Here is a 144,179-nt window from a genome sequence, read left to right as displayed (position 1 = left end):
AATTAGGCGGTGATATTTGAGAGCCCGAAGAGGTGTACAGCTCTATTCAGATCTATTTTTATTCGGCGCTGAGGATTATAACATATGGCTGAACTAAACTAAGGTGTATGGTTAGACAGCCGGCTCAACCAAAGGCTTTAGTCTACACCAGTTCAACCCCTATTTACATAAAGCACAGGAAAAATGTCAAATGATCTTTTCATACAAGTACATTATAAAATACCAATTGCATGTAATTTAAGAGAGGATCAAATGTATTTATGTACAGCCCGGTCTCATGGAAGTTCGTGTAAATGTGACGTTATTTGAATCTATTGATACGTGTTCACGGAGACGTTTTTGTCGTTTTTTACGTGGTGGACAACACGAAAATTTGAAGTAATGTATTTCAATGGGAAGCATATTTCGTGGCCACAGAACGAAATTGTAGGGAGTAATATAAAAAGCCGAAAATCCGCGTAGGGAGGTTGGTCGGGTGGCGGATGGGTCAAACAACACAGGACTTTCACCCGGGCGAGCGGGGATCGCATCCTGTTTGCGGCGCTTTGTTTCCCGGGGATGGCGTCCCTGCGTGTGGCGTTTTGTCCCGCGTGTTACTGTGGCGCATCTCCCGGCGTTTAAGGCGCCCTTTCCCCGGCGTTTAAGGCGCCCTTCCTCCGGCGTTTAAAGCGCCCTTTCCCCGTAAGTTTTTTTCTAAACCCAACCTCCGCCATCCCGTTATTGTGGGGCGTCCCCAGCGGGCCGCCTCGCGGGCGCCTCCCGGCTTATGGAGCGTCCTTTTCGGCCGCCTCCCGGCGGTTCCCCAGCGGGCCGCCTCGCGGGCGCCTCCCGGCTTATGGAGCGACCTTTTCGACCGCCTCCCGGCGTCCTTTCCCCGAGAAAATAATGTGACATTTACACGTAAAAAATAACGTGACAGTTACACGTAAAAAACGAGAAAAATGTCTCCGTGAACACGTATCAATAGATTAAGAATAACGTGGACATTTACACGAACTGCCGTGAGACCGGGTTGTTATGTAGGATAAATACATTTATAGATGAAATCCAGTTCAAGGTGCTTAATGTGCTCTGAATAAAAAAAAAAGGAAATAGACAAATAAACATGGATGAATTGAAGAGGAAGTTGGTTGTTCCTAATGTTATAAAGGTGTAGGCAGTCTAAGACTGATCAAGGACAGGCAGGTTCAAGGATGTGAACCACCCTGCACTCCAACAGTGCTCCCCGGCAGCAGTGTAAAAAAAAAAACACTTCTCAGAGACATCTGAACTGGGAAAAAAAGAATCATACAGTTAGAGTAAGAAGTTGGATTAAATTGTATAAAGTACCAAACTATACCTGAATACAAGTATATTTCTATGTCTGTGGGTTAATAGACTGGATCAACGGAAGTACATTTTCAGGATTAAACCCAGCGCCGGCCCGAGCCTTTTGGGGGCCCTAAGCAGAATTTGATTTGGGGGGCCCCCCTCCCAACAAGCGCGGAGTCACCTGTACTTGACGATTATTGACACAAATGTCCCGCTATAATTTTACATTATAAATGAATACAGTGAGGTTATGTATCAATACAGTGACGGATTATGAACTACTGTCCCCCTGGGCACAGATGCATAAGGACCCTCCCCCCCTACTCTATTTGTGCAAAAGTGGGTGCAAACGGTGAGGGTGGGGGGGAATTTTGAATTTGGTAGATGTGATTTCCTGTATTCTGGTGCATTTTGGGGATGGTCAGCTGGAGAAGGGCAATACCTAAATTTGTTCAGATTTATAGCGTTTTGCTTTTTGATTTATTAAGGTAGTGACTTCACACAACTACTTGGGCTTCAGGGCCAAACAACACGTTCTTTCCCACAGGACATTATGTTTGAGTAAAATATTACATCTATTTATCCTAATAGGGATGCATATTTGGATTTTTTTTCCTGATCGATAGCCCGCCCGCTTATTAACAGTTAACAATCAGCCGACTAAGTCCAAGTCCACCTGTCTGGGAGAGTTAGCAGCCACAGTGTTGCATACATTGTTGTTGACACATGCAGCAACTTTCCCATTCCCCAAGTCTCCACCACATAAATTAGTTTAGCTGGTTGTAAGCTGTGGGTCTGCCTGACGTACTCTGTGTTAGTGGGAAGTAGGGCTGGGCGATATGGCCTCAAAAAAATCCCTGATTTTTTTTCACAAAAAAATCTGATTAATGATTTAAATCGATTCCCCCTACTTAAAATCAATCTGCAGATGACAAATAAATGACAAGCTCACACACACACACACACACACACAGGGCATGTATACCATTAGGATTATTCATGCCAATTTTTTGTAAATATATTGGTTTTGGAGTGTTTTCCCTACCATTGTATTGGCGCCCTCCGTGAAAGAATGACAAAATGATATTATGCTATATATTCAACAAATTATATAATTATGCTATATATTCAACAACAACTAAACGGATGCGTGAGATAAGGCTGTTTTCACACATACAGGTAATTCACTTCTCGTTCCTCAGTAAAAGTTCGATTCATTTTGACTTTAGTTGCGCAACCTTGCCCCTATTTTCACCTGTTGCTGAGTAATATACATTAACATGCCATGGTCTCATGAGTGTAGCATACCTGTAGCAAGCTCCATCGTAGTAATTAGCGGTAAAAAAAAAACATTGAAGAGGAGCTCCATGCTACAGAGCGGCGATTGCTAGTTGTTAAAGCCGCTACAGACCTCCGTCACAGTTCGGTCGTATCAGCGGCTTTTAGTGGATGTGTTGAGCCGCATCAGAGTTCCTCAACACCGGGTCCGGTGCTCCGTCAGGTCAGCAGTAGTTCGTGGTTCAGTTATCCAATAATAGGTGACTTTGAGCCGGGTACAGAGCACAATGAGATGCCAGTCATTTCGGTGGATATTACGGTTAAGTAAGTAATGAAACGAGTAGTTAAGAAAATAACTAATATTAGCCGCTGTCACTGCCATGTTGTTTGTGTATCTCCATGGCAAACGCGCGGGGGGAGGGCTGGGCCCATTCTGAACTACAGGAGCCCAGATGGGACCATCGGCGAATGTTAAGAGGAAAAAACAACATTCGATTGGGGGCCCCCTGGTGGCCAGGGGGCCCCAAGCAGCCGCTTAGTTTGCTTATGCCTCGGGCCGGCGCTGATTAAGCCTGACATCTGGTAAGAGCAAGTATGCATGCAAGCATGTATCCAGCTTTTTTTTAAAGTAGCTCACGGTACTGTATTGTGTGAACCGGTAATTAAATATTTTATGTGTTTGTTTTCTTTTGCGAGATGCAAATGTTCCACCAAAACAAGTTTCTTCCCAAGAGCCACCGTCTTTGCGACCCTAGCTTAGCGCCGCCCAAGATGATTGTGATTGGTTTAAAGAAATGCATACAACCCAGAGCGCTTTTTTCCTCCTAGCCAGACCTTACTCCACAGTGCTGTGAAGATAGGTCTGGCAATGCGAGACGAGTGACTTAAAAACTATTTACTGATTATATACAAAGTTTTGTAACACAGATCCACTATACTGAATCCAAGGGTGTAGGTGTATAATGTAATGTGCCAAAAAAGGATGGGTATCATTTCAAATGTTCTCCAAATGTAAACTTATATTTTACATTTTATTTCATTACAATATAGGTCTGAAACTCAATCAATCTTTAAAAATGGAGATATGTAAATGGTCTGTATTCATATAGTGCTGTTATAGTCTTTACAACTACTCAAAGCACTTTTACATAGTACAGGAACCATTCAACCATTCAACATTCATACACTGTGGCCAAGGCTGCTGTACAAGGTGCCACCTGCTCATCAGATAATCATTTACACACATTTAAACACTGGTGGCGCAGCATTGGGAGCAATTTGGGGTACAGCATCTTGCCCAAGGACACTTCGACATGCGACTGCAGGGCCAGGGATTGAACCATTGACCTTCCGATTGGTGGACGACAGCTCCACCACCTGAGCCATAGCCGCCTCAATATGATAGATGTTCCCAAAAATTCAGCTCTCTTCTATTTCTGGGTCAAAACTTACTGCAGCAGAGTGGGGATGGGTAGTTATAACCTACAGAGTGTAATCCAAGCTTAAAGGTGCTGTAGGTAAGACTTCTAAAACTAACTTTCTGTCATATTTGCTGAAACTGCCCCTATGTTTGAGTAGAACTACATGAAGCAGGTCATTAAAAATCTGTCTCAACTGGCACCACTGTAATTTGCAAAAATCCACCGCTCCCTGTTCAGATGCACCAGTCAGGGCTAGGGAGGGTGTCTAACTGCGTATCAATTACTGCTCATGCACACGCATTCATTCTCCCTTGTGGAGGGAGGGGCTTAGGAGACCGTTTTGGGCTTTAGCGGAAAGGGGGGAGGGACTGAGAAGTTGTCGATGTTCAAATTTTTCATATGTCCTGGATCTTTATAATCCTATCTACGGCACCTTTAAGGTGTATACATGCACATTATTGTTACTAAAGGAGTTATCTAGGTCTGTTAACCGAGGTATGAGCACTCCGATTTTATGTCACAAAACTCTAATTTACCCCATAGCCTATAATGTCAATAATATAAAGACCCAGACAAAAATAACTCAGATTCTGATCCAGTAAGGAGAAATGGAAGGAGTGGGGATGATGTTAGTTCAATAATTATTAATCCTACATTTTACTAATATCAAAGATGATACATATTTGGATTTAGCTGTTCTGTAATCAGAACAGCTAATTCACCTTTTAGGAGCATTTTGGCTTTGTAAAAGAGTTGTTTGACAAAATGACATGAATAGCAAAAATCTTATGCCTGTCTAAAATGACTAATGCTACAGTAGTTCTCTATCCAGTGAAGATGTTTTCAACTCTGCAATATTTCCAATGATTAAAGTATAATACTAACTGCTTCCAACTACTGTTCATTCATCACCACCCAGACTCTATCAGAACTGCAGATATTACAGGTGTAAAGATTTAACAATAGGAATCGGTATCCGGTTGTATTATCACAGATATGGCTACATCGATACACTGACGCCTGCATCGGTCTAAATGGACTGGTTCTAACGTTACGAATTGGTTGACTGAAGCTTTGCTGTCAATTCAACGAAGCTGCTGCGGCGTGCGCAATGCTGTTGAAAGAGACGGGTGTGTGTTTGTGTGACTGAGACAAAAGCCTCACCATTTCTGTGATGGCAGGGATCAGCCAATCAGTGCCTTTGTTTGGGTCTGCAGAAAAAACATGCCGACTAGACTGCTAGGTTTCGTTTTTGGAGTTAACGGTGAAATAGTGATGGGACAACCGCCTCTTTTATGCGAGTTGGTTCAACCGGATGGTCGTTGGTTGGCCGACCGAGTTAAACGATTCGATCACCGGTTTGCGAGCCCGTGGTGGGGGGGGGGGGCAATGTAGCCTATGAATAAAGCCTGGTGCGCGGTCTCCTTGTGACAGCCTACCTACCATGTAACAAACATTTAACTTAACATAACTACCAAGATAACATGAAGTGTATTTGTATGTGATATCCATTGATAATGTAGCCTATGAATTTCTATGTACACAATCATCTAAGATGCACGAGAAATAAAGGCTTCTGGGATCGGTTGAACCTAGACACCCGTTTGATTACATAGACTCGAGCGGTTACACGGTTACATTCGGTCTTGTTCAGTAGCCTTGTGCGTTGTCTCCTCGTGACAGCCTACCTACCATGCAGCCTGCAACATTCACTTCTCTAACATTTAACTTAACATAACTACCAAGATAACATGTTAATGTTAACCGCCTCTTCGGTCAGTTCGTCAAAACTACGGTGAAAGTGGCTGAGAGGAATACGTTGTGGATATTGTAAACTGTACTAGCTGCGGTCTGTGAGTCAACCATCCATGTGTGTGTTCATAAACATGTGAGTAGAATGGTATAAATATAAATAAAGTTTGTAGTGACGTTTATATGTTCTAAGATGTTCAGTAACATTAGCATAAAAAGTCTGCTAGCCACATGACATGAGTAGCTCACAACAGTATTATCGTGCTCACATGTTTACCCACACCAAGTAATATTGTAGCTATATGATTATTATTGGAGTGCTCACAATGGCTGTGTAACGTGGACCTGTGTTTGAGTTAACTGTCTCTAAGATTACAGCAGAATGGAGGCAGTTTCAGTTAACATGGAGCTGTGATTGTGATTTGGTTATAAGTGGCTAGCTAATTAAGTTTAAGTTAAAGTGTATACTAATAGCATGTCCTAGCTTTGCTATTCCCTGGTCCCTTTTACAAAATATATATTTATTTGAGGTAGGCAATGCACCTTTTATAAACTTGGCTTATTTTAATTTATAATGGGAAATGAATGTGTGTAAATTAAACAAATATTAACTGTATCAGATTGAATCATATCTCATCATATCGCCCCAAACTGTTTCAACATCAAATACAAATACACATTAAAATGTATTGTCCCTGAATCGTATTGTAGTCCACGTACCTAGATACGTATCGGATCGTCCTGTTAGGGAGAGATGCACATCCCTAGCAGATATGGTTTCCCGCATATCTTGTTTCTTTCACTTCTTACACTCGCCCACTTTTTTCAGAAAACAGACAAACCTTTTTATAATTATTCACATTGCAGGGCATTATTATTACAGCTGAAGGGTCAGCTGGGATCATTCTTGTTAGAGGCAGAAAGAAAAACAGGTGGGGGATTATTTTTGAAAGACTTAAGACAATTTAGGGAGGATTTACACCATAAACTTAAGCACATAATGCCACATACATCTGCCACAGTATGAGGGACAGACACCTCAGGCCTACCTTATCTGAAAATTACTTCCATTCCATAGATCCAGCCTTTTAGTGTCAATGGCACATGGCCATCAGGATAACAATGATCAATTCAGCAGCCTAACCTGATGCTGCTGGAGATGGCTTATTGATGTCCTCACTTTGTGTGTAGCAGAGATGGTGCTGCTGGTGATTTAATGACAGATTGACTTGCAGGTTGAAGCTCGATCCTTCCAGAATGCTAAGTGGCATGGTTAACCTTTTCACAACTGAGTTTCTTTTACACGCACATTTAAAAAAAAAAAAAAATCTCAAAGTTCCAGAGGCAAAGATTTAGTCTTAATGAAAAAAAGCACTTTCCAGTGAGCATGGCAAAAGGACAGAAAGGCTGCAGATGATTCAGACAAAAAAAGTCACTTACAGTAATTGCAGCATCAAGAAAGTAATTTACAGCTGGGTAGGTTGTTATTGTCTTAACTGCAATATCCTGTCATTGTTCTCCGCTGTTTTAAGGTGAGTCACTGGCTGGTGGCATGAATCATCCCTTCATGCCCACACAGAGTACAAACGCACATATGCACTCATCAACCATGGTTGACGTTTTAGGGCCAGTTGTTTGAAAGTCAGCGCTGTGCTCTGTGTGCTTATTATTGTGCCATCTTGCCAGGCTGTCCTCCCTCTAGTTTTGCCAGCATTCAATCAGAGAGCAAGGTCCCAATCTGCAATCTTGCAGGGCATAATTATCATGGCCACTGTAACAATCAGTTCCAGATACAGTTGCTGGGAACATATTGGACTGTCAGTGTGTGTGGGTGTGTGCTGATTGCTCTCAAGAAGATAATGCTGCTTCTTGGTTAGGTTACACTTTCATTTCAAAAACAAAATGATGGGTTTATTTTAAATGTTACATCACATTTACACAACTGTTTAAGGGAACCAGAACAGTTTTTTTGCACTATTTTACTACAAAGGATTTACTTCATATTTCACATATACTGCTATTATCCACAGTGATGCTTCACACTTCATTGTTTTTCATTGATTCTCAATGAACTGGTAAAAACGTAGGTCATTTACACACATGTAGTTCAGTTCATTTGGTTCAGACCAAGAAAAAAAAACATATACACTAGCCCTGGTCCGGTTTGTGTTCACACTGGCTTTTAACAAATGAACCAAGAGGATAAAGTGGCTTTCATCATGTGGTAACTCGCCGCCTGCAGTCATTTCAATGCAGGAAGGCGGCAGAGTGGAAGCGGTTTCAATAACAGCGGTAGGTGCATGAAGCGTGAAGCGTGCACATATTTTGCTCTGCCGCGCAAAGTTCACCTTGCTAAACTTTTGCCGGGAACTGACGAGCTTTGGCCAGCCACTTTAAAAAAAAAAAAAAAAAAAAGCTTTTCTTTTTTTGGGAACTCTCATACAGGTAGGCAGTTGTCAGTGCGGTTGCCGTGCGGCAGTGTAAAAGCACCTTTAAGATTAAGTCATATGGACTAAAAGGTAACTTATTGTTTGGACAGTTGACAGCTGCACGTACCTAGGACTGAGGATGTGTTGTAAGGAGATGATTAAAGGGGTAGTCCAACAATTTCGTATTTGCACAAGAGAGCACCTTTTACAAAAAGGCAAATATTATGGGACACAGACTGCATGGAAGTCTAATATGCTACTACGTGCTTAACCACCCACACCTTTACTTCCAACTCATATCTGTAGTTCCTGGATTGGCAGAATCATTCAATATAAATGTAATTTCTAGGGAACAGCTCTAGACTGTCACATCTTTTTGTCAAAGTCGATCTAGGTGGAATATCCACAACACAACCACATCAGGAACACTAGATCCATCTGTAACACATAACGCTATTAGAAAGACTGTGATCATGGACTTTTTCAGAGCTTTCTTATCATGCTTTTACATGTGGTTGCATCATTGCATGCAGTTTTTTTTTTTTTTTTCGGGGGATGGGAGGGGAGGGATTAGTCCTTTCTATGTGATAGAGAAAGTGTTTTATAATGGGATATATAGGCATGTCATGCTATGATAAATATAGAGAGATAAAGGTCATGATTAGTCCTCAGTCACCAGTTTCTGAGGGGAACCAATGACAATTCTGATACCAGAATTTAATGTGGGAAAATAGTGTGAACCTACGACATCTGGATTGATAATGATAGGGGCTGTCCTTTGTACTGAATGATTAAGCCTCTTTTACATTAAAGAGAATCTTGCCTGGAGCGCATCTTTAACTTTTTTGACTGATCCACTGAATCCTTTGCTTTAATGGACAGCATGGGAGGCAGCCTGTACTGCCGACAGTCTTCCATCTGTTTATCTGAAGCTGTGATAGATGGGCTGTGGAAATTTCCTCCCCCTTGTGTAGCTGCAATCAGTCTCCCCATCACTACTGATAACACAGCGTGCCAAAAACACAACCTCACAATGGCAGCAGGTCCTCACAACAAACTAGGTTAATGATGTAGGAGGACTGCCTGTCACCCTCTGGACTCACAAAGGTCTAGCCTCGTGTTTGTCTGTCTATCACAAGAATTTGGTTCTATCCTGTTAGTCTGCTGGCCCAGTAGAAGCAAACATAAGTGTTACAATACAATGTTAAATCTTTACTGCTGCATGTACACATCTGCCTTTTGGCTTATACAGTCACATACAAAAGATGATAAATTAAGTGAAGAAATATAACTACGAAAATGACATGAATTATATACTATGGCCTTCACAGTCACCAGATCTCAACCTAACCGAACACCTTTTTCACATTTTGGAGATATCAAACAGTCCACCACCATTCTCAAAATCACATGAGGGAATATCTTTCAACAGAACTTTAGATTCCTCCAGAGAATCTGTGACAAGCAGTAATGAAGCTGTTCTGGAGACACTTTTTATGTTGGGTTTTATTCAAATTTGGCATTCATCTAAACCAGCCACTAAATAAAAGTCTATATATACCTCACATAAGACACTTAAGCAGAAGCACTTGCTTATGGTTGGTTATGCTTCTTAGAGCTTATTCAAAGTCGTTCCAATTCAAGAACTCGAGAAGAATCCTGTTTATTATGATCAGTAAAGCCCAACTACTAAAGAGCAACTTCAAGGTTTTTTGCTGAATGTAAATTTATAGTAAAGGCATTATGCAACATTACCCCACACAAATTGCAACAGAAACGCTTTCAACTGATCTAGTCTCATAAAGTCTTCCTCTATAACATATTAAAAGTACGGTGGCCGACAGGGGCAAATGCACTGCAACTTAATGAAACACACGCAAATAGACAATACACAAGCAAATTAAGAAAACCTTTTCATTAATTTGACGACACATGCACACATGACGGCTACCGAAGTGCAGCAACCCATTGATGCCGCTGTCGCTGTTACGTCACCCCGATCGTTGGTCTAATTGGTTGAAGGACTATCCAAGTCCAGTATCCAGAGGCATTTGAGCGGCGTCCATTGGTGACGCCCCTTTGGAAATGAGCTGTGAATGAACCTTGCCCAGACCCACTGTCAGTTACAACTGAGAAGGGTCTGGTGTCAACCAGGCTATACATTGATCACAGGCACCCTGTTAGAAAGTGGTACCATAAAGTCTACTGCTAATATACATATATACCAATAATATAAGTATTTCTATCTTTCATAGACCTTTACATTGTCATTCAAACTCCACTTTTCTTAATCCCGCTCACACTCTCTCTCTCTCTCTCTCTCTCTCCAGGAGAGTCCAACCAGACAACAATTAATCTCCTCTGTAGCCTCAAAAATAGATTTAATTTCATTACTTCATATTATCTTCTCGTCTACATATTATTTGATTAAACACACACAGAGCTAAGGCCCAGGGTTTACAGCATCAAATTGACAAAAGATATAGTGGGCTTGCTGAAATCCACCATGGAGAGACAGGTAATTAGCATTAACTAAGAAATTGTGTCATGATTTTCATGCTGTTATTAATTACCTCGTCAAATGCATTGGCTGGGAGAAACATAATGAATGAATGTGTCTCTCTAACTTTGCTGATGAAGATTATTTATCATCATGGGTTGTAAAGATGCCTGGGGTTCGGTGCATCCAAATGGATTTGCTGCGGAGCTGATATCATAAATGTTTGATGAGATGTTTTCATTGATGTGTGACTGGCTTTGCTTTATAGCCAGAGAGAGGCTTACAGGTTTCCCTCATCACTGATAGTGTTTGCCTCAATCATTGTTGATAAAATCAAGGACGGGGGTAGAGGGTTTTTTTCAATATAATGCTTTCACACAAATATGTCATTTGTCAAAGGTCAGCTGCGTGAAACAAGTTGAGAGCAATTACTGTCTACAACCCTGCATTTTAATCAAACAGGCCTCATTGGTCATTAAAGTACCGCTATGACAGAAAACAATGTGTCCGTTTGTTTCTTCAGATTTGTCTCAAGTTAAGTCAATTTCATTTATATAGGACAAAACTCAAATGTGTTGGTAAGTGGCTCATACTAGAATTTGTGGCATCCATCAATTTTCTCTTAGGTACAAACAAAATTCCAGACCTGTTGTACGAGTCATATACAGAAAGTCGGTAAAGGAAAGAGAGGAAAAAATGGTTTACTTAATTCTTGTATTTTCTCATCATTGACTTTACTTTCTCATTGTTTTGGGCCACATTGCAAATAACCATTTCTTTCTTTTCTTCTGACCTAATTAAAACCCAAAATTTAGAGAAGATTTGACAAGATCCTTGAAGTATCAAAGTGATAAAACAATGTTAAGGGTCTCCAGGACCCCAAACAGAACATTGGGTGAAGAATAACAATGTGAAAAGCCCTATACGCATGGGATTGGTATCTATTGGGGAACTTCTATGATTTAGAAATTTACCCCCCACATCCGAGTTTCGTGTGCCACATTTGCATGGGATAAGCGAAGCCTGTGATTTTACTCAAATTTAATGACTTATTAGTACCCCAAAAGTTGGGTACCTGGAGGCCCACAGAGGACAGCCAGAGGGATGCCGCTGCACACTCTGGCTGCACACTTGGTCGAGGTTCCGTATCTTTTTGGGCCATGCCCAGTAGAGGATACCAGAGGCTCATCCCCTATCCATGCCGTGGTGGCACCCACACAGCATCAAAGTCAGCCCTCAGACAAAGCTGCAGGGAGGGCGACGACTCAGAAACGGAGGTCTCCAGTTGTTCCAGACTTGGTTGGTCATGAAAGGGGGCGTCCGCAGCCCCTGGCGATTTCATATCCGTCTTCCTGAGAGGGATAAAAAGGAACACACAGGAAACAAAAACCTTGAAAAAGTTTAACCCCTGGACTAATATTATCACAGGACCTCGGTGTTAGGTGAAATATGATAGGTCATTTGTGGGGCAATTTTTCCTTTACAAATTACAGACATGGCCGATTCGCATGGGATTAAGATCACAGACAACCTCTGTAAATATTACAAATGACTAGAGGTCACCAGGTAATACTAGTGCCGTACGAATAGGGCTTTACTTTGAATGAATTGGGATTATAATCAGTCGCTGTCTAGGGGAACATCCTCTTTATACCATCCAACAGTATAACAGCACCTATACTGGAACATATTCTCTGATCCATCTCTGTGACTGTCACATACCCTTGACCATCTAATTCATGGACCAGCTGTAGTAACATATTCTCATTTTTGCGGGCCCCTTAACACCTCTCATCTTACTCTTTGGTGACTTTGGAACAATGAAACTTTCTCACAAATGGAGCAGAACAGGAAGCCCTTTTATAGCAAGGGCTATCAGGGTATGGTTCAGGCAGCTAATGATTCAACTCACAAATGCAAACCTACTTATGTACCAGCAGTCAGTTTAAGCAAGCTGTTTACAACAATTGTGCAGTTAAGAGGGTTTGCTGAATCTGCCTTGGGACATTCATACGAGCATATTTAACAAAAAAAGGGTCAGGATATGAATACAAAAATGTTCTTGCATGGGGCCCATTGTTAAATGAATGAAGAGGTAACGTTCAAGAATAATATGGATCGGAAACGGAAGAGGCGTCAATACTTCCAGGTGCTACCAAGCACTGGTAGGAACTTGTCCACAACACCTCCTCTGTACTGTGAAAACGCATACAAGAGACATGACTCACAGATACCCTTCACACAGGGAGAGAAGAGGAAAGAGATGCTACGCGAGCACATGATGTAAGAACAGCTATGAACAATGATGGAACAAACCAGAGTGATCATTGAGACATGGGAAAATCTCTACAACGATGTCTGACAGGACAAGAAACGAAAGGTCAGAAGATCAGACATGATGTAAACAAGAGTAACACTCTAAACTAGATTAGATAAACCTCTGTACTTGGAGGTAAAACAATTTGGGTAAAGAAGCTCAGCGTAAGTTCTTTCAGGAAGACTTCTAACGTTTTCACATCTCTCCTAATTGATCAGCTATTTCTAGTCATTCACTTTTCAGTTAAACCAATCCGATTCAGCCATGTATTTCACAAGCCAATCACAGCATGACATCCCTGCTTTAAATCTGTTCTCTCCTCTGCGGGTGTCAGTTGTCATTTTAGGAATAGAGTGCAGCCCGCCTCCTCCCCTTCTACCACCGGTCTTCTCACCCATGATACTCTGGGTCTTCGTCCAGCTGACCACCCCCTTGGCACTTTCAATTTGGTCTCTTGTGCTCCTTCATCACCACCACCAGTGTCTAGACTCCATCGGGGGATATGTCTGGGTTTCTCTACCCCTTTTAAACATATTCAATACGATGGAGTCTAATCTTGAAATACTTTTACGAGGCTATAGGATGACGTAGTATTAAGAGTGACAACAGTAGCGAGTAGTATCAAAGACTGAAAATCTGACGTACAAAAAGGTACATTTTGTAACCCCATCCATGATCTTTCCCTAACCCTAACTAAGTGGTTTTTATCCTGCATATTGAAAATTGACGCCAAGAGTCCCGACCAAGCATGTTGAAAAATGACACCAAAGACCCCTGCGTCTGACATTTTTTTGCCTCAGTAACGCTAAAGGCACCTGACCAAGCGTCGGTTTTTGACGTGCTGGAATGTGTTGATGAATGTAGTAAAGGTGGCAAGGTGGTAGAATGTAAATCTAAAATGTTTTGGCTGTATATCATGTAGTTTTCTTTTTTATAATGTCTTTATTTATTGTTTTATTTATACAAACGCAAACATTCCATTGGATGTTTGCCATTGGAATCCCAAATGGAGCTTTGTAATCTCTGGGTTGGTCTTCAAAAGAGATTATTGCTGGACTAGCTGCTTGGTGACCACAATTAAAGCTGCACTTATCCTTATTGTGTTAACATGTGCCTGGTATATAAAGTCACTCACAACCTAGCTCCACCGCCACTTGTTGCCTACATCAACAGATGAACAGATACTGATGGAGTCACAAAGGGCATCCTCAAGAGGAGATTGTGTTATTCCCCTGCAGAAACGTTCTTTTAGTCAGCCTGTCAGAAAGTGGAATTCAATCCCACACCATATGGGTAATACATATACATGTCAGCACTAAAACTATTTATCTTGTATGTATTCTTGTATGTATTCTGTTTCATCATATATGTATCTTAACATATATGTAATCTATATTAATCTCAACATATATGTATTTTACTTTTTGTTTCCTCTTAGTCCACTAATGCTTTTATTGCTCTCTACAGCTGTGTCTGGTCTAATCTTTGTACTCTATGCTTTGTTGTTTATCTTGTCACCTGTTCTGCTTTGTGCTTTGTTTTGATGCTAATCTTTTTGCTTCTGTGCTATGTCTTGTTTTGTGCTAAGTTCTGCTCTGCTTGTGTTGTCTTTCTTTCTTGTTTATTTATTTGTATTTTAAAATGCCTTTTTAACATCAAGGCAAAGGGACTACAGCTTTAAAAAAAAAAGCCTTTTGGTTAATTCTGGCGTTTTTGACCCATGTATAATCATGCATTTTATTCATTTGCATTGTCCCTTTATTAAAGCTATAGTGCGTAGTTTCTGTCGCCACCATGAGGAATTCTTTTTTTTTTAAGATTTTTTTTGTGTCATTTTTAGGCCTTTATTAGATAGGACAGCTTTAGACATATAAGGGGAGAGCGAGGGGGAACGACATGCAACAAAGGGCCACAGGTCAGAATCAAACCCGCGACCGCTGCGCCGAGGACCAAGCCCCTGTATATGGGCGCACGCTCCAGCAGGTGAGCTACCAAGGCGCCTCCCATGAGGAATTCTTAGTAATGACAACAAAACTGTTGGCGCGTCCACATGATACAAGCCTTACGTGATCGCGCATGCGCCCCCACCCCTCCTACACGCAGTTGCTAGTAGCCAAGGAGGACATGGAGGATTAAAAAAACACGTCTTCACTCGAGCTTCTGCGCGGGAAAGTCACCGGACGCCACAATCTTCTGAACATAGCCATACTGAGAAATCCAGAGAGAGTTGTTTGGAGCTGATAGTCTTAATTAGCAAATTTAGCAATGGCTTGAATGTAACGGACTAACGAGTTATGCACTAAAGCTTTAAATAAACTGAAATGAATGACTATATTAACAACGGGTCAAAAGACTACATGTATTTGAAAAGAAGCGATGTTCAAAAAAGCTTCATGAAGCATTTTCTTTATTTTCTGGGCCCAATAGATGGCGCTATCTGTTCATCAAAGAGTTGAAAGCACACTAGTCTGGCTCAACGGATGTACATTGCTGGAATAAAGCCTGAAATTCAATGCGGCTTCACACCACCCAAGGTGGTTGTGATAGGTTTAAAGAAATAGAGACAAGTCAGAGCGTTTTTCCCCCTAACCGAGAATAGAATCATCTTCTTAGCTAAGGTGCAATTTTAACCTGCGGCAGAAGATGGTTAGATTTTCAGTTGTCCTTATGTCAATGGGGAGCTCGTTTCTCCATTTAGGAGCCAAGACACCTCTGAACATCATTATCCAAAGATATAGTTACTCTGGATGGTATTGCCCTGACCTCCAGCACTACTGTCAGAAATCTAGGAGTTATTTTTGATCAGGATATATCCTTTAACGCCCATTTAAAACAAACATCGAGAACAGCCTTTTTTCACCTTCGTAACATTGCCAAAATTAGGAACATCCTATCTCAAAATGATGCTGAAAAACTAGTCCATGCATTCGTTACTTCCAAGCTGGACTATTGTAATTCCTTACTATCAGGTTGCTCAAATAAGTCCCTTAAGACTCTCCAGCTGATCCAGAATGCTGCAGCACTTGTTCTGACAAGAACTAAGAAAAGAGATCATATTTCTCCTGTATTAGCTTCTCTGCATTGGCTTCCTGTAAAATCCAGGATTGAATTTAAAATCCTTCTTCTGACCTACAATCCAATCCACCTTTATTTATAAAGCACTTTAAAAACAACATAGTTGACCAAAGTGCTGAACACAATCTAAAAAAAGCAATAACATATAGTAGTGACACAATAGAACAATAAAATAGCAATACAAAAGAATTCTAAAAAGAAAAACAGCCTCAAAAATCATCCCTCAAACTGAGTTAAAAGCCAAAGAAAATAAATGAGTTTTAAGACGAGATTTTAAAACGGGAAGAGACTCGGTCAATCTGATGTGCAAAGGCAGTTCATTCCAGAGTCTCGGAGCTGCCACCGCAAACGCACAATCACCCCTGGATTTACGTTTGGTCTTAGGGATGACCAGTAGTGCCTGGTCCGCTGACCGGAGCAAACGAGAGGGGGTATAGGGTACAATCAAATCAGACAAATACTTGGGGGCCAAATCATGCAGACATTTAAAAACAAATAAAGGAATTTTAAAATCTGTGCGAAAATGCACAGAAAGCCAGTGGAGAGATTGGAGGATAGGTGTGATATGATCAAATTTTCGAGTTCCAGTTAAAAGACGAGCAGCTGCATTTTGAACCAATTGTAATCGTGCCATATTAGATTTGCTAATGCCAGTGTAGAGTGCATTGCAATAATCTAAACGAGTAGTAATAAAGGCATGAATTAAAATTTCAAAATCATGTCGCGATAGAACCGGTTTCACTTTAGCCAGTTGCCTAAGCTGGAAAAAGCTGGTCTTCACCACTGCACCAATCTGAGCATCGAGTTTTAAGCGACCATCCAGCTTGACTCCCAGGTTTGTAACCACAGGGCTAATATCTGTAGTTAACCAACCCAAGTCAACAGGTGTCATAGCTGCTGAGTCACTAGGAGCAAATAAAACAAGCTCAGTCTTGCTCTCATTGAAATACAAAAAATTCATTGACATCCAAGCTTTCACTTCGGTCAGACTCTCCAAGAGAGCTTTTGACTGTCCTAGTGGTACATAAATTTGGCAGTCATCAGCATAAAAATGAAACGAACCATTGTGATTTCTAAGAATTGACCCAAGAGGCAAAAGTAGCGGCCCAAGGACAGACCCTTGAGGAACTCCACACGACAGGGGAGCCGTAGAGGACACATCATCACCAACCTGGACTGAAAAACTTCTGCCCTCCAAATAGGACATAATCCAGGCTAAGGCCAACCCCTTAATGCCCACACAGCTTTCCAACCGGGACAATAAAATATGGTGATCGACTGTATCGAATGCAGCCGTGAGATCCAATAACAGCAGAACAATAGTATCACCAGAGTCTGAAGCCATAAAAATGTCATTAAAAACCCTCAACAGAGCTGTCTCAGTACTGTGGGCTGACTTAAACCCAGACTGGAAAACTTCAGTTATAGAATTATCAGTCAAAAATTTGCTCAGTTGCAAATAAACAACTTTCTCCATAATTTTGGAGAACAAAGGGAGTTTGGAGATAGGCCGATAATTTGAGAATTGAAGCTGGTCCAGGCCAGGTTTCTTTAAAAATGGTTGAAAAACTGCATGTTTAAAAGTCATAGGTACAACTCCCGTACTTAAGCTAGCATTAACAATATCCAGTATGCAGGGCACCACAGTAGGAAGAACCTCTTTAAATAGATGTGGGGGATCACATCATTGGGAGAGCCAGTAATCTTCATTTGACCAATAGTTTTTTCCAAAAAAGACAAACTAACGGGCTCGAACTGATTCAAAACAGCAGAACAGGTTACAAAAGTACCAGGGTCATACAGAGGTGGCCCAATAAGGGCCCTAATGCTCTCCACCTTGTGGATAAAAAAATTAAGGAACTCCTCACACACTGTTGATGGATTCTCCAAACACTAGAGTTGTGGAACATTAAGAATAGTTTTAAGAGTATTAAAAAGAACTCGCGGATTATGACCATTAGAAGAAATAATGTTAGAAAAATGTTTTGTCTTTTCAGCTTTTACAATTTTTTGATAAGAACACCTCTGAACTATCTCTGAGTAGCTGAAATGACACTAGTAATTTATCCCTCTTCCACTTTCTTTCTGCCCTTCTGCACTCACGTCTGGCAGCGCGAGTGACATCATTCAGCCAAGGATCAGATCTAGATTTAGACGGCCTGGTTTTTACGGGGGCTACCGTATCTAATGCTGCTTGACAGGCAGCATTAAAACCAGCGCACAGATCTTCAACAGCTGAATATGAACACGGAGAGACACAATTTAAATTAAAATTAAAAACAGAGGAAAAATGAGCAGCGGTGGAAAGGATAACCATCCGACCACGGCGCACAGAAACACACGGTTTAACTACAACACAAGAAAGAGAAATTTCAAATACCACAGGCATATGGTCTGAAAAAAAAGCATCACAGACTCACAAGATTTGAAACAGTTAAGCCATCAGTTAAAACCAAGTCAAGAGTGTGCCCACGTTCCTGCGTGGGACCAGATACACACTGTACAAGATTAAAACACTCAATAACATCCAAAAAGGCTCTTGCCATTGACTTTTCAGGACAGCACACATGGATATTAAAATCTCCTACTATAAGGAGACAGTCATACATTGGTACTAACTCAGCCAAAAACTGAGAAAAGTCATTGATGAAATCCTTGTTGTATTTGGGTGGCTTGTATACGAGTGCACACAACACTGGAAATGCACCGCGCCAGCGGAGGTGAGGAGCCCGAACACGGCAAACAGGGAACCCCGCGTCCAAGCCAGCCACTGGAACCAAGCAAGAGTCGATCGGGACCGTATAACGCCATGACACAAGTCGATGACGTTCCGAACTGCTAGAAGACGCCAGTCCGGTCCTCAATTTTACCAGCCAACCACTACGTTTTCCCCGGCGCCTACGGCGTGCTCTGCGCACAGGTGGTACTGACACACGGCAAAGGTGAGCTGGTATTCCCGTAAGAAACGGAGGACAAAAGGTTTTCTGGCCATCATACTCACATAACGCCGAGCTGTTAATCAAAGGGCGAAGATCTAAAAGTATTTGGCGATCATAGACCAGTAAAGTGTTGACATTTGCAATAATAATTGTCACAAATAACATAAATACAAACAGAGTACGCGGAGACAGACGGCAAGCCATAGACACCGGCGCCATCTTCCAAGGCTCTAAATGGTAAAGCACCATCATATCTAGAAGAGCTCATAGTACCTTATTGTCCTAGTAGAGCACTGCGCTCCCAGAATGCAGAGTTACTTGTGGTTCCTACAGTCTCTAAAAGTAGAATGGGAGCCAGAGCCTTCAGCTATCAGGCTCCTCTCCTGTGGAACCAGCTCCCATTCTGGGTCCGGGGGGCAGACACCGTCACCACATTTAAGAGTAAACTTAAAACTCTCCTCTTTGATAAAGCTTATAGGAAGGGAGTGAGGAGTTGCCGCGTTCGTCTAGATCGGAGAGAGTGTGTAGTTTCAGACACGGCACCCCTTCTCTTCTCTGCTTCTCTTCATAGTCGTTAGACTCATCTACCATATAATCAAATTATATAATCAAAGTAGAGGGAGGCAGGCCAGTACAGCCCAATCTGGCAGGGGAGAGTTCTAGGCCGACCAGGCTCCTCTCCTTACAATGTCTCTCTTAATTATGTTGTTATAGTTTTAGACCGCCGGGTGACTTCCTTTGACACACTGAGCTCCTCTCTCCTCTCTCTTTCCATCTGTGTGCTTCCATGTGTAACCGGTAGGTTAAGTACACTGTCACGTGAGACATCACGTGAGACACACGGATTTAAATTCCCGTCCGGTAAGCTCCGACTTCCCCTTTTTCTGCTGTTGTCGCTGCCTGGTGTGCCTTGTGTGCTGTTCCATTGTTCAAGATTAACGCTCTGTGGTTTGCAGGTTCGCTGGAGGAGACAGCCATGGTACTTTTGCTTTGTTTGTCACTTTTACTGTGTGTTTTGCCAGACAGACAGACATTGACCTTTGTTTTTTTCTGTCCGTGCAGTGCACAGCGCCGCTGCTGTTTTGCCTAGTCTGAGTTTTACACTTACTCACTTAGCTTACCTGTTTTATTAATTTTAACTTATCTGTATTGGAACCATTGCCTGTTTGTTTATTGTTACGAGGGGGTTTTATGTTTGTATTGAGGAAGATATTGTGCATTAGGTTTAGTGACTTTTAATCTGGCCTGAGATTTTAGAAACCTAGTGGTTGCTTGAGTTATTTGTGGAGGTGGTGACGTATAACTGGTTAATTTTACTAGTAACATTGCATGGTTTTAGTGTGTGATTTGGGTTTATTTTGATATTTGCATGTTGTGTTCATTTGTAGTCCTTGTTTTTTTGTTATATGATCCACCCATGACAACCACTGTAACCACTTAAATAGTTTCCACTTTAATAGTCTTTATTTTAATGAAATTCTCTTCTCCTACTGCGTTTTGTATTTTTGGTTGTTTTGTTTTTATTGCATTGGTTCTGTTTTAACTTATTTTTGCAGTTACATTCAACTGAACATTGTCTTTGGGTTTATAATAAATGATTTTGAGTTGCCCAAATCAACCTCGTCTCTGATTATTTATGTGGGCTTGCCTGTGTAGTGGGAGTCCCCGGATTGGTACCAACTGATATCAAATTAAATTTTAAACTCTTTGGGTGAAAGTCCCAAGGTGGTGTTGTCGACTGTTAAACTGCTAAATTTTGGGCTAGGCCCTCTATTGGGCCAGTTACACATGTTCCAGAAATGCTTGTTACTAACCTAGCTCTGGGGAGCTTATTCCCCGGAGTCCATATGTTTTCTTTTCGCCCAGCTTGTTTCCTTGGATTAGGGTGGCCCCTTAATCATGGTTGCAGCCTGTCGCCATGGTCCTGCTGCGTGCCCTGCTATGCCCTGTTACACCTGCTACGCTCTGCAGTGCCTTGCTATGTCCTGCTGCATCCTACTACGCCCTGCTACATCCTGCTACGCCCTGCAGTGCTCTGCTACGTCCTGTGACGCCCTGCTATACCCTGCTGCATCCTGTGACACCCTGCAGTGCCCTGCTATGCCATGAACTACTACAACTACTATTTCTAGTCACTGATCCATTATCTTTATTGTGACTATTATTGCCACTGTTCATCACACCCCCAACCGGCACTGTCACACACCGCCTACCAAGAGCCTGGGTCTGTCTGAGGTTTCTACCTGAGAGGGAGTTTTTCCTCGCACTAAATGCTTGCTCTGGAATTACTGGAATTGTTGGGTCTTTGTAAATTATAGAGTGTGGTCTAGACCTATTCTATCTGTAAAGTGTCTTGAGATAACTCTTGTTATGAATTGATACAATAAATAAAATTGAATTGAAGACAGCAAACAGTCGGGTTTTCATTGAGTAAATAGCTGTCCTCGCAGTGAGGGAGCAGCAAGCAGATTGGCTGATGCAGAGCGGAGTGGACGGGCTTTGGTGTAAGGTTTAACCATGTCCTGGATGTAAGCTGGACCGGAATAGATTGTTTTATGTGTTCTTTAGTTTTTCCAGGTAATCATTCGTCACAAGTCATTTCAGTACACTATTACAATCAGTTTGCAGAGACTATTAACTGGTTTGAGCTGGGTAAGGTTTTACACTGAATAAACCTTCAAAAATCATTTTTGTCAGTTACAGTACCTTATCATTGTGTGTACTTTAAGCATTTAAATGGTGGTACCCTTCCAATAACTATGCATTTATAAAGGGTTTATAAGTCATAACTAATGGTTAATAAATCATTTACTAGGGCTGTATAGATGGTGTTCATCACTCGTTTTACCTCTTTTGTTCATCAGGAAGACACCTCCAACCCACTGAGTGACCTTTGACCCTGGGTGTAAAGAGCTGCCGAGCATCTGGACCAAAATGAGTTCATTACATTTTATTGACATTTACAATGCAGACTTAATGCATATTTATGACTACATTTTTTTGTATGGTTGTTAATGGATGTTTTTGAGAGGTAATGAAGCAGGTGGTAGAAAATACAAAGTTTTGTAAAACATTCAAGTGCAATAATGATGGTGCCCTTATGACTTAATTTTGAAATGTTAGTGTTCTATGTTCCCCTCCAAAGAAGCAAAGTCTCAAGGATGAGTCTGGTCATATTCTATATTTTTCTTATTGTCAAAAAATCCCATGTGCCGAACCAAACCAGCAATGAGTGTATCCTACTAACAAGTAGTGATCCTTAGTTGTATTTGTTGACCCAACTAGATGGCGTTTTTGGTTCAAAGAAAAAGGAATGGCAATTCAGTGTGCTTTCAACTATTTGTTGAACAGAGAGCGCACTCTATAGGGCTCAGAAAATAAAGAAAATGCTTGCACTGGGTGACATCTTCCTTCATTATTATGAACTGTAGTTTATTTTGACTTAATCCCAAATACACCGTCCTGCTGCCACAAATACACAGTATCCACCACTGTAAATAGTCTCAAACATTTGCAATATATTTGAAGATTTGCTCTGCAAGTCAGTCTGGCCAAGAGCGATTGAGGCGGGCTTTACAAGATGACGATACGCAGCGATGGCGAGCAGCTTTCTGTTTACATTCAACATGACAGCTACCGAAGCGGAGCAACCTGTTGATGCCGCTGTCGCTGCTACGTCACCCAGATCATTGGTCTGATTGATTGAAGGACTATCCAATGTGCACAGAGGCATTTGAGCGGCGTCCGTTGGTGACGCCCCTTTGGAAATGAGTTGTGAATGAACCTTGCCCAGACCCACTGTCAGTTACAACTGAGAAGGGTCTGGTGTCAACCGGGCTACCTGTTTGTAACATTTAGATTCAAACTACAGGGACTTTTTTAGGAAATTACTTAATCGTTTTAAACAAATGAAACTATATATATGTGTGAGTAGTTTTTAAAGATGTATATCTTCTGTATCGTTTAAAACTCTGCTTTGTTGTTTAATTGACAGGTGCAAGCCTTTTTCTGTCAGCCCAGATGGTATTCCATTCCTAGAGATCAAGATTTCCTTCCTCCACAGAGTGGAACTATAGGCAGGGTTTTCTACACTGTAAGGTTACACATATCTTAAGTAAATCCAACCACAAGTCAAATCAGTTGGCGTTTTGGAGCTGACCCTGACTTCTGGCCTGTAAAACAGATCAAGAAGAAAAAAAGAGCATTTGCCCACAGGAACCAATAAAGTTAACATTCCATTAAAAGTGACTTGGCTTTTATCTTGTGTTACACACGCAGACTCTGCTCAACTAGTCCTATCATAGATGACATTCTCCCTGCATCAAAGGTAAAAAGACACTACAGGCTCGTCTCAAAGACCTCTCACACTGCTCAAACACCAAAGCTGCATCATTCTGACATCAGGCTGCTTCGGGAAGGATGTGACACTGCGCTCAGAGGTTGATGATGATAAGAAGAACGGAGAGCCATCCACTTTTTTAAGAAAGAAAAAAGATTAGAGCTGTGAAGCACAAAATAAGCCGTTCAGGTATAGCAAATGAACTACATTTGCTTTCTCTAAACTTTAACTTTGTGTTTATACATTTCAAATGTACACCATTGCTCACTGTGCACTGCTATACTGGCTATTGTGGGCTTTGGGTCTTGTTGATATGCAGTTGTTCTCTACAAACATACTGTATTATAACCATGAAACCTTGGGAAGCAAGATAAGGAAAAGTGAGACAGTTTGGTAAAAAGCATTAGTATTGTGGCAGTGACATTAATGAACATTACTGAATGCACAGGCAATTAATTACTGCTTGCATCATCAACCTGGAAAAAGTGTTTAATTATTTTTTGATGCACTCTGTTGCACTCAGCAAGCCTCGTGGAGTGTGCTCAGGCTGACAAAATGGATGCTGGCAGAGTACCAGCTAAACTGTGGTTTCACTGCCTAATGGCTATTGTACTGGCAGGGCAGATGGTATTTCTTGACAGCGGAGATGCACTGAGGTCTGTTGCAGCAGAGGTGACACTGCTTCGTTTTAAAGGGTTTTCTTCGCCCCCCCCAATGATCAATGTCTGCAGCAGCTGAACAGGTCAGCTCAACACACTAAAACATACCGTATAAAACTGCAGTTATGGATGTTGTTTCTCGGTAGTCCTCTAAACAAGACAGTAGCCAGGATTTTAGAAACACTGAAGTCAGTTGTCCAAGTTCCCTCTACTTCCAGGAAGTGCTTTATTTAATCAGTTAATTGGTTATATTGTCTGTGAATTAGATTTTGCACCATGAAGGAAATGTTGAGTCCTGCATCCTTTATTCCTCCAAACTAAATCAATTATTATTGCCTTTGAAATGACACAAATCCCCATTTAGAATGATTCACGTGACTCTGTTCTGATCTGCCACCACTTAGGTTAAGGTTTGGTTAGGGTTAGGCACACAAGCTACTTTGTGAGGAAAGGATAGTGCTGTAGTGTGGGTTAAAATATCTACCTGGAAAGGTTAGGGAAAGATCGTGGTCATGGTTAGAAGAAAGTAAGCGTTGACTGTGGGTAAAAAAAACAACCAATGAAGCAAACAGTGGTCCCAAGTGTCAAACTCACGATTTGTTGACCCATCCATTCACCTTGAGCCCCCTCCCATGAGCTTTGACAAAGGGGATCTCCACCTTACACATCAAAGTCTATTTACAGCTAGTCTTGCATTGCCAAAGCACAGCGCTGCGGTGGAAGGTCTGGCAACAGGAGCATACACTCCTGGATAGGAGAAAAAACAGGGTTTGTTTGCATTTCTTTCAACCAATCACAATTGCCTTGGGCGGCTCTAAGCTCCAGACGCAGGAAGTGACGCAGGAAGCGAGGAAATTGTAAATCCGTAAAGTACTCTAGGCTGGATTACCAACTGGGTAAGGCTGCCCTGGGACCCGAGACCCTCAGGGGCCTCAAAGGTTCCAGGTTCGCTGTGTGGCAATACCTGCAATATTCCTTTTCTTTCTTTTTTAAAATATATATATATATATATATATATATATATATATATATATATATATATATATATATATATATATATATATATATATATATATATATTCTATGTGCTGTAGAGGTAAAGTAAAAAGTAAAAATCTGATGTAGATGTAGTGTAGTGTATATAATGCTTATTCCTAAATGTGTGATTTTTACTACATTTTACAAAATACCAATCCACACATAAGTGTTATAATACCATGTCGTAAACACCACGTTTAAATTCATAAATAATGATATACATTTTTATGTTTTAAGAGTGGATGTGCTATTTCAAAGGATCTTGGTGGCTTACTGCCCCCAGTCAAATATATTTTGGAGAAGCAATGCAATATGTTTGTCCTTGGACTCTGTAATGGGTTAATTTAGCCCTGTTTTTTTTATAACGGTTTGCTACTTACGCCTTTGCTCATGACAGACAACAGTCATAATTCACACCAGCTGCTAGAGGTCTTTGTCAGATAAATGTCATATTTAGGCATGACAACAAACAACAGATGTTAGAACCACAAACTGTGTATTAAGAAACAGAAGGATTGAAGCAGGAAACAGACATCAGGAACAGCAACCAAGTCATGTCTCTATCTGATATTTAGCCATTATCTGACACACAGATCTGTGGCTCTACTCTGGTGTTGTGGTTTGTTTGCTTATAGCCTAACACTGAGTCAATGCTTTAATTAATCAAACAAGAATGACTTGCTGTATCAGAGTGCTGGGATACAAAGTCGGATTAACATGTGACAGTCTAGGAGAGGCTTTCTTATTTTCACAGCAGGGATCCCAGATCTGTCAAGGATTTCTTACATCCCTTTTAGATAATGAAATATTTTTATTTGGCATGATAGTTAGTGATTCTCTGAGAGACGATTTACAGCTAATAAGATAAAAAAAAGCATCCTTTTTATTGAAATTTATTTTGGTCTGTAAGTTATTTCAAAAACAATTACTCATAACATATTAACAAAATATTGCAAGTATTAACTCGCCACTATCTTATATAGTCATACTGAGAAATCCAGACATTGTTGTGTGGAGCTGATAGTCTTAATTAGCTTTGTAGCAACTCATTTGGCAATGGCTTGAATGTAACGGACATTTATTAATATCAAAAAGTTACACACTAAAGCTTCAAAGGGGAAATATATTATGTACTATGTTGTTAAGTATTTTCTCTTCAGGAGTGTGATCACATTGGATGGTTGATTTTCTTTGGTCTAAATTAGGGCTGGGTATTGCCAATGATTTACCGAATCGATTCCGATTCACAAGGTCCCATTTCAATTACATTTCCGATTCGATTTGTAACAAATTAGGATAGGGAAATTACAATTACAATACCAATTTTGCTAGGATATAAAAGAGATTCTCAGAGAACTTGAACTGTACAAGCAAGCAGCAACTCTGAAGTGATATTTATAATGTGCCAGGTTACATTAAGAATTTACCAAATCCACGGTGAAAAGGCATACATAAAAACATCAATTTCAGGATCTGATTAGTCAATATTAGATCACTCAAAGGTTGATTTTAATTGGAGAATTGATTATTTTAAGCCAGTCCTAGTCTAAATAATAATAATAATAATAATAATAATAATAATAACGGAAATGTTTATCATTTTGTTTTGTTTAGGTTTGTAATTAAAGGTACAGTAGGACAGCTTGTTCTGCATGGTAGCCTTACCATGAAGTCATACCACCAAATGAAATACTTTTTTAGCAAAGTTTTAGATAAACATTGTGGAATTCATAAGGAAAATGTCAGTATCAATAGGCAATTTCTGCCAATATGAAGAGGCGTCATCCGATCCCAAGGTGACTCTTAAAGTGCCCTCATTACATTGTGACATGGCTGGCCTCTGAGCACCAGGAACCACAGGCTATCGCATGTCAACATCGGACTTCTCTGCTCAGATGACTTTGACATGACAAGAAGCAGAAGCTGACAACCGCACTGGCGCCACTTACACGCACACACACACGTGCACGCACGTACACACACAGCTCACAACTTGACAAAGATTTAAAGGGGAAAACTGATGGGTTGTAATAAAAGCTGGGCGTTATGGAGAAAATCAAATATCACGATATTTTCAATATCGATATTGTGACGATATTGTAGGGTTGACTGTTGGTGCTATCGCAAAATATTTACACGATATTTCTGATGAACAATCATTGTTAATGTTGATATGGGTTATATGACTAAGTGGTTAAAGGCAAATAACAGAACAGCCAGAACAGTCTGGTACGTTCAGAAAATGACATCACTTTACTGTAATGCAGCCTTTAAAACCAGGAAAAGACAACACTTCACATCGTCACATTGCGATATTACAATATCCAAAATGTACGACGATATCAAGCCTCATATATCGATATATTGACCAGCCCTAGTTGTAATATATTAAGTTTGTGTGTAGAGTTTAAGGTGCTTCCAAAAAAATGACTAAATGTAAATAATGTATAACTTTAAAAGTCTTCAATTTCAATTTAATTAAGGTGACAATTCAAAGGTTGCCACTATAGGTATAATGCTATTTGGCTTAATCCTTAATAACACTTTTTTATAGAATTTATAATTCATTTATAAATATGGCATATATAAATATAAATCCACAGGACTGTGGATTTTGTCCCCCATCACTTACATTAAAATAGCTTCAGAAAGGGACATATATGTATATACAGTATGGTTAGAAAAAAAAAAAAAAAAAAAAAAAGACTTTCAACGTACATACAGAGATGTACGGAAGAGGATTAGGGCCACATGTGAAAATTCTGAATTTAATCTTAGAATTCTGACTTTAAACTCAGAACCCGAGATAATTTTTCACAAAAATGTTAACCTATCATGCAATCTTAATGGTCCGGGTTTCAAGTGCAGCTGGGAACCTTTCCTGCGTGCCTCATCAATCTATCCTCATCTCCTGTCACTTCTCTACTGTCCCCTGTCAATAATAGAGGCTTGGAAATGCCCTCCCTTATCAATTACTGATGATTGCTATAGTTTCAATAATATTGAACACTTTTTTTTCTCCACAATAGAACACATAGACTAACAGAAATTACAGAGCCATTCACAGTGGGAAAATGTTATACTGGTGTTGAAATAACTGGCATCAGCTCAGAAATGAAAAGAAAGTATTCTTAAAAAATACTTGCAATATTTACAGTCTATAATCTTTGTATATTTTAAATGTTTTCAGGTAACTTTACTACTCAAAGTAAAGCTGTTGAATCTGCTGGGAAGCAGATGACAGGAGGGAACAGTGATTATCCAGCTGACTTTAAACCAGTCACTTTAATACCTCTGATGCTTTTGGGGTTTTTTGGAAGAGAAAAGTGCTTGTCCCAAAAGGATGATCCCTGATTGGTCTCTGAATCAATTGAGAGCAGATATTAGGAGTGGCACAAGTTGTGCCCATTGCAACAAAGAGCACAGTGTTCCCAGTCTGCTGCAGGAGACTAATAATATTCCAGCAGGGTCTCTTCTATCTTAATGACTCAGGACATGCTATACTTGCCCTGCCTTTGCCGGGTCTCTGCTCCAACCCCACCCCCTCCCTGTTTGCTCCTATCTAATGCTACAATATTGTTTTATGGCCTCTTAGACGTGTTGTCGGAGTGTCTCCTGACTGCATAAGCACCCCAGAGTTGGACACACCCATACTAAATACGCACACTTGTTTTATGATATAGAATTATGGCTTTGAGAGGGGAAGTTTTCTATTCTGCTTGTTTCTGTTTTGTTAATATGTAGCCTATACGTTTGGTGGAAGGCCTTTAAAACATCAGCAAATATAGACACACTAAAGCACAAGACACAAAACAACAAACTCCACATCATTTGGCGCTCATGTTTAAAGACATTTCCAAATAAAGATCCCTCGCAAAGATGCAATTATTGGTTGTTGACGCAAAAATGTGCGGCGCATTTTGTAATCAAGCGGTCAAGGTGACAGTAAGGGGCCGGATGAGGAGCCGATTTGCAGAGGTGTGGAGTGTGTGGATACCACAGTGATCCACTAGACTGACGTCTCTCCGGTAGCGCAGACGAAGACCGCAGCACGGTTATTTTACAGACTTCAGTACAGGCAAGCAGTCGACTGTCTCTCCCGCAGAGATACAGAGAAGGAAAATAGAACTTCACCAACGACAACGACTGTAGTTTTGCAGCATGTTCCACCGTCGGCAATCTCCGTTTAAACATACTCGCCCAGCAACTGTTTGATTTTGCTGGTGTCTTGGCAATTCTTTTTTCTTTTTCTTTGTGGAAACATTCGCCCTTTTTCCCTTTTTGCGGCTGATGTAAAAAAGAAAACACCTCTATATTGGAAGGATGTGGACCTCTCATGATACTGTTGGATTTGTTTTCTTAGCCGGGTTTTGTGTGCAAATCGGATTCTCCTTTGAAGGTAAGAATTGCATATTTTCGTAACAAACAGTCGTTGTCGGTGTCATCGTGTCGAGCTCGCTGCCCTGCATGGTGGAAGCTGCTCGGTACAAAGTGTTAAAAGTGCGCAGTCTTTCCAGAAAAGCAAAGCAGGATGTTTGGAGGGAAATGTTTTGTATTGCATTTGAGCTGTATTGTAATAAGCCCAGAATAGGGAAAAGCAAACTCAAAATAAAAGATGAAGTAGGTTGCGGGGTTTATTCACCCCGCGATGACAAAAAAAAATGCAACTGGTGATTGTTTGGAATCAAGTCATTTCACGTCGTGTGGAAGAGAGCGGGCGGCTGTTTTTTGTCTTGCTATTTTTTGTCATGCCAGAAAATGTCTGTATAAGAAATATAACTTATTCTAAGAGGCTCCTTGAGTAAAAAGTGAGCGATTAGCCGGTAATTTCAGCACCACTGACAGCTTCTGCATGCGACTGTCCGTGGTCCTGAAAACCTAAACCTACGCTTCATCTGACTGAGATTACCACTTTCAAACTGCCTTTGTGCTCTTCTTCCTCCTTATAGCTGCATTCTTAAATCTGTGACAAGTGCGCACAAGCCCTTAGATGTCTGAACAGGGCTGTAGTCTCTTATACAGAATTGGAATGATGGTTTTGTATGGAAGTTTGCATGCACGAATATCCTCACTCCTTTTTCTGTCGTCGCCACCACTCTCCTTTTAGATTTTATCTATTTCCCTTTTAGCCTCCTTCAAACCAAACTCCTTTATTATTTCTTGTGGTTTTCCCTTTATGCGTTCTTGTGTTCGCCCTAATTGTGGTACAGCAACGGCCACAGAATGACATAAAAACAACTCCCATGAAGAAATCTCAACATAGCTCGCAATTAAGTGTCTGAATAATGTAGCTATGGTGCGACTGTGCATTATGTAAATTCCCGCTGATACGCTTCGGTATCTGAGGGTGGGGGGTGGAGGGGGGGGAGAGCATCTCCTTAACGCACCTTTATCAAGCGCTTGGTTTCAATAACACAGCTGCTGTTGCCCGCCACATTCATGACTGCATTCACAAGCAGACCATATAAGTGATTTATTCATGAGCATTTCTGTCCCCCATCATATCACCCCCTTCCTTCCTTCTCTTATCTGCAGGTCGCTTCACGGATCTGCCCTCCAACATGACGGTTAAAGAAGGACAAAACATAGAAATGGCGTGTGCTTTCCAGAGCGGTACCGCGTCGGTGTATTTGGAGATCCAGTGGTGGTTCGTGAAAGAGCCGGAACCCACTGACAGCGAGGAGGAGGTCGATGTGGAAGAGGTACAAGGGACCTTTTTTTTCTTCCCACACACACACTCCCTTTCCCTACCATGAGCTGTTCGAGTTATGTATTAAGCACAACCTCATAAAGGGAATAAGCATCCAACAAGTATCCGCGCTATTACGCGCCTTATGTCATCAGTGTCGTGCGCGTGTAGCAGCCCTGAAGACAAAATCCGGCACTTATGGTAGAACTTTTTACTGACCTGTTTTCGTACAGGGAACAACATGTTATAACCTTCAAATATCTAATATCTGCTGACTTGGGGTGATGAAAAACTTCATGCGCAGTTAGTTGCTTTAAACTCATGTATCTTGAACGCTAAAGCCCCCTCATATGTTTGGGAACCACTGTGTTGTTGTATTTTCATCAGAACAGAGAACCCATTTTAATAAGACATTGTCGATGCTTTAAATACCCATCAATTATCCCCAAAATGTGGATGTTAAACTTAAATTCTTTTGATATTTCATTTTACTTTTTTTTTTGTTTCTTTCTCTCAAATATTTAAAAAAATCCCTCCAGGCACTGAGCAGGAAGCAAGACTACTGGGGAAAAAATGAGCTCGTTCTGGATATTAATTACATGATAAATGAAGTAAATGAGCCTGACTATTCATGAATGGATAAAAAAAAAAAGTGTCTGAATCAATAGAGCCAAAGCATATTCTTGTATATTGCCTCATTAAACAGTGCATTGGAGGCACTTTGACATTTTGTGAAGTATTGCTGTTGCATTACTGCTGGCTATGACAGCTTCCCTTGCCCCAAATAATGATCGCCTGCTTTGTGGATGAGAGCGTCTATTTAAATGTGTTTACTGCATTCACATGGATGGAATGACTTGCTTACACAATGTATGGCAGGTTGCTGCATGTCAAGATTGGGAAGAGTTGGTGTATTGTCATGACAGACATCAAACAGTGCTCTTTCTATTTCTGTGACAAAGCGGGAGAGAGAGAGATACGTGTGTGTGACAGGGGGGTAGTTCGATATCCATGTGGTTTTAATTATTGTTCCATTGTTGCTGGGCTTTCATAGTGGCATCGGCCAGGCTTTGATGTGGGTTTGATCCCACGTGACTCTTGGATGTCGGGCTGAAGTGGGCTATTGATGCAGACATCTCATTGTTACCCACATTTCTTATCATGGAAGGCTGTTTGAAATGAAAGCCGCTGTGTGTGTGTGTGTGTGTGTGTGTGTCCTGCAGTGTTGCAGTTTGAATGGGAACAGAGTCAAGGCTGTGTCAGAAATACTGCTTGGAAAGCAGCTGGTCTCCTGGAAATTAAGAGGAAATGAGTGCAATGTTTGAAAATGCAAATATGTATGCAAATATAAGCTGCATGCATGAAAAGTAAGAGTTGTTGGATCCTCGAAAGGATGACATGAAAAGAGCAAGCCAAGAAAAACAAACAGTTTTCCATTGAAATTGCGCAGCAGAAGGAAAGCAAGAGTCGGGTGGATGGGTGGGTGGATACTTTATCTCCAACTTCCAACCACCCAGCATCAGTTCTCAACTTTACAAATGGGTATGCTGTGAAATTGTGCTATTTTTGTCCTTTGCTAAAATCCTTGTTGTTCAACCTTTATTTTTATTTACTTTTGAATATTTTATTTAAGGCTTATTTATACCACAACGAAAAACATATGTACATTTATCTACACCTGAAACAGAACTACGCAATACACAAATATAAGTTAGTTATAAGTTATCAAATTACATCTCGTTTCATTTCACACATGCATCCATTGTCTTGTCTGTGGGAGCATAATTCATGGAAACCAGTATCCGTACAGTATTCCAATGAGTGGACACCGGATTCAGACAGGAATACAAAAATGACCTTGTAGACAATTAAAAATGTGATACAACAGTCTATTCAGTTATTTTCAAGAAATAAACATTAATGAACCCTTTTGATCACTCGGGTCTTTTGAGGTCTGCCACAGGAAAAATGGTTTCCGTGCATCTAAAACAAATAATAAAAAATAAATGTTTGATTTTCCAGCTACATCATATCTAATTTTTTCCAGGCTAATTAATTCCGTCAACCGCTGTTCATTTTGTGATAAAGAGTCTTTATTCCAAACTATTAGAATTAATTTTTAAGCTGCAAACTTTAAAAGGTTACAGTCTGCTTATTTTGGTGACCAACCCAAGGTTGCAATTTCTGGATCTCGGGGGAAAGATTGGGATTGAGGATTCTCAGAAATTTTCTTAGTTGACGGTAATATACAGTTAGCTACATGTAGAGTTTTACATGCTGAAGAACATAAGAACATAGCATGGAATTTGTGATGTTTTCACAAAGTCTCATTTGTATTGGAGGAAAATCCTTTCCATGTTGTAATGTTTGTGCTCATTTCTGCACTGGACATGGATTAGAGAAAGAAACAAACAAACAAACAAACACACACACACACGTCAATAGAGAAGGCTGCTGTTTGGCTCCAGATTCCACACCAAGTGGTAAATGATTCTCCTCTCAGATTATAAATGACACGCTGCCAGTTCATAATTATGCACAAACACAGAGAAAAGGAAACAAAATATTCACACCTCCGTGACAAAGAGGATTCATGTTGCTGATGAGATTTGCTACACTTGTGATATTGTTGATTCAAGTCATACAGTCAAGATACAAAGAGAGGAGGAGAGTGATGTTGGAGCACGAGTTTACGTTTGCTGTTATAGAACATGAACAGATTGCTGTGGAAGCAACGGGTCATCACTCTACATGGCATTTTGGCTGCAGTTTTTAAGGTACAAAATAAGGCAGCATTGGGTACCCTTGTCTCCTAAAAAGTATGTTCCTATAAAATTAAACTGCATTCTCAGTTGGGTAAAAGTGCTCTGTTTGTTTGACCCATCCTTCCACCCTAACCCCCGCCGCAGATTTTGATTAGAAGAGATGCGTCAAAAACAAACTGAATTCGGGAGATATAATACGTTTCCCTCCAAACATAAGTGAGAATGCAGTTTAGTTGTATGGGAATGATATGTTTAGGAGACGTGGCTGTACTGCATATGAATATGTGTAATTTGATTGATTGTATTGCATGCTCTGGGTCAGTTTTTGGTATTTTGGATTATAATCGCACAAAGGCTGAAAAGTAGCTCTCAAAAGACAGAAGAATATAACTTGGAGGATGAGATTTGAAAAGCTATGAGCAGGTGAAGTAGTTTGTTGGAGGGCTTATATAGCACATCTTTCATTTTAAAAGCATCTTTGAAGCTTGTTGCATTGAAAAGCGAAGCCATTCTTCTATCATTTTTAATGCAGGATACATTTTTGAAAACAACTGATGACAAAAGATGACGGTAATGAGCTGGATGAGGACTAAAATTAGAGATGCTGTGTGTCATACTCATCCGGTAGAATCTTGTCTCTGCACATCCAGTATGCAGTCCACTTCTTTTGGATGTTCTAGGTCTGTTTTTGGTAACCACCTGGAAAACAGTAATCCAGGTTCAGTTATGCATTTCATAAAAATTAAGACATGTCACACAACTATTGTATATTAAGCATTACAAGTAATTCCACTAACTGTGTTGATCAGTGGTTCACAACCTTTTTAGTTTGTGACCCCTTAAAGTGAAGCCGTGTGTATTGCGTCCCCAACCCTGACTCCTCAAAATTACATTTGTATACTACTAAGATGTTTTTCCAAACATGTTTTGAAGGAAATTCAATTACTGCCTGCAAATATGTCCACTGGCAACATTCACTTAACGGTCAGGAGATCATTATTTGGGCTAAATATCGGTAAACACATCATCTTGTGCTTCAAGACATTGTCGATTTTCTTATAATTTAAACAAGCCTACAATACTTGAAAGTATTTAGCAACCTAACAGATACATTATCTAAGTTGACTTTCATTCATTCATTCATTTCCTTTCTTTCATTCCTTCCAAGGAAAAACCAAAAAGTACATAAAAGTCAGAAATAAAATGAAAACAAATGTAATTTTTTCTTCTTCCCTATCCTGTGTGTGTTTTAAAACACAGTATACTCACATCTCTTACATGTCTCAATACTGATGGATAACCCAAACTAACACCAATCAACACCAAGTCAGTCTAAGTAATATAGTATTATAATATAATGTAATATTGTTTTCAATAGTTCATATAGATTAGTATGTGAATATAGAATATATGTACATGTAGAATATGCCCCTAAGAGTGAGCAGACTCATAAGCTGTGTTGGAAACCGTTCCCTTTCATTCGAATTCTCCGCGGTTAATTTCATTCACTATATAGGCCACTATAAAATACCCACAATGCACTGCTAATTTGAGTGTACATACAATGTACACTACATTTTACTCCTGTATACCACAATGCAAGGCAGTCGCGTTTTCCCGGAGGAGAAGAAGGACAAGTCACCGCGAAAACTGAAAAATAAGCGGACTTTCGTTTCTGTGGAACAGTGGAAATGTAATATAGTAATTATGTATTGTATATTGTATATTGTATAATGTATTTATAGTAATATACAGCATTTTACTATCGTCCTGGGTGTTTATTTCAGCGACGTATTAGAAGTATTGGTTACACTTTACTTGAAGGTATCTACATAAGAGTGACATGACACTGTCATGAACGTGTCATAAACATTATAAACAAGTCATAAACGTTTATGACATGACACTTCTTTTAGTAAGTGTCATTCAGTTTTTGTCATGACAATTTATGGTTATGGTTATGTTAGAGTTAGGGTTAGGGTTAGGGTTAGGGTTCATGTGTCATGACATTGTCATGTGTTCACGACAGTGTCATGTCACTCATATGTAGATAGTAAAGTGTCTGAAGTATTTTAGTTTGGGTTTGTTTACATGATGCTGGGCGCGCCCGCCTCTGTCACACAAACAACGGGCGCATCTCCTGACGGAAGTTACGCAACGATGTGTTTTCATTGAGTGTCCGAAATCTCGTTTGGTTGTTCCGTATATAGTTCACTATTTAATAAATGCTTTAGAGCAGTGGTCTTCAACGTTTTTTAGGCCAAGGACCCCTAACCTGAAAGAGAGACGGAGCAGGCACCCCCTACTACATATATTGTATAAAATTAAGTTGCATAGTAAACTGGCCTACAATAACATGTAGGGTAGCCTGAAGCCTATTCACATTCCTTTTTATGGTGCCCTACAATACTAAGCTACTATTTACATATTCATGTATCATCATTTAATGTCAAACATACTTGTGGAAGGCACAGTGAATCCGTAATCCTACCTGTATCGATATGTAAGTATATCTTTAATGTTGTTAAGGTTGTTCTTGTTTTTTTTACAAATAGGCTGATTTATCTTTGCTGATAGTATGTTGAATTTGTATTAATGTATATTTTTTTAGACATTTTTTAAGTTTGGGGGGGGAAAGTATTAAAACAATAATTTGGCGGCCCACCTGCATTGACTCTGAGGACCCCCTAGGGGTCGGTTTCGAACACAGCTGTAGACTACAGATGGATGCTGGGGCTCAGTTGTGTCTTATGAAATGCTAAATGAACAGCAGCAGAATTATGACAGTAATGACAGCTGCTAAAGGAACATACCTACATTTACTTATGCAGCACATAGGAAACACAACATATTTTCTCATTTGGTTCAATAATGCTTAAGATTATTTACACATTTTGCTTACATATTGGCTTTTAATGAGGTCAGGAAAAAAGAAAAAATGTTAATGATAAAACACTAGGGTCTGTAGGAATCCCCAAAAATGAGGAAGTAAAGCCAAAGTCAACAAAATGCAAGGGTTAATTACACCGCCAATATAAGAAAGGTTCATTGTAAATATGTCGATGTCAGTGTAGCAACAAACTCTGCCTGAATTAGCTCCTTTTCATTTATGCATGTTATTCATTGTGATCTAAAAAAAAGCCTAATCCCTTTCTGTGATGCTAAATCAGTATAAATCTAAATCTATAACTGACTGACCGGAAGGCACAAACAAAATTGTATCTTATTGGTTATCATTTGTCTTCTGTGTTTGATTTTCTGTCAAAATATCAGTTTAACAGTTTAACAGCTGACTTGAAGCCTGCAATGATATACAGTAGTTATATACATAGTTATACTATATAGTTCTGATGATGTAAATCACCAATGCCACATATCAATCTAGTCTGTAGTTACTTTTGTTATATGTACAAGTCAGAGGCGAAAACATGATGGGCTTTTACTGGTGGAATAATACATACACCAACACTAAATAAGCATACCCTGAGGCTGTAAATTTCTGCTTTGCTGCCTTCACCTCCATCATAAAATCAGAAAGCATAGAAAGAACAGAACACAACCTCCTAGGTAATTATAATAACTGATGGCTATGTCACACTTTGTGGACAAAGAGCCTAATTTCCATGTTTTTCAATTTAAAAATACAGTTGTGAATTTCCCTTTTGGTTTCAAACCCTAAATCCCTCTTATTTTCAAGAGGTGGATTCGATTCTTCCCAGGGCTGATCTCCCTTTTTTATCCAGCTAATCCGACCGCTATTGTTTGCCATAAGATCAATTTATTGAGTAAATCTTTACAACCCTGTCCACTGGTAATTCTATTTAGTGTGGGATTATGGTTGGATATAAGGAAACAACGGAGAGAGCTGGGTTATATCTGTGAAGGTAACTGTTCTGATCCTCTCAGACACTGCTCAGTGAGTTTTCAGTCGTGTATCTTTATTCCTACCTAGTTTAAGAATAAATACATATAAAATAAAAACAGCTAAGAATCAATTTAATGCTTTTTGTGAGTGGAGAAAAATCTTTGTATATCTGGAATATCAAAAAAGCTACATTTTGACAGTATGAATTTCGAAGCTGGATCAAGCTGAGGCAAAAAAAGAATCAGAGATGCTACTGGAGACTCAACGCATATGTGGGGTGTTTAAAAATTCATACTGCATTTTCATTCCTGAAATACCGCCTGGAGTGCATAAATTGTTAGGCTGCTGGATTCAAACCTGGATTCACCTGACCTGGGATAAGTTAAAAGACGGTGTGATGTGTCTGTAGAAGTGAGATGAGTTAAGGAAAGGTAAGCGGACATGATGCGAAGCTGCCCTCGCCCCAAGCCCGGCAGCGGAAATAGGGATCAGCCTTGGCCTTCAGGTCAGAATACAAATGACCATTACATAAAACATCCACCGGTGCACTTTGACCAAACTGCACTCAAGCCACTGCAAGCTTTACCTCTCTTAACAAGTGAGTTTATAAATCCAGTGGGTGTAACAGCAAGGAAGCATAAAATCCATTGGCTGCCGTGCTCTCTGAGTGACCTTACTGTCTGCCTCTCCATCCCTCCATCACTGCCTGACTGCAGATTGTGCAGCCTCCTCAAACACTCTCGCTGAGATAACTGCATCGAGAGTCGATATGATGCACCAGGCATAGTCCCGGTAACTGCTCTCATCAGCCCTGTCGCCCCCCTTATGTGCACACGCGTCTGTAATAATTGTAATGGTTTCCAAATGGTTTGCGGTGAATATGATTTCTCCACAGGAGGCTGTGTTTGTGTGTGAGCATGCACCTACACATGATAGAGCCTGCTGCTTTCATTTTCGACTAGTGGACTGTGGACCACTCGCTGTCAGGCTCCACTACAGTCATCAGTCATGGAAGGAAGGCTTCCTTGAAATCACTGAAAGCTGGTGCATTACTGCATTGTGCTGCTGGAACACTGGCCTTGTGTTGCACTTGTGATTAACGTTTTATTATTTTTTTAACCTACAAAACATAAATGACAAAAACAAATATTTAATTACATTTTTAGAAAAGGCTCAGTAATTTACTGAAATAGCTGGCCACTATAGTTTTTAAAAAACATTACTCAAACAGGAGGTAATTGTGCTGTTGTTAGGGACTATTTTCAGTGACAGTTTAATCAACATTTGATGCTCAAGTGAGTATTTGGGGGAGCAGAATGGTGGGATGGAATCAAAATAAACTATAGTGTGTGTGTGTGTGTGTGTGTGTGTGTGTGTGTGTGTGTGTGTGTGTGTGTGTGTGTTCATGGTAATGAAGGAACATGTCACCCAATGCAACATGGTGGCTCATTGATGTGTTTTTGGACAACAATGGAGGAAGAAGATACATCAGGCTTTGGACACACACACACACACACACACAATACTTACACATAAGTATACATACATTTTCTTTTTTTCGTTTGGATCTTTTCATGGTCAAAAAGTTACAATAAGAAAACATATATGCCAAGGGCATTTATTATCTTATAAAGACAATGGATGGTTATGGAATATGATTGACTGCTCTGGTGTCAGAGAGATTGAAAGACAGAGCCCGACAGCCGACTCTGCAATATCTCAGGAAAAAAAGCCACAGCTATGCTTCTCCATATTGAAAAATATGATTCAGATGCCTGTCTGCTTTTCTCTTCTTTGAAAATCAAAGCGCTGGAATGACTCATTGGTTTGTCACGCAATACAAACATAATGTGTTTTGAAATGTGAAGGTCAGAGAGATGTTTTTTTCACTCTTTCAAGGATTTTATTTGTGTTTGGATTTGCACAATTTGAATTTGGTCTGCCTTTTGTGGTTTTATGACACTCCTCCAACTCTGGAAGTTTTGTACTTTTTGGTCTGCACCATGGCCTGATTTCCAGTGTTGTTAAATAGGTTAAATAAGTAAAAGATATTTAGAAAAGCATGTGCACTGCATACAGTACATTTAAATCAGTAAAAATGTTAGGGTGCTAAGGCTGCTATTAGCCACATGGGACGACTATTTTTTCTATATGTTTCATTATACTTTTGGGAAAAACAGTCCCAAGTGCCCAGAGACAAGTATGATAAGAATTAAAGAAATGGCTGTATCTCAGAAACTACAAGGAACACAATCAAGTACATGGTATCTATGAACTCATAATAAGTTGAATATTCAAGATATGAACACATATGCAGTGTAAGAAATTATAGGGAAGACATTTAAAAAACACAATGTTAGCATTTTTTCTCTTCAAAAAAAGAAAGAATCCTGACTTAGACTTTTGAAGTGTGATTTGTAATTTGATCTATCATACTAAATATAATCTTTAGGCACAAATGGGTTAAATGGCTCTATTGTTGGATCCAGGGCAGCTTCAGCCATGTTGAGCCCATTTGTGTGCTGCAGAGGAATGAAATGATGGAGGGAGGGATGAAGGGATGAGCAGATGGAAAAAACATATGGGAGGTGTGATGCAATAAGGAAACAGGATGCCTTTGGGGAAATATCTGGAAGAGATTCATACATGCATGCAAAACAAATCCTCATTTACTGTCCCATGTGTATCTGCACAGCTCTGTATATTGGCAAGACTGTATGACATGAACACATTAGACTCACAAAGCAGGGACTTTCTGTAACATTGAAGCAAGCTATGCATGCTTCTCGTCCACGATGAGGGGATGAGAGCTAACAGTAGCTAGTTAGCTTAGTGACTCATTTCAGTAGCATTTGGAGCTCACATGAATCTTTACCGTCTGCTTACTGGCAATATTATATCATAACACTTCATTCTAAAACCCCTGAGGTTATTATGCCTTGAACAGAGATGAGAATTATCAGTGCGGTAGTATCAGAGCAAGTCTTGTTTCCTTAGTGTATTTTTTTTTCAATGCATTTACACGCATTTACACACTCAAATCTGCAGTAAGAGACAATATGGTTTAACTGACTACATGGCTCTTTACACTTCTGCTATGAGCATTCGGCTCCATCTGATCAGCCTCCAAACAGTGACTGGACTGTGGACTTACCAAATCTACCCTCCGGTCCAAAACGGCATCTTACACTATATTTTATTGTGTTTATTGTGTTACGGGGCTAAGCCAACATGGGCTTGTTGAATAACAAAACACAGCTTCTAAAGGCTAACCTAGCTCCTAACAATAATTATATTGTTTCCTTTCCCTGCATGTGTGCATTTTATGTGAAAATGAAACTAAGCTGGCCTGGACGATTGTATATATTTCCTACCTAACCTTCCACTGTGCTGCATTCTGGCTGCGCCGTGATTTTGTGTCTTGCCTGCCCAACTCACAGATTTTATCTCTACAAGTAGCCTACTTCACAATCATGTGGTTATTAAGCTAGTATCTACCTTCCATGCCTTCTCTTTTCTGGCGTTCCATGCCTTCTCTTTTCTGGCCTTCTCTTTTCTGGCGGATCTGTGATGTAGGTGTTTCCACCTCCAAGATTAATCAAGCGGAGACATATACGATATTTGGGGGTGTCTTGACTGGATGCTCTCGCTGTTTCACTTCCTGCCTAGCTGTCCAAATGACCCGCGACTTGCGGGGAAAATAGACTTGGTGCGTACCTTTAGCAGAGCGGAGAGCCGTTTCACGCACGCTTCAGGGACATGCCGTGATGCAGGTGGTGGAATGTCAAGCATTGACTTGAATGTTCGTGATTGCTTGCGGGGGTCGCGACGCCTACGAAATGCTGCACAGATGCGCCCGGTGAAAAATAGGACTAGGAGGGGTTGTGTGTGTTAAACTGACTCACCCAGCCGCTGTTTCAATTCTCGTTCCAGAACCAGGCCTGCTGGGTTTGGTGTTCACGCCTTAGGGAGTGACCTCCGCTTCAGGTACGCTTTTAAGCGTTGTCCGTCGGCGTCAGGACTCTCTGTGTTGTAGTTCAGGTATTAAAAGGCATATTTACAAAAAGTAATGTTGTGGGGAAAACAAAACAGTCTTTCGAATAGTGTCTTTCTTTCAGCTTGTGGTTTGCAGCTCTCGTGTATCTTGCAACTGGAAGCCTCCAGCTTTTCCTTTTTTTTCATCTTGAATCAATCCCTCAATAAATCTCCCCCACCTGCCGCTTGGGCTGTATTAAACTAGCGTCACACAAACACACCCCCTCATGTGTCATGTGTCATATCAGTTCTGACCCTTATCAAAACTAACCACATTCACTGAAAGACCTGTCGTAACACTTGTCTGGCTGCCATTGATTGAATATCCTGCCATCCTACATTTAAAGCAAAATTATTTATTTTATAATACAACAAATTCATTCATGTGTTCATAATTAAACCTGTGATGATCCAGCAGCAGTAAGCAGGTGCATTCTAAATACACAAAATCTGCTAATTTCAGACTCTTTATTTGATTGTGTTCTGAGCTTGCCCCTATGGCATTTTTTTTTTTAAATGGAACTAAAGCATGGGATAAAGTCTAGAAAGATGTAGTGAAATGTGCTTTCTTTTAAACTAGACCAGATGGAATTGACTTGCGCAACTTTGTGTACTACCTGCAGTTCCTTGCAAAGTAATAGACAGAAGGCTGACTGATCATTATGAAACCAAGGAGATGCATTCAAGTGGATTCAATAAACTAGCAATGTCATGAAAAGGAATACAATAATTGATTTATGCCTGGTAAGAAGCCAAGCCTAAAAACTAGCCTGATTTAGGCCTGTCCAAGCTGAGAAGAGCTGTAGAGTTGGTGTTAATTCTCTGTGGATTCATCACTACAAGGGATATCTTTCACATCCATTGTTAATATAAAAATATAAAATATCATCACGCGAGACTAAAACCAACTCGGTAACACTTTACAATAAGGGTACATTAATTAGCAATACTTAATGCATTCATTATCATTAATTAACTGTTAATTACAGTTAAATAAGGTGTCTAATAAACATTTATAAACAATGTTCATGTTTGTTCATGTTAACTAAGGTATTAATTGATACATTATTTACCATTAGTTAGTGCCTTAACTAATTGTTAATTACAGTTTACCATTAGTTTAATGCAGTAATAAGCCTTGACAAACTGTTAACAGTTAACTAAGGTGTCTATTTTAATAATAGTTAATGTACTAATAAGCCTAAACTGGAAATAACAGCTAACTATATTTTACTAATGTTGTTAATGTTAACTAGGGTTGGGTATCTTTTTTTTTTTTTCCGATACCGGTGCTAAAGTGATACTTTAAAACAGTAAAACTTAAAACGGTTCCGGTGTCTAAACGGTGCCTGAACCGTTAAAAGAAAAAAGAAGGGTACTAAACAACAGTCAGCGACATTAAAGAACGGCTTGTTATTGTTAAGGCCATATGGTCAAAATTAAAGATTTAATAATAATGTAATAACTATAACTTATAACAATAACTTATTTCACTAGTAAATTGCTGTTGAATGACAAAAACAACCACCAGATGAGAAAAGGGTATTTTACAATAACTTTGAATGCACCACGATGCTTACCAGTTTCAAGTGAACTCACCGTCTGTGTTGTTTCTGCGACAGGCAGCTGCACACTGTTACGTCCCGCTGTTGGAATCCTCTACAGTGAAATACAGTCACACTTTACACCATTTAGCTGTCAGCGTTTAACTGTGTTTAATCAGCTACTAGCTAGCGGTAACGTTACCTGCTGTTGAGTGTAGTGTTAACTAGCATCGCGTTAGTAATGCTTATTCAGTATTATTATACATTAATCAAGTGACCAGTTATGGTTAAGTAATGCTTATATAGCATGCACAATAATTTATATAGATTGGGCATTAAGGCAATGTCTACATGAAGACAAAGGAACAAGCAAACCTCTGCTTGGAGACTATGGAGTCTTTTCACTGATCTCACCCTCTACTAAAAGTAAGTCATATGTTGGAGGATGGACAAATATAGTGGACAAAAGTATGTGGACAACCATAACCCGTAAATAAACAATAAAAAGTGTTGTCTCATAATGAGATGGCTTGGCTGTGAACCTTAAGACATACATGCTATCCAACATCTTCATCAACCACCTAGTAATATTAGAAAATACCTTAATTAACAAGTAAACTCTTAGTCAAGAGACATTTGTCAAAATGTACCTAATGTTTAATATTGTATGATTAATTGTTAAAATGATGCTTATTACTGTAATAACTAATGTAAATAGCATCTTGAAAACCATTAAACAATGAATCAATCAATACTTAGTTAATATTAACAGCATTAGTAAATAGTAGACACTTTAGTTAGCTGTTATTTCTAGTTTGGGCTTATTAGTACATTGACTAATGTTAAAATAGACACCTTAATTAACTGTTATTAACAGTTAGTCAAGGCATTAACAAATGGTAAAATAGACACCTTAGTTAACTGTTACTAAGTTTGTCCAGGCTTTTTACTATATTAACTAATAGTAAAATAGACAGCTTAGTTAATTGTTATTAACAGTTAGTGAAGGCTTAATATTGCATTTACTAATGGTAAAATAGATGCCTTATTTAACTATTACTAACAGTTGGTCAAGGCTTATTACTACATTAACTAATGTTAAAATACACACCTTAGTTAACTTTTTTATTTTTTGGGCATTTTTAGGCGTTTATTTGACAGGACAGCTGAAGACATGAAAGAGGAGGAATGACATGCAGCAAAGGACCGCAGGTCGGAGTCAAACCCGAGCCCGCTGCATCGAGGAGTAAACCTCTATATATTGTCGCCTGCCCTACCAACTGAGCTAACCGGGCACACCTTTGTTAATTTTTATTTATTTTATTATTCAAGGCTTAATATTGCATTAACTAATTATATAATAGACACTTTAATTAACTTTTATTAACAGTTAGTTTATGGCTTAATATTGCATTAACTAATTATATAATAGACACCTTAATTAACTGTTATTAACAATTAGTTATTAGTTATGGTAATGCATCAATTAATAACTTAGTTAACATGAACAAACATGAGCATTGTTAATAAATGTTTATTAGACACCTTATTTAACTGTCAATTCATGCTTATTAATGCATTAAGTAATGCTAATTAATGTACCCTTATTGTAAAGTGTTACCACAAACTCTTTGAGTTTGAGTCTGGGATCCTCATTTCACTCGATGTGTGTCTCCATATCTACGTATGAGCTTCACCCCAGTTTCTTTTTTGTTTATTTTCCACAAACTATATTTTTCATGTCAACAGATGAATTAAGTGGACACATATACAATATTGGTGGGTGTCTTTTGGTAAATTGACTGGATGCTCTCGTTTCACTTCCTACCCGGCTGTCCGAACACCAATCCGAGCCTGTCAGCGGCAAAACGAGCACCCCTGTGAAGGCAAACACAGGCTGGACTTGAAAAACCTAATTGAACAGCCACAGTTTTAACTTTGTTGGGCAGCAAAAATATGCAGTGTTATGAAACAATCCCATCACGATTGTTTTATGGTTCGTATTCAATCATCTACTGGTTGACCTCTTTGAGTTGATTCTGAAAGCAGTTACAAGCTCTCAGAGAACAAAGTGACACAAAGCAGGGTTCAGTTCACAATGTTCTAAAGGTAAGACACAAGAAATATATAGACTGATTAACAATCGCTCCATTCACTTCGAAAAACTACCTCCTTTGGTGGAATTTGCCGCTCTTATATTTTGTCACCTCACTTCCTTGTTTGCCTTGTTTTGCGATTATTACTACGGACACGACAATTCACCGTCTAACAAGAAATGTAATTGTTGTCGTTATAAGCTGCTTGCACAATCAACCCATACAGTCGTTTTCTGGGTGAGGAAGGGCTGGGTAGAAAAAATTGCCAAAAGCTCATCCTCTCAACCCCACTTTACATGAATTGGTTACAACACAAATTATCGATTCTGAAAAACATACTCTATAGAATACACATCAATCACTTTGTGTCTATACATTTCCTGCAGCTAATATATTTACCAACAGCTTTTCTACAATCCACCATATTCCTTTCGGTGCTTTAATCAGCAGCACATAATGACCAGTGATGGCAGAAAAAGAGCTTATATACATCACAGTGGGACAGGAAATTAAACATGGATTAGGGAGGATGGTTTATCCTTGCTGTTTGATAGCAGAGGCAGATTATAATACATGCGCAATAATGGAGGTGTTAAGGTTGGCTTTGACTTTAACACATTGAAAATCAGCTTATATACACTGACTATTTTCCTTATGTTGATCTGAATGCACAAGCTCCATTTTATATATTTTATTGCTGATATGGCAGTGAGGATTATGTTGAAAATTGGACCTGCTGCTGCCTGACGAGATGTTGTATTCATACACAATATCAGCGCTTCACTTTTACAGTGGGTGATGATTTTTACTGGAGTTTTTAACCTCCACATTTGCTCAAGAGCAATAAATTAACCTCTATCATTTTCATTAATAGAAAAGTTTTAAAATGCTTTTTGTATCCTGCTGATGGGACATCTGAACGTCCTTAACTGCTCACATTCCTATTTTTATTCTATTGAACACAGAATTATTATTTTCGTTCCCAAGTGTGGCATTACATTTGTTCTTTGTACACAAGGGTGGAGAATCCACTGTCACAGATGCGTGGTCGTAAACAGCAAAGTCACTTTATTGCTTTTGATGTCAGCCCAAGTAACCGGCATGCAGCCGATCCACCGCAATACAAGAGGGGGGGCTGGATCTCATATCTGCCTTTTTCTAACAGCCACTGCAGATAATTCAATCAACGGATCCTTTGCTGTCACTGTTCTTCTTGACCCCTCTGTAACACTGTCACCAAAAGAAAACTGAATCCATTTGGTGTCACAACAGCAGTTGTCAGGCTCGGAGAAGTACTTTTCAAATTGAATTAGAGGCTTCTCCAAATGCCTACAGACAATGCCTTTGATGTCTGCTCTGTAGGGATGCTCTTCCATTGTTGGAAAGGTTGCCAAGTTGCAGCCCTTTGCTTGCTCTGTTACTCTGTGCTATGCTATCTGACACAGGGATGCATTTTTGTTTATTATACGATCCTTGTTGGTTATGTTTTGCGCATGTGCATACATTTCAACTTTATATTTAATAACATTTTCAGGCAAGAAGAGGTTGTTCACATGGGCAACAGTATACTTGTTACAAGAAGAGGGGCCCTTCAATGACTTATAGGCACATTTATGTAGTCCATTTTTCCCAGTACATATTGATTTAAACATATCATAGTCTTAAGATGAAGGTCAATTTCTCCATGCAGTTTATTCCAGTATCCAGTTTGTTGGATGGTTTGACTGCAGCCATTTCTGTGTGCTGGCTTTCTTGCTAGCAGCAAAGAGTATTTTAAAGATGTATTAATTTCTTTAGCAATCTCTTGCCACACATATCAGTCTACATTCACAATTTGATACATATGCTAAAACAACAGATTTGCAATTCAAAGCTGATTGTATACAATTTGATTCAGCTGTGCTTTAATATTGATTCACCGTTACATAAAATGTAAGAGAGCTGTATCTCCTCAATGTAAATTCACCTACCCTTAGCCCTTTTGTTTATTATTATATTGGAATCATGCGGTCACAATGACGGTTAGCCGACTTCAATAACTTCATAAACCACACACAATTGCAACAACAACAATCGTGTCCTAGGCGTGTGCATCACATTTTAGTGTCCTCTGGTAACAGTTTTTGTTGTGTTGAGCTTCTTGCAGTCGTCAAGGTGATGTTTTATAAATGCTGCGCATGTGTCTTCTGCTTTGTCTGCAGTAAATATGAATTCCTGTATGAACATTTACAACACTTGGCATTTTGTTAAGGATGCATCAACAATGGTTTTAAATGGTAGGGGGATGCTGCTGCTATTGTCCCTGTAGTGTTAAAACATTAAGGCAATTTGCACTTTTGGCTTCACCCCACTATATTGTAACTAATCATCACAACAATAACAATTTGCAAAATTTGCAATTTGCATTTGTTTAAAAACCTAAAAAGGTTGGGGCAGCCTTTTGCTGCGTGTCATCCCCTCTCTCTCCCCCGTTAATCTACTATCACTATCTAATAAAATAAAAACAAAAAGCCCCCCAAAAATAAAAAATAACCTAATGAGGTCAACTCTAAGCCATGTCAGATTGTACATGCCTGGTGAATCGTAGTGCTACAATGTGCAAGCAGTGACACGTAATTAAGTCCCAGTATTCATCTGTGTCAATGCCATGTTTTAATTCCAAAACACAACAAGCTCAAAATCCCACAGTATTTAAGGTCCTTTAGTCGAAGGTATACTGGCTATTGTTCCAAGGATATATTACTTTCATTCCATGTCATTCAGAGGTTTCAAAGTCTCCTGTCAGCTGTGCTGTGCTGCTTCATGGACTCATTTCCGACAGATCTTGCAGCTTGATACTCTGGTGTCCCTGAATAATTTCAGAGAACTCATTAAGAGCATGATTAATCTTAGCTGTACACGTTGTACAGTGACGCTCTTAATTCATATATTGATGCTTTTAATAAATACTTGCTCAGCTGATTTTTTTTTATACTCAATGTGATTAAAGTCTAGTTTTATTGCTCGTATTTTCTTTTTAGCTGTTTTGTCTGAATGATGTAAACTCAGCACAAGATGTTTCTAAATGCGTTAGTTTGGAGCATAATGTGTGTATAGTGACTACACTTGCTTGGGTTGCTTTTTGTTGTATGTTTGCGTATTAATCTGTGCTGCATATGTTATGACAATACATCATTGACAAACACATAATACATACTTGATGTTCATACATTTATTTGCTGCATCTCAGGTAGAGCTGAAGATCTTTGCCCGGTTCCGTCGGGTTCGGTCTTAATTTCTATTCTTTTACACGGGCTCGGGCCAGGCTCGGGCTTGCGCTTCGAGTTGCATGGTAAATGTGTGGTCAGCTGATGCATTTCGATTAGCGTGAAAATGGATCCTGAGGAGGTGAAACGGAGGCTGGTCTCTGGAGGACTTAGCCGGTTTCTTTGTTCCAACTTCCAAGTGGCCTATAGTGTCCGTTAGTCATGAATAAATGATGTTAAAACATGTGTAAATGACAAATTTTTTACGAAAGACAAAGGAGCTGTGTGCGTGCGGCGCAGTCTCCTTTTTCTTTCTCTCCCTTTTCCGCCGAGTGGTGCGTGTGCCCGCTCGCGGTTTGAAGCGCGTGTCCACGCTATTCTCCGACACTAATGACTGTTGATAGACGGCCTTTTGTACAGTCGGGCTGTAAACGGATTCGGGCTTTTAAAAAGCTGTCAATCAAAATGTACTTGTCGGGCTCGGGCCGAACTCTGTCGGGCTCGGGCCTTTTCGGGCCGTACTTTTAAGGCCCGATTACAGCTCTAATCTCAGGTCCATTGATCATTCATCAATCAGCATTGAGTTCACCAAGGTCCAGAGTATTCTTTCCCGAGATATACTGTATATAATAAAAGTTGTGAAATAATTGCCAAAAAATAATTACTTTGGTGCAGAAAAGCTATTGTACAATGCAAAGATTAACCACTTGCTCATCTGTGAATCATCATTGCTTGTGTGTGGGAGGGTGGGTGGTGAAGTAGATGATCTTGCTAACCCAATTAATTACAATATTACAAAACATATGGACCGGAACAAACAACCAGTTAAAGGAGTCATATTCTTCGCATTTTGTTCCTCAGTGATTTTTTTTATTTACCTTCACATCTATCCTTACCAATATTGGAATGTTTCCTCTCTGACAGCCAAGATGGATCAAACCCTATCCTCCTGTGCTTGTTGGGTGGAGGGGGGGCAGAATTGCCCCAGCAGGAGAACTACTATTGCGCTATTGCTTTGGCCAGGACTAGCTTTTCTTCCATCAGCAGCAGAGCTTCTAGCAGCCTCACCACTGTTGCCAGATACAGGTTAGGTGCATTTAAATAACATATTTTCACCTGAATTTCAGACGTTAGGGTCGACTTCTGTCAATCTTTGGTTTTAGATGGATAAATTACTCTTTTTGGGAAGCTTTTATTGCATAACTTGAGTAGCGTTATCTTCACTCCAGCTGTCTCTCCTCTGCTCCACTCTCCAGCGGAGGGGCAAAGTGAGAGCAGAGAAGAGGAGAGAAACGAGTGTGACCGTAAATGTTTGCAAAACCAAATTAAGACTCTCCCGCTGAGCTGAAGTGAAACAAGTGCACATAAATTAGGTAAATAAACATAAATAAAATATGTTGTTTCTTCTCATAAATATCATTTGACAGTTGTTTTTACTTTCTGTCACTGAGACAGATGAAAATGAAAAGACTCCGTCAATCAATGCTCATGGCAAGGGAAGAGATAGAGAACAAGATGAAGAGACTGAGAGAAAAAGAAGGAGAGAAGGTGATGAAGATGAGAAAGGAAGAGCAGGTACTTCCCACTGTGTCCAGGATAGGATTAGCATTTTGTCTCTGTGCTGTTCAACACAAACAAAAACTGACATAATCCAATTAAAAGTGTCCTACCACAAAGATATGTTCTGTGGTAATTACAGTGGAATTTATATGCTCAATTTAACAGCAATACAAACATCCTAGCAATATAGAGTGTAATAATATAGTTTTATTGTTTAATTAAATATATTACTGTATAACACACATTTTGATGAAATACAGAAGGTGTATATAATTTTACTGAATTATCTTGAATACTCTTTGGCAGGAGAGACAAGTGAGGAGTCCCAGTGAACACAAAGGGGGAGAGAGAACAAAGAGTAGAGGACGTAGAGAGAAATGAACAGAAAATCAACAATCAACAAAATCAACCTTTTGCTCCCATATTTATTCATTATTAGATTTTCAATGGTGTCTGTAGTCTGGATTTCCCTTTACTTGAACACTTTCATTTTTCAGGTGTTTCGTGATCATTTTAGCCTCTTCTGTGTTTCCAGATTGCAGTGCGGATCATTCATTTCAACCTTGTGTTGTAAACATAAAAATTGCATTTCCAAAAACTATTTACCTTAATCTTTCATACAGAACCTTATAATCAATCCATGTCCATGGCTGCATGTCATCATCTCTATTTCTCCATTCCCATACAGCATGTAACTGTCAGTGAAACCCAAGAATAAATAGCTTGAATGGGGAAAGAATAAATAGCATTCAGGGTTCTATATGTTCCATATTTGTTGTGCTCTCTTTTGTGTTTCAATATGAATATCTAAGTGTAAGGCAGGGGCAGGACGACCTCCCTATATATACAGTAAGGAAGACAGTATTGCTTTTAGTTTAACTCTAGATCATAATGGTAGAAGGCTTTTGCCAGAGGAAGAGCAGAGGATGATTTGTTTCATCTTAAAGGACTCATGGCCCATAATGCTTTCCCTGAGGAGCTTAGATCTAATGTAGAGGACATTTATTGGCCTTCATGATTCATTTCTCTAATTGCTTCCAGTCCCCTTATACACCTATCTTCACTGAAATATAGATAATTACATACCCAATGCCATGTGTTAAACCTCAGGTCAAATTTGCCCCTTTTTTAAAGTTTCTATAGCAGACATTTGGGTTTTCTTTCAACCAAATTACCCAAAAGTAAACGCTCTTCACAAATCAACTTAAGGATTGGTTCACTATCATTAACTTTTGGGTGTTTTATGTAATTTTATATAATTATTCGGACTAAACTTTGATAGTCTGTGTTACCCATCAACATCCTCTGATCTTAAATATTAGTTGAAATAATTCAAACTTCTTGCTTTTTTTAACTAAAAAATTTGGTGTCATTTTAATATAGGCTAGATGAGGTTTATTGAACATAAAATCCCAAAAATGAGTGTAAAAATAGTGGTAATAATTTGGTGTTGGTGTATACTGGTGGTAGTGCGAAGAATAGCGCAGAAAAATGATACAAAAAATTGAAAAAAACCTTGAAAAGAGACAAAAAAAAAAAAAGTGGCTTAATAAGTCACAAAAACGTCGTGTCAAATAAAACTGTACATTTTCAATTTTGAGCCAGAAGGACAACACAAGGGTTTAATATGGCTGCTGAATAACAGCATATAGATTTAAAAGCCGTGACAGGAAGCTCACTGTTAAAGGTTTCTGGGTAAAGATATGAGTTCTGTTTTTTCCACAAATATGTCTGGGTGACTTAATGGGACCTTTAGAAAAAAAAAAAAAAAAAAAACTAAAAAAGACAACCAAATGTGACAAGATGAAGTAATTACAAATCATTAACAGTAGCAGGGGAACCGAGCAAATAAATGAGCTGTCAGCCCCTATGAAGGTACCGTTTCTTCCACTCTCTGTCGATTCTATATATATATTTTCACATATTAAGAAACAATGCACTCTGAATAGCATTCAACTGTATGCAGTAATTTGAAATTGTTGGCATGAGACTTATTTTCCTAATCAGAACTCAAAAGATGCTGACACTGCTACAATCAGCAGAACTCAATGTTTCCTGTGAATTTAATATGTACAATGTCCATCAACAATAACCTTCCATACATTTGATTTGGTTTTATAGTTATAAACTTTTATTTTTATTTTTATACTTTTTATTATTATTTATTTTTATTCAGATGTTGTCTCATAATAATCAGGTTTAGATCTTTTCTTCCATTTAAAACTAATCCAGGTGATTGGTGGTGCAAATTCTTCAAAATGAAAAGAAAAGAACAATGGTCGATGGTTGATATTTTTAAGTTTTGTATTCAGACATTCAGCAAGGTACTGAAACTGCAGACTCTGGGCCGCCTGGAGGTCTGGGTTTTTGGGACAGTTGCCCATTGTTTTTCCAGGTTGGTTAAATCCAGCCTTAAAGGGTAACTACCATTTTTTTTTCAACCTGGACCCTATTTTCCTATTGTGTTGTCAGACACTTAGAATATTAATCTGAGCCTGTTAGCGGCAAAACGAGCACTTTTATGAACTTAAATACAAGCCGGACAATTGCCCTATTAACTTACATTGTAGCTTGTTTCGTAGCTGCCAACTGCAGCGAGATTGTGTAATACTTAGACTTAGACTTCTCTTTATTGATCCCTTTGGGATGACTCCCGCAAGGAAAAATACTGGACCAATGTCAGAGATTTTTGTTCCCATCAGTCACTTAGACACAAAAACATGGGAAAATAGGGTCCAGGTTGAAAAAAGTTGAGTCACCCTTTAAGTTTTTATGCTTAGTACACTGCATCACTTCGAGCTCGCACATTTACACAAATTTCCAGTTTTTGTAGTTTTAATTTAATTATGAGTAGCACATTTAATTTGTAATTCTTTTTTAAACCTTGCTGTAGATGTAACAAGCTGCCCATTGATTCTTCAGATTGCTGTTAAGTATTATAGGTAACAAGAGAAATACCTCTGAATGTGACGAGAATTAATTTCAGTTTTGGAAATGTTCTGATGTAGGGCAGAATATCCAGTATTATATCCAAATTATTTTACATGGTGGACCTAACACATGTCACAGCCTAGATGTTATGAAGACTTTAAGATTGTCGGTTTCCATATAAAGGCCAGCTGAGCCCAAAAAATGGCTAATAATCAGAATCAAAGCTATATCATGTACAAATAACCGCTCAGTCAGAATAAACTGACCAATTCTCCATGACGTTTCATTGTATTTAAAATGCCATGGTCAGAAATACTAGAATTAGTCTTGTAGCGACACCATCGGCTATCATGTTTTTATTTGTCAATTATCAATGACAAGCGGAGTTTAGTTTACATTCCCAGGATAAATCTAGCACCATGTTCATTATCTTAGATGTTTGTCTTGTAACAATGCTCATATGTGGCGAAGCCGGCAGGCTGCAGGACCTGCTACACTATATTAAGGCAACAAACCAACAGTGAAGTGACAAAAAAACATGTAGGGACTCTGCAGGAAGTGTGACTTCCTCAGGCAGCGGCCTCATCAGTCGGTCTGCTGGCATTAAGCTTACTAACCACCATGATGCTAATGGACTGTCTAGACAAAGCAGCACAGGTGAACATGATGAGTGAGTCAGTTATTCTTTTAGACTGACAGTTTATATTTAATACACTTGTTCATTTTGTATATATTTGAAATAGTTTTACATTGAGAGACATGAATTCATGTAGATGTTTTAAAACTGGACTTTCCTTTCATTTGAATGAATACATACAGTAGCATATAACTTACAAGATCTTTCTTAGACCATTCAAGTAAAATACCTTGTATAATAGATATTACAAAATATATCAAAGACACATTAAAGTCACTAGACATAAGGCTAAGACCCAGCATGTCAAATCTGGCCATATCTAAAAGATAATCAGGCACTATTGGTCCACCGTTGAGCATCTGTGGCTGATTGCCGCTTTCAGCTTTGGCAGTGTGTCTGTTGGCTGTAGTCGGCTCTTATCAGTGGTTATTTAGGCATCCCATCATGTTGAATCAGCAGCAAAGGCAGCCTGTGAGAGACAGCTGTCTGACTGTCTGCTCAGACTGTGACAATCTCAAGAGAAAATCTTAATAAATAAGAGGAGAAACAAAAAATGCAGATGCTATACAGGACAAGGGTCTCGCTAAATGGAGTATGAAATGATAAATCCATAAAGTTGTGCAAAGGACAATGATTATGCATCAGTTTGAATACTACGACTCTTTCCTATCACTGCCCTTTATCTATGTGCGCATAAGCACCAACACGTGCAGATTCGTGGACTTGTAAGCATATATTTATTAGAACTTGTGTTCTCTGCCAATTGTGCCAATTGTACAGTATGTGTTTTGAAAATTTTAAATGACATGCAAATGAATCTCTCTAGCACTCTTTGGAAAAGGGTCAACATGCTAAGAAAACTTTACAGTACCAATTGCAACTTTCTAATCAGACATATTTAAAATTTGTATTCTGATCATATATGATTGGTTAAGATTGGTAGAAATTCCAGAGAAGAAATTTTTTGGAAGTCCAAGTCGAGTCTAAAGTCTTTGAGCTTGAGTCCAAGTCAAGTCTCAAGTCTTTGAGGGGCAAGTTCAAGTCTCAAGTCTTTTGCCACGAGTCCAAGTCAAGTCTCTGGCCATCTGATCTGTCCCTAACACTGTATTGTTAAATCTTATGAATTCAAAGCATGTCCTGTAGCTACCATCCATACGGTCCAGTATCAAAATCAGTTGTAGGAGAACTTTATGGGGTCTACTTCAATGCAATCTGAAGAAACACAAATTAAGAACTCTGTTTCAATTTCATAACTGTATTTTTCAACATTTTGGTATCTGCACAAAATAATACATGTTTGCCTGTGTTAACTGGCTGTAAAGCCCAACCTCATCATGCATTACATTTTTCAGTGTTCAAAGTTTGAGGAAAACGTTAATATAAAAGTTAATACACCAACCATGGTGCAAACATGAGAGAACTGATACTTTCCGTATTGCTATTAAACAACAACCTGGTGAAATATTAACCTAAGTCTGTCACATCATATGGATACAACTATAAAGATACAATTTGCCTGTTCCCAGCATTAGCACAACACTTTGCAAATTGTTAGCTTGTTACCTGTGACGATATATGCTAAATGTAACGTCTCTTTCACATTAGCAAGTGACTGACCTATCTGGGTGTGTTTTGAGATGTTCAAGGTTGTTGATACAGCATCATTTAACTTTAGCCACACATCTTGCATGTAGCTGTTCGCTTACTGCCACTGTTTACAAAGTTATTGAAAGCAAAACTAATGACAAAAGGCACAACTCTGGGAGGACTTGGTGTCGCCATCGTCAATGCATTTTTTGATATGTGAGTGCACGCACATTGGCATAGCTCATGCATTACGTTGCACATTATGGCAAAGGCCAGGGGACAAGCAGCTCGTCATACGTTTCCCCAACGTATATGCACCGAATAAAAAAAAATAGAAATACATGAATACATTTAGATTTAAAAAGCAATAATTGCATGAAAACAGTCTCGAAGCTTGAGTCTGAGTCAAGTCTGAAGTCCCTGTTTGTGCGACTTAAGTGTGACTCGAGTCCGAGTCTCAGACTCGAGTCCCCATCTCAGATAAATTCACTGTTGCATTAAAAGAGCTCAACAACAAGATCTAATGTTGGCAGTTGCTAGCCACTGGCTGTAGCTATTGTGGTTTGTTTAAATGCTAGTTTTGTTTATGTTCTCTTTCAAGGGAATTCCTTTGAAACTCAACAACTAAAACCAGTGTCTCTAAACTTTATTACTGTATTAATTAGCACCATATTCCAATCCAGGATCTTTTCATTCATGGGCGATTTTAGACCCTTTTTAGGGGGGCTCAAGCCGGCTTATCCGGGGTCGGGTTGTGGTTATTGAAAGATAATTTTTTTTAATACTTTTAAGCCCACTGTAGCTAGAGTGGTCAATAAAGCAAAGTATTGAACAAATGCATGCAAAAATCATTTTCACCTTTGGTTACGTTAGAAGGCTAGAAGAGCCTGAGCACATAAAGAGTGTGAATAGATGAAAGCGCTGTCAGTGTTGATGTGTGGCTGACATTGATGGGGTGGGTTTCAACGGTAAAAGACTGATAATGACAGACAGGGAGACAGAATGAGGAGAGGCAAGTAATGAAGGAAAAAGTAAGAAAATACCAGAAGGGATTATTTCAGACTCAAAGACGGAAAGAATGTTTTTGGAAAAAAGAGAAGGAAAATGGCTTAAAAAATGTGAAAAGTCGGAGTATTGTGTATGTGATAGTGCTGCGGTGTATCTACTCTACTGCAGATATTCAAAGACGAATGAGAGAGAGTGTGTGTGTGTGTGTGTATGTGCACCAGACAACAGGAAGAGAGAGAAGCGGAGAAATGGGACTCCACTAGGCCTCCTATATCTAGGGATAATAGAGCTGTCACAGTGTTTTGACTCAGGGCATTGATTCTGCCTTTAATTGCTTTAGGCCTCCGTTTGCTCGATACCAGTCCAAGGATATTAAATGTAATGTATTGTTGCACTAGAACAGTTATGACACTGATCACACACTGATATGTACTCATGTGTTGTCAGTGCCAATAATCCTTTTATCGATTGGGGCCGCCTCCAAACAATTACGGCGATTGTTTAGGGTCATAACTCAGACAGAGCGGCGCTCCGTTTTCATCCATTGAGCCAAACTAATGATTTCCTACATCCATGTCCTCTTATTTTTTTAAATGATTCTTTGTCCAAAATGATTTTCAAAGGGATAGGACTAACATTTATATCAGGATGAAATGCCAGTGCTGCAGGAACCCTGGGTCCTTCCCATTTGACAAAAAGACATTTCAGTCAGCTCTGTAATGATCCTGTTGCCAAGCATTCATTGGTACATTAAAACAGTCTAAAAGCCGGGGTATGACCGAGACAAACTAGTTTATACAAAGTGTCAATCATGTTTCAAGGCAATTCCTTGCAAGTGTTACTTACTTGGCAATAAACCTTTTCTAATTCTAAAAAGGGGTTATAGCTGTTACGAACGGCTACACTCGGTTACTTCACCTCTCTGTTATCTCTTTGGGAGTTGTAGTTCAACAACTCTAAAGCTGCCTTATTTGCATGTTGTAACTAGCTGGCATGACGAAAAATGACACCATCAGTCAAATTGTTGAAATGGCCTAGGTTTATGTTCAACTAACAAGGATGTCTAGCTGTCTTTTGAGTTAAAAATCTTACGAAAAAATGTTTTAATTAAACCATGATGAAAAATAACTTTTTTTTTTTTTTCTTTTACCAAATTCAAGATCTTTCCATGAGATTAACAAGTAATTTCTGTGTCTAGACCTAACAAACCATAACAATGCCATCACATACAAATGTGATTTGTAACAGACACTGACAATGTCATTCTGCTCACAAGCCTATATGGGTCATTTTTAAAGGCAATGCAAAATAATGTGTTTTGTTGCAAGCATTGCAAGGTTAGGCTTGTTGAGATAGCTGTATCCAGCAGTCATCTTCTGAGTTCTGACAGTGAGTTACCCTGGCAACCTCAAAATGAGAACAGTATTTTTAAGATATTGCAATAAATAGCTCTTTTACCTAACAACCTCTAGAAATAGAGCTTATTGAGTTAACATTTATATTTCTACACATATCAATAAAGATATAAGGTGCAAAAAGGACATCTTTGGCATTGTTTGAGGGCATATTCTTTTGCTTTTTGATGCAGCTATGCTGACAGTTTCCCCTTGCTTCCAGGCCTTGTGCAAAGCTAAGTTAAACATCTGTTAAGTGGATGTACACAGATTAAAATGATATTGATCATCTCATCTGACTGAGTAAGATGGCAATCAATGTGTATTTCCCCAAATGTCAGACTGTTTATTTTAAAGTTGTGCTTGGCCATTTCTCACTTTCGCAGCCCTAAATGAAAGCAGGATGCATATGGTGTTTTAAAATGTTTGATTGATTTTATTACCCCGAACTGTGAGGTTATAATATGTCCTCCTCTCACATTGTGTGCAATGCCAATACTGACACATATTCATATCTGAACATCATCATAGATTGATTTTCAAAGACTCCCAAAACGACACATATGACTGTTCTATTTACTGTTGCACGGTGGCAGTTTAATTGTGTGACTCATGTGACCGTTCTATTTAACATAACAAGCAGTTTTAACCGCATAGTAAAGGTTGTCAAAGGTAACTAGTTACGTTTAGGCATCAAAAATAGTTACGGTTAGTACAACATCAGGGATTGGCTTAAAATGACGTAAAACTACTGAAATGAGGTTGTAACATTACACCGATGTCACTGCTTCATGGACCAAGGTCTATAAACTCACACGTAAAACTTGGTTGTTTTTAAAATGACAGTTGAGTGCGGCCGGATTGACTCAGTGGGTGGAGCAGGCGCACATATACGTGGAGGTTTATGCCTCGACACAGAGGTCCAGGGTTTGAGTCCGACCTGTGACAATTTCCTGCATTTCTTCCCCCCCTTTCTCACCTAATTGTCCTGTTAATTAAAGGCGGAAAAGCCCAAAAAGTAATCTTTCAAAAAAACAAATGACAGTTGACCTTTGGTTTTACACAGGACACAAACCTTGGTCTACTGAGTGAAAGTCCTGTGTTTGTTTGATCCATACACCAGCCCAACCTACCTCTTTATGCGTAATGTGGTGCTCTTAGAATTTGTCACTTCTCTTCCTCGTTTGCTTTTGCGATAATTAATACAGCCACGAGAGTTTGTCACTTAACAAGAAATGTAATTGTCAGTCGTAATGATCTGCTTGCATAATCGACCCATAGCCTATAGTCGTTTTCTGGGTGAGGACGGGCTGGCCAATACCCAGCATCATTGTTAATTATACATAATCCATGAATCTGTGAATCCATGGTGTACTAGGTAGGTGGTTAAGGTACTTTTCTTAGGGTTAAAGTCACTTTGTGAATTATATTGTGTAGGCATAGAAACAATGGGCCTCATTCACCAACCGTTCTTACGAAGAAATGTGTTCTTAAACCCCACTTACGCACTTTTCACAAATATTCTGACATTTACTAATGTTTTCTTATCATGGGTTTGTTCTTAGCTAAGAACAAAATCTACGAACACTGAAGAGCACTCTTACGCACATTTGAGTGATGACAGTTTGCTCCAAATGATTGGTTACTGCATTTTATTTAATTCTACAGTCATTTACAATGATAGTATTTTACTGTAATGTATTTCTGATCATTTGTTGAAAATAAATCATAGTATGCAAAGAAACACAAACACTGCAATTTACATCAGGAATTAAACTGATTAAATCCTGCGTTATTTGGTGATTGATCGCTATTTATAGGGGCAAAATGCAGTGGTAGAATGTAATGAAGTATAAATACTTTGTTACTGTACTTAAGTAAATTTTTCACGTATCTGTACTTTACTTAAGTAGAATCAATTGTACATACTTTTGACTTATACTTCGTTGCATTTTGCAGCAATTATCTATACTTTCTACTACTACATTTATACAACGTTGCGTTACATTTTCTGATCAGTTTTTTCCCCTGCCAAAACGTCTTCCTGACCGTCACACGTTTGTCTCACCAGTGAAGTTTGGTTGCCATAGATATGGGGCACTGCCGATCCTTCATCGGCTTCCAAGCCGGCTCCGGTGCTCCAGAGCCCGGGCGCAGCGCCGCTGACCCTCGATAATACAGCCTCCGGTAAAAGTGAAAATGAAAATGTTTGTTTTTTATTATTCCCGTTTTTAAATCATAGTTGCCATCTATTTCTCTTCACAGCGTCATTTACTCCTCTGCCAGGCTGCGTAAGACGCGGTCATATCTTATTTATTTGGCTGGACCTCTTCACATCGCCTCCCCATTCCCGCTGCTTAACACACTTTATTTGCTTACGCTTCCATGGTTATAGAAAATACAACTGTCTTAAAATACAACCATGAATAAAACCAACCGCAACCATATTACCATTTAAAATGGTAATATGCAAATGAGATTAAGAAAATAATTTGTTATGCAAGTACTTTTACTTTTAATACTTAAAGTACATTTAAAATCAGGTACTTTTTACTTTTACTGAAGTAGGGTTGTCATTGTGGTACTTCTACTTTTACTAAAGTAAATATGTCTCTGGTTATTTGTACTTTTACTTAAGTACTGAGATTCAGTACTTCCTCCACCACTGCAATGTATAAGTCATCTGCGACTCCGACAACCATCTCAGCGCTTACCAGGAAGTGCACAGGAAGTGTCATGTCCTTATATGGGAATTTGCGGAGCGTTTTCTTATGTTAATTAGGAACAACTGGCCCAATACCCAGCATCATTGTTAACAAGAAATGTTACGAAGATGTGGGATTCATCAATCCTAAGAACACAGGTACAAACAATTCTGCTGTTTAAGAACACGTCATGAATCCGACATAGACTTTTCTTAGGGACTTTCTTAAGAACATATTTAAGAGAAGACTTAGGAAGATATTGGTAAATGAGGCCCAATGTCCTGATGTACCATTGTTATATCTAGTGGTTACAGTAACATGCAAGCATAACAATTGCCTTCTTAAGAAAAATCCAACAGATAAGCATTCCATTGTTGTCTCTTTGTCCACCTGATGAATATATCTATCTCTTTGGCTTGATAGATGTTTAACTTTCCTCACCAACTACTTTGACTCTTTGAAAACTGTTAGCATACACTCACACTTGTATGGTGCAAAGAGCTACCTAAGGTTTTAAAGCCACTGGTCCTTAGCTCTCCTTTGATGCGGTGCCCTAAATGACTAACACAAATAGGGAATGTTGCACTTATTTGTAATGCCTTAGTTTTTTGTTGATGGTGGCGCTTTTTGTTATTGTAAAAAAAAAAATCTAAGCTTCAATGAGCGCTGACATAATGGTCCTACGTATCTCCATTGATTCCTTTCAGTGACTGAGTTGAACTATGCACTTTTTCTCTCACCTTTTTCTTCATTTCTTTGAATTATCATAATGTAAGCAGTTCTTTATCATAATATTGATTTAGTCAGCTAATATGCTGTATGACTGGAGCACTCTGCATGGTGGCTTTATTGTGTTTCATTATGTGGTTAATGTGTTGGAACTCCTAGCCTTGAACCCTTATAATGCGTACTAAGACAGAGATCTGACAGGCCACTATGCTATTTGCAAGATACAGGCTTGAAAAAAAAAAGCTCTCTTACAAAAATCCATTATGGTTGGAAAGCAGCTAAGCTCCCTGAATCATCTCCAACAATTTACAGTATATATATACATACGGAGTGTCTATTTGCTCCCCGGTACGAATAACACAGCTGAGCTATTCACACCCTGTGATAGGTTAGGCAAGAGGAGTGGGATTGGTTATGATTAGGGTAAGAATGTCAGGGCGAGCCAATCAGTGATGAGTTCCCTAATGAATATTCATTAATCTTCCCCTACCACCCTGTAAAAAAAAATATTGCAGCCCGCGCAAGTGTATGTATCAGCAAATGTGCACTGCAACGATAATATTCCAAAAAGGTGTAATACATGAGTATTATGGATAACTGTGTGCAAATATATGCCAAGGTGAGGGGTGCAAATAGCATACATTGATATTTGTACCAGATGGGGTATTAATAGAACACATTGCTCTGTGCACCGGCGGTACGAATAGCATTCATTTCTAATTGCACCAGGGTACGAATAGCATTCATTTCTAATTGCACCAGGGTACAAATAGCATACACTGCTAATTGTACCAGGGGTGCAAATAGCCTCACCCATATACATATAGCAACATCTGAAAGGAAAAAAGGACCTGAGCTTGGAGGAAGAAAAATAAATATTTTTTTATAATATATATAATATTTTTTTTAAATATGTAAATACACTTCAAATGATGTATTTATAATTGCTAATTCCAACACTAAACTGTTTAGTACTGTTTCATCATGCTGCATTGGATATTCTGGAGCTCATAATTGCTCTACACTGTTATAGGCTAATTGTTGACTGTAGTTAGCTCAGGTTAATGTAGCCTTCTAAATGAAGCTTCATATTGGTTGTTGCACATTGTTTACAGTGACAGATCATTTTAAAGAGAGGACGCACAGAAGACAAACTGATTGCAAAACTGAGCTGTGTTCCAATTAAACACTCCACATCAATTCTAACCTGGTTTTGATTTTTTATTTATATGGGAAAACTGCTAATACTTGATTTTTAAGGCAGTGTTGATAGAAGCTATTGTCCCACAACAGAAATCAGAAAGCTACTAACAGCTGTAAGAAATTAAATCAAATTGTGGATAATGGTGGAGCCTGTAACATGAATTGTTTTTGGTCTGCAAGTAAGAGGTCATGTAATTTGGAGGAATTCACTAAGCTGTGTCCTTCGTGTCCAAATATGGGTAAAACTCAGACAAAGATCAGATAGAGACAGGCCATACGTCAGGCAGGAAATCACGGCACACTGTTGAGCTTTGGGAGGTGTGACCAACGGTTACTCGTAACACCCGTCTCTGCATTGATTCGCAGCGACATCTACATGTTCAGAACTATAATTCCAACCTAAGACAGCTTTGGGAACATCCCAGTAAACTAATTTAAAATGGGTGCAATCTTTTGAAATTTGGGCACATTTGTTAGGCAGATCTTATGCTTCCATCAAGTTGCTCTTGGGTGGGACGCGGGTGACTCCTATTGGTGGTTGGCAATAAAATCACATTAATAGACTAAATGTTACGACCTTGTCCTTTGAGTAGCTGTTTTGTTGTAACGCTAATAAATAGAATGATATAAAACATGTTAGGCATGTCAGTTTGTCCACATGCAGTGTCATTTTCTTGACAAAACACTAAATACAGTACAATAATCTTTTTTGGTCACTTTGGGGGCAACCTGCAAACACAACATGAACAAAATAAAACCTTTAATTGATATGACAAACATGTTAGCAAACAGTTACCCATTCACCCATCCAGCACACATTTATTAGGTGTCATGTTTCTGGCTACCTTATGAATGTGAGCCCAATATTTGCTGTCCTTTTAGCTCTGTGTTGGTCTTGACTCCTAATAAAAATATCAGTTTCTTTAGCTGCTAAATGCTCCTCTATGTTCACCGGCTAGTCTCTAACTGTGTCTGTCTGCTGTTTGGTACTGGGCAGGTAGTGTACAGTGGGTTTATCTGAGCTTTTTTTGCACGAAACAGCTGTCTGACCAAGCGTCACCATTTGACCAGTTGTGAGTGAGAACGGGCTGGCGGAGGGAGAGACAAATGGAAACCTCCGAGAGTTAGTGTTGACTCTTGACTGAACTGAACGACACACAACGCAAATGAACGGACTATTACTGCATCGGGTGGCAGTGTGAATATATTTTTTTCTAAAACATGCGTGCATTTTAGACTGCTAAGAGTATACAAGTTTGTGGGTTCAAGCTGTTGGATTAGCCATGTGGCTGTGAAAATCGTGTGAGGGCTGCGTGTCCTTGCTGCTATGATGCATTAATGTTCCATTAGCAATAACAAAAGAAAAGAGAAAAGATTAATGCAGCTCTGTGGTTGTATACCAAAGGACATACATTTTGTGTTTGGGAGGAATGAGAGCACCAACCTAAATGAGACCCAGACCTTCATTTGAAACACCTCGATCCCTTATTTCCCCTGTTATAAAGTATTTTTTTCGGAACTGACTCACTTCCCCTCAAAATTTCTCTTTCATACAGTCCGTATGGACCGAAAACCCCAAACAATAAGCCTAAATTGGCTAAAAGCTGCATAGAGCTGCAGAGATGGCTGTTATTTCCCAGGGGTTAGCAGTAGTAGCAGCCCTTTATATTACTGAGTCATTTGATTTAATGTTAATATCAAAAACGTCCCTTAATAGAGTTTTAATATAAACTGAATGCACCTTGACTCAATGTGTCAAGGTCATCTCAAACACTGCCTGAGATCCCTGTTTTTTTTATAGTGCTGTAGTCTGCTTTTCAATTCCGGCAAGCTGGGATGAGCTCATTTAAAACCTACCTCATCCTGTGACACTGCCTCATCACCTGAGTCTTCACATTCATTCCAACTCCTCACACCTAATTTAAATAGCCACTTAAATCTTGACTCATCCTGTGGGTTTTTGTTTGAATTACCTTCAGCTTCCGACTTTTCTTTTTTTTACCTCTTTGTCTGGAACAATAATGTTATCATTTCAAATGAAGTAACTGTCTAGGAAAACACAAGGAGAGAACAAAAAGAAGAGGATTGCTTTTAGTGTGGAGGGATAGAGGAGTTGTCACACGCTTGTACAACAGTTGGATTAACATTTAGGCAATTTTCCACAGCATGCTTGAGATGATGAAACCAGCACTTTTGCATACAGGGCCTGAAATTACACTCCCAGCAATGCTTTATTTAAGTATTATCTGTGGTCTCCACTTGTATAACCCCAGATGAGATGGCACAACAGTGACGTGTGCTGGCAAGGTTCTACTGTGGCAGGGAATGTGGCTGCAAATTACAGTGTCTACTAAGAGAAAGGTATATTTTCAACACAACAATAAGATAATATAATGCAGTCATCAAGACTTTGTTTATTCAAATTCCACAATTGCAGCGAATGAGTCTTGCAGCGAATGAGTCTTGGCTGGCTTATAGAAACTGAATACGCCCACGCTGCAGACATTCTATTGACAGGGCTCTATCAGTCTCAGGTCAATGACAGTGTGAAGGCCAGCATACGCTTTGAAGGAAGAAAGGAAGAAGTTCTTTACATCGCAAAGTGTGTGTGTGTGTGTGTGTGTTGTGTTTTGTGTGTGTTTGTGTGCATGTGCTTGCATGAGTATGTGAGTTTGTGTGTGTGGGAGGAAGGGGGGAAAGTAGCAGGAATGACTGATTCAATATCCTCAGGTGAAAGCAGACAGAAAGCACTTTGGGTGAGTAAAGAAAGTCATTTCAAGCTGTCAATCAAAAGGAATCGCTGACATCTGCTCGAAGATGGAGGTATCAATCACTCAGAGTGCAGCAGCGTTTGTACTGGTAAAGCAGTGACATTAGACCCAAACTGAGGACTGGTTACTGGGGATCAGTCTCTGATCATGCTGGAATTAAGAATCAGTCCAGATACCAAATACAGTAAGACTACAGTCTTACTGTATTTGGTTAGGTGGTTCCTGCTTCTTAGTATCTTATCTTAGTAATATTCAACATTATCACTGATGCATTCTCATCAACACCCCTTACACTATAATTATGAGAAATATTAGATGACAGAAGCAAGCATAGACTGCAAAAATAATAGATAATGCTTTTGGGCCTGAAAAGTAAAGCCAATGTGGAAGTGCATTAAACCTGCATTCTATTGGGGTGACCCACTGGTTGCAAAAATAAGTCAGTTTCTATAGACGTCTATGAGAAAATGACCTTACTTCTCACTTGATGTATTACCTCAATAAACATTTTCATAAAGAGTTTATGGCCTCGTTCGTTACTTTCATGTCTTCTTCAATACAGCATGACGTTCATTTGTAAATTATGGTCCCATTTTAAAATTGCCGATAAAGCAGGGGATGCTTTAGGGGCGTGGCTACACGCCGACCTGTCAATCACGACAGAGGCTTAGCAATGCGTATCGATGTCATGTGTACATTAAAATAGCCATGGACTTGTATCTGGGTGTTTTCTGTCTGTGTTTTCCTCTTAAACGTTGACCCTTTCACAGTGTTTTCACATTGCAAAGAACATTTAGTCGCCTAAAAATGTCTTGTTAAGCATTCTGCCAACCAAGCTAACTAGCTACAGCTAGCATTAGCCTGTACCTTAAGGGAAAGTTTGGAGATTTTCTGTTTTGCTGTACATGCAGAATGGCGGCAGTACCTGGGGGTCCGTGTTAGCCCACCAGTAATTGCTTAAAATTATACTGGTAACTATATTAATAACACTGGCTTCATCCTCCTCCAGCTCCACCCTCTTGTCAAAAATCATCATATCGGGTTGCAAAAAACCAAGATGGAGATCTAGTATCACCAAATTTAAAGCCAATGAAAACCAATGAGTGATGTCACGGATGCTACGTCCACTATTTTAACAGTCTACTAGTAAGCAGCCTAAACACAAACAGCAGCAGCAGAATGTGCGGTGGAGAGAGAGAAAGAGAAGAAAAAAAAAGAGAGATGGAGGTGTGTGTCGTGAGTATGAAGTTAGCAGTAACGCTATGGCGGTGAATGTAGCAGTGCAGAGTGTGCCCAGTTCATCCGTTGGTGAATAAATGCTACAATTCCTCAAGACACAAGCCAAGTTCTTGTGGCTCGCTTGCTATCTGCTGGTTGAATAGAAGGGGGTTAGTTTCACAGACAGTGAAAGAAATGGACACAGCGACGCCATAGACTTCAACGGAGACCAGTGAAGTCAATTAGAAGCACTTTTCTGGTGATGGCTGAGCGTACTGCGCAGCTGCTGTGCAGCCTCAAACTGAGCTTGACGACGTAGATGTGACGTGAGCAACCGGTGTGAAATTTGTAAGTCTTCTGGTAGCTGTGCCAAGAGAAATCTCAATCATTCCCAATATTGTGGATAAAGTGGATTGTGGATAAATGTTACTTCATATGAATTCACTTGCCACATACCGAAGTATTTCCAATCCATCAAAACGTTGCTGAAATATTTAGTTCCTATGCTTTCATGGACTCTCCATGGGCTTCTCCCTCGTCCCGCCCAATTGCCTGTGAGCTTCTCCTGACTATACGGTAATTTCTCTACTGAAAAAAGAAAGTCGCGTGGTGATGACACAATCGTTAGCCTATTTTTGCAAAAACGTCTGCTACGGAGCCATAACGTGAGATACAAGGTAATGGAGCCTTTTATACATTGTTGTGTTTCTTTTTTTAAATGTTTTGCAATTAAAGAAACACCTAATTCTTTTAATTCAGAGTGTAAAAAATATGATTACCATACAAACTTGTTTTATACATATCATATCAGCTATCGGCCATAACAGCAATGTTAATATTGGTTAACTGTATCAGCCAGAATTTTCATATTGGTGCATCCCTATTAATATTGCAGCACAACATGGACATTGCTTTGTGTTAAAAAGTCCCCATCAAAGGTTCTATTTTCGATCCATTGTATTATTCTGACTAAAAACTATTTTTAATTGACGAGTTCTAAATATGCCTTTCAAAATCAGAAATAGAAAAGTCACAAGACGGAACACCATCACAATTAGACACTTCAAGAAAGGTTTACAGCAGAGTAAAATTGGAAAAAAATGTCAAAGTTCCAAATGTTATTCTTTAAAAGTAAACAAGCAGGAATATTTGAAGGATACAAAACTGCAGCAAACGTTTTTTTATTCTATTGAAGTGAGTGTCAGATAATCACGCCATTTCCTGTTGATGGACAGTTGGGAGATTAAAGTTCAGTTTTGTTAAGATAAGGGCAGAGCATCTGTTGGCTGCTGACAAAATCAATGTGCTGTTTCCCAGGACAGTGGGAGGTAGGCCTAACAACAACAGCACCAGAAGACAGAATACCTTTAACAGAGCTTTGTTGTCATTGCCTCCGACAACAGAATTGCATTTGTATAACACCGTCAAACACAAAACCTTCCGTTGCCATGTTATCCTTAGTTCATTAAGAACAGGTGAATGGTATGGAAAGAGTAAAAGTCTTTGTGGTGTTACAAGATAGATAGACATATATTATTGTCCTCAAAGGGGGAATTAGTTTGTAACAACCAGAATACTTACCTGACCTTGAAACTAGCCTTGCCCATGGGGGGAAAGATTCAAGCCAGTGGGATTTTCATTCAAATGAAGCAGAGCAAAGCAATATGTTGGATTTTGGTAAAAATTGTGTCTTAGAAGTTGCGTGATTGGCACAGGTGTTTTAGCACTGTGAGACATGTACCGTAACTTGCTGTCACCACTACCTATGATTTATATTCTTTATACACCATTTGCACACAGCACTGCTGTGTCTAGATTAACCAAGTAGTTGGGCTTGAATGCCCACAGAGTCAATGTACCCATGAGCTACCACTTTTGGCCTTTAAAATAGGGTCCTCGTTCCCTGTTCACACATATTGACTCAGGCTCTTACTTTCCTCTCATGAGCCATAAGCTTTTGTGTATTTCTGCACTGAGCACATAAATAACACATTCAGCTCCAATTCATTTCACCTGTTAACACAACACCGAATGAAGTAGTTAATTTTCCTGGGTGGCATGCCCAGAGAACAGATTGAGCAGCTGGGCAACTTTAGTCTTGAGCCATGGTGGATGGTGCCAGGATGGTATGTTGTGGTTCCATTCTCAACCAACAGCATTCTGTAACGCCGTCTGTGTTTGAGTGGGTATGTGTGAAGGAGAGGTTAGGGTTTTTCCAAAGTGGGGCTAAACATTTTCAATTTGTGCTGTCTATGATGCATTAAGAAAGGCACAGGGAGCATTACAATTTAAAGGGATTATCCCATTGAGGGCCTGAATGTTTATATGATGCATTCATAGTTAATGCTTTATTGCTCCTGAGGGTGCTGCTCAGGGTAAAACAATGGAGAGGGGTTCACCCTTCAGGGAGCATGAATGTTCCAATATGTTTCATGGCAGTCTTTCTATTAGATTAGTTTCTGGCCGAGGAAATTGTGGCCTAATCATGGCCCTAGATAGCCTGGGAACCAGACAAATTTGTAAGCTCACATTTTATTTGCTCTGGCAGAAACGTCTGGTCCCCCTCCCAATCAGACTGATTTTTTTTTTTATTTATTTACCCTTTATTTAACCAGGTAGGCCGTTGAGAACAGGTTCTCATTTGCAATGGCGACCTGGCCAAGAAAAGCATAAGACAAGAAAACATACAGTCTCACATTCAATATAGTGCAAGAAGGTACAGATTAAGTAGGCAGTTCAAAGCCGGCGCAAAGTGAGGTCTAAGTAAGTCGATGGATGTGCGAAAGTGGTAGGGGTGGTACAGTTTATGAAAAAACACCCGAACCGCTCGGTTCGCTAGTCTCGGTTCGGAGCATGTGTGTGCCGCACGGTTCGTCAGTCCACTGTTAATGGTCACTAACCTCTTACTGCCGTAGTGCCCACTTTATACACCTATGTTAAAACACTTACTGGAAATGACGAGCGGGATGGGCGTGACAAACGCAACCCATGGCAGCTGATTGGACGATCGCGTCACATGGGTCTGGCTGGTCCCTAATTTCAAAACAGACTGTCATGGCGGCTCGTTCAGAATACGATCTCATATTGTACTAAAATAGTTCACCGAAACGTGTTTCTGAAAACATTTTAAGCGAGAAATAGGCCATGCAGTTGCTGAATCTGTCTTCATTTCAGATCGACAAAGGTCAGTTTAAAAGATTTTCGTCAGATTTTGAGAGACACCGAGCCGACCGCTCCTCAAGTGGAGTGGGGTGCCGCTGCAGGTCACGTCACTTGCAGAAATGTCCAGTGGGAGAGAGGCTGGCCAGAGCTGTAGGATGCGCCAGCGTCGTTTATAGTCTGGTGTGTGGGAACATTTTGGATTTCATGGTACCTATGATGAAATAAAACAATATATAGAACTGCCACTGTGTGCATGTTTTGTGCAACATGCATTCAATATGCTAATTTTAGCTATATCATATGCTGAAGTATATTCTGGAGTGTTAAAGATTAAAAGAAAAAATAACAAGAACCGTACAGAACCGAAAACCGTGACCCTAAAACCGTGATACGAACCGAACCGTGGGTTTTGTGAACCGTACCACCCCTAGAAAGTGGTATGGTGATAACATAATATACATGAAAAGACAATCTATAACATTGCTGAGATATAGTAAAGAGTCAGAATACAGTTAGTGAAAATTAAATTGTGATCAAGATAGTGATGTGGATAACGCAGTTTATAGAAATAGATATTCTATCTATCTATAGATAGTCTATATCAGGAATAACACAGCATACATGTAAAGACTATACTATCATTCAAGTCTATATGAATGATAATAGCTGAGATAAAGTAAAGAGTCAATTTGAGCCAGCCAGGCCCTCGCTGGGCCAATCACAACCGTTTATCTCATCTGGGGCAGGTTTCAGATGATAACTGACAACTTGTGGAGTATTCATGCTTTATACATGATGATGTTATTTGTGGCCTGCGCAACCTCGCACCGGCGACAGTATGGCAGGCATAAACCTAGCTTAGTAAAGAGGAGTGCCATGGAGGCATTTCTGAAAACAACCAAGATGGTAGCAGCTGATGTAGAACTTTCTGTTGAAGTAATTTTTTTAAAATATGATGGCAAAAACTAAAACACAGACATGCTACACCATCACAGCTCATCTTCATGCTGTAGTCTATTTACATGTGTCTGTCAATCACATTTTGTTGCTCTGATTGGTTGTAAGTCTATCCCATTGCATCCAGAGGTATTTCGGTCTACAAAAAAAAAACCCCGCACTGAAAGGTTCCAGACTAAAGGGCTGTCCACACCAAGAACAATAACTATGACAGTAACTATAACTATAACGATGTGAGCATTCACACTGATGAACGATAAATAAACACTCCACATGTCCCTTGTATTGTGCATTATTGTGTTTCCAAAATGCCATCAATTACCTTACATAAAAAGGTAGTTAGAAATGACAAATACAACACATATAAATATATAAACCATTTTAAAACTATATATTTGTAGTTATCGTTATAATTATCATTCTTGGTGTTGTCTGCCCTTAACTCGCATTTGCGATGTGGTCTGGTGATGTCAGGCTAGGCTCTTGAGGAAAGATTAGAGGGCCACCAAGAACATTAGGATTGAATCCCTGGGACCCATAACCAACACAACAGCCATTAGATTCTCTCATGGAGTAAAGTGTTTTCAAGAAGAGAATGTTACCCAAACATGGTTCCCCAGAGGAAAGGAAACAACCAAAGTCATTAGGAATCAGTCTCTGGGGACCAATCTGGCTCGTAGTTATTGAGATACAGTATCTTTCTCTGGATCAAAGTTTTGGACAAGCTGACGGATGGACTGGTGGAGCTCTCAAAAAAGGGAGGCACTCAGGCTGCTCCTCTGTGCAACTATAACTAATCAATATTTTCACAATCACCTCATTAAAGTCAAATCGTCATTGCTGCAAACATCTGCAATTCAGTTCATTGTTTCACAATTTATTTCTCTCCATCTGCTTCCCAACGCCCACACTAGAAACGTCTCCACTGATCGTTTACCTCATAAAATTGATTAAGACACTAATGTCTGCCTATGAGAGACTTGAGGAAGTCGTCAAGGTTGCTCTTCACATTGAAACGATATCCACCAGCAACATGCAATTAAACTTTACAGATAGAAGGTCAGGTTGATGGGCACAGGTTTTTTTGAACTGGAGAGGCTCATATTCTGTGATATCTGGAATAAAAAATTCAATACAGTATAAGCGTGCATGCTTTGAATTGAAAATGTTTTAAAAAAAAATTTCAATGGATGTGGTCTGGTTTTATCCAGTTAATTATTGCATGAGACATCAAGCACGGTCTTTACTTTCTTTACAATCGTTTTAAAGGAATATCTAACGATAAAGCAAGGAATCTGTGTGTGCGTGTGTGTGTCTTTCATTTGAAAATCTTGCAATATTCATCTGATATACTTCATACTCGAGTGTATTGCTGGGTACAATGATGTGCAGTGTTGAATTTGTTGCAATTTGTAAATGTGACACATTCAATATAAATTGTAAATAAAACGGGGACCGGGGCTTCATGGCTCTGCAGACTTGAAGCATGTCTTCGCAGTGAATAGCTAATAGCATATTTGGAAATGAATACCTCCGTGTGTGCTTCCAATGGAAACATACTGTATATACCAGGGGTGGCGAACCTGTGGCTCTTGAGCCGTATGTGGCTCTTTGCCTGCTGGGGGCTGTGTTATTGGTGGATTTTTATTTACTTTTTGAAACATTTCAGATAAGTTAAAAAAATTATTGCCAATTATTTTAAAATAAAAAATAATGCAGCAGAGTTTTTTTATGGACAGATCCTGCAACCTGAGGAAAGATCACCTTCCTCATTAACCCTTTCACTGCTGAATCAGATTGTTTGAAAGCCCCTCTAGTGACAAATGAGTGAGTCACTTCGAGTGGCCACAACTGAGTACAACCAGACCTAAAAAGGATTGTGGATAACAAAGACTGTCAGGTTTCCCACTGAGTCAATCTAAGTAAGAAAAAACCTGTTGCTGTTGTAATGTGGACCTGCATGTGTTGTGTGGCTTTTTGCTATGGTGTGTGTGTTTTTTGTGGCTCTTTATGCTGAACTGGTTGGCCACCCCTGGTATATACTAATGTTATAGCCAAACTCTTTTTCATTTCCCTGAAGTCAATAAGCAGATATCCTACAGGGACAGTGCCACTCTGCCATTGCAACTCAAAGTTTGCCATACTAACGTCAGTAATAACATGGGGTTATGTATACTGCAGGGATGTCACATAAATTGGCTCTCATAGCAGACAGGAAATGCATTAGAAATGGCACAATTAACCTTTTGGATAAAAGCGTGTGGACTTTTCTGGGAAAAAATCTAAATAGTTGTTTATTTAAAGGAGAACTCTGGCCGATTTTTACCTGAATCTTGATCGCTAGATATTTACGAGTACTGTCGATAGGGAAAAAAATGACAAAAATTGGTGCCAGCAAACTGGAGTTTCTGCAGCTAATGGCCAGAGCTCCCAGTTAGCTAAAATGCCAGTTGTGGGGGCATAATTCTAAAGCGTGCCTTTGTGCCTCGTAGCAGACACAAAATGCAATTAAAATTTCTGTGCAACATGAACAGGGCCCTTACGTGACAACAAGATGCGTTTTCAACTCAGACATCATGATGAAACCGTTTAAATTCAAAGTTTGTCTGTCACTGATCTTGTCTCTATATTGCCGGTAGCTAGCTCGGCCTGCTAGCTGCAGAGCAGCGTCCGGGATGAGGGTAATCAGCCAGGTTTCGGTAATAATCATCACGCAGCAGTTCCGTGTGTAGTTGTTAGTTGCTATGCTGAGTTCCAGCTCATCCATTTTGTGTGCAGTGGAGTTCTGTGTGGTAGTGTCCTTAGCCGGGCTAGCAGGCCCGACCAGCATCCTCGCTTCTGCTTTCTTTCCCGTCGCCATCTTCGTCGCCTGCCGCTGCCGACAACAATCCACAGAGCACCCGGTAGTCTGGCTATGTCCTCCAGAGGACATCGGTGACCAGCACCAGATATCTATTTTGAGTGTCTTTCATTATACGCACAATAGCCCAGATAACACAGCGAGACCACTGGTCCGGTGTTATGCTAAGAAAACAACCACACAAGCCACCTCTCTCCGATGCCAAAATGGACGACTTGGAATTACAACTCGCTGGAAATCGCTATGTTCTTGACTGCTGTGATTATCACTGAAACCTGGCTTTACCTGGGGATACCTGATGCTAGCATGCAGCTAGCAGGTCGGCTAGCTGCATTGGTAGGACGCCAATGTAAACACAGCGCTATCTCTCCTGCTGAACACCATAACAAAACCTTGGCAGTGTTCATATACTTTAATAAGGCCAACTGTATCTGCTAAGAGGCACAAAGGCACTTTTTAGAATTATGCCCCCACAACTGGCATTTAGCTAACTGGGAGCTCTGACCATTAGCTGCAGCAACTCTAGTTTGCTAGCACCGATTTTGGTCGTATTTTTCCTATTGACAGTACTTCAGGTAAAAATCGGCCAGAGTTCTCCTTTAAGATTTTTTTTTTTTTTTATGAAGACATGCACATTAATCAATATTTCTGTAAATATGCCAATGTTAGCCAGCAGGTTCATTTATAACTGTAGTCCTAGCATGCATGTCTTTATAGTGGTAGGAAACTGGAGCACCCAGAGAAAACCCACGCAAACATGGGGAGAACATGCAAACCCCAGAAAGACCCTGCCCAGACTGGGGATTGAACTTTGCAGTGCCTACTTGCTGTGAGGCAGCAGTGCTAACCACTGAGCCACTGTGGTTTTGTGTTAGTTATAGCGTTTATTTTAGTTTTCGCTGATTGCCAAGACTTTGGAGAACAATTTTCAAAAGCCAAAGGTCTTGTTCATTATTGTTCTCTGTGTGATTTCAATACATTTTTGTGAGATTTAAGGTTCGGTTGTTCTGATAACAGAATCATCTCGTTGCGCAGAGCATGGCTTTCTTTTGATGGAAATTAGCCTTCTTTTTGCCAATTTGCATTGGATGCAATTTGTTTTATAGCAATGTCTGATGGTGAATTAATAAAAGAGATTGTCGCCAGTGCAACTGCTAACAGTTGTTATTTATTCAGGAAACAATAATTTTTGAGAAGCATAGGGAGAGAGCAAATATGGGTGAACAAAACATTCTTGTTGGGCTTTACATGCACAGGTCTCCCTTATTATATAGGCTTACCTTACTTCATTCAACAATGAGGTGTTGCCATTTTGTAAAGATTATGTTCATAGATGCTTCAGGAATAATTATATTATATTGGGTGGCTGTGCTACTGGAGAAGGCAAATCATATGCAGCACCTTTCATATCAAAGCAAGTGGCTATTTCTAAGCTGATGCACAGCGGATGTAACACTTATTATTACAAAAGAGAATTGACTTAGACTCAAAGATATGAAATTTGACTTGGACTTGAAATTACTTATAAGGATCTCTGGCCTGCACACACTAAACAATATTAAAACACAAAGAAACCTCATAGTTATAGTAATGTTTTACTATTACTTGAGCCATTTTTTATGGGATTAATTGTACTTTTACTTGGGTAAATATTTTCACTACTCACCCACCCACCACTGATTAGTAGTGCGTTATGTACACACTCTGTAGTTTATTGAGAGGGGACCCCCTATTAACTGTTACAGCGCTGAACGGCATGCTGGGTACAGCTCGCTCTCCGTCACTCGCTACAGTACATGCAATAACACATTAATAAAGAGAGACCAGAGAGACCGGAGATTTTACATTGTAGCTAACTTAAAAATTTTAAGCATCAGCGATGTAAGTTGCGGGAAATAAACACTTTTGTTCCCAGAAATAGCCTGGTCCCAAATAGCTAGCTGTTAGCAAATGACGCATATCATTTAGCATTGCTAGGGGACGCAACTATGTCAAGGCAGGTGTATTGCTGAGTACCCAAGGAAGCGCAGTGTTGAGTGTGAAGTTGTTTGAATGAGCGGTCCCGAGAAAGCTGCAAGCAGCAATACTAAAGTCCAAGCAATCGGCCCGTTCCCGAACAGGCACGTTTTAAACGGGCGCTGCACTAGTGACTTTTAAATTTCTCCCCTTCCATGCTTTCATTTCTCCCTTTTAACTTTGGGAAATTTTGTGATAACTATTTCATTACCTTCTGAAGTCAGGCTTCTGAACTTCAAAGCTGATATGGATTCATGGCATGGCAAGTATTCTGAAGAGACTCTCTATATCTCTCGCTCTCTTTCTCGCAAACTTTTTATCTGCTTCTAGAGGTCTATTGCTCATAGAATCAAAGCACTGCTGGAGCACACCCCCTCAATAATGCAGCACACACACCTTCCCTGGCTATGGCTCACTGGAGGAAAAGTGAAAAGGTTTGACTCCAAACTCCAGAGACAATTGTTAAATAACATTGATTTGAAGCACCTGTCACATTACTGCATTCATTTTCACTGTGACTGACAAACACAGCTCTGGCCGTGATTACACTTGCCTTTCCAATGCAACGTTTGCCATCTGATCATGCCAGGACGCATTAACTGTCAAGTCTGTACGCCTCAAGACCAGATCTTGCTCCCATTGGGATCTGATTAGCCAGTCTACATGTTGAGATGACCTGGCTCGCATTGAGTTTGGAGCTAAGTGAAGTGTGGACAGCATGTGGGCACAATCCGGACAATTTATCAAATGTAGGTCTTGCATCATCTCCTCGCCACACAGAAGTTCCTCTCCCGAGGCAAAGGGAACCGGGGCTGGTTTCTGAAATGAGCCTTTCTGCATAATCAGTACCTCTCCTGCTCCCCCCTGTTTGTACTTTCAGATATCTGCTTTATTTTACTGTTGTAGGAGTCGTGTTAAATTACTGCTAATGAAAACCGAACATTTACTGATTGTGTTGCTTCACAAACACTTTTAAATAACAAATTATTGGGGACTTCGATTTTGAAGAATTTATAGGAAATTAAATGTGTTTATCACCGAATTAGCGGAGCTTTGGAGAGCTGCTCTCTCCTCAACAAAGTGCGTCTCGTACGCGTCTCTGCCACCATCACAACATAAACGAAAAATAAAGAAAAGAAGAAGGCTCTCTTTTAGAGATGGTCCGATACCACTTTTTTGCTTCCCGATACCGATTCCGATACCTGAACTTGCGTATCGGCCGATACCGAGTACCGATCCGATACCAGTGAGTCATATATTTCATTATGTTTTAACATCTGTATACTACTATCTCTGTATGGATGTGATATGATTTCTTTCTTTGTTGTCGGTCTGGCTCAGGTTAAACTCTTTGTGAAACATGAACAAACGCATACAAGGAATGCCCCAGAACTTTCTTTTATAGTTATAATGAAAAAGAACATAAATAAACTACTTTAACGTAGATTTTCTTTAGGGCTTCATTACGTGGTATCGGATCGGTGCATAAACTCCAGTACTTCCCGATACCGATACCAGCGTTTTAGGCAGTATCGGAGCCGATACCGATACTGGTATCGGTATCGGAACATCTCTACTCTCTTTTGCACCAAAGTGCCATTTTAGAATGGGAATGACATATCTGATCAGGTCAGTCGCATTGAAGTGTCAAATGTCAACACAAATGGGCACACAACAAAAGTTGCATTGAAAAGACAAGCGTAACCACGGTCTCTTTCTCCTCCTCTGACAAAACATCTCCATAATTTCAAGCTTGTCAAGATATTAATGTGACTCCCCCTGTCACCCTTTGTTAATCTTGTGATACAATTCACTCAGTTTTAAATCATGATTTAGCATCTATTAATACTCCTGACATGGAAGCAACAAAAATGGAACTCCTGAATGTGTGATTGATGTGCCAATTAATTTCTATCGAATAAGTTAATATCTTACACTGTTATTATACTCTGCATAAGTAATAGCTATTGCATTATTATTTAATTATAGCAATCATTCAACATGGATATGAAAACACGTCTTAATGGCCACAAAAACTAAGACTAAAAGGATGCAAACGGCATGTGTTTTTTTACAAAACTGAAGTAGATCACAACAAATAAATGATCCTCTTTTATTCCTCTAGGGTGTACTGGCACCATTAGACATGTGGGGAATCAGCTATTAGCAGGTCCTATTTACAATGTACCACTAGATTACTTTGATACTGAAGAAAACCTGATGATTCTCAGGCAGGTTCTGGTATAATATGTGTATTCCGGAAATATAATAGGCCAATCTGTTGTGCGTTGAAATGAAGCTCAGCGCAAATTCTTTCAGGAAGACGTCATTACCCCAGTCACTACTCCATTCTTAAATCAAATCAGCTGTTCAAGAAGTGACGTGTCAGTTAAACCAATCAGACTCGACCACGAGATTCAAGGGCCAATCACAGCCTTACAACTCTGCTTTAAATCTGTTCTCTCCTTGTGCTGTCAGCTGTCGTTTCAGGCAAAGCGCTCGTCCCTCCTCCTCCTGCCTCCTCCGGTAGTTGTGTTTCTCCGGCTGACCGCTCCGTTGCCTCTTCGGTCCAGTCTCTGGTCTCTTCACCGCCGCCACCAGTGTCTGGACTCCATCGGGGGTTATGTTCCTATTCCCTACCCCTTTAAGAAGATTAATTCGATGGAGTCCAATCTCCAAAAGACTTTGTACATTCAATATCATACAGTTGTACAATAAATATTTTTGCATATCTGCAAACGAAGTCTCTCCTGATTGAAATACAGACTGTGCCACAGTCAGAAATGACTTTGCAACATCTCTCAATCTATGCCAAAGTCATTTCACAATACCTCCACGAGTCCACCAAGTTGACTCCAATCAGGCTCTGAAGACAACCAGAGTCCATCCCAGCAATCAAGGAAACATGTTTCAAGTTTTACATTTTTGTACCATACGTTTTGACACTTAAATCAAATGACAGTTATGAAACACAGTCACAAAGAGATTATAAGTAGTGATGAGTGGTGACCGATTTTACCCCACCTTTCTAGTTTCTCATTTGACTCCTTTTAATGTGCACCATGAACCTTTGCCTCATTTAGTTTCTAATGATGAAACATATCAAAATGCTGTGCCAAAATCTAATTCTGCATTTGTTTTGCTGCAGTAGTGCCACCTGCCTATAGTTATTTTGCACCCTTTAATACCATATTCAGTACAATACATATTAATGATGGACATTGCACGTCAACACAAGTCTATATTGCACTACTAGTGCCCACATTAAAATCAGAAGCCCACCAGTGGTTTTACTCTTGATCCAAGGCTGTCGTAGTTATATTTTGTAGCAGTGACTTTAAAGAAATTGCAGAGCTCTGCACCATGGCTTAACTGTAATGAATGGTTGATGTGCACCAACCCTTTCCATATCTGATTGGATGCATGCAACTCTCACTAAACTGTCACTGGTGTTTGCATCTGATTTTCAAATTGGAAAAACACAGCACATGTACTAAAAATGTCAATTCTTCTAAAGTAGCCATCATTATCTGTGTCGAAGTAAATTATGGGGCTAGCAATAGGTCATACAGTTGCTTAATCGGGAGTTTTGAGATGCATCAGCAACAACTCCTCACAGTTCACTGACCGTGCCAACACATAACTGGCTGGGCTGAATAAGTTCTTCAGTGAACGGTTTCCATCATTAAACCTCAGAGTAAAAACTGAGCCTGCAAGATGTAGATTGGAAGATTGCGCTCTGTAAGTCTAAAATTTGCGTTTAAACATAATACACAATGTTGATGTATATCAGGAAGCACTGACTGCAATTTAACAACAGCCTCATTTTGTCCGTACAAACTCATGTTGGAAATGTCAAATGCCAGGAAACCTCAGAGAACAGATAGTATTGAATGAAAACATTTTATGAGCAGAACAGAAAAATATGACATAAGAAGCAACCTCAGAGGTGGATTATTTTGTGTTTTACCTTTGGTGATTTTGATATGAAGCACCACACATCAGCCTGGTTTGTAAACATGAGCATACTGTGTGCGGCTTACTGTGCAATATACTGCAGTTTTAAGTGATCAATAGTGAAATATTTACCCCTTGGGTGTTTGAAATCTTGCAGCTTAAGTTAAGTTAAGCTATAAAGTAATCTATGGTATATTAGTTTGTGGTGAAAGATTCAGTTGCATTTATGATGACTATTGCGATACGTAGGTAATGCTACAGATGCCTGGAGGCACACTACTTTATGAATAGTGGCTTTGAAGGGGGTGTTGGAGGGTTTGGTTTTTGGAAAACAAAATGGTTTGGATATACCTTTCAAAAGTACCACAGAAAATAGGATACTAAGTTTGAAGACAACGAAAAGCCTCACTAAACTTTTGTCTTAAAGTGATGCATCAAAGCAGATTTTATAGAAGTTAAAAGCAACATCAGTTGAGATATTGATATTAATCAGTTGTGATCTACACTTGATAGTGAAATTAACCACACCCAACCAGAAACTCTAAATTTCCCCTTTTTAGTCATTTACCATCCTTTTTTAACATTTTGCCAACTTTAGTGAGACCCAAAACAATTTACTATTTTGTACTGCTAATGTTGGACGCAGTAGTTTTCTTACTGAAGTAATTCAGTATATTCACAAATTGGTGCCACATCAGTGTTGGGCAAGTTACTTCCAAAATGTAATACATTATAGATTACTAGTTACTGTCATTTGAGAGTAATTAGTCATATTACAATATTCTCTGAATTATAATGCTTTAAACTACTTTTACGTAACTTTTGAGTTACTTTCACAAAAATAACATCATCTTTATCCACTGTAATACGTCATAATTTATTTATTCATGATATTTTGTATTATTAATCTAAATCTGCAAAGTAAGCTTAAAAATAAATAGTAAATTCAAATTTACAATAGGCCTACTTGACTCAGAATTGTAGGAGAAGAAGTATAAAGTAGGAGAAAAAATAAAAATACTCAAAAGTATCAGCCTTATTGTATTGAAGTACGGTATAGAATTTCCACCGCTGATAAATGTAATGCTAATATTTACGTGTAGCAAGCCAGACAATTATTCCCAAACATGTTTATATGTGTCAGGTGGCCGGACACACGGCTGTCCGCGCTGACGTCCTGTTACCTGTTGGGAGATGTTGTCCGTACCATCTCTGGCTCTGACCACGGGAACAGTGACGGGACAGCACCTCGTTTCAACGCAGAGTAATAACTCCATCTAGGCCTACGTATTACCATCTGGCAAATGTAGAATCAGTCTCTGCAGTCATCTCAACCATCTAATCCCAACCAGCAAGAGGAAACGTTATTCTTTTACTCACAGACTTTTTTTTCTGTGGCAAAATGTTTCGTGGTGTAGGTGACTTGAAAAAAAAAAACACCACTTAATTTCGGGTTAAAATGGATTGTAACTCGCGTTACTGAGATTGTAACGGGTATGATATTGCCGAAATTTTATTAGTAATGCGTTATATTACTGCGTTACAGCAAAAAGGAATACATTACTGTAATTGCCTTACTCCCAACACTGAAAAAAACATTATTCATAGATCTGGAAATTACGACAAGACACTCAGAATACCACACCTCTCTAAGGGTTCTCCTTCCAGCAACCATGTGGACAATCCTGGATGTAATGTTTCCCACAACAGCAAAATACACTAAACAGTGCTTGGGAAAATTTGGAAAGAGAAAGGCTTTCCATAGCTACAGTAAGATAGCCAAGGTTCAGGTAACCTCCAACTTCATTATTCAGATATAGGGATGCGCTGATTGTAATAAAATCAAGGTCCAGGTTAACCCTTTGCAGCTTTATCCCTAGTGTTCTGCTGGTGTGCTGTATGGTCTCATGCATGTTGGGCCTTCCTTGTTTAGATCTGCTAGTTTGGGTGGCTATATCTTGTTTTTGATGAAACAACTATTTAATTATTGAGCAGTTAAGCATGATGATAAAATGTGGAGGACTTATGAAGAGCAGCATTTGTACCCCATTGTGCTTCTAGCCTTATAATGCTCGATACATGAACATACAGATCCACCACCATGTTTGGCAGCTGTTTCAGACATTGTGGGTTGAAGACTTTATTGAGTTTGTCTGAACTTGCTGGAGGGCAACATAAGTGAAATCATAGATGGGAAAATTGTTTTTATTTCCACTGATGATGGCCATTGATCGTGCTCCTTACATTAGGTCTTGAAACTTTTGGTGAGACAGTGTTTATCCATTTCTCTGGTAATTTGTGAGATTACAGTTTAATTTATTTTCTAGTCAGTGAGCTTTTATTTGTCACCCCTGCTTATCTGTTTTCCAGAGTTGTTCTTCTGCTTATCTTGTTTTCCAGAGTTGTTCTTCAGCAAGCATTAAACCTTTAATGACCAGTGTAGGCCAACATGTATTCTTCATCAGAGTATTTATTCAATTTAGGATGTGCATACATCAGGTAGTGTAGATTTAGGTGGAATTAGTGTAGTTGCTCTTTCCAGCAATAGCCATTTCTTCAAATTCAAGCCTAACTGATTTATCAATATTACTGTAAACAGCCAAATGGTTCGAAGGGTTAGGCTGTTTTTGTGACCAGTTCTCTTGGGCAACTTGTAATCTATTATTTTCTTCATGTAGCTGTAAAAACACATTCTGTAATCACTGCCAAACTTTGTCTACTTATTCCCTGCTGACAGATATACTGCTAATTGTCATTCAACTTGATCTGACTTGCTTGTGTGGCTGCCTTTCTAATTGTGATCTAGTCATTTCAAAGGCCTTTTTCATGTGGTGCTTCTAAGATTGCACCACCCCTGTGGCTCTTTTTTAACAGTCTTACACAATTACTGTAAGCAAACTACAGCCATCTGTAGTGCTTTGAACAGAGAATATTCTCCCAAAGTCTTGTGGGGTATGCATCAAATCTTTTAAAGTTTTTGTGAACTCATTAGGAATCTATCCTGTAGATTCCTCAATGTGTTTGGACCATATCGTGCTTAGATCTAAAATATACGCAATCTCATTAGTTATTGTTCAACCAAGATTGATACATATTCTAATGTAGGTATCTAAAGAGATGAGCTGATTGGATTCCTCACATAAAGAGCAGAGAGTTCATTTGGAAGTCGGAAGGCTTGATGTAAAGCTGTAATAGGCAAAACATTGATGTGAAAGTGACCCACCTAAATTACAAAGTGTGGCTGGAGGAGAAAAGGGCTACCCGTTAATTGAACTGCTGCAGTTTCACCCGTTTGTCCAAATTAAATGCTATTCTCTATGTTGTCACTGATGGAAAAGTCTGTCCACAGGAAGAGAGAAATCTAAACTTGTCTAAAGGTTTCTCCTACATAGTGAGCAATGCACAGCCCAGATAAAACTGGGGAGAAAACTGAATGATGACATTTTTGAGGATTTCTAGGCATTTCAGTTCAGGTTTTTTTCAAGCAGTTGTCAATCAGAGTTGTCAATGTACAAAATAGTCTAGTTGAGCTTTAAAAACTTGACTAAAGCTGTCACAATTCCGCGTTACCCTCAAATGTCACCTCTCGGCTCTCATTAGGCATTCCTGTTGCGAGTAGTAAGTACTTTGTCATTCTGCTAGCCGTCGACGTGAATTGACATTTCACTCAGTGTCTCTCGTTTCATTCAGTATTCTTCGGAGACTGCCTTTGCCTCTGTCCCCTCATTTCCAGCCATGCCATTTCACCTTTTTGTCTCCCTGGAAATGGATTAGCCAGACAGGACAAAAATTAAACTGCCAAATCAATTAGGGCTTCTCAAAGGTGCAGTTTCATTTTCGTGCTTGTTCATCACGCCCTTTTCTACACTTGTCTGTTTTTATCCTTGGATTATTGATTGCACTTTTGCTATTTGCCAACCTACAAAGATAGACATTTAAAAAGGGAGTTGCTGAATATGAACAGAGCATAATGCGAAATATACTACGTATATTTTACGTAGTGGTACTATGGATGCTATGGATCAATCATGCGGAGAGTCTCCAACCTCAACCAAGCCACCCACTAAGGCAATATTCTCGAGAATTTCTGATTCAATGGGACGATCCAAACCGAGTGCACATGCATATCGATCTGTTCCTTATTCAAGATGTAAATTGCGGAGATGGCCAAGCACAAGTCTTGTGAATGGGATTGTAAAAACTCAGCTAAAATGAGGAGAAAAGAGGAGGCGTCTGTATGAGATTAAAACGTCAGAAACTGCGGCGCATCTCGCTCCCTTCTATCATCCTCGCCAATGTTCAGTCAATCAGGAACAAGACTGACGAGTTGCAGGCAAACACTAACTATTTACACAGTACAGAGATGGTTGCATTATTAGCCTTCAGTGAGACCACTACAGACTCAGACCCAGAAATGACAATCAGCGGCTTTGGAGCGCCTCAAATAACACTCTGGACTTGTGTTACGGTTCTATAAAAGCTTATTCTAGGCCCCCATTAGGTTTGTCTGACCACAGCACCATCTATCTCCCCCGTGTGTACAAGCCAATGCTCAAGAGGGAGAAGGTGAAGACAAAAGAATTCAAGGTCTGGAATGAAGATGCTGTTTCTAAATTACAGGGATGCTTTGATTGGACTGATTGAACTGTGTTTGAGGACTCTGCCAAACATATCGCTGAACCCATTGAAACTGTATGCACTTATATTACATTTTGTAAGGATACTGTTATTCCTAAAAAGCATGTTAAGGTATACCCTAATAACAAGCCATGGGTCACTAAATCTCAGAAAAATGCGCTGAATAGAAATCAAATGGCCTTTCTTAAAGGTGATGAGACAGAAAAAAAGGAAGGAGAGAGGTCAGACTGCAAGTTGAGAGGGCCAAGTTAACAATATAAAAATAAGCTAGAGGAACATTTAAGCAGCAACAATTTGAAGGCAGCGTGGCACGGAATGAGGAAAATAACGGGCCAGCATAATAATACTGAAAACAAGCCAGTTAGTATTGCAGGCTATGATAGCAACAAAGATCTAGCTGAAGCACTTAATTCCTTTTATTTAAGATTTGATACTCATGACTTCACAGAGCAACTTAGAGAAATATGCAAAGAGTCTTCCTCTTCCACAAAGCTAAGCCAGATGTTTGATGCCCATGATGTCAATGCAGAGTTTCAGAGAGTTAAGACAAATAAGAGCATGGGGCTAGATGTTATTACAGGAAGATTGCTTAAGCACTTTTCAGAACAGCTTTGTGAGGTGTTCTGTAATATATTTAGGATGTCTCTTGAGCAGCGAAGGGTCCCAAAGTTACGGAAGGAGTCCATTGTTGTTCCGGTGGCTAAAAGCGGAACCCCTAAGGTGCTAAATGACCTCAGACCAGTGGCACTGATTTGAAAGGTTGGTCAAAATGGAACTGTTAAGTATGGACTCTGGATAGGGGTTGAAGATGCCTCAATCACTTTACTTAACTTTCTGTATAAGCACCTGGAAGGTCCTGGCACTCATGCCAGACTTTTATTTATGCGTTTTTCATCAGCTTTTAATACTATCCAGCCACATATTTTAGGTCGGAAACTGCTTACCTATTTTAATCTTGATGTAAATTTTGTCGGCTGGATTGTTGATTTTTTGACACTTAGGTCTCAGAGGGTTAGGGTGAATGGCTCTCTGACTGTAGAAGTCAGCATAGGGACAGGCACATTCTGAAGTTTGCTGATGACATCATGTCATTATTAGCCTGCTCCGTAAAGACGAATCTGAGCATGGGCCAGTGGTGGATGAGTTTGTCCAATGGTGTGATGAGGCCTTTCTCCAATTAAATGCCACGAAAACCAAGGATATGGTCATCGATTTTAGGAAATCATCCCTCCCACCATCTCAGACTTTCATTAAGGGAACTGGAATTGAGTTTGTTGAACAGTATAAGTATCTGGGAACCGTCATTGATAAAATCCTGTTTGATGTCAATTGTGATGCAGTCTGTAAGAAGGGACAGCAACGTTTGTACTTCCTTAAGAAGTTAAACACTTTTAATGTAGATAGGAAAATGATGTCCTTATTTTATAAGTCCTTTATTGAATCAGTTCTTTCTTTTGCCATGATTGCTTGTTACGGTAACCTGAACATCAGGGACAAAAACCACCTCAGCAATATTGTAAAGGTGGCTGCCACAGTCCCCCTTGATGGTTATCTTTGACCAGCAAGTACTCCGCGAGGCCCGGTCGATATTAGACGGCACAAACCACCCATCGTAACACTAGTTAGAGTACTCCGGTTCAAGAGCAATAGGAGTAAAAACTCCTTTGTCCCATGTGCAATAACTTGGCTTAGTTTGCACATGTAATGTAGAACTTTTTAGAGATTGCTCAAGTAGTGATAAATTGTGTTGTGTGTATTACATACAGGAAACATTGTTCTACTCATGTCTTTGTATTGTTGTCTTGTTTATTTGTATGTTGTTTGAATGTGTTTCTTTTTATCTTGCATTCCTGACTGCATATCAAGTATTAAGTATATTAAGTTCCCAATTGGGATAATAACGTGACTGAACTGAACTGGACTGGACCCCCTTGAAAACGAGATGGTACATCTCAAGGGGCTATCCAAAATAAATTAAGAACTGACCTAAATTACTTAATCAAAGTAATGTAACTTATTACATTTGATTACTTTTTGATTAATTTTCTAACGTCCAATTTCACATCATTTTGGACCATTATTAATACTATCGATACAAAACTTTCTATAGTTTAATAAATATTTTATTACTTACACTCACATGCACTAACATGCACGTGCGGCCGGCCCTACTACCAAAACAAAGAACCGAAGTGCTCGGATTACAATACACACAGAGGGAGTGTGTCTTAATTCTCTGTTTAGGATGCCATTACTTCACTTAATCTTTACAGTTATATTTATATCTTTACATAGCAAATTGTTGTTTGCTGCTATATCAATGTTCTAAATGTCATGTATAGCCCCTTTAAAGATACCTGTTGTTATCTGCTATGAACCAGAATCCGAATCAGAAAACACTTACAAGGAATTTGCCTTGGTGGTTGGTGCATACATGAACATGAATACATAAATCATGAACATAAAATAAACAATAAATACAGAAACAAATATATACAAAATAGCCATTTAACACTAAGACGAAAGAGGCTGAATGGTTTAGTGCAGGGTGGGGTGGATTAAGAGTCAAGGTCAGTGGGAGTCCAGAGCCTCGTTAGTAAGGCTGACTGCAGAGGGGAAGAAACTGTTTTTGTGACTGACGGTGTGCCCACTGCTGGCAAACTTAATGATGCATTATTCGAATTCACTAGCACTAGTCTGGTTTACTGCCCCAACGATCATATGAATAATCTTTTTCATTTTAAACATAGTGACAGGGAAGGGAAACATGTGGGGAGATAGAGAGGTGGATAACATAACAAAAGTCCCCATCTGGAAAGAGGCCTTTCAATTACATGTGGTCATATTCTATGTGTCGTAAACCACCAAGCCACAATACAAATTCCCTGCACCTTCTATTAACAGCGTTCTGCTTCCATTTTTTTGCTTCTTCTTTTTCCTCTTCTCCTCCTTGTATGTTATAGTAAGAATTATGTATACTTTGCAATACAAAGCTAATTATTGGCCAGTGATACACTTAGGGATCTATTTTAACAATCTTAGCGCACATCAGGAAGCGCTTTGCGCAGGTGCTTTTAGGGCATGTCCAAATCCACTTTTGCTAGTTTAGCAAAAAGGGTCTGCGCATGTGTCATGTTTCAAAAGGGTTGTACTTAGTGTCTTAATTAATCATAGGGGGTAACATTCAATAAACCAATCAGAGTGTCATCTCTCATTCCCTTTAAAAGCCAGGCGCGTTTGGACCTTGGAGCATTGCTATTATGATGGAGGAGATTTTCAGGAGAAGAAACTGATCTGCTTGTGCGTGAAGTGAAAGCTTGCAAGCAGATCATATAATACTATTTCACATTGTAATATTTTTATTTTTAAAGGGGTGATAGAATGATTATATAGGGTATTTCACACTGTTCCTTATGGTCTCCTAATGGGGTATGTAACATTGGTTGGGCTGAAAATGGCCTGGTTGATATTTTATTGGCCCTTATGCATCCCTGTGTTTTGGCCCTATTTGTAACAAGAGCTTTTCTTCCAAATATGGTATGGTCATGAATATTTAGATGAGCTGCGTGCTGATTGGTTGAGCGACTTGCCGGTACGCACATATTAGAGACGCTGCGATTGGTTGAGCGAATCCCCAATACACATACATTATAGAAGCGACAGAATCTCATATTCCAGACACTGCAATGTTTCATTACCAAATTCACTTCTGGAGACTTTTAGCTTGGGAAATCAACTATATAAAGCTGAAATATGGGCCGTTTTACAAAATTTGATGGCTAATTGCAAATTTGGTAAGACGTGTCGGACTTTAGGAGCTCCACACAGTTGGACGAGAAGCGGCCGCCTGCTGGGCTCCATACCCAGGGCAAAGTCACCCTTTGTGGATACTGCACTACGGGGCTCCGCCCGCCGGCCGGAACGATAACTATAATATATTTACGGTTTGAATTTCGTCACGCCACTTTGATTTTAAGGCATTTTTAAAGCGTGAGGCGTCTTTTGTAGGAACGAGCAGCTGCTTGCAATATGTCCCATTCATTACAATGGGGAAATACCGCAGCTAGCTAGCTACACTGTCGCCATAACTAAATTATATTTACAGTTTGAATTTCGTTCACGCCACTTATATAACATCATTCCCCAATGTCTTATAAAGCTAACCGTTGTGTCCGATTTGATTTTAAGGCATTTTTATGAACGCCGGTGGGCGTCTTTGTAGGAACGAGCAGCTGCTTGCAATATGTCCCATTCATTACAATGGGGAAATACCGCGAGTAGCTAGCTACACTGTCGCCATAACTAAATTATATTTACAGTTTGAATTTCGTCACACGCCACTTTATATAACATCATTCCCCAATGTCTTATAAAGCTAACCGTGTGTCCGATTTGATTTTAAGGCATTTTTATGAACGCGGTGGGCCTTTGTAGGAACGAGCAGCTGCTTGCTATATGTCCCATTCATTACAATGGGGAAACACCGCAGCTAGCTAGCTACACTGTCGCCATAACTAAATTATATTTACAGTTTGAATTTCGCACGCCCAACTTATATAACAACATTCCCCAATGTCTTATAAAGCTAACCGTTGTGTCCGATTTGATTTTTAAGGCATTTTTTTTGTAGATAAACATAAGCAGCTGCTTGCTATATGTCCCATTCATTACAATTGGGAAATATCGCGCTTGCTCACTTCGCATAACTAAAGTATATTTACAGTTTGAATTTCGTCGCGCGCATGAATATTACAGGTTCCTCAAGGTCTTACAAAGCTTAGCTAACACTTGTCCAATTTCGGATTTCAATTGAATGTATTTTTGTGAATGTCAGAGTTAGGAGGAGGCTAGCTAGCTCTCATTGATGGACTCCATCTCACCGGGCTCTAACAATGAGACTCGCGGACAAGAGGCTTTATTTTCCCCGATTGTTTGTTTAAATAACTCAACACACATACCCATTATAAGATTTACTGGAACCTGCGGGCTGCGCGGTAAAAGATTGCGGCGTAACAAGCTCGCTGACACCGCGGTCAGGGCGGCGATGTAGCAACCCGGCAGCACCAACACGCGGGCACTAAACTCCGACACAGGGTCGGAGAAAATTTGCAATTAGCCATCCCTTTTCGTAAAGCTGCCCATATTTGAGCTTTATATGGTTGATTTCTCCAAAAAAAGCATAAGTTCAGAAGTGAATTTTGTAATGGAATAGCAGAGATCTGCGTGACCTAGCTAGATTCAGAAAACTACCTGATCTCAGGTCAGTTGTGTAGCCTATGTAAATGTTGGGGCGTGACTGTTCTCTTAAGGTTCCGGATTTTGAGATGCTTGCGTAAGCAACTCAGCTTTGTTGGGATTCGCCCGTTTTCAGCGGCAGTTTCAAAATATGAGATTTTCATAGTAAAGGGGTGTCAGTGGGACGTCGTTATTCAACTATGACAGGGTAAAATCGGTTTTGCATTCTATCACCCCTTTAATCTTTTGTGTGCTGCTGCATGTCCCTGTGTGTGTAACAAGCATGGTGTGCATGCGCCTAGGCGCATTTTACTAATTTGCTGTTAAAATAACAATGAAATGTTGCGTTATTGACTTTAGACCAGGTTTTTGTTGGTCCCTTTCCACTGCCTCAAGATAGCAATATGCCAAGAATGCACCTGAAGACATCTCCCTGTAAGACCAGCACTGGTGCATTTGCTATTTAAACAATTGGGTCCCTTGACGGGAAATTGACAACTGCGTTGGTCTTAAACTAGCAAAGACACTTTCATCGGGCTTTGGTCTGCGCTGCGCCGTGTTCAAGATAGGGCCCTCAGTTTCATTGCAGATGTGTTTCCTGTTGGCTGGGGTTGTTGTGCTGTCCAGGGGACATTACTCAGTTATGAGTAATGACATCTGCAGGTAGCAATACAGTGACCAGGCTCCAGTCTATATATTTGAGGAAAAAAAGTTTGTTGTGTGGGGTTAAAGGATTTGTAGTACATTGTTTGTTGGCTTTCTTGTGAGTACGTGTGTCTGAAGGTTAGATTAGATTAGATTAGATTAGATTCAACTTTATTGTCATTGTTCAGAGTACAAGTACAAAGACAACGAAATGCAGTTTGCGTCCAACCAGAAGTGCAAAAAAAAGCAGAAAAGTGCAATGTGATATACAAAGTATCGACAGGTGGTGCATAGGCAGGAAAAGAAATATATTGCAGTGTTATAAGAGCAGAATAAATATGGCTATGTAATATGAACAATGTATGAACATTACAGTACAGATATGTGCAATGTAGTAGCAGTGACATTATACTAGTAGTAAGAATAATATAGATATAGATATATGAAGTGTATTAACAGAATATATAATAAGAAAAACAGAATAAATATGGATATTCTGAATGAACCATATAGACAGATACAGTATGTACAGTATGTACAGCTATGTGCAGTGTGGTAACATTGCATCAAGGTTGCAACGCTGTAGCATGTAAGGTTATTTTTGTGTGTGTTGAAGTTTAAAAATTAAGATGACCACCATTTTGTGCATTTTATGGCATAGAAAGGCAGTTTAAAACTAAAAGGTTTTTAAGTGGGTGATAGTCATCAAAGGTCCTCTATTGCACAAAATATTTTTACGAAAATAACAAAATTACCTAAATAAAAAGACATGTTTTAGAGAAGCATTTGGCATGTTATAAACTGGAATTTTGATAAATGCCTGAGACATAATCACACAAAAAAGCATTTGTCTAAGTGCAGCAATTTTGATGAAACTTGAAAAGATGATGGAAGAGCTGAAAGCATTCTAGCAGCCCTTTTGGCCTGGGGCGACTAATTGTAATTTGATGAAGCTAACGCTATGGGAGTCTGATGCTACGACACAAAGAGAGTCAAGTGCATGTCTGAGGATGTCTGCATGGCTTGTTTCAAGAGCAGTAGCTGAAAAGAGGGCAAATCTCTGATTTTGACCTCGCCGTTGCACACTGGGATTGTTGTGTCCTCACTGCAACAGTAATATGGCTGCCAAAGTGTGTATGGGTGTCATGAATAGAGCTGAGATGATAACAGTGATGCAGTGCATGTGACTTTATGGCATTTTAGTGTCAGTCCCAAAACCATCTTGTACCTCTTCTTTTGGTTGCTTTGAGAGCATCTCACAGTTCAATAAGATCGCTCCTTTGGTCTTTAATTCCTGTAACATTGGCTTGTCAAAGGATCATTTCCCCTTCACTGGATTAAGTAATGGAGTAATTGTACACAATTCAAGCACTTTCATGTTTTCTACACGCACAATTGCAGGCTTTACATGTAATTAACATAGCTCTTGTCATAAACCAATGGACTGTGAAGGGGATTACTGTTTGCATGTGAATGGGACCCATGTCAGCTGTGGGATGTAATTAGGGTTAACAACTAAGCTTAGACCCAAAACATCTTCAAGCGGGAGTCAGTGAGCATTGTAATTAGGAAACACTTTACAGGGCACACTACTGTGCTTTATGTACTCTAACTTTACACCCACTACAGCCTCAATTTGTTCTTAAAGAGGAGGCACGCTGCCACCGATAGCCTCAGCTGGAGGAGAGATCGAATGTGAAATTCATTAAAAACATTCATAGCTCATTATCGGATGTGATTAAGTTGTCCTGGCTGTAATAGATCTTGATGGCGCCAAACACATCCATCATAATTGGTGATGTGTCACTGAGTATCAATATGCTGTCAATTTGTAGGTCCCTTACACATGCAGTGATTACTCCTCTATTGCATTGCCCTAGAGGTTTGGTGATATGTATTCATAAGATGAATTATTTTGCATTGAACTAAGTAAACAAACTCACGAGTGTTGTGCTTGCGCTGGATAAGTGGAGTCGTATACGTTGAGAGAACTACTCTGGTTTTGAATTGAGGAAAAGAGCATATGAAATCCAACGTTATACAGTTCACGGGATTTTACATGGAAGATGTCCCACTTATTTTGAGAAGGTAAGAGAAGGTCAGTCTCACAATGGCAGAACAACTGTAGCAAACCTAAACCTTTGCAGATTTAGGAGCAGAACTGGTAAGATTCTCTTTTGTATACCCGTGCTATAAGATGGAATAAGCAGCGTGCATGGACAGGTTTGGATTTTTTCAAGGCTGACTGAGTGCACGAGTTATTGGTGGCTGTAATGACTCCTCTTGTCTATATTGGCTGAGAAGTACTCCCTTTTGACTACACCATTGTAGAAAAACCCACAGTCCTTATGTGCAAAAATGTATTATAAACTTCAGTGGAAGTCAATATGAAGCTTAGCATTCTGTCCAAATCAAGTGGGTATCTTGAACATAATCCAAGTTTTGGCAGAATTGTCCAATATGGACTTTCTTGCCATCAGGGTTCATAGACCATAAGAGAAGTGTGTATTTGTTCCTAATTTGGGATTGGAATCACATTGGGAAGGAATTGCTTCATGTCCAGTATTGATAGCAACCACTAGAGTATGACATTATATGTACTATATTAAGGCTGACTGCCTTGTCTAACCCACTAGTCTTCAAGGCAGTGGTCAGAGAAGCCTGCTGAAGTAAGCATTTGATGTCTTGCACCATGCATTTGATTTGTTGTTGATCAGTTTTCAGACAGGTTGCCTCTTTTAAGATGATGACATGTCTTGTATTTCAGGTTGGAGATTGTTTATTTTAAAGTATCAGTGGTGACTGGTCATTAGGGCAGGTGGGGCACAACTGCGATATTGTCATCACTCAAACTGCTGGTAAAAGTAACCGCGGTTAAATGTGGAGTGGTTAACTTACAAAATAAGTCAAGTTTGCCCAGAGGAAGAACCGTTGCGTCGCCTGTCTCTTAGAGAGCCCTTAGCCTTGGTGAGTGAAAACACATTTTATCATCCTGCCTTTGTGGTGCTGGGCCGTATGTTGATTATGCTATGTTGGATTGATTGATTTTAGCTACATTAGGTTCGGTTGTTGTCATAGAATGAATTTGTATGCATCGCCGCAAGACGTTAACTTTTTCTGGCTGAACTCTAACGTTACTACCATGGACCCTAAAAGTACCGTCATCTGGCGGTGCCTGTAGCTGGGCTTGAAGTCACCTATTGACTGCTAAACAACTGGCGCTGGTAGCCACATTGCATGTGTTTCCGTTACGGCGCTGTCTGTTTTGTGGAGCCATGCAGTTTGTTGACATGTTAACAGAGTGAGATAGAGTATTCTAGTATTACTGGTATGTAGCCCATCTTTTGAAATTGTGCCCCACCAATTTCTTTGATATAAAAACGCCACTGGATGTAAGTATCCAGGTCGATACTTTTCTGGATTGGTGTCTCTTGTTGGCTTGACTCCATCCATCCATCTCTGTGTTTTTATGGCAGCTGTCTTTTTATGATATTAATCAAATCAAGCAACCTATTCTGACTCTAGCTTCCATGCTTCCTATTGCAGAAGATTCATTCACAGCATCAACACCAGTTGAAGAAAGATAAAACATTTCCAGAGATACTTTTACACTTTTAAACATCATTAATTTGTGATGGTCGACGTGTCAATGTTGCGTCATCTACCTCGACTTCAGCTCGTGAGGTCCTACTGTACATTCCTCATCAATGGGCCATGATCTTGTTGCTTCCAATCAAAGTGATTGTACAGGAATATAATTTTGAACATTGAGAACATTCACAGGTGGGTTACATTTGTTCACGCAAAACTTATCATATTGCTACAGTAGATGCTGGTCTGTTTTCTACCTCTAACATGATGGATTTCTCCTTTTATCATTGTTGAGCATCAGTGCAAATGGCGGCTCTACAAAGAAAGCCTTGCTCGTTGATTCTGAGAGACTGACACCAAAACGTGGTGGTTCAGATTGTTGAGACATTTTCTGCTATTAAACCCTGTTGATGCTGCACTGGGAATATCATGACATTGTGTCACAGAGTGCACATTTGGCCAGTTGTAAGACAAGAGAGACACCAGATAACAACAAAATGGATCCAGATGTGCAGGGAACATAGCCAAGAGCTGCTAAACTGTTTAGGAACTTAGGTACAGGGTTTTTTTCACATCTAAATATAGAATGTGTGTGATGTTCAGTGCAGAGCATTAAAAGTTTCACAAAACATCAAATATCAGTTAAAAAACAATTAACACAAAGTATCTTAAAGTCACACACAACAACAAAAAACATTCCTATAAAGATTCACATTACTTGGACCTAAGTCAGGCTAAAGACATTAATATGATGATAGGGCAAATGTACACCATCAATTTTCCATCCACAAAATGTGCTGTCACTGACAGGCTCAGATTGTTATTAAAACTGTCTGACAACATTATTGAAATGATCCTAAAGAGATAGACATTTTTGTGTAAAGAGTAAGATGGTAAGAGTTAGCCAATCATATTTTGTTAAGTTTTGGGTGGGATCATTTTCCAACATCTTCCAAAATTCTCAAATACTTGGATAAGCATCCTGCGAAAGTTGTCAGGGGCTCTAGTACTCCTCTGCACTGTCTAGTCTGCAGAATCCAAAGAAGAAGAAAAAGAAAGTTGTCATTGACAGACAATTAGAAATGACAGGGAACAATTTAAAGCGTATTTTATGGCCCATTAATACCAGTTAAAACTTTTAACTGGTATTAAATCTTTTAACTGGTATTAGTGGGTCATTTCCATGTTTTTCAACCAACCTGGCAACACTGCACGCTAGCTAGAGGCAGCTTAATCAGGCTGGTCTGCTGGGCTTCTATCTGCTAAGAACAATACAGCAGATGTTGTGACATGAGTTTAACTCTGTATGCAGCTTCATTCACAGTTTACACAAACAAATAAATCCATAAGTCTTGAGATTGATTTTGTCGTGTATCACATCACAGATGCATTTAAGTGGAATATTACTGCTTCCTATGATATGTAAAGGACAATTTAGTTTGGGTTAGGGTTATGTGTCCAGGGTTATCTATTTTTTTATCTGTCTTTCAATAAAATACTAAAATGGGATCACATTATGGAAACTGGTGATGATAAGCTTTTCACAGCAGTATATAATGACCCATTTCCTCCACCACCATAGCTTAAGATTACAGGGTTTAATGTGTCATATGAAGTCCATGACCGCAGTTTAACCTCATCTGAGTGTTGGTGTTTGTAAAACTGATGATTGCTGGATAAATTTCTTTAAATATTTGGTCTTTTTAATGTGTTTTCAATGGCCGTGCATGTCTTATCATCCAGGGTCAGGGCTCTCACATATCCTGTCCCGTCACAGTAAGAGCTGTAATACAATCACAGCAACACTGGGTGGTCTAGTCTATATTTCAGTTTAAATGATAACAATTTTTCTTCATGTGACGTTAATTTAGTCGCAGCAACTCAATGGAGCTCTTTTGATGCACAATAATTGCAGAGCACATTTTACAAGAAGTCAATTTGAGATTTGCATGAAGAATGGCAGCGTGTCATGGTGGAAGGGTTTTGCAATAAAAAGACAAGAGATTGAAATTGAGATACTTGTGAGCGGCCGTGGCTTTGGCTCAGAAGGCACTCATGCGATAGAAATGAAATATAAATGGGAAAATAATGGAGGTTTATTCCGACAGTGTCATTGAAAACTTTTACATTGCTGTCACAGGCTCCAAACTTACTTCTGGGAACATTTGTCAGGTACATCTAGATAAAGAAAAATTATTTTGTTGTTTTAAATGCAACAGAGTGATTATTCTCTATAAAAGGTTTAAGGTTTTTATCTGTTCTTTTTGATGACACACAGCAGCAACATCTTAGTGGCAGATAAATGCCTTTTACAGCGGATGATAAATGCCAGGATTCTGAATTGATATTGGACATTCATTATGTCACAATTACCTTAATTGCATTTGCACAGTGCTGGGTGACTAAATGGTTCACACTCATAAAATACTGACTCATTTTTTTGTTTCAGTACCTGTAAATTCAAAGAGTCAATTTGGATAAAATATTTTAAAATATTTGAAAGGCAGAGGTGAAACCAGACGTGGATTTATTACCAATATGTGAACAAGGTGAGCACAGTCAGCTGACCCAGGGACCGAGTAGAGAGATATTGTCCTGAAAACAAAAATGATTCATATTGTCAGTCCTTTTATCCTCCCCCCACTGTTTCCGCACACACATTAAGCTGTTTGTTCCTTAAAATGCAGCTTTGTGTAATTAGTCTGTGTCCTGATAAACCTTGGGGGAGAGTTCTGTTTTTTGAGTTAGTATGTTGTCTCTTGAAAGTCTGCTCTTTTTGCTAATTTGCTGGATGTCTATTAGCTCAGGAGCAGCTCCAGCTCCAAAAGTAAAGAAACACATGATTAAATCAAAAAATAAATCTGGGGATGGGTGCATGTTGCGGAGTACATATTTAAAAAAATTGGTAATTTAGCATTTTAACAAATAAAAGCATCAAACTCCCAGTTTACATATGCCCACAGTGGTGGAAATGTTAGTTCCTACACATTAGGACAGTTGAGCCAATTCTATTCCAGTTCAGACCAAAGTTTTGCGACGAGACGAGTTAAAACTTGCAACTACTTGCAACATGCTGTTCTGCAATGTTCAGAAACCTGCCAGTTTACATCAATGCTACGAGACAATGGATCATCTCCATAGCAACGACTCTTTGTATTTCTGTTCCAATTGGGACTTTCTGGCTCTTTTTTAGCTGGATATCATTTGTTGTGTCAAAATATGAATGCAAATAACGTTAATGATAGTGAGATGCTTGCTACAGTTGCATTTCTAGTGGTCAGCGAAAAGTTTTATTTCTCTGATTCACGACTTTGTTCTAGGCACTCCCTCTCTTCAGTAACTCGCTTGACCACGTTACCCTGCTGGCGGGCTGTAAACTGGTCTAAAACTCCATTTCGACCAGTTTACAGTTTGTAACATAGAAATAAAAATGGAATTATGAATAATTTTATTTTTATAGTTTGAAGCTGACTTTACAAGCTGAGTTATCTATTGGCAGGTGATGTCCCTTATGTTCTAAAACCAGCCACTGGCGACTTGACAGGCTGAGTCGCAGGCGACGCCATCCAACCCGGTCTCACGGCAGTTCGTGTAAATGTACACGTTATTCTTAATCTATTGATACGTGTTGACGGAGACGTTTTTCGCGTTTTTTACGTGTAACTGTCACGTTATTTTTTACGTGTAAATGTCACATTATTTTCTCGGGGAAAGGACGCCGGGAGGCGGCCGAAATTGTCGCTTCCATAAGCCGCGAGGCGCTGCAACTAAGCAGCGTCCGCGCAAGGCGAGGCGGACGCGCCAGGCTGGGGCGCCCGCACAATAACGGAATTGTGGAGGTTGGGTTTAGGAAAAAATTTACGGGGAAGAGGGGCTTTAAACGCCGGAAGGGGCGCCGGCTTTACACACGGGGAAAGGGCCTTTAAACGCCGGGGAAAGGCGCCTTAAACGCCGGAGAAAGGGCGCTTAAACGCCGGGAGAAAAATTTTTAAACGCCGGGGAGAACGCCACAGTAACACGCGGGACAAAACGCCACACGCAGGGACACCATCCCCGGGAAACAAAGCGCCGCAAACGGACGCGATCCCGCCGCCTCGGCGAAAGTCCTATGTTGTTTGACCCATCCACCACCCCGACCAACCTCCCTACGCGGATTTTCGGCTTTTTATATTACTCCCTACAATTTTGTGCTGTGGTAACGAAATATGCTTCCCATTGAAATACATTAGTTCACATTTTCGTGTTGTCCACCACGTAAAAAACGACAAAAACGTCTCCGTGAACACGTATCAATAGATTCAAATAACGTCACATTTACACGAACTTCCATGAGACCGGGCTGCGCCATCAGCTGGTTTATGTCGAGTTGAGATGGGCCGTTTCAGACCCCAGCAAACTTTCTCTGCGACGTTTTAAAACGGTTTCGTCTAGAGATGCACTGATAGACCGGCCGGTGACCGGAATTGGCCGGTTTTCACGTGCTCAGCCATGACCGGCGACTGGCAGGTCAGTCTGACATATGCCGATTTAATACCGGTCAACGCTTCAATTAACTGACAACATAAGTTATAGAGTTACAGTTCTCAAGGACGCACACACGGACGCGACAGCACGGTCTCTTTTTCCTTTCTCTCAACTTTTCAGCCATGTGTGAAGCGCGTGTCCGCGCTATTCTACCACATGTAGGGAACCTGGTGAATTAACCTGCAACATGTCAGCTGTTTGGACATTCTTCAGCGTGTGTGCAGAAGATAACAAGTTCACAATATGCAACACCTGCAAGGAAAAGGTAGGGCGTGGAGGGACGACACCAAAAACCAAAATCACAGTTTTTTAGTTGGATATTGGATGTGAAAAGGGAAATCGGAATCGGCCTAGAAAGTTGTAATCGGTGCATCTCTAGTTTCGTCTTGTTGCGAATCTTTGTTCTGAACTTGGCTTAACAGAACCAAGGTGTACCGGGTCTGTTCCATTTTTTGTTAGTTGGTGTTTACGGGCGGCAGATACAAGATACAAGATGATACAAGACAAAAAAAGAAGAAGAAGAGGAATGGGGATTCCTCCAACTCCCTCTGTGGGCTATATAGTTCACTTCCCCATCAGCCTCTACATCCATTTTCCTTGTTGTTTTAGCCTTTTCAGTGCAAAGAACACAACAGTTGATGTTCTCACAGGATTTGTGTTGTTGTCTACCTCCAGAACTCCAGTGGTTACTGACCAGCCGTTCAGTGTGTAGTATACTGTATTTAGTGGTAAGGTTTATGCTCCTTCCTGACGGTCAAAGACAAGTTGGTGGAAACTTGAGCTGAAACAGCTTTTCAGCTTTGTCCCAAGCTAGTGTTTTACCATTGATATGATGGACAACTTTTAGTCACCAAATATTGGCCACTATTGGGTTTATTTTAAGCTTTGGAAATTAAATTAAAAGAACACAGATCTTAAAACCTATTCAACATATTTAGTATAGTCAGTGTACTCATTCTTTAATTAAATCAGTGCAAAACGTTCAGCCAGCGTTTTTTACTTGGTCACTCCTACAACATCTGCATCAACAGTATTTTAAAGTTAGGCAACTAAAATCACGTAATTACCCTCAGGAAATGTTTTATTGGGAAATGCTTTCCAGCATTGGATGCTTGTGGGCTTGCCATTAGCAGTTATCAATTTCTCTTCAATGACCACTGACAAGCAAAGAAAATGGGCTACACCTTCCTACAACCGCGATGGTTGCACCTGATTGGACGAAAGCTTCAGTCGTGGAGCTGTCTGCTCCCATATTTCAAAACAGACAAACAAAAAAAATCTCTTATTTTACGAAAATACTTCATAGAAATGTGTTTCTGGAAACATTTTATTCAGAAATAAGCCATGCATGAGTTTTTGAGAGGCGGCGTGTCGAGCTGGCAGTCCCTGATTTGCATAAAGTAGTCTGGATTCAACTTTATGCAAATGAGCAGTGGGCAACTAGACGCCCCGCCTTCTGGTAGCAGAAGGCATTGCACAGCTGCTCAAATAGACAATGAATGCTAAGTGTGGAAATACACTTGCCAGTGCCACGTACCATCTCTAGTCTGAGACAGGACACAAATTGGGCTGCTGGTATTGAAGGCAAATATGTATTTATCCATTCATCATGCTGTCTCTCAAACCGTACTTTTTACTGTAACATGGATGTAGACACAGAGGGAGAACTGGCAGGACCATTATTAGCGCAGAAAGAAGTTAAAATGAATCTATGATTTTTCATAAGACTGTGAATGCATCCATCTCCAACACAACTGGTGATTTGCAGTAGAAAATGTAGAATAATTCATCAAGATGACAAGTTTGGTATTTTGTAATAGTCTGGTGCTGGTTGCACAAAATGTAACCAATTGATCTGCTGTGCACAATTGCCCCTTGACGTTGCACATCATCACTCAGTTAGAGACTGCAGATGGAACAGATACCTGCTGCCTTCAGATGGCTGTAAAGAGTCACCAGAGAAAAGGAAAGGCCTTCAGTACAGTCGTAGATTACAAAGCTGGTAAAAATAATGGATAAGTAAATATAGAAAAGTGGAAAGATTAACAAAACATTAATAAATGAGTTTGTGTAATGTTAGGGAGGTTTACATAGGTGTGTGCCTTCACCACATAGATTTAGTAAGCGTTTAAGGAACAAAAGTGTACTGAGCAGGCAGGCAGCGGACCACGCAAGACGCAATTATTAGTGACACCAAGATGCACCACTGGATTTTCATCTACACCCTCTCCTGCACCTCTGCTTCTGCTGGGGTGCATGGCGAGTCACTATGATACCAAACCAGCGCAGGTGAAGAGATAAAATGTCAGGGCACCACAGGAAAATACCGGCTCACCGATGCGGCGGTGCATTGTGCTCCAACACCATAATAGAGCCCAAAGTTCCAAGCTTGGTGCTCTTAGCATCAAAAGGGTTTGCAATGATAAAGACAATGACACACATACAGTAATTATAAATAGTTAAAGAACATATTAAGTCAGAAGAGAATAATGCAAATTGCAACAATCAATGGAGAATGGAAAACATGTTGCTTGTGTTACTGCTTTGACAAAAGTCAGTAAAGGATTTTAATTAAAACAAAGAACTAGGAATAATTAAACAATTTTGTATTACATTGATTAAACACTGGACACTGGAAAATAATAGCCTAGAGTTCAGCTGTGCGGTAATGAAAAGCTATTTTAATAGCCCCATAGGACTTTCCATAATGAAATGTTTGAGAAGCAATTAAACCGTTTTCCACCATCTTCATCACTGTGACCATGTTTTCCGCAGCAACCACTATGTGTAGACCAGAGTAGAGCATTTGTCTTCAAGTGGAACCCTAACTTTATTCTCCTCAGGTGACATATATAGACTGCACACCCAGCCCATATAACCACTGAGAGTTTGTAAAAGAGGACGCTGAAATTGATGACTTGAAACAGCCCAACGCCAAGACTTGAGGACAATTAATCCTTCCTCACAGTTAAAGACGTCTCCCTGATACAAAAGCGGATGCCAGGTCCATCTGTGAAGTCAAGATGTAAGAGTCATGCATACATGCAGACAGAGAAAGCTATGGCTCCTAATTCTGCTCATTAATCACCTGTCTGCCGAACATCCTCGAGAGAAAAGCGCCTGTTTCCTCTGAGGTAATTACAGCACTTCAAGACACGCTATCTGCTGCAAATGCTCATAAGTAGCCATCTTATCCTTCCCCTACCCTTCCTTTTTTGTCTCAGCCATGGAGCCCTAATGTCATCTGGAGAAACTTCCTCCTCCTCTCAAGCATTTTCTGCTGCACTGCTCATGCTCAGCTTCAGCTTTGTAGTCAGCAGACTTTTTTCCGGGCAAACATCCATTTGGCATCCGATGTAAGATAAATAAATTATAGCCTCTAAAATCAATGCCCAGTCCATGATGTAGGCTGTAGGCTTAGTGCTTGCCACCGTGCTAGAATTATGCCACAACAGGGGCATTTCTTGAGCCCCAGAACTACGCTGCTGTTAAGTACTTTTTGTGCTTTGAATTTCATCTTCTTTTTTTTTCCTGAAAAGCTATTCCAGTCCTTCTGACATTTAATTATTGGTCATAAGTTTTCATTGATAATATAACTTTTACTGCAGAGACTGCTGGAGGTTTTGAGGCATCATTTGTCTCAGGAAGCTGTTAGTTTGTCACACAACATCCTGGTCTGAACCAGTTTTCCCCTTGATTCACTGCATCATCTGGAAACTGTCTTTATTTTCTCTTCAGAACCACTCAAAGAATCTAAAAATAAATCAAAAACAGTTGCAAGAGCAACATCTTTGTGCATTTACTTTTAAAGGCAGAAGAACAGTTTGTAAACTGTGTGTTGATGTTGGAATGAAATATTTACAACCGTCAGCAGATAGATGATGCCTTTTTTTCAAAGTTGTCGTAGTAATCTTGTAGCTGGTTTTAGGGAGTCTGACAGTAGACTTGCATAACATACATACTTGAATGTGTCCTCAGCGTGGCTCTTTGAGAGCTACACTGCAGCAGACATTACAGCACGCTAATGCTCTCTTTCCCCTTCTCTTGTTTTGTGTGTTCCCAGATGGAGATGATACCAGAGCCTGATCCTGATGACGAGGGGACAAAAATAAGTGTAAGTTGAATAGCACGTCATGCGTTCCTAGTTGCAACCTAGTGCTTCTCAAATGTGTGCCGCGTTGTTGGCAGCGTTTCATTCCGAGCAAACACAACAGCAGCTGATTTCCCCTGAATAATACACCTTCAACCGGAGAAAGGAGCTAATCAGTGAAATCAGTGGCAGTGTATTATTACTGTCAGAGTGGTTCCCTTCCTGCGTTCCTGCCCTGCCAACCGTTCTGCCCCTTTCTCCTGTCTCTGCATTCTGTGCCCAGTGCAACACACTTCCTTCCAATGACCTCACTGGTCTCCACTCCACAGATAGTCAAACAGTCATGTGCAATGTAAAGTGACAGGTCTTGCATCAAGGTAACATAGATGTTTTTAAATTTAAATTATAGTTTATTGCAAATTGGGTTATCATTTCTATGAGTTATGTTAACATCGTAAAGTAATGGCATACATCTATTAACATGTTTGTTAAGTTAAAATGGTTACCAGTGATTTGAAGCAGAAAACAGGACGGGTTCACTATTTCAGTATTGAACTAAAACAACAACCTTTCTTAACCCTACATTTCTAAACCTAACATGCAGCACTCAGAATGTAAACACAAGTTTCCATAGACAAAAAATAATGGACGTAGCATCAGTGACCATTGGTTTGTGGAGTGCCGTTCTGAAGACTGAAGTTTGCATTTTGGCAGTTGCCATCTTGGTATTTTGGACCATTTTGGGAAAAAAGGCCAGAGCTGGGGGAGAATGACGCGGCTACGCCAGTGTGTCTCTATGTTTTCAACGGCGCTGCACTAAGCTAAATGCTAAAGAGGAAAAGTTGCCGATTTTCAACCCTTCTGGCACGAGTCATCAAGCAGAGTTTCACCGGCGGTCAAATGCGGACCTCCGGATACTGGCGCCGTTTATCTCCATGTACAGCAGTACTGCAAATTTGACTTTCCCTTAAGTTACCAGCTAACGCTAGGGGTAGCTATGGACAGCACCCCGAAAACAAGTTCACGGCTATTTAATTTACACAGTGCTATGTATACACATTGCTAAGCCTCATCATGATTGACAGGTCGGCATGTCCTCTGCTTTATCATCTATTTTAAAATAATTGGGAACATAATTTTCAAAATGAACATCATGCTGTATTGAAGAAGACTTAAAAACTAGCGATTAAGACCATAAACTCTTATAAAAAATTAAGTTAAGCTACGGGGTCAAAAAATCAAAAAAGTGAGAGGTAGGGTCATTTCCCCATAGACCTCTATAGAAACTGACTTCTTTTTGGAGCCAGTGGAGTTGCCCCTTGCTGGAAATGAGATAGAATGCAGGTTTATCGCAGACCCTGATATTGCCGCTTGCTCCAGTGTCAAAGTGCTGTGCTTTATTAGCTTGCTGTTTACCCCAATCATCTGTCTATGATCTCTGTAAGGTTCGAAAATCTAGCATTATGTGGACTGGAAATGTTTTTTTTGCCATTGAACATAATTTAATGGCAAATATATTATATTTCCTTCAAAAGTATATGGTAAATAAACGACACAAAATAGCTGTGTATAAACACAATTGCAGACTCGCTCATATATCAGACATTTTTTAAACATTTTATATTATTCGTAAGGATGTTGCTTATTAGTTATGAATATTTTATGTTATGGAGAAATACTCAAAGTGTGAAACCAGGTTTCCAGGGGCTGTACCAATTTACTCAGGTGTTTCACCAAATGTAACCCTACACCTAAAAAGGCCAAGATAAAAATATCCTTTTAAATGTGATGAGTTGTAATAAACCATTGGAGACAACACTGCAAATCAATGAGCATGACTGCTTAATGGTATTATTGGGTTTACAAGATTGCTGCATCTCTGTGATTAAGTACCTTAATGTCTGCCAAAAAAACATATTACCATTTAGCTATTTTATCTATTATCAGTTTCTACGCTGACTTTCCAAAAAACTTCCTCTATAATGATACAGATAAAAAAAACTTGCTATATCGAAACAAATACATGTACTGTGATAGAGGATTTTATTTAGATCACCCATCTCAAGACACCATAAGATTTGTTGTGCTCAAGCCAGTAAGTAAAAGACATTGGGTCGTGTGCCACCTGGTATAAAAATAAGTAGTCTGGGGGTCACGTGATGATGGCTGGCTAAAAGACGCGTTTCCACCGAGTTCCCGCTCCCACTTCTCTTAAATGTATATTTAACTCACTTTATTGTTCCCATTTCGGCTTATTATAATGATTCAGTAGTGTAAGAATCAGCGGCAAGAAGAAAAAGTACCCTTCTGACAACAAGTGATGAAACAGACGAAAATCAACTCACAAAGAATGACTAGTGCTACAACTACTAGCCAAAAAACAGACTCGCCATTTACAGGTGAGGAGCCGCTCTGATTTGTGAGGTGACTCAAAACTGTAGCTACATGATTGAAGAGAAATTCTCCAAGTTTACAGAGACTTTGGAAAAAATATCCACGACACTGGAAAGCCAGTCGAAACCAATTACTGAGGCAGAGCAGAGAGTGTCGGATGTGGAGGATACGGTGACCGGTCTAGAGGGAAGGCTCGCTGAATCAGAGAGGAAAATTAAGCTAATAGCATGGATGATATGGAGAACCGCAGCAGGCGGGATAACATTTGTGTTCTCAACCTGAAAAAAGGTACGGAGGGAAAATGCCTTATCCACTTCTTTGAAACTTGGCTGCTCACTGTGCCCGGTATAGAAGCGAATCCAGGTGTTAAAACCCGTATTAAAATGGACCGGGCACACAGGAGCTTGGGGCCGAGAGGCGTGCGTTCCCGCCTGGTGATTATTAAACTAGACAACTCCAGGGATAAACCGAGAATAATGGCTGCAGTGAGGGCGATGCCTAATCTGGAACATAACGGTCAGCGGATCTTCATTCTTCAGCTTTTTGTTTTTGTTTTGTTTTGTTGGTTCATAACTCTCATACATTGATGTTTGTTTATGTTTACAATATTTTTTGAGTATGAACAAGGTTCTAGTTGTTTTTTCCTACATTAGAAGATGGAAATGTCTATACCAGCACAGCTCATTGAGCTTGTGCCAAATTTCTCTGTATTGTACTGTATCACTATAATTTTTTTGGTTTGATCTGGATCATTTTCTGTTTTTGTCTGATCAATCACCTACTTAAATGAGTTACCCAGAACATCATAACGTTAAATGTTAAAGGAATTAACCACATTGTTAAGAGACGCAATATACTTTACATGCTTAAAAAAGATAAGGTACAAGTGGCATTGTTACAAGAGCCCCACCTTAAGGCGCTAACACACCAACCCGATTTTCAGCCCGTCGGACAGTCTGGCGAGGTCGGTGACCTGAGTCTGTTTGGTGTGTTCCGTGCCGTCGTCAGTCGGAGGAGCCGTCGGTGTTCATTTGGGCCGATTTGACTTGTTGAATCGGCCAGTGGGCAGTTGCACTCAATGACCAATTACCGGAAATGACGAGTGGGATGAGCGTGACGAACGCCTCTCAAAATCTGACAAAAATCTTTTAAACTGACCTTTGTAAATCTGAAATGAAGACTGATTCAGCAACTGCATGGCCTATTTCTTACTTAAAATGTTCTCAGAAACACGTTTTGGTGAATTATTAAAGTCTGGCGTCTGAGATGGATCATAGTCTACCTAAAACCCAACCTCCCTCCAAAATGGTGAGCGCCAAAATTGAGCTTTGTTCAGTTCTTGGCCTATTTGATGCATTGAGAGTCACTAATCAACGAGAGAAAGATTTCACATTTTCTCATGTCCCCATCATTCTTTTTCTAGAATTGATTATATCTTTGTCTCTAGATCTGTCCTTGATAGGAGGTGTTAATGGAGCTTGCTTCTAAAGACCACTCTTCGTTATCTTTAGAACTATTGCCACCTCATCGTGGCCCTTTTTCTAGACACTGGCATTTAAATCCATCTCTTCTTAGCAACTCTGCATTCTTGACATATTTAGAAAATCAATGGGAACTTTTTATTTCTACAATCTTATGATTCACCTGAGGTCTCTGCTGCTACTTTGTGGGAAACAGGCAAGGCTTTTCTTAGAGGGTCCATACTTTCCTACACAGCAGCAAAAAGGAAGAGTACATTAGCTAAACAATTAAAGCTTGAGTGAGACATTGCGAGCCTGGAAAGAAACTTTTAAGGCATCTCCCTCCACCTCTGGACTGAAGAATTTAGAAGCAGCCAGATCTGCTTTAGATCTCAAAAAGCACAGCTTATTTGAATCCGGTAACAAACCTGGCAGGCTACTTGCTCGGCTAGCCCAGGGCAAGGTATGCAATATCCTTGCTCAGAGATAAGAAGGGTAAACAATATTTTGAAACCAAAATTATCAGTAAAATAATGAAAGAGTTCTACCAGGAATTATACTCATCCGAGTGTCAAAATACGCCGATCACAGCCCAAGAAGTCCTGGAGACCATTAAATCCCTACAGAGTTGTAAGGCTCCAGGCCCTGATGGATTCGGGCCTGAATTGTATTAAAAAAAAGATGGCAAAGTCTGTGGTGGGTCCTTTAACCAACATGTTTATGGAGTCATTTGAAGGGGACACACTTCCACCAACTTTAAATCTTGCCCATAACTCTCTGATATTAAAGAAAAATAAACTTCTTGATCTATGTGCATCTTACAGACAAATAAGCTTGCTTGGGGTTGACTTTAAAATTCCATCCAAGCTTCTGAATGAAATGACATTGACAAGTGGTTTGATCTCCCATTGTCCTGGATGGGTAGAATAAGTTTGATTAAGATTAATGTGCTTCCCAGAATATTATACCCTATGCAAATGCTGCCACTAAAGATCAATAGGAGAGTTATTTTGGATATCGAAGGATTGCTGTCGAAATTCATATTGCATGGAAAGAAATCTAGATTGAAAATTAAGACTTTACAATTACCAATAGACAAGGGGGGTCAAGCGCTCCCTAATTTTCTTTACTACAATTAGGCTTGTCATGCCGCATAATATCAGGTTGGTTTAAATATTTCCTACATCAAGGGGGACCCCCCTGTGGATGCTTGGTGTTTATTATACTTAACACACTTGATGGATTGGATTTGGCGTGATATCACTAAACGCTCTGGCCGGAGAGATTTTTCCTCAGCGTTACAACCTTTAACTAACAACAAAGCTTTCCCTCCAGGCACAGGAGTGAGTATTTTCGATGACTGGTATTCAGAGGAACTAAGATTGGTTTCTAATTTATTTGAAAATGGTTATTTTATGTCATTCAAACAAATTCAGATTAAGTACAAAGTATCACGTAACCACTTTTTTGATTATCTCCAAGTGAGGCATTCTGTAAATCTTAAATTACCAATTGATCAACCAGTAGAGTCCTATTGAAAGCTTTGTCCTTCATTTTAATTTAACTGTCTTTAATGAGAAGAAATTCATTTCTTTTTTACATGGAAAATTAACCTCTTATATGTCTGTCAATGCTGACAGGGCGAGGGAGCTATGGGAAAAGGACTTGGAGGTTGAACTTAGCACAGAGATGTAGTCCGCTGCTTTTGTATCTGCTAAGAAAATATTTACATGCAAAAGACTTCGGGAGAGTCAATATAGAATATTACACAGGATGCAGCGTACGCCTCACTTTTTACATGAAATTAATCCCCAGGTTTCCCTGCTCTGTGTTAAATGTAATAAAGCAATAGGAACCTACTACCACTGTATTTGGCAATGCCCCTTAATATCCAGATATTGGAAAAATGTCGCTAAGGAGCTTAGTTAAATTTTTCACAAAACCAACATGGTATCATGACTTTGCATAAACATACACGCCACTTTCCTAAAGCCAAATAGTGTGTTATCTGTACGCATTTTGAGCTATCCACATGTATGTCTACGCTGTATACAGCAGATGTAAACATACCCACCACGTGGCATCACCACGTTGCGTGTTATTGCGAGAACGTGACGTACTATCGCGAGAACAACGTCACACTCATGTAATTAAAAAAAAAGGGTTGGGTTTAGGAAAAGAACACAGGGAAAGGCTTTAGTAACACAAAAAAGTGACAAAAACACGGGGAAAAAATGACAAAAACACGCTTAGCAAAACAATAAATGGTTGGGTTTAGGAAAGAAACATTGAGGAAGGCTTAAAAAAAAAGAACAAAAAAAGAATCGCCACACGCAATCCCAGGTCTCCTGGGTGAAAGTCCTGTGTTTTACCCATCCACCACCACCCCAACCAACCCCTTTCCCTTTATACTACTCACTATGGTGAAAATGCACTCGTAATGTAGGTCAATGGCGGGTGAATTGCGTTGATAAACACGCTAAAAAGCGATTATGCGTCTTGATAACACGCCAAAATGGACGAATTGGTGTGTCATACATATGCCACTTCATGAGATCAGTCTGCACAAAACAATTACCTTAGACCCAGTTTTGTTTCTTCTGAGTATACCTAGGGGACAGCTATCTTTGTCTACTGGACAGCTGACTTTATTGTATAAACTTTGGCGAAGTGGTGTATCAGTCCCTCCAGGATTTTGCGATCGCAACAATTCACGCAAATTCAACCAATCACCGTGAATTAGGTGCAACAAACAATTTTTGTCCAATCACCACAACTTACTTATTTTCGGACACGCTGTTGGATGCTGTCTCCTCTCCTACTTCAATGCCTAACAAATCTCTCTCTTTCTCTCCCTGACCCTGTCTTTCACTGGTTGAAACCTGAAAATATTGTGAACAAATTAATAACATAACTAATTACACTGGTGGGACTGTTCAGCTCTGTTTCAGACTGATACCTCCATTCAGGCTGGTCCTCATCCTCAACCTAGCAACCTTTTTCAGTCGCGGAAAATACTTTTCAATACTCATCTGGATTGAAGCAAGTGTAAAAAATGACATGACATTATTTATAATACCATTATTATTTTATTTGATTCACAGCTGCTATATAGTGTTTTGACAACCTAACTGCATTTTACTGCAAACTTGCGACTAGGTAACTTTCTAAAGCAGGCACGATCGCTTGTTTGCTAAGAGTCGGGTCGGTGATTGTGAATGTGTGATTGTGTAAAGGTGTTCACGAGATAGATACCAACCTTTTGTGAACTTGTGAATTTCGCCAGCCGTCTTATCTCCTTGATGGAGACAGACGCTGTGTGCACAGTGGGCTCAATAGTGTTTTAAGCCTCCAACGTCGCCTTACAGGCAGCTACTCTCACCTTAATCCTATGCCTTAACCCTAAACATAACCATTGCCGCGCTGCCTGGGAGGCGACGTTGGGGGCTAAAAACACCAAACACCGCACGGTGGGAGGAGCTGTGTGTGTGTGTGTGTGTGTGTGTGTGTGTGTGTGTGTGAGCGAGACACAAGTTACAGAGAGACGGAGGAGAGCAGGGAAAAGAAATGCAGAAGAACATGTTTTAAATAGCGTTTAAAGTCCCATGACATGGTGCTCTTTGGATGCTTTTATATAGGCCTTAGTGGTCCCCTAATACTGTATCTGAAGTCTCTTTTATATAGACCTTAGTGGTCCCCTAATACTGTATCTGAAGTCTCTTTTATATAGACCTTAGTGGTCCCCTAATACTGTATCTGAAGTCTCTTTTATATAGACCTTAGTGGTCCCCTAATACTGTATCTGAAGTCTATTTTATATAGACCTTAGTGGTCCTCTAATACTGTATCTGAAGTCTCTTTTATATAGACCTTAGTGGTCCCCTAATACTGTATCTGAAGTCTATTTTATATAGACCTTAGTGGTCCCCTAATACTGTATCTGAAGTCTCTTTTATATAGGCCTTAATGGTCCCCTAATACTGTATCTGAAGTCTCTTTTATATAGACCTTAGCGGTCCCCTAATACTGTATCTGAAGTCTCTTTTATATAGACCTTAGTGGTCCCCTAATACTGTATCTAAAGTCTCTTTTATATAGGCCTTAGTGGTTCCCTAATACTGTATCTGGTGCAGAATTACAGCCACTAGAGCCAGTCCCACAATGAGCTTTCCTTAGGATGTGCCATTTCTGTGTCTGTAGCTATTGAGGAGGAGAGAGGGGGGGGGGCAAGGTGGAGGTGTGGCCTTGACCAACTGCCACTTTTCTCGTTTGAAAGCCATGATGTCTCTCTCTCATGGGTGGGCTAAATTCTCTGGGCGGGCAAAGCAGAGAAAGGGGAGGTAACCTTTCCCCTTATGACCTCATAAGGAGAAGATTCCAGATTGGCCCATCTGAGCCTTCATTTTCTCAAAGGCAGAGCAGGATACCCAGGGCTCGGTTTACACCTATCACCATTTCTAGCCACTGGGGGACCATAGGCAGGCTGTGGGAACTCATATTAATGTTAAAAAAACCTCATAAAGTGAAATTTGTGCGCCGGTGTTGATAGTGAGGCGCACCGCCACACATTAGTCTATGTGTGGGAAACACTGCTTGTTTCTGATATGAAGACGAGACATGTGTGACTCGAACATCTCACATTTATCAACAAAATGTACAGCGAAAGAACGTGCAAAACATTTCAGACTGTCCTGCCAACCTGTATACATTTTAACATCAATGTACGCTAAATTTTTTTCACTCTAAAGTCGCTGAAAGCTGCTGCTGTTTCAATCCTGTGGGCTCTCTGCAGCGGGCGGGGCTGCTGCTCAGTTCCCCCTGCGACTGACACACACACACACACAAACGCACACGGTGGATGCAGGAAAAAACGGAGATGAGACTTACAGGATGACCTAAATTGAGGACAGCTTGTAAGTGCAATAAGTTAAAGTCCAAACCATATGAATATTATTTTATATTTTTCTATTTATTTATTTTTTATCCACCAGCCATTTTCATACTATACCAACATTCGCAGCATCCTGTGCCTTTTTGGTAAGGTTACTAGGACATTTTTGCAATTTTCACTGTCTCCTTCAACTTCATTGCAACAAAAATATGAAGTACATTGCAACTTTTATCACAAGCTTTTACAAAAGCTCAAAGCTCAAAAATAATAACGTAAATGATATGATCCTAATATGTGTTGATGTAACATGTACAATGTACATTATTATTCTGTTGTAATTTGGCAAGATCTGAGCTGTCTGGTTCTTTGTTTGTTAATGTAAAAATGTATAAAATATTATTGAAAAAAGAAGAAAAGAAAAAAAGAAGAAAAGAAAAAAAGTAGTCCGGAGCCCTCAAGGTTTACCACAAGAGAGAAGGAAAACCTGTATACAGTATGCTTATGGAACGCAGTTAAGAACCACTATTCAAACTTTGACCTGTGCATCAAGCAACATATTTGAACCTGTAATTATCATTGCCGCTTGTCTATATGTCTATAAGTCCGAGTCCAATTTCCCCTCAATATGTTTGTATCCAAATGTCACAATATAATGACAATGAGGTATGTTGCAGAATAAATTGGCATGATGTGTCGTGAAATCTTGTTGGGTTCCATTACTGTTATGACACTTTGGTCTCTTTCAATCACTCTAACAGACAGTGAAAGTCCAGGGCAACGACATCTCACACAAGCTGCAGATCTCAAGAGTCGGCAAGAGTGACGAAGGACTCTACGAGTGCCGGGTGACACGAGCTAACTACGGAGAGATTGTGGAGTACAAAGCTCAAGCCTGGCTGAAGGTTAATGCCACGGCCAGGCCTCGACGACCACTGCTGCCTCCCAAGAAAAGCTCCCCGCTGCACCTCACAGACAAGAAGCCAAGAAAGTCCAACTCACCTCTGGGCCAGGACAGCATGAGTTCAGACCAGAGAGTGGCCTCCACCTCCACCTCTCACACATCCTCCAATACAGCAAAACACAACCCCAGCTCAGGTAAGGCCCTGGGGGAAGGTTACTTAATGAGGGCACAGTGGAAGACAAAAAGAACTCATGTAGTCAGAGTTTTACTACCAGCATATAGCCTGGTCTGCAATGTTCCTGATGTGTTTGACATGTTTGTGAGTCACCTACCTAAAAAAAAGTTGTTTGGGGGAGATAGAGAACAACCAACAACAGACTTCAGCATGCATTTATACAGCTGTCCAGTGTAAAATGGTCTTTTTAGAAAACAGACGCACAGACTCGCATTTTTTACTTTATTCATTTAACCTTTATTTAATTGGGAAGTCCTAAAATAGAGCAAAATAAAAACAGACAAGGGACAACAGATGCATAATACAAATGCACTCTTCAGTTAAACAGTTTTTTATCAGAGCTTTAAACTGGGGGGGTTGGATATTCACGTTTCAAATGTATTTTCATATCTTATCTAAGGTCTTGTATGAGGACAACCACACACAGGGAATTAGAGCCTGGAATGTGTGAATCTATTATAAGTATTTCCATATAAGGATTAGTTTTTGAGGTAATATTGTCCCACAAAAATAGATAGATTGGAATGTGTGAAGCCCCAAGAAGTATAAAGGAGGAGTTATTTTGATGTCCGTAGAGACACTATGGGTACATGCTCTTAGGAGTGTGTACACATGGTTATCGCCCTCTCTCGGAGAGAAACTTGTCCAATATTGAATAAAGATGCATTTAATCTAAAATACATCAAACTCGTCATGTGTCAAAGTCTCCACCATCATGTCCAGATATCATCACGATATCAGTCATATTATAAATACTACAATATTATTTATACACACAAATATGACTCATACTAATTATAGCAGTGGGTATAATGGAATGACATGTTGAACAGTGGCAATTATAGTAACACTAAAGATAATATGACGAATAATAGTAGTAGCAGTGGGCATCGATCAGGACCACAATCCAGGTGCCACCACAATCCAAGAGCATCTGCAAGGCGAGAAAGCACAAGGTCTCCAGGGAAGAATCTGAGTTAGTAACATGCAATAATGGGACTTGAATGCACACAGATGGAGAGAAAGAGAGGAGAGAGAAGCTCAGTGTGTCATAGTAAAATCCTCAGCTTCCAAGCTGTGAGGATCCTCAAGTTTTATGCAAATATGATAGCTCAGCATCTCAGGTAAAGAGACACCTTTACCTTAATTCTGACAAATAATTTGTTAATATCAATGTTGTCAAGAATCCTTAAAGAAATATTTTGAAATTAGTTGCCGTCTAAAATTCTTCTTATAGTTGCAATTACATAATTGCAGAAGTTATAATGGGCATGCATTCTTATGGAGCCCAATTGGAGAACCATGCGGCGGGCCTTGTCACTGTGTCACTATCAATGAATCAAAATATGAGACCCCGCTATTTAGCTCTGCTTCTTCCTCTGACTTACACAAGCTCAATCTATTTAGAGAAACTATAATATTAATAATAACCATTGATAAGCAAGGGGCTAGGGTGATGCATTCTTGTTTCCCTCAGATGACGATCAGAGCCAAAATTAGTTTTTTTTTCAGTCACCACAGATATTGAAGAAGTCTGTGGTTTTATTTTATCTTGTTTGGAGTGTTGCAATTCTCTTTATTGAGGCATAAATTACAAGTCAATCACCTGCCTGCAGCATACCCAAAACGCTGCTGCTAGGCTCTTAACTAATTCTATTAGATGAGAACAAATTCCACCCTTTATGCATCTCTTTGCATGCTGCTCGTAAGTTTTGATTTTAAGACGTTACTGTTAATCTTAAAGCACTACAAGTCAGGCTCCCAGCTATATTATAAAAAATAGTTATCCCCATGATCAGCTTCTGAGATACCCAGGCAGGCCTCCTCTGGTGCTTCTTAAAACTCACCTTATTACCCAGGGTATCCTTGCTGCAGGGTGCTCGGCTATGGGACTCCCTGGCTGAGTAGGCTAGTCCAAATCAGTAGCACATTTCTAAATTATTTTCCACATTTATTTGGTAAGACTGTCATTGCTCCTTTTTATTATCCTCAATTGCTTAAAATGTTGCTGTGGGTAGAATTTGAACATGCCCATATTGATGGAAAGACACCTCTGAATATGAACCTGGGATACTGTTAAATAAGGTACTGAAAGCAACACAGATTTTCTCCAAAATTCTCTAATTTTCCTGCATAAAAAAACACCATTAGAATAATTTGACAGTTCTATAAATATAAAAATGCTAAACATACTGACTTTAAGCTATCATTATTTTCATTAAACTTTAACAACTGGAATTAATAAGATTAACTGCAGTACGTCTCCATCATCTAATACCCAGTCTGTAATTACATTCAGCAGATTGCAAAGAATATCAATGTTACCTTTGTCTTTCATCAAGCACAGTAAGGCTGAAATGCTTTCAAAGATGTGTGCTGTGTAATAGCTATTGAGTTGTCTTGGTGAGTGCAAACATCATCAGCCTTTGCAAGAAATGAAAAACGTGCACACCAAGCTAGTGGAGGATAATCGAACCCTTTCATTATTGTTGAGGTCAGCTGTGTTCCTAGTGGAATTCTTTGACAAACATGAACAGATTTCACCTATTCAAGGAAACCCTTTCTTTAAATAAGAGATAATATGCTGCAACCAATCTGTAAAATACAGTAATATTTCCCTATTTCCCTAAAGCTATGGCACATCAAAAATTTTACTTAAAAATATTTTAATACGTAATTATTAAATAATTTACATGTTTTCTTTGTAATAATTTATTTACATTGAAAATAAATGCTTTATGGGTTGATCAAATTGATGTATTAACAGAAATGTGTGTAAGTTAAATGAGACTGCTGATTAATTTTTTAATGATTAAGATAGTATGGAAGCAATCTTAAATATGTCTAATTCTTTTATTGAAATTGGTTACCAGCAGCAACCAAATTGGAGTCTGTTTGTTTTGGTTCACGTTTTTACTAGATCAAATGATTGGAACAGCCAACTGTTATTGTTAATGAAATATGGCATGATTAATAAATATAGCAGCAGAGACAGAAAACACTTTACATATTGACCTGTAAGGAGTTATGGGTATATCATCAGGTTAAATAACTGCAATTAGCTCAACATGTGTATTTCCTCACTTAACTTTGTCAACCGTTTTAAAAGGGTATTCCTCACTAACTTGTAGAATCTTTTGTGCAGCCTTTTATAAGTTGACTTCGCCCACAATCGAGCTAGTGAACAGGAGCATGCATTCTGAATGAACAAACTGTAACAAAGAAACATTTAACCCTAATACCTGTACCTTCAATATTATGTGGGCATCTGAATCACTTTTATTTTGTCATTTTACAAATCATTTGATAAAAGATTAACTTAACACCAGTTGAAAATCTTGTTTTAGCTTTAGTGCTATAACCTCTCACCTTGCTGCAGTTATATAGAAGTTAGTCTATATCCACAACGTTCCACTTCCGGGATTGCTCCAGTGCTGCCGGAAATTCTGCCGGATGACGCACAAATATTGAAGTGTGCATATAAGCTATATATGTCCTATGTCAGCCTGGTTATCTTTAAATTCAGATCTGGATTATAATTGAAAATTATAATTAGCTGGATAAATGTTTTTATTTGGTTTGTTTTTTAAGATTGTTTTTTGTTTTTTTGGCTTTTCCCAGATAGTGACAGTGGATAGACAGGAAAGGGGGAGAGAAAGAGAGGGGATGACATGCAGCAAAGGGCCGCAGGTCGGACTTGAACCCGGGCTGCTGCAAAGGACTACATGGGGCGCATGCTCTTACTGGGTGAGCCAGAGGCCGCTCCGCTGGATACATGGTTAAACTTTATTTGCTCTTACCAGTGTATCATCCATCGAGCGGTCCCAAAATGTCCCAGTTAGAGAGTAAATGCTGTAAACATATTCTTTGTAAATCTTTACAATCATTCGCCGAAAGAACCAACCTGGCCTGCCATTTTTAGTTCATTTTTTTTTAAGTAAGAAAAGGTTCAGACCAAATCAGAGTTTTTTTATATAGTCCAATAAGTGAAACCATCCAAGGTTTGAGTCCTAAATGACACAATATGTTGTTTATTGCCTTTCAAATCAACCTTGGTTAAGATTAGGGAATGATTGTCGTTATGATTAAACACTTTGTACGCCCATGCAGCCACCCTCACCATCTCCCTAAGAGGGTTTTCAGTATAACAATGGCACACTACTGCCACCTTTGTTACTAAGAGAGATTGTTCAGACATGACCAACTTCTTGTGGTCATGAAAATAAACAATCGATGCTGTTATCTTTTTCTGGAGAGGGCAGTCACAATAGTATCAGTAAAACCAAAATATGTGGACTAACCTAACTGAACTAAAATGTGGCTGTATTTTAAAACTACTTAAAAATACACAATTGGCTATCATTTACCCATCACTTATAATGCCTCATTTACATGTATGTGATGTAAGTTTGTGTTTTTATAGTGCTTCATCTATTTCTCATGTCAGCATGATAGAGGAAATCAGTCTTGGCTCAGTGTGAATTTCTCTCATTACCTCTTTGCATTATTTTCATTTCTGACTATCAAACTATGTTACAACAGTACCCTTCCTCCTCATCTATAAATGCCAATCATTTTCTTCCTGGTCAGACAGTTCAAACACAAAGTCGGCTCTGCTCTGGGCTCAGATAGCCCTCTGCACCCTGAAGCAAAACAGAAAGATATTACTTGCCACTGAATAGAGGTAGAAAATTGAATAATCCCCGGGGCTGCAGAGTCAGAGATTATGAGGCAGCCAAATTATGCTGACAACTGTGTTGCAGTGAGTCCTCTGTGCGGTGTGTCTGACACTGATAAATGCCTCTCCGTGTCTGCTCAGGCAGCCTAAGCCACCTTCTCTGAGTGGCACCAAGGTGTTACGGCTGAGGGCGACAGAGTTCTATTACAGCCACGCTAAGGTTTGAGGCAGATGAGCAACAATAGGTAAATGGGCTGAGATGAAATTAAACCTGGGAGAGTGCAGATATTTTCCTTTTCCGCATTGCTGCATCTGTAAACAATGAGGCACTTTCCAGATGGGGGGAATGGGACTGTGCCTTGTGGAGCGTCTGCTGCAGCAGCAACAGCAGCAGGAACCGAGTGGTTTGTTCACAGCTACTCCCCACCAGTGTGTCAGATGCTGTTAGATCACAGCTCGGTCATCATTCCTGGCAGTGTGGTTTTCTCAAGGCTCAGAGATGACTAGAGCTGAATGCAAGCAAAAAAAGGAAGAATGTCCCCTAAGCCAGACTTGTCCCCCCAGCCCCGAGGCCAGCCTGGTTCCTGCATGAAAGAAAAACAAATATGGACTCAGCTTATTGCATAAGCATTCATCCAAACAAAAAAATCACTGACCTTGTTTTAAAGAACCACCATATTTTTTCAAACTGCTTCGACTGCACATGTCTAAGGAAAGAACACCAATGAGTCATCACTCCAGTAGGTGGTTAGGAACCGCAGGACTGCTGTTCATGGCTGCATTCATATTGCTCAAGCAGTCGCACGCAATGTCAATGTGTCATTTCGAGTTCATGTGGATGCCTCTATGGGCAGTGTTGGGAGTAACGCGTTGCAAAAGTAACGCAGTTACAGTAATGTATTCCTTTTTGCTGTAACTTAGTAATATAACACATTACTAATTAAATTTCGGTAATATTATACTTGTTACAATCTCAGTAACGCGAGTTACAACACATTTTAGCGCAACATTTCGTGGTGTTTTGATTTTTTAAGAATTCACCAACACCGCAAAACATTTTTTCACAGGAAAAAAAAAAGCTGTGAGTATTATTTCCTGTTGCTGTATTCGATGGTTGAGATGACTCACGAGACAGATACATTTGCGAGATGGATATTATTTTCAGGACTTATTAAACTGTGTTGAAGCGAGCTGTCCCATCACTGTTCCCCGTGGTCAGAGCCAGAACCAGAGCCGGTAGGCTAGGGACATCTGTGTCCTGTCACTGTTCCAGTGATCAGAGCCAGAACCAGAGACGGTACGGACAACATCTGTGTCCCAACAAGGTGACGGTACGTCAGCGCGGACAGCAGTATGTTCGAGCTGCTGAGAGATATAAACGTGTTGGGAATTAATGTTTAGGCTTGCTACAAGTAAATACCATTGCATTTTATCAGCCGTGGAAAGTAACTATGCCTTTAATGGAATGGCTTCGAATGACAACCAAAAACACTTGTCTTTTACTGTGACCATTTACTGTTCAATATATGGCAGTTTTACAAACAAAAAAGTGAGCAACTTAAAGTGATGGTTCAGAGTAATTTACCCTAGGGTCCTTTGCACCATGACCTCGAGCCAAACACCCCCCCAGAAGCTTTTTTCACCTGGGTCTAACACTGGGCGAGTTAGCGTAGAGTAGCGTTAGCCGCTGAGTAGCTTAGCGCGGGGCTAATGGACCCACGTTTGTATCTCGTAAATGACCCCACTAATAATGCCCGAAATGATACCAAAGGTCTACACTAGTATATATAGGTTATGCTCTCATAAAACGATAGATTGGAAAGTTTGTAAGTACACCAGAAGTTTATGAACACTTGCCTGCTCTCTTCTGCTCTCTGTTGCTGCTGCTGCTACCTGCAGTTAGACGAGTGCTTAGGGCCGTCTATAAATTACTACACCGAAAAGAGATACAACAAAAATATGTATTAATTTAATGATTAAATAAGGTAATGTCTCCAAACTTACCTCAATTATTACTTGTCTCCTGCTAGTTATATTACAGCACTTTATAATATATTTGTTGCATCTCTTTTCGGTGTTGTAATTTGTAGACGACCCTAAGCACTCATCTTACAGCAGCAACAACAACAGCAGAGAGCAGAAGCCAGCAGGCAAGTGTTATTTACATAACCTTCTGGTGTACTTACAAACTTTCCAATCCATCGTTTTATGAGTGCATAACCTATATGTACTAGTGTAGACCTTTGGTATCATTTCGGGCATTATTAGTGGGGTCATTTAAGAGATACAAACGTGGGTCCATTAGCCCCGCGCTAAGCTATTCAGCGGCTAACGCTACTCTACGCTAACTCGCCCAATGTTAGACCCAGGTGAAAAAAGCTTCTGGGGGGGTGTTTGGCTCGAGGTCATGGTGCAAAGGACCCTAGGGTGAAATTACTCCGAACCATCACTTTAAGCTTGACGGACATGTTTTGCATCTAGCATCTCACGTTCATCTCAGTCAGCTAGCAAGAGTACACAACAGACACCTTCCGTGTAGGCTACTTCAAAATAAAAGCACTTCTGGTGACGGTTCGCAGTAAAACTAAATTACTGTTAAACAAATAAGGTTGTGTACCTTTTTTAAATATCAGCTGTAAATCAAGTACTGTAATGTAATAATGTAAATGGTGAGTTTTAATCACACTACAATTGACCATTTCCTTTAGACTGTTTTAAACTAAACAACATGAATTTCTTATTCAAGTACTTTAAATGAACATTTTACAACAATGCCGTACTTACATACAATGTAAGGTACTTTTAATTGAGTATTTTAATTTTCTCCTCCTTGCCTATTGTACATTTTACTTATCTATTTTTATAGCTTTAGTTACTTTGCATATTCATATTAATTATACAAAATATTATGAATAATCTATGATGTATAAAAGTGGATAAAGAGACTTAATTGATCCGGTGGTGAAATTCACAAGCTAGCTGCCAAGTCAAACTTCTGCTGTTATTTTGGTGAAGGTAACTCAAAAGTAATGTAACGCATTACAATTCAGAGACAGACATAATGTAATATAACTAATTACTCTCAAATGACAGTAACTAGTAATCTATAATGTATTACATTTTGGAAGTAACTTGCCCAATACTGTCTATGGGTCCTAACAAAAAGACGAATAGACATGGGGGGAAAAGCTCAATTCTCAGCTGAAGATGCACTGAAGCCTCACAATAAATGGCTAAATGTCTGCAACAGTGGCAGTTTATGTCCAACAGGCACAGGCATTACTGTCCTGAGCTTCAGGGTTCTCCCTGATGAGATAATTAGCACAATTCTTAAAGGTAATGAGATGTCCTTCACGAGGATGTGGTCTCCCTTGTTGGACTATTTACCTGATGACCTTAAAGAACTTGTATTAAAAAGCAGATTCTCACAGCAGTGGAGTCGCTCACCTGAGACTGTGTTTTAAACATACTTTGGTTGTGTTTATCTTTGCATAGGGGGATGGACAGGGATGGGCAGGACAGGATGGATTGATTTGTTTTGTTCATTTATTTATTTTATAATGTAAATGCATGTATATCTGTATGTATGCAGAGCTGTTTCTGTTGGATTGCATAATATATTTAGTTTTCTGCTGAGAATCAATTAAATGTGTTTGCAGAAGTAGCAGGTGGCATGAAATCAAAATACTCAAGTAGCACAAGTTCTTGAATAAATGTACTTTGTTACATTCGACCACAGTGATGTTACTTAGTACTTAGGCAACAACTGCAAACTGGATGTTGACATAAGCTGAAACATTCATAGAATCTGTATTTTTGGTTTAGGAAGAAAACAGTGATACTGATACCCACATTAAGCCCTAATCAGGTGCTTGTTCCTCATGTCATTTATGACTAGATGGTTTGGAAAATGGTTGCAGTAATGTCAGCTAAAACACACAAAACTGCTGGTGGGATCCTTCCAAACGTAGTGGATGGTAATTTTGAAGCTTTTGCATTACCCACCAGACTGTGTTATCACATTTACCCTCATCCACAGTTGAACAGTCAAGCTGCAAGGGAATGACATCAAGTTGTATTTAACCAGTCAGTCAGCCAAAAACCCAGTCATGGCTTAGGCAGCCAGACAGTCAGATAGAGAGTATATCAGTCCACAAGCAAATCAGACAGCAGGTTTCATAACAGAGCCACCAGGCAAGTAAGCAAGCGAGTCAAAGAGACAGTCAGCTAGCCAGTCAGCCGGCCAGGGATCAGCATAGATGGAACTGGCACTAAGCCAGTTTGATCTCCCTGTAGAGGTGCTGTGGTGATTCACCTCCCTACCTCACTGAACCTGACTGCCTCGCTGGCCTGGAATTGATATTCAACATCACCATTTCACTGAGCCAAAAACATTTTGGCAAAATGTAGAGTTATGTTAGGTTAAGAAGGACAAAATGAAGAGCATTCAGTGTGGGTCTATTCAAAGACAGCACACACCGAGAAAGCCTGAAAAGGTTTCTACTAGCTCAGACAGATACCTTCACTCATTACGGCTACAGAGCTAAAGTAGTTTGCAGTCCTGTGGAGGAAAGCCAGGAAAATACATGGAGGAAATGCATCGTGCAGTTCTAAACCCTGAGACATCCTATAAAAAGTCAGACGTCTCCAAATCATATCTGCCATGGAAACTTTTTCCTTCAGCTTTCACTTCTCTTTGAGAGTCCCTTCTTCAGCTCAATAACCATGTAATAATTCAGATGTAAAATGGCATGTAGAGACAGAGTGACCTTGTCAACCACACTATGTCATGAATTGTGTGGAGATGCTTGTAGCCACAGTGATGTGTGATGATTGATAGGTGAAATAATGCAACTACTGCCCACATACAAGGTAGGTGTATTCAGCTGTATTGCTGGACTCTTTTTGTATTTTTTATTTACTCAGCAATTAAAATGCATAGTGTACAAAAACAACAATAATTCATAAATGTTCTTCCTTTGTTGTTTTCTAAAAGTAGCACAGGAACACAGAAGGTACAAGTTTAATTTTGAAGTGAAAAACAGCTCACACAAATATATAGCTGAGATAATGTGTGATTTATATGAGAAAAATGGCTTAAACTGCGTTTCCATTGTTTGTGGATGGCTTACATGCATTTTCTGTGCCAAGGAGAGAACACATGAGACAACCTGACACCAGATGCATGCTAATTGGTAGAGTAAGCTGATATAGTCTCATATGTTGTATAAGTCACATAAAGTCAGACTGTATTGTAACGTGACTGGCATTGAAGGAAAAAATCCAAATGACTCACGTAGTTTAAGTAAACTACATGAGATGTGAGGCAAAGCTACCTTGTTTGGTGAAAATGAACGGGTGCATACAGGTGTTCTAAAAGTAACAGAAGTTACTTACAGAGGCGGCGTCAGCCGATTTTGCTTCAGCCCTGAATGTTTTGAGTGTAGCCCCGAATGTATTTAGAAAAGTTAACTGACAAATATGAAACCGGACAATAGCCTATGTTAACGTGCCTGATCGCCTGGCCATTCATACCGGATGCTTATTTCTCTGCGCCTGTCACAAAGCGATCCCTCCTGCTCTCTTTCTCTCTCTTTCTCTCTCTCTGATAGAAAGAGACAGGATGAGTGGTAATTGTAGCCTATATGTGGCTGTGTGTGTGTGTGTGTGTCTCTCTCTCTCTCTCTCTCTCTCTCTCTCTTTGTCCGTCCGTTGGTCTCTCCGTGTGCCTGATCTCGTTGTGACGTGTTGTCGCCATAGTGACTGCAAGCAACAGTGATTAGACTGTGTTGAAAGCGCAACTTTTCAAGCTGAAGCCAAGAAGCGCTCTACCATTAGGCTACATTCAAGTTAAAGTGTTGTGAGAAGTGGTTCAACTTGGAAATTGCAACTACAAGGACTCAGCTCTATTAACCTTGCATTAAAGTGCTTAGCCTACATGTTTTGGGGATGAATCTAATGTGCTGGTGTTTCTGGTTGTTACATGCTACAAGGTGTAAAGGGGAATCTGACTCCATAAGGGAGTGACTATGTTTGAGTATAAGGTGAAAGAAAAGGACAGCATAAGTTTAAGTAGGCCTACTTCTCCACAACTCAAATGACAGAGAATGAGTTATATTTTGAATGTGCACAGAGTTTTGAACATGAGCAGAAATCTTGCTCAAACATCTAAAATATTACAGCCCAGGGGTTTATTAATACATTAAAATGAATATCATTGAGGTGAATAATTGCCATATGCACATTTAAGGAGGTTACTTCCTCAACAAAAGATGCATAAGAGGAGGGAAGAGTAAATGATGCCTAGGCTACATGTGCGCTGACTCGGATATAATTAGAAAAGTTGATCCAAAGGAGAATAAATAGATGAATGCAATACAGAATGCCTGAGAGCTTTATTGCAACATATTACATTATGTTTTTATATTTTGATTTGTATCCCTATGTTTCCCTTTACATAAAGATATTTCCAGCATAAATTGATTCAGAAAAAGGTAGAAATAAGTGCATAAAAATTCACCTGAATGCAGGAAATGAAGTGTTTAATATTCAAAATCTTCTGTGGGAGGACCCCCAGACTTCCCACATCGTAAGTCACCACACAGATCTGGAAAGAAAACTTTGGCCTTTGGGTTGCCAGGTCAGTTATGATTAGGCCAAATGTTGGTGCCATCTAAATAACATCTACAGAACTGGAAACTAAAATGAACATACACTGGCTATTAACAAGCTGGGCAACCCAATTGCTGTTTTGCATAGCATTCATTTTATTTAAATTGGTCCAGGCTAAGCCCCGAACCTCCTCAAGTCCTAGAAACGCCTCTGATACAAGGTCAGTAGAAGCAGCAGCAGTTGCTGTGACACGCAGGCATTTAAGCTACTTCAAAACCTTTAGCACCTGATTGCTGCAATTTTCATCAACAATTCTACTCCTTCCCGGAGTTATAACTCAGTCAAATCTGAACAAACAGACATTATACACATATTTTTAGATTCAGTATGACAGACAATGAATAAATGTCCATACTGTACATTTGCGAAGAATCATAAATAAAAGACAGATAACGCCAGCGGATCCCTTTCAGCGCAGATAGAGGATTGCAATGTCCTGCTAAGGCGTCATTGTTGTGTTAAGACTATACATGTGTCTCAATATGGCATACTGCAAGGTAAAAAAAAAAAAAAAAAAAAGACAGCAGGAAATGAACAATTACCTTGATTGTAGTATGTTGGATAATAACTACCATGTTCATTTTGGAGATCTGGGAACTTGTCAAAACCACTTGAGGCCAAAGTGGCAATCCCCCACCCTAGACAATCCAGAGCTGGGCTGAAAACACATCCTCATACCCAATCAACAGATGTACATTTTCACTCCCAAAACGACATATCTATCTATCTATCTATCTATCTATCTATCTATCTATCTATCTATCTATCTATCTATCTATCTATCTATCTATTTACTGGCCGTTTTTAACACATGACTGTAACAGAAGACCATGGTGCTAGTTTTAATCATATGACCATTCTATTTAACATAACGGCTGGGGATTTTTTTCTTTAAAGATTATTCTTAGGGAATTTGTAGGCCTTTATTAAACAGGACAGCTGAAGACAGGAAAGGGGAAAGAGAGGGGGATTGACATGCAGCAAAGTGCCGCACTGCATCATGTGTTAGTTTCAAAAAGTGACAGTTGATTTTTGATGCAGATTTGACACTGAACCCGGTCTCCTGAGTGAAAGTCTTGTGTTTGTTTGACCCTTTCATTAACCCAACCTACTGCCTTACGTGGAATTTGGCATTATTTGTTACCTCACTTCCTCCTTTGCTCCTGCGATAATTACTTCGGCCACAAGAGGTTGCAGCAAACGTTAATATGGGTCGTTATGAGGTGCTTGCACAATCGGCCTGAAAATACAGGTGCACAGTAAAATTATTAAACACCAATCACAGGCTACAGACAGATTTCTTGCTTCAACTTTGACCTACCTCACTAACCATAGTTGCTTGCATACAGTCTTCCTGTAGAATTATAACAGACTTTTTGAGTGCCTTTCATATTTGCTTTTACCTCCAAATTGAGGTTTCAACCCTGGAGAGTCACAAGATAAATCTTATGGATTACAAAATGATTTAAAACTTAGGGAAGAAGAAGAGAAAAAATATTCAATTAAACACACAATGATGTCCTCCATTGTTTTTGGACTTTTCTCAAATCTTTGCTTTTTCTCATGCAACCTGCGATGAGGGGTCGTTTGTAGACATTTCTTAGCTAGAATGGGTACAACCCAAAAATGTTGGGAACTAGAGGTAAAAATATTCAGGATAGACTGTTGGCTTGTTTAAATGCTCTCTGATGATCTGAACACTCATTTTCCCTGTTTGACTTCACTGTAGCAAACTTGTTTGCTCCCAGATGTCTGTTATTGCTTTGGCTTTGGCTTTTGATTTGGTTTATTGTCAAAAAAAAAACATATCAGACTTTCCCAGGGATAGAAGGATAAAGTCCTGGACTTATTTATCGTTATAAATACAACAGTGTTTTCACAGCCAACCACGCACGATCAAAACTATTGAAAAAAAATAGCATTTAACCTTTACCTTGAAGATAAGGGGTTTTGTCTCCTCCTTAGTTTAAAAGTAGTTTATTCCATTCCATTGCACCAGCATACAAAGAAGGCATTTGCTTGCCTAAAATGTCAATCAACTTCTCAGATTTTGCAGAATACAAAAAATTATCTTCACAATAGGAAAATGGTCAACTTTGCTAATTCTGGCTCTGCTATTATGGCTTCTTCATCTTTTGTGAAATAATTGGAAAAATAGTTGGGCCCACTGTCATAATGCTGTTTGTCTGTCTGCACGTTAACATATTCTTCTGAAACTGAAGAACATCAGAAGACAAATAAAAATGCAGACCCCCTAAATAGAGTTGGGGGTCTGACTGGATTTCGGAGCACCTCACTCTATGAATTTTCAGGTGGAGACATTGGCCGTCATTTATCAACCTAACGTAGAAACCAGCGCAGATATGAGCGCAGAAATCATCTTACGACAGGCTTCACATATGATTCATGAAACGTTCGTATCACACCAATCAGAGCGTAAGAATGGTTGTACATTGATAAATGCAGCGGCTGGAAACAATCGTCATTTAAATATCACGCCATTTATATATATTCTCGGTTTTGAGGCCTCGCCCCTACAATTTACGACATGGCGAGACGTAATCCGGCTGAGAAGCGGCACTTTTCAGAGGTGGAGACTGAAACCCTGATATCTCAGGTTAATTTGCAACGTGTGAACTATTTGGCAGCCTGAAAACTGTTATTAAAGGCTGTAGAAAGAATGTGGAATGGAAAGAGATCACTGATGCGGTCAACAGTGTTGCCGTAGTAAATCGGACTCCAGCTGAAGTTTATTTAATTTACATGCTTGACATATGTATTCTATGGTCCTAATAGTAATATAGGCTTATTGCAATCTCTTAGGCCTATGCAGGTGTACTTATATTTAAATAAACACACGGTAGCGGTCCGGAGTTTATGCAGTGTCTTTTATTTTACTCGGTTTTTTTTCATGAGTCAGAACGATTCAACAGCTGAGGGAGAGCTCGTGTCCTCCGCCCCCCGTGCTGGACCACCACTTCGACCCTGTCTCCTGACAGCAGAGGGGCTGGAAAAACAAGCTGAAATAACTCGGTCAATGGCAGAAATAAATCGTTCACTTGAAAGAGAAACAAAAACCTGAAGAATAAATAAAAATGTTGTGCAGCATCATGTTTCCTGTATTAAATATCATTGCCAAACATAACACTATAGGCTACCTTTTAAAAGCGAGGAATAATATCCTGTCTCCTTGGTATAGCCCCCAGTTGGGGCTGTGCTGGACACTGCTCTCTGGGCAAGGGGGCATCTGGCTCCATCCACATTTATGCCACCGTGTTTCCCTGCGCGATGTTGTGCAGAACCCCCCCAGGCTAAAACAATGTTGCAGACTGGCGCATATAGGTCTCCTTAAAGAGCCAGATCTGCCATTGCTGATAAGTGATTAACTGATGACTTCTCCTCTCCTGTTAAACTGATTATATGCTGCACCGCAAGTCCACACTGACTCCAAAACTTGCGTACACGAGTTCAGACCAGACGTGAGATTTTTTCGCAGCCTACGTTTACGTTCAAATTGATAAATGCCGAGCTTTGCGTAGGAATCAGCGTACGTCTGTCCGACGCCTGTTTTAGGTCGTACGCACGTTTTATAAATGAAGGCCATTGTGTTTACGCTATATATTAGTTATTTTGACTGGATTTTTCAGCTACAGCTACACTCAGGTTATATTTTGCCTGATAAAATCATATCAACATGTGCCTTCTTTTACTTTTTATGTTCTCTCAGACAACCAAACTGAAAAATGACTTTGCAAATACCAACGAAAGCAATAGAAACCACTACAACAGCAAATCAATAATGTATGAATAACAATCTCTCTTCTGTTCTCTACAAATGTGGCTTGATCCCCAGATTCTAGAGGGAGTGTAGCACTCCCTCTAGAATCTGTTGCTTCAATGGATTTTAAAAGTACATCTGGAGAATGTCAGAACTGACAGCAAAGAATTGACCCATCACAGCTGTGCAGCGTGCAGTGACCTATCATGTTGTACCCAGAAGGATGTCATTATGACCCAGCAGCCCTGCCTCAATTTATTGCTACTGTATTTAGTTGTTGTTTCAGGAAATGATTACTTACTATCCAGGTCCTTGCAGCCTACACTATTCAAAGCTCTGAAGCAGTAGACCCAGCTGCTCCTCCTGTCAAAGGGTCCTTGAGAAAGACACTGAACCCCAAATGTTTTCCCAATGAGAAGGCTTGTGCCATAAATGGCAGAGTGTGTAAACCCACACAAATTGATGGACTTGTTTTTTCAATACTTGCCACATTGAGATCAGCCAGCAACAAAACAAAAACTTGATTTACAGTAGTTTGGTATAAAATAAGACAATATGAATTCTAAATCAATTCTGAACTATGAAATAAAAAAAAATTTAAAAATGTAAAAATCAAGTATTGTACACTTGCAATAATAAATATGGCTAAATAATAAGGCTAGTACTACTCTATGTAAGAAAACCCCAAACAGATACAGTTACATATATTGCATCAATTGAACCTGACATTAGTAGGACTCATTCTTACAGCATACAGGTTGTGGGATTTCTCCCCATGGCTGTTAGTGTACCTTAAATGTATATTGCCCTGAACTTATGTATCATGTTCAACAAACTAGAGAAAATATATGAACCTTTTGCATAGGAAAAAACACAAATTAGGCACAGAGAAAACATTTGCATGTCTACAGTTTAGCAAAAAAAAGGGATGAAATCAACTCTCATTCTGAGCAGGGCCGGATTGGGACTCATTTTCAGCCCTGGATTTTCATGCCTTAGACCGGCCCACTTTACTTCACGAATGACTATATTAAAAAAATGTAATCAAAACCTTATAGGTCTGCAATAGCGCCCTGTCCTCTACATCCTTGTAATTCGGTGTATTTTGTAAAATATCACTATTTCCAAGTGTTGCCTCACAATGTAGATTTATTAGAAAAGTTAACATCTTAACAACAACCCAATGATGTTGAACAATATCAGAATCTGTTTCTGTGCAAATAAGTAATCACAGATTCAATAAAGAACAAGATACATTGTATTGCACTTTCTAATGACACCATAATCTATTTTTTCCTTTGAATAGTTAATACAACTTTCATAATGGGTCACAAGTAATATTTGGTCATAAAAAGTGATTATATTGTAGCTAATCTGATCATGTTTGCTTGTTCACACACACTGATACAACAGCTTACAGCAGCTATCCCTAATGCACACTACTGGCTCTGCTTCTGACACTAAATCACATTTTAAAAATTGTCATAATTCTCAGGACAAATCTTTCCTTTTTACAAAGCTTTCTGATCAAGTCAAGTCAGTGTCATTATGGTAGTGCCGAATCATCTGGCATCATTAATTATCCCAGGGCATTTTTCATATAGAGCAGGTCAACACCACACTCTTATTAATTCTTATAATACTCAGTCAATGATCAACCCTACCTGCCCAAACTGGAGTTCTGGGCTCATATAGCTGCTGCTTGGTAACCTTACTGGCTCTTCATTGTCACTGTTAGCAGCAAACTGGACTAGTAGGCCTACTAGCTGCTGCTGCGGAGCTATAAGAACAAGTTTGATTCATATACATAAACGCTGGTTTGCAGGCACCTCTCCTAACTAACTTAGCTTACCCGTCTCAACGTCTTCATTTGGCGTTTTGCTAAAAATAGAAAAAGTTCATCTGGCCGCGTCACTTTCTAGAGCTCTACTTTTAAAATTGACGCTTTTTCAGTGCCGTTTTGCGCTTTCTATTACCTGTTTAAAACAGCTTATTTTTGCTCGCGGTGGCATCCTCCAACAAGCACCAGTGACTTGTGTACGATGACGGTTAGTTTTTTTTTTTTTAGCAAGGTGCTGCCGTCGGAGGACTCCGAACATAAATAGGTCATCATTAACCGCACTCTGCGAGTGGGCTGCAAGAAAAAATAAATACTGTAAATACAAAAAGTGGGCTGTGAGTGCAGGCAGCATAGGGACAGCATCCATAATATTCAACTATGATTTCAACCCAGTGCCATACCTGAACACCGGCCCTCACAACCAAACAACCAGACCGGCCCACCGGGAATTCTCCCGGTGCTCCCGATTAGCCAATCCGGGCCTGATTCTGAGTATCTGAATCGATACTTTAAAATAAAGAAGAGCACGGCCTGTGTATTGCTAAGGCCATATGGTTTAAAGTGCCCATATTATGAAAAAAATCACTTTTTCTGGGATTTGGGGTGTTATTTTGTGTCTCTGGTGCTTCCACACGCATACAAACTTTGAAAAAAATACATCCATGAGTGAGATACGGTTTCTGAATGTGTCCTGCCTTCAGTCTCCGGGTGAGCTGGTCAAAATCTGCACGGCTTTCTACATCACTAGCCGAAACGAGCTGGCTAAACGTTAGCATCCTAGCTCGTTCTGAATGGCAAAACACTGCTACAACACACACTAGTTCACCATAATCTACAAAAGAACTACTTACATGTCCCTCGTCTCCCGGCTGATCCTGCCTTGTACAGGCCGAAGTTGGAGAAACACACAGCTATCTGATGTGATCCTTACCTAGATACTTACCTGTGCGCCTCCCAACAAAGATGGGATAGAAGTGTGATGCCTCACTCTGTAGCTAAAACAGAGAGCTCAACACACAGGGTGAAAAGAGGAGCTGCAGCAATGTGCAGTACAACAAAAATATGATGTTTTTTGAAAATTAAACCATGTAAACCTATTCTGGTACAACCTCAAAATACAATTATGAACCTGAAATGAGCATAATATATGTACCGTATTTTCCGGACTATAAGTCGCACTTTTTTTCCTACTTTGGCTGGTCCTGCGACTTATAGTCAGGTGCAACTTATATATCAAAATATATATAATTTAACATGTTTTTAAATGTTAATTCATACTGAAAACATTACCGTCTACAGCTGCGAGAGGGCGCTCTAGGCTTGTGACAACTAGAATGCTGCTCCTAAAGACAACTGAGAAAGAAAAGAGATAACAAACTGCAGGTAGTAAAATATGCAGCCGAAAACGGTAATCAAGCAGCAGAAAGAAAGTTTGAAATGAGGGAGAAACTTGTGAGGGACTGGCGAAAAGGTGACTCTTACTGCAATGAAGAAAACAAAGAAAGCTAATCGGCTAATCACGGGCTGAAAGCAAGATGGCCAGAGCTGGAGGAACGAGTCGGGAGGGGCTTGTCAATGGTGCAGTTACGTCTCCACGCCTTTTAATCCATCCACGCTCCACGCCCTGGTAGCTAGTTGTTCTGTGTGCTATTGTATAGTTCAATAACTGTTAATGTGTTACGTTAACATACCGGACACCTCCCCTTATTCAACCTGTTGTTCTGTGTATTATTGTGTAGTTGAATAACTGTTAATGTGTTACGGTAACATACCGGACACCTACCGTATTCAGCCTGTTGTTCTGTGTGCTATTGGGTAGTTGACAGATGAAAAAAAAAAAAGATTCTAAATAAATGCGACTTATAGTCCAGTGCGACTTATATATGTTTTTTTCCTCTTCATGACGCATTTTTTGACTAATGCAACTTATACTCCGGAGCGACTTATAGTCCGGAAAATACAGTAATAACAATTACTTACTTAGTTTACCAGTCAATTGCAGTTACATGACAAAAAGAAGAACAACAGATGACAAAATGGTATTTTCCAATACAATTAAATGCACCACCAGTTTACCAACTGTAATTGAATGTACCATTACGTCCTGTCTGTGTTGTTTCTCTGACAACTCTGAGAGCACCACCAGTGTCTACGGTGCAGCTACTCTCTATCTTTAACTGCAGACTGTTGGAATCATTTCCAGTAAAATACTGCCACACTTTTCACCATTTAGTTTTCAGCATTTAACCATATAAGCAGCTACTGGCCAACGGTGGGCTAACATTACCTGCTGCTGTGTGGGCCTCGCCTAGGCTGTGTGGAGGTAATGCTGGGGCCGGGGCTGGAGCCGCCGCCAGATACCTGGCAGAACTGGCTGATGGCGATGTTTTCATTTCAACCGTACTACGTTAAGATATGTGACCTCATGACTCTACCTAGAAATGGTACAAGATGTTCAGAATGGCATAGGATTAGCCGGCTCAATTGCAAGCAAGAAAATGATAGCTCAACGCTGGCCTTCACCCTCCACCCCCCACTGGCTTTGTATAAAACTGTGGTTAGCGTATTTTCTGGACATAGTTATGCTTGAGTTAAGGATTAACAAAGCCAAGTCATCGACTATCAGCCTATGGGAAAGCACAGCAGCACAAATATCAGTCCTAATGACCTCAACATCACAAGAACTAGAGGAGAGTGACTCGGCAAGGTGTGATTTCTGTTTGTTTGTTTCTTTTGTTTTCCTCGAGACCGCAGAGGGTGGGGGGTGGGAGAGGGTTTTTGTTGTTGTTCAATTTGTGTTTCTCTGTTCGGTGCACCATCTGATATTACCAGGCACATATTGTGGAATTTGTTCTGTATGTCTGAATGATAAATGGTGCTAATAAAAAATGTATCTCAAAAAAAGAATGGCATAGGATAGCTTGGCAACTGCTTGGGGTCTCACACTTTCTTAATGGCCCCCAGGAAAACCCGCTTGGTGCATCCAGAGAAAAAAGAAATGGGACAAGGTCACAACTGTCTCGAAATAATTGAGAGGTTTTTTAAATTAAATTGTGCATCTTTAAGATCTTTACTGTTTGATTACTGATTGGACGATTGTAAAAAGCTTGGTATAAGTGAATTAGTGCATGTTTTTCCATGTACAGTTTTATGTACTGTCTGTATCTGTGTCTTGCTCTGACTCGTAGCTGGAGGCTGATTAATTATTCTCTGTGTGAAGGATGTTTTGGCCCAGAGTGATTGCTGCTCCTCTGTGGCACTCCTGTTCTCTAGATCACCTCAAGCCAAATGAGATGTGGTGGGGAGGAAAAAAGGGTCAAAGCCCTACATCTCTCCCCTCCCCCCTACCATTCCTCCCTTCATCCCCCAATCCCCAGCAGCCCACACAATCCAGAGCTGGGCCGCAAGGTACAAAGTGTCCCCCTGGACGATTTCCGTCTTAGAACCATCCCCCGGCCTGACACAGGAATCTAGTCAATGTCAATATGATTTAGTGAATATTTCATTTTGTATTTCCCAAGTCCTGCCTTGTTTCACAGGATTACAACTTTGCACTTCTTCTTCCTTTTAAGCTTATCAAATCCTTTCTTTCTGTTTCTGCTGATGGAGAGTAAACTATTTTTCGTACAAAGAATTTTGCTGCATAGAATTCTATAGTTGTCATTGGTTACTTTGCTCTCATCAGTTCAGGTTGGATGTCCCCGAGAAGCAGGGGAATCAAAGAGTAGGCTGAGGAGGCTGTGTTCTAGTTTGCAGTTGTTAGTCATGTCAGATGCTCAGTAAACAGTCAGAGCTGCCTGCAGTGGTGATAACAGTTTGTCAGGGCCAAGGCAACAGTAGCTGCCCATGTAAATCATTTTCATAACACTTCAAAGGCTGTTTACTTTGAGGGGGGTTACAGTTGTAGTTTTATGTGATAGTGGAAATTATGTAAGAATATTAAGTTTAAGTCAACTCGTCAAAAGCCAATTTTAGACCTTGACAGTTTTGTATGAATGATGCGCCAGGTTCTATTTACTCTAATTCTGCAATTACATTGAGCAGCCTTGGCATGATGTTTGTGCTTGAGGTTATGCACATGTGTTCACCAGTACAAAAAAGAAACTCATGTTTTCAGTTGTCTGTGTCGTGACAGTGGAAAACAATAAAGTCAATAAAGTAACTCACCAAAAATTGTTAAATTACAAGATGGATGAATGTTTAATGGTTTAATATTGTTTGGCAAATTGTTGAAAACTATTTGACTCACACAAAAAATAACCTAGATGTATTTTGCGATGTAATGTGTATAAATGCATGCTCTGCAACCAAGCAGTGCTCACAGGCTTTATAGGTGACTGCAACCTTATGGACCAAACTTAATGAAACCATATGGAGTAATATTTGGAATACAGAGGAGGGTGAAACACAAACAGACAACCAAATACATTTGTAACTGCACTGCATGAAATAATGTGCATTTTATAAAAGTATTATAAAGTACGAGGGCAAGCTGTATGTATGTATGTATGTTTTCAGGTCTCTCTTAAAAGAAGGTTTAAAACAATAATTTTTGTGGCAAATCTCTGACAATTGACAAATCTTGTAACATCTGGCAATAGAGAGAGAGAGAGAGAGAGAGAGAGAGAGAGAGAGAGAGAGAGAGAGAGAGAGAGACATGTTTCTCTCTTTTTTGCAATGGTTATATCAGAAAATGTAATGCTCATAGTACATTTTTCAATCCTTTGATTTTCTCTTCTCAGGGACAAGAATATCATCCACCTATGGGCTGGCTGTCCTCCTGGCGTGTGGTTTGGTGAGGGATGCCTTGTTATAATTTCAAGAACTGAAATGGTTTTCACCCAGATCTACTCTCTCTCTGTTTGCTCTCAAAGTGAACAAGAAAATTGTCTGTTCTATCCCCATCCCCGCCCTCCCACACACACACACACACACACACACACACACACACACACACACACACACACACACACACACACACACACACACACACACCATGTGAACAGCACAGCTGGCCCTCATTTCCCTGCAACTACTGCTCTTGCACCCAGCACATTGTTATTAGCCACTGCAAACACCAGTCACCTTTAAACCGGTTGGATTACCTTTTGTACAGAAGTCGACTCGACACCATCCGAGGTGCAATGCTCAGTGTGAAAACGGACTCTGTATCTTGTTGGATAACTCTCATGGAAGACTGACTTTCTTATGGTTTCGCTGTTCCAGTTCATGTGTTCATTGCTCAAAAGTGAACAAGAAAAAAGGAGTATCTATATTTGTGTAATACATATGATTCTAGATATGTCTGTTTTATTTGAGACACCTAGAATTATTGTATGTGCTGTATACATAGCTGAAACTCACCATATTGACCACGAAACTGCATCGTAAAGGCATTCTGGCCCTCTCAAAGAAATTACAGAAAAGAAAAGTGATTAAAGTACATGTTAATTTAGACTGTTAACATTAACCATAAGGTTAAAAGGGGTTAAGATACTCATTTTTCCGGAACTGTATTGGCCATCTAAATGATCTAACGTGCATACGTTTACATCTTGTTAGTGACACACACAGGTGTGCATGCGTATTAGTCTGATTGGCTTAAAAGAGGGGGATATAAGTTTATTTGCGCTACATAAGTCAACACTCTGGAGTTCAGTGTTACAGTAGGTTGAATTTAGCTTTATTTTAATGTGCTAGCTTTGATGTGAAAAAAAAAACATTGTCCCTTGTCGTTTTCATTTTTCATTGCATCCTCCAGTAGGAATAAAAAGGATGTCACAATTTATGAGTCATTGAATATCCTGATATGTGACCATTGGATAATTAATTTTAATCGACCTGCACCATTTTCAAATGGCATGCTTGCTTCAGTTGTTGTGCACCTCCCTAGTATTTCTCATTATTACAGAGAATGAATGAGTATTTACACACTTTGGATCATGAGTATTGCTAGTTTTTACTGTTTTGATTCCAACAAACAAACACACACATTTGCAGGTAGATGTTTGAGTGACTAGATGAGATGCAGTACAACACGGAGAGTAGACTTGCTTATCATTAACATTATATATGACCCATGTTTGGGTGAAATTGGTTACTTTTGTTGTAATCTTCTCTCTTATATCTTACAGTATTATATTTTTAGCTTTATTTTCAGATAATATATCATAGAGATTTTTATCCACGCAGAGCATTTATGAGCAAAACGCTTTGACAATCTGACTCAAACACGGACAAAGGTGTTTTTTTGGTTTCATAGTTCAACAACAGATACAGTATAACCTCTAAAATAAATGGGATTTCTTTTGTTAACTTTTGAGCTAAAAAGGAAATTGTGAAGCATCTATCAGAAATGCAGATGTTCCAATTCAAACTGAAATATTTATGAATAATAATTAATGAATAATTGTCTCAAGAATCATATTCTAAGTAAATGTTATCCACCCTGAGGATCATGCTGCCAGAGTGCAGCAGTTGCCCTGCAATGAGATCAATATTTTATTTTGGTAGACACTGACTCCGAAACCCATACTATTTTTCTGCTCAGTTAATTCCCAAAATGTACACCAACTTAAGCTAACATGATGCATGATTATGTAGTTTGTCATATGTTGTATGGTATAATCTAACATTCATGCATAACATGTAATTGCCAACAATTACTTTGCCGTGTGTTTTAAAAAGCAAAATACTCACCTCCCTTCAAGCTTTTATTCCACTTTGCAGACAAAGTAAAAATCCCCCTGTATAGTTGTACTGCATTCCCAAAGAACTGTGGAGGGAAACTTGTTGATTCAGCACCGAAGTCCAAAGGCTGGCAGTCCTTGTCATGCTTTGGGATCAGACCTGACATCTACTGATCAGCAGCTTCCAGCCTGGCTACAAGATGTGTGGGCGATAGAGGGTACCCTGTCTAATTCCTCAAATTCCAAATAGCTTCAGGGTGTATTTGGACAGTTAATCTAGCATCACTGTCATATATATATATGCCACTCTGCTGCGACTGGAAATCGATTGCTGTGTTTTGAAATGAGAACATGTTATGTAATATGATCCAGAATGTTTAGTTTTCAGAAAACATACAGCTTATTTTAATGTAGAATGGGATGTTGATTCTGTTGGAAAAGTGCACCAGCACTTTGAAGAGTGTGCACAGTTTGAGTGGACAGCTTGTCCAACCCTCATGTAAAAAGTTACAGATGTGTACAACTTGTAAATGAAATAATCAGCATGTTAACGTTTTTTTTTTTTTTATCAATTTAAAAAGGCAAAGGCCAGTGATGTTCTGTACTTGTAACAATGGTGTCATGTACTCATATTCAAGTGTTAACAAGTCCAAAGTGGGTTTTCATCTCCTCAAAATGAACTTGGGTAAATGTATATGACAAAAAAAATATCTATATATATATTAGAAACATCTCCTTTTATAAAGCTTTCATCCTAATCTAGGGGACTCACTTGACTGTGGGTCCTTGCAACATATTGAATAACAAAGAAGGAGATATTGGAGCGAAGATTGATTTGATATTGTGATTGGAGTGATGAAAAATGATGCTTAGTAAAAAAACTGAGTCATGAGTTTGGGTTGTGATGGAGGCTGAATTGCTCACGAGCAACAAGATCTCTGTTACCAAAGAGGAGAACAGTTCACAATGACGGCTACAGCAGCAGTTCTTTCATCCAGGATGTTATTTCATAAACACAGCCATACTTCTGTTTGATATGCCACGCTACCCATCCACTCTAGATGTATTTGTTTATTCTAATGTATTTCATTTCAATGCGGTCCTGTCTGTTTGTTGAGCTGTCAAAAATTCTGATGAATTATAGTTTCTTTTCTTTCGTATTGTGTGAGGCTTCTGTACTGGAACATTGCAACAGTTTGTATTATAATGACGATATCAGAATAATATTTAAATAAACCATTTTCACAGATGAAATTCAAACACAGGGATTCCATCTGTTTGGTTAGTACTGAGCTTCATAGTGAGTGAACTGGAGAGAGTGCTGACTACACCGCAAACTGGCCCAGTTTCCAACTCGAGTTTCTCTATTGTGTGAGTCTAATCACTTTTCATTTGATAGTACTGCTAAATGTTATTTAAAATCAGCCCTTCCTTCATTTATGCAACTACTCAGAGAAATAGAGAAAAAACAAACACGTCATTTGTCAAGGCGCAATATAACACCAGAAAAGCATTTCCTAAAGAAAATGTGTGTGATTGCTGTGTGTATAGCTGCTGATGGGCAAGATGGAATTCAATGGAATTTCTAGTATTGTGCTAACCCACTGGGACTGAATGTTCCTCCATATACTTGTAGTAGATGTAGTATATAACTCATAATGACTCAGGTACGGGTAAATCGTAGTGTGTAATACAGGTGCTGTGTTATAAATTCAATTAGACTGAATCGTAAATATAATACATTATTTTGTGAAGTTTGCACTGGCTGAGATATAAATCCCACGGATGTCTATGAAGATGGTAATAAAATATGAATTCATAAAGCATAACAGTTTTTAATAAGATAAGCACCCATGTACATAGAATTTTACACAATTTGACATATTGGTTTCATTAATTACAGTGTAGGAGAAGGTACAAAGGTGTCTTTTAAAAAACTATTTTAGGATTTGCTCATTAAATGAAAAAGATGTATAAAGATTTTATGAAAAAACTGGATATTGCATTAGATTAAGCTTTTATTGATATATGAACATTACATGTAAAATAAGACGTTTTCTAAGCATTTTGTGACCAAACAATCTAAAAACTTTTTTTTTTGATAACTGATAAACATATTTAAAAATTTTTTTTTTTTTTTTTTTTTTTTTTTTTTTTTTTTTTTTTTTTTTTTTTTTTTTTTTTTTTTTTTTTTTTTTAAATTTTTAAAATCTCATTATCCATTCATCTGTTTGTAGAAAGAAGTTCAGTGAATTTTTTGGAATTGAGGAGGAATTTGGCAGTGGCGTTTACCTTAATATAAAGTTTCAACAAATCATTATAGTAGCAGCAAAAGAGAGCGAAGGCAAGATAAACGAGGAACAATGCAAAATTAAACCTCTGCCCATGTTTGCTAATTCAGCAAGCAATGACACAGTTATTTATGTGGAAGCAAAGAGAGGGCAAACCACCAGCCTGCCTCTGGCACTCTAATCAGGCCACTGGTCTTATTGCAGCACAAAGAAAGAGGGAAGGTGAAAATGATTGTATGACAAATACTCTGTTGTGGCAATGTCGAATCATAGATCTATGAATATTTTTATATGCTTCCATCGAGGAAAAAGATAATACAGTGAGATAAGTTGGGTTTACATTTTCATATGTTCATGAAATATACATGCATACATTGTAGAGAAAGAATCCATGCTGAGCGAGAGAGCCGCTGAGATTCCAGCCTTAATGCAAAGCACTCCACTGGTAGCACTGCATGTTGTAGGAAATGTCTTCAACTGCTTCCTCACACCTTGAGGATAACATTGTACATCAGATAAAATGGGGAAGATCTTACCTTAACAACACTGTGGGGATGCAGTTGCCTAAAGGTTAGAGAAGTGGTTTCTGCCTTAAAGTCTAAATCCTCACAAGTAGCATCTAGGGGCTTATTGTGCCATTTTGAGTTTAGTTAGCCACTGTATTACAGTTAATGGAATTCCTAAATTCATACAGGTTATTTATAATTAGGGTTGGGTACCGAAACGCGGTGCCAATAGGGCACCGGTGCTGACGTAAACGGTAGTAACGAGACCGAATAAGAATGGAAATTTCGGTGCCTCATTTCGGTGCCTGACTTTAAACTACACTCGACAGCAGGTAACTTTAGCTTACCTTTAGCTAACAGTTGGATTAAACACAATGGTTAAAATGCTGACAGCTAACGTTAACGTAAAGTGTGACTGTATTTCAATGTAGAGGATTCCAACACCGGGACGTAACAGTCTGCTCTGCAGCGCAGCAGCTGCCATTGTCGGAATTAAACAACACAGACGGCTCCTTCACTTAAAACCGGTAGCCTCGTGGTGTATTCAAAGTTATTGTAAAATACCCTCTTCCCATCTGGTGGTTGTTTTTGTCGCTCAACAGCAATTTACTGGTGAAATAAGTATAAGTTATTACATTATTATTATTAAATCTTTAATATTGACTATATGGCCTTAGCAATAAACAAACCATTCTTTAATGCTAAAAAATATGACAAATTTTTTTCTTCTTTTTTTTTGGTTCAGGCACCATTTAGGCACCGGCACCATTTTAAAAGTATCGCTTTAGCACCGGTATCGGAAATATAACCAAACGATACCCAACCCTATTTATAATTGTGATCACCAAATGCCAAGGCAAATAGTTCACTACACGTTAAAAGGCCTTGGTTTTGGCCAATAAAAAAGGAAATCCCAAAAAAGGTCCAACTTGTTTCTGAATCTTTCAAACACACCTCATGTCCTTCCTCAGTGGATGGATTTGCTGAATTGTCATGGAGATGGATATCAAAACAAAGCTTCAAGCTCAAGCCCTATTAACATTTTCTGATCTAGACATCGTTTGTCAGTGCCCTCCTTAACCATTGCACTCATTATTCATAGGGCCAATTTTAGATCTAGCACTGCTATGATCAAGGTTTGGTTAGGTTTAGGCAACCTAATCTACATGGTTAAGCCTAGGGAAGGATCATGGTCATGGTTGAACGAAAGCATTGGTCAGTGCTGTTTAAAACAAAATGCAAACAAGGGCCTCTCATGTCAATGTCATATTTTTCATTGACCCATCCATCCACCCAGACTTCATTCCTACATGGTCAGTCACAGTCCTCATTCATATGGCAATAGGAATTTCTTATCAGGTAGGTAATTGAACAATCAATCAATGTTGTAATTTTTCTGGTGAGGAGAGTCTTACGGTTTTTTTCAATTGTTTACACACAATTTTGAAAACCGGGTTCTTTTTGTCAAAATATAATCACAATTATCCAAACACCACAATCAATTAGCAAAATTCCTAGATTGTTTGCAAAATTAAACACTTCAGTCAAAAGATACACACTTCAGTCAAAACATATACACATTTGTAAAAATGCTATTAGTTTTCATTTTAACCAACACAGTTGTCAATGATCATACACTATTGCAGCCAGTTTCACACTGCTGTGATAAATAAAAAACACATTTGTAAAAAAAAAAAAATGTAGGCAATTAGATTTTTGGCCAGACATTCTTATGTAAGAGATAATTTAGGTGACAAAAAATAGTGAGAAACTCACAACATCATTCATGATTTGTTTTGAGATCTAAGGAGAATGTACACAAATACTGTAGGCCAACTATAACCTTACCAAGCACTGCACAACACTTGATGCTGCAGACTGAATATTTCAAGTATTTATTTCAATACTTACAGTATTTCTACCATAATCAGTTTCAGTCATCAACCAACAATGATATCAATTACTGTAAACAAATAAAATCTGTAGACAAATAAAAATTACTGCATGAATTACAGTACATACACTTTGACTGAAAAGTAAAGTAAAAGTAAACAGAAATGAAAGAAAGCTACAGTAAAAGCAACAAGAATACTGTAACTATTCGACTGGCCTGTGCTGGATCAGGCCATAACATTTCATCCACATCACAGGCTATGTCTTCATTGGCAAGGCACCGCTGGAAGAATCGCCTTGTGTGACGAATCCACCCCTGCACTGAAGCTGCTTCAATAAGATCACATGCCTGTTCCATGGCCTGAATGAGGGGCAAACGGTCATAAGGCCGCAGGTCATATACCTTCCACCGCCACGCTGAAAAACATTCTTCTATAGGATTCAGAAAGGGGGAGTATGGGGGAAGATATAAAACTTCAAAATCAGGGTGATCATGGAACCAGTTCTGGACCAGAGCAGCCCGATGGAATGGGACATTGTCCCAAACGACAATGTACCGCATCTGGTCCACTTGGTGTAATGCGGTGACAATCTCAAGCAATCGGTCAAGAAATGCAAGTATCAGATTTGCATTATATGGTCCCAGATTTGCATGGTGGTGGAGGACCCCATTTTGTGTGATAGCAGTGCAAAGGGTGATGTTACCCCCTCGTTGCCCTGGCACATTAGTGATTGCCCTGTGCCCTATTACATTTCTCCCTCTTCTTCTTGTTTTTGCAAGGTTAAATCCAGCCTCATCCACATATATAAAGTCATGTTGAATTTCAGCAGCATCCATTTGCAAGACTCTCTGAAACACAAGAAAATAGGATGCTATTCAATATATATAGCACAGTATATTTTTTGTGACAGAACATTATGAGCAGTGCATGATACCACACCATAGTCAGATGAACAATGCATACCTCCACATACTCATTGCGCAGATGTTTCACTCTCTCTGAATTTCTGTCAAATGGTACCCGATACAGTTGCTTCATGTATATTTGATTTTTCTTTAGGATTCGACCTAATGTTGACAGAGAGACTCGTTGGATGTTATTGAAAATATTGTCATCATTGATGATATTGGCTTGGATTTCTCGTAGCCTGATACAATTATTGGCCAAAACCATGTTCACAATTGCGGCCTCTTGTGCACGAGTAAACATAGGGCCCCTTCCACCTTGGTGTCCTCGACCCTCAATCCTATGTAAAAAAAAAATAAGAAAAATAAATAAATAAATTTATAAATATATGACAGCCTACAGTCAAATGTCACAGTAAACAATATTGATTATACAAGCTTCAGTTTCAATTTATACTATGTGGTTAGCTTACCTGTTTTCTCGATGAAATGTCCAAATTACTGACGCAACAGTATTTCTGCTGAGATTTGGTTGAACTCTTTGTCCAGCTTCCATCAGTGTCAGTCCATGGTTGATAACATGGTCAATAAGTGTTGCACGGATTTCTCGAGTCAAATTTGGTCCTCGTCTTCTTTGTTCAGGTTCTTCTCTTCCTCTACCTAGGCGTCTTCCTCTACCTCTTTCTCCTCTTCCTCCTTCTCCTCTTCCTCTACCTAGGCCTCTTCCTCTACCTCTTTCTCCTCTTCCTCCTTCTCCTCTTCCTCTACCTAGGCCTCTTCCTCTACCTCCTTCTCCTCTTCCTCTACCTCCTTCTCCTCTTCCTCTACCGCCTTCATCTCCTCTTTGAGCTCCCCCTCTCATTCTCACTCTTCTTCTTCTTCTAACTCCTTCCATTTTTGTTGAAGACAGGTGAACTCACCTGCTGCCTTTTATAGCACACCTGAGTGCTGCGTTTTCAAATTAGCACATGTGTGCTTCCACACCTGGTAGATGTGTTTATCCAATTCGTTCATTAGTGTGGTAATTGGCAATCCGGTGCTTTGTAATGACAAGGAAGTAACCTCACAATCCTTATCTGTGTCTAAGGTGGGAAAATGTGTGTAGAGTTTTACAAATCACTGTGTGTAATGTTTTGCAAAAAGGGTGAAGCAGACATTGTGTGTAATGTTGTGCAAATCTGTGGAGGTGTTTTGCTCATTGGAGTAGAATTTTGCAAATTGTGTGAAAATTTTTATTTTAGTGTGTAAACAATCGTAAAAAACTGTAAATCACTAGGGCAACCAGACAAATCTGCTGAGCTCACGCTCATTTGTTCTGGCAGATATGTCTGGCCCGTCATGGTTGAATTTAGACATAACTGGCCTTCTCCGTCCAGCGTAACTTATCAGGTTTAAAAAGCTCAGATCAAACTGTCAAACTAGGCAGTGCTGCCAAATATGAGGATTCTGTTACTGTATTGCCTATTACAGTTTTTGCCCATTGCTTACACACTAAAAACAAATGCTTAGACCAAAGCCTCAAAACCTAAACTTCTTGTAGCACAACTTAAACACAGTGTAACCATAGCTTAAACACATTGTCAACTTTGCACTTTGTTTGCAATTATTTAACACACTTATTGCGAAACACTACACACGTTTTCTTACATTAGACGAAATGTTCAAAAACGAAATCTCCTGTTGTCATTGGGAAAACACTCTGTTCAAAATGCAAAACTCATCTGGCAATTGTAGGAACTTACATACAGACCTGAAAACACTTGCACAGAAAAAAGAACATCAATTGGTCTGAGCCTTAGCACTACAAATAGGCCTCAGGTAAACCATTTTGAGAACTTTGCAAGCATGGAGGCAATGAGAGTCAGAGTAAGAGGAGGACAAAGAGAGAGAGAGAGAGGAGTCGGACGTGGAAGAGACATTTCCTGTGATGTTGACAAGGTCTTGTGGCCAGATCCGAACATAAGGTGGCATAAGTCTATTTTTTTGCTCCCACTAGCAATTCATCCAGTAATTGTTTTTTTTTAACTTTTGTTGCTAAATTTGATGATTTCTGATTCTATTTTTCTGTATTTCTTTAAGAATGTTTGTTTTTTGTAAAAACTCTTTGATTTGGTTTGATTACTGCAGAAATTCTACTTTTGAGTTTTACAGAAGACTCAGTCTGAGCAGAGTTTTGTATTCACATTACTCAAGTAGAAGTACAGATACTAGGGTTTGAAAAGACTTCTGTAGAAGTTGAAGTATCAACTCAAGCTTTTTACTCAAGTAAAAGTGTAAAAGTACTGGTTACAAAACTACTTAAAGTATAAAAGTAATGTAAGGGGGAAAAAATGCCAAAAATGACAAAAGCTTAGCCCACCCCACAGTGCACTACCCCACCTCCACAAAAAAACATATTTTCTAAAGGCCATAGTGACTATAATGTTATATTAAAATCATATGTGCAAACTCAGAAGGGCTGAAAATGTGACACATCTCTTCTGTGTTTTTCAGACCACGGCAGCTACAATCTGGTGTTACAATCCTCTCCAGTGAAATACAGACACACTTTTACACCATTTAGCTGTCAGCATTTTAACCGTGTTTACTCCAGCTGCTAGCTAACGGTAGGCTAACGTTACCTGCTGAGTGTAGTTTTAACTAGTGTCCCGTGCGGCGATGTTTCAGTTGCCTCTAACGTCCGTTTTCTCATCAGAGAGAAGTGCAGGCATTTAAGTGGCACCGAAATCCGCGTTGCTATTCGGTCTACCGATAACGGTCATTAAGGCACCGGTGCCGTATTAGCACCGGGTCTGTGCAGGTGCGATGGATCGCGTACAAACCACGTACAAAGTGTCGGAATGGTATCTGTTTATACTTCTCATCCAACCACAATCAAATTCACTCTATCTGGATGCTGCGATTTATCTGGATAGGTTTTTTGTGTGTGTGTTTTTCTGAACGTTGACAAGTCGGAATGAAAACAAGCCAAACTGAAATACAGTTTTTCTTGATTGCTTTGACCTGCTTAAAGAAACTGGGATCCACTTGGTTTTCATCATCACTGTCTCAGCAGCGCAGAAGACACCTCTTGCAAATGTGTTAACCATTTCTCATTGGATTGACACATTTCCCCCACCCTTTTGCAGAACAGTTAACATGGATGTCATTCAAGCAGTCCAAACTGAACATTGTTTTAGCTATGGTAACCAAACAGAAACCATCTGTTCCTAACTATTAGAAACTACCTACATCAGTATGAAATCACTGAAGCACCTGTTTGACACTCCTTCCCAAAAATCTTCAATTAGCAATCAGTCAGGCCTTAAAGGTGCAGCGTCTGTATTGTT

At 39.5% G+C, this 144,179-nt stretch overlaps 1 protein-coding gene across 1 annotated transcript; it reads left to right on the top strand.

The window, feature by feature from the left end:
- Positions 1–28,997: 28,997 nt before the first annotated feature.
- vstm2a (V-set and transmembrane domain containing 2A) lies at positions 28,998–136,513 on the top strand. The gene is made up of 5 exons (XM_039790874.1): positions 28,998–29,457; positions 30,594–30,760; positions 101,689–101,739; positions 111,219–111,555; positions 133,307–136,513. The coding sequence occupies exons 1-5, from the start codon at positions 29,382–29,384 to the stop codon at positions 133,378–133,380; spliced, it is 705 nt and encodes a 234-aa protein (XP_039646808.1). The 5' UTR covers positions 28,998–29,381; the 3' UTR covers positions 133,381–136,513.
- The last annotated feature ends 7,666 nt before the right edge of the window (positions 136,514–144,179 follow it).

This window comes from Perca fluviatilis, chromosome 22 (genome assembly GCF_010015445.1).
Source record: "Perca fluviatilis chromosome 22, GENO_Pfluv_1.0, whole genome shotgun sequence".
NCBI classification, from domain to species: Eukaryota; Metazoa; Chordata; class Actinopteri; order Perciformes; family Percidae; genus Perca; species Perca fluviatilis.
Note: the sequence above shows the minus strand (reverse complement) of the source record. Positions and strands in the feature narration are given on the sequence as shown.

Coding starts and splice junctions, on each gene's coding strand:
- vstm2a (XM_039790874.1), top strand. CDS start 29,382: ATGTGGACCTCTCATGATACTGTTGGATTTGTTTTCTTAGCCGGGTTT. Junction 29,458..30,593: donor AATCGGATTCTCCTTTGAAG/GTAAGAATTGCA, acceptor TCTTATCTGCAG/GTCGCTTCACGGATCTGCCC. Junction 101,740..111,218: donor ACGAGGGGACAAAAATAAGT/GTAAGTTGAATA, acceptor TCACTCTAACAG/ACAGTGAAAGTCCAGGGCAA.